The sequence below is a fragment of the Pongo pygmaeus genome, chromosome 7, assembly GCF_028885625.2.
Source record: "Pongo pygmaeus isolate AG05252 chromosome 7, NHGRI_mPonPyg2-v2.0_pri, whole genome shotgun sequence".
In the NCBI taxonomy this organism is placed as follows: Eukaryota; Metazoa; Chordata; class Mammalia; order Primates; family Hominidae; genus Pongo; species Pongo pygmaeus.
Window position 1 is genome coordinate 138,464,740 of NC_072380.2, and position 144,179 is coordinate 138,608,918.

Sequence of the window (144,179 nt, forward strand, 5' to 3'; positions counted from 1 at the left end):
TTGTGCCAAAATCTATTGATTAGAAACTAGTAACTAGGTCCAGCTCACGCTCTGAAGCAGGTTACACAAGGCTATGAATAACAAGAGGGCAGGAATCATTGGGGATCATCTTAGAGGCTGCTTACCACAGGTGGCTGGGGTGGGGGTGAAATGAATTTTGATGTTAAGCAAATTATGATTAAAACATTTAGTCAGGTTGGGCGTAGTGGCTCACACCTGTGATCCCAGCACTTTGGGAGGCTGAGGCAAGAGGGTCACTTGAGACCAGGAGTTCAAGATAAGCCTGGGCAACATGGTGAGACCCTGTCTCTACATAAAGTAAAAAAAAAATTAGCCAGGCTTGGTGGCACGCACCAGTAGTCCCAGCCGCTTGGGAGGCTGAGGCAGGAGGACTGTTTGAGCCTGAGAGATCAAGGCTGCAGTGAGCCATGATCACACCACTGCACTCCAGCCTGAGCAGTAGAGCGAGATCCTGTCTCAACAAACAAAAACAAAAACAAAAACAAAAAACATTTAGTCATTAGCCACTTTATTTTAAAGTGTAGTAGGAAAAGCGTAAGTTATTGTTTTTGTTAAAGAAGAGGGTAAATTTTAAAAAAGGAGTTAATTAAAAGTATTAAGTACAGGTGGCTTTCAAATGCAGAACATATCATACATGTTGTAAAGTGTGAAAAAATCAACCAAGTTCGGGAAACTTTTCCTTAGAATGCATTTCTTCCCAGGAGGCTTCTTAATGACTTATGCAAATAGGTTCTTATAGGTCCACCCTATAGGTCTTCCAGGCAAACTTTAAGGGATTTGAAAACTGGGATAAATACAGTTTAAACTGTCCTTCAACAGAAGTACACAGTTCCATATGAAAAAACATGGCACATCTTCCTAAGCCTTGTTTCCATTTGAAGACACTGGGGGTGGGGAATAAGAGTTAAACTATCTAACCAGCAAATATTAAACAAATTCTTATATAAAATATATTGGGATACATTATAGAATAAATGCAAATGCAAATGTCACAAGAATTTCTAAGGTAAAAATACGTGACTGCAAAGAAATTGTAGAGTTGGTGGTGGTGAGGTGTATTTGTGCCTTCCAGTGGTGGAATGGGAGGGTATGAGATGAGGGTATTCTGGCAGAGAATGTGACAGTTGCTAAAGTTCAGGCAGAGACTCTTATTGTGTCACCTACCTCAAGGTGGCCTCTATGATCCTTACCTCCTGGTGTTCATGCCGTTGTATAATCTCCTTCTGTCGATTGCCTGAGGAACTGTGACTTGCTCCTAGCCCACAGAATATGGCAAGGGGGATGGAATGTCACTTCTGTGATTAAGTTATGTTATATCAGATTCTGTATCACAGACTCTCCTTGTGGGCTGGATGAAGCAAGCAGCCATGTTGGGGAGGCCTGCACGATGGGGAACTGTGGGGGCCTCTAGGACCTGAGGATGGCTTCTAGCTAACAGTCAGAAAAAAGCCAGGACCCTCAGTAAGAGAGCCACAAGGAAATGAATTCTGCCAACAACCTGAATGAGCTTGGAAGTTGATTTTTCCCCAGTTAAGTTTCCAGATGAGGATGCAGCCTGCCCGACACTTGAACCATAGCCAGATGAGACCCTAATTGGAAAAGCCACTGAAGCCGTGCCTAAACTCCTAACCCACAGAAATTGTGAGAAAATAAATGACTGTTGTTTTAAACGTCTACCTTTGTGGCAATGTGTTACACGGCAATAGAAAAAAAAAAATCAAAAACCAAAAAAACAAATACATCCACTATAAGGCACATGTGAAAATTTAAAAAACACTCAAGATACAGCACATTAGGTGAAATAATTTTGTTTAAAAATTGTCTTTGGGCCGGGCATGGTGGCTCATGCCTGTAATCCTAGAACTTTGGGAGGCTGAGGTGGGCAGATCACCAGAGGTCAGGAGTTCGAAACCAACCTGGCCAACATGATGAAACCCATCTCTACTAAAAATACAAAAAAATTAGCCAGACGTGATGGCAGGCGCCTGTAGTCTCAGCTACTTAGGAGGCTGAGACAGGAGAATCACTTGAACCTGGGAGGCAGAGGTTACAGTGACCAAAGATTGTGCCGCTACACTCCAGCCTGGGTAACAATGAGACTCCGTCTAAAACAACAACAACAACGAAAACAACAAAACTGTTTTTATAGATTCCAAATACTTATACATTTTTCAGGACAAAACTTCCAAAGTTAAATTTAAAAAGTCTTAGTGGAAAATAGGCTTACTAGAGCCCTCTTAGCCAGTGTTTTAAACATGTAACATCTGCAGAGCTAAGTAAAGGGCACCCTTTTTGATGGAGATGAGGTGTACATCTAAGTTGAGAAGGACACTCATTGAATAAGTTATTGAGAACATGCCTTGCCTCAGCTACGCAAAGATTTTCTGAGGATTATGCAGGAAAAAAATTACAGAGTACTCTGATCTATTTTTTGCCTTTAAGTTTGGGAGCTGGAAGGAAAAGGATCAAAGAGTATAGTAGTAAGTTGACATGGAATGAACCAATGAACAGCTCCATCTTGGCCTTGAGGAGTCTAATTAATTGGTTTTGGAAAGCTTCACACTAGCTGGCCTATGGGCTTTTGTAGGACTCACTTCATATTTATGGCTGGGGATAATATGAGGTGATTGAGGCACTAACTTTGGGTGCTAAATTTAAGGGATGCTAAAAACCTCAGTAATCAAGATAAATTAAATTTTAAAGCGATGATTTAAAAAATAGAAATCACTGTCAAATGATGATGAACAAATTGTCAAAATTTTAAATAAAGACTGGCTCTAGCCTTGGATTTGTACAACCTGACTTCATTGGTCTCATCGTAATCCTGGCCCCTAACAGGCAATAAAGCCCTTGGAAAACCTAGGAATAAGGTGGAAGTCTTCAATGCCTGGGAGATTATGGGAACGCGGGAGTTTGGGGTGTGACTGGAAAAAGTCCTAGAAGATTTCAGTGGTAGTTGTTCTGTTGAGAGAGAGCACTGCACTGTGATGAGAAGTTTCATGCTTGTCGGTTTTGTTCCATATTGTATTTCAGTGCCAATGTCTATTTAATACAGTTGTATTAGTTAAATTATTTATGCTCTTTTTGAAGAAAGGCTATTTTTATTGAAATTTGTGTGTGTGTGTGTGTGTGGTTTGGGCTTTCCCAAAAGCAGATCCCAGACAAGGACTTGGGTGCCAGCAGTTAATTTGGAGGTGATCCTAGGAGGCTCTGGTAGGGGAGTGAGGAAGGGAGTCAAGGAAGGCAGGAAGCTGCCAGTAAAGGGTGCATGACTGAGTAGCTGCTGCTGCACTCACCTGGGACTCAACTGTGCTGAGAACTCCACTGAGAAACAGAATGGGACATATCTCAGAATTGTCCACTTGGGGCTGAGGCCACTAGGGCATTTATCTACTAATGCTGTCCTTTATTAGTTGGAAGCATTATCTCCCTGGTCTGCCCTGAGAGAGGGCCAAGTGCATTCCTGTGGCAGATAAAGACCATAGTCCAAGAGATGTAGGAACTTAGAGTAAGAAGGTGGAGGAGTATACAGGAGCTGTCACCCAACTGCAGGTGACCTGTGGGATGTGCTAATGGGATGAGCATAGAACAGTGATGTGCACGTAGTGCAGCCATAATATTCAAAAAGAATAACAGCCTGTAATAGGACATGCCTCTTCAAGCACATTGGATGACCAGGGCTCATTTGGAGGGATGGTCTTCCAGGTCAGGAGACACTGTGCAACTTAAGGATGCTGTTGGAGTCAGAACCAAAGACGTATATGTCATCTTGCATCTGGGAACTAGCCTTTGGCCTTTCTTTGTTGGCTACCTTTAGTTGGTTGGATGCTGGACCCATTGATGACCGGGCAGCAGTGTGACAAGACTAGGGAGGCCAAAGGCAGGGCTCCAGAGGAGATTCTGAAGCCATCACAAGCTAGACCCATCTCTGAGACTCTTAGAGTCTTCCTGTAACAAGTATCCTTTGCACTATGAGTAATTACCTCTTTTGTAAAACATGGCAGGTGGTTGAGATTAAGAGTAAAAATAAATTTCCTTGGCCTGGAAGAGAGGGAACTGGTTAAATATTAAGATTTGACTTAATTCCTTAGTAGCCAGACTGTGAACAGAAAGAAAACATAGAATTACATTTTGTACTTGGGTTACTTGTATAATCAGTGTGATTAATAATTGCTAATGTTTTTTATCGATGACTACATGTTAGGCACTGTACAATATACTTTACATTCCGGACCTCACTGAATCCTTCCAACAACACAGTAAGAGAGGTATCCTACATATTTCCAATTCACATATGTGGGATCTGAGACTCAGAGAGGTTAAGTAACTTGCAAACGTCCTGGGAATAGTGAGGGGTAGAACAGCCATTTGAAGCCAGGCACAACTCTACGAACTTGGGGAAAAGTTCCATAAGATGACTGCTACAATTGTGTATGCCTTCTGAAATACTTTGCCTATAGGTGGGCCAAGGGGTGAACTGCATTGTTATTTTTAAGTTGAGGTCTTTGGTTTCATAAAATGGCTAATGTGAGAAGACTGTCAAGACATTTGATGTCGCACAGAGCTGATGCCAAGTCTCTGGGTGTGTGTGGAAGTATCCGTGTGTGGCAAGTGGTTGAGATAGCCCCTGCAGACCACCTCATGCCCTAACATTCCAAATGTGGCTCAGACTTCGCAAGAACAGGCCATCTTCTGTGGGATGGGAAGCTCTGGAGCAATGATGTCCTGTGAGTCAGGTGACTGATATGCTTATTTTTGGGTCCCACCCTTTGCTGGCTGTTTGACTTCAGGCAAGGGACTTAGTCACTAGGGAACCTACTTTTCTCATCTGTAAAATGATGATAATGAGGCTCGACTCCTACCTTCCTCACAGGGAGGGCAGGAAGCTTCCTGAGATCACCTCACCAGAGCCTTTTGATCTGCTTGAAAGAATCCTCCTTAATTGCCCGGCCAGGCACTCCAGCGGCTGGGCGAAAGTTTTATGACCCAGGATTCCCACAGCCCATAATACACACACTCCCAGAAGCCCTCTCAGGTTTTCAATGACAGATTCAGCTGCCGAACATTCTGCCAGGCCATCACCAGAGATTTCCCAAAGCCTTAGTCATATAATAGGCGGTTTCCCAGGGGTGCTTTTGCCAGTGCTTCCACTGATTCATGTCGATTCCTTTAGAGCTCCTATGAACAGTTTCCCAGCCCTTCCCAGACTGGTCCACAGCAGTCAAGTCTGGCCTCATGGAATGCTGCTAGTCTTCAGGTCACAACCAAGATGTACTTTTGAACGTCTGCTTTCAGTTGTTTAAAGGGTTCTTTAAGTGAGTAGTATGCTTGCTTTCCTATTTCTTGTCTGCACCGTCACGAAAGCCTTCTAACATATTTCCCTGTCTCCAGCCTTGCTCTCTCCCTATGTTCATGCACTGCGACCTGATAAGCAGGACATATTTCTTCCTCAAACTCATCATGGAGTCCCCTCCTTGTCCACAGAATGAAAATCAAACACATTAATTCCAAAGTCCTGCTCCTTTGCCCCCAACTCCCAACTCAAAATCTGGACCCAAGTTTCCTCTCTTCCCTCATGTCTCACCTCTTCCCATTATTGGGTCATTTATTCAGTCAATCTTTGCTTGTCACCTCCTATATTCCAGGTGCTGCATTAAACTCTGGGGGAAAAAAGTCATGTCCCCCAACCCCCATGAGGCTCCCAGCATTGTGGGGGATGCAGGCCATAAGTGAGCAAGCACAGGCAGCTTGATCAGTGTGGTGCTGAATGTGGAGGGGCTCTAAAAGCCCACTGGAGGGGAGGCTGCATCTGCCTGGGGTGAGGGCAAGATGTCCAGCACTTAAGGATGAATAAATAGGATGTTGCCTGACAATGAGTCAGATGTGGGAGTGGGGAGTGGAAAACATGGCCCGAGCATCCCAGCAAGAAGGACTTAGATGTGAGAGACAGTATGAGGAGTCGTGAACTGACACAACGGTGGCAATTTATGGCTTGGGAAGAAGCCCAGTTCCTGAATGCCCTGGTGAGCCTTGTTAAGAGATCTGGACTTTATCCTGAAAGAAAAGAAACCATAAGCCGGGTGGTGATGTGGTGATCCCTGCCCTCCTGACTTGGCAACGTGTCAGGTGCTCTTGGACTCCCAGGTCTCTGCCAGGGTTAGTCTTTCTTTGTTCTTCCTTATTCCCCCTCTCCCTTTCCTCCTCCTACTGTGGCACCATCTTTCATGAGTCCATTCAAATGCCATCTGTCTTTTGAAGACCTCCTGGATCCCAGGGTCAAACGAATTATTCCTGTGGGCACCTGGAGTTCATTGCTTGTACGTTACCATTGATCACATTCTACTTTGTATTTTATGGTACTTGTACCTGTTCATCTCGCCAACTGGACTGAAAACTCCTTAAGGGGCATATTTATTCTGGAATATTTATCTCTACATTTCCCACAGCACCATAGCATATGGTGCTTTGAGCCAGGCCTCCCTTCAAGCTCTGGGTTCCATTGCTTATTAGTTCTGTGATCTTGGACAAGTCACTTTATCTCTGAGACCTTGAGTTGCCTCATCTATAAAATGGGTGCAATGTTTTTTATTGCATAGGTTAATTGGAGGATTAAGTAAAGTACCTTGTTAACACTCAATAAACATTAGCTGCTCTCCTCCTCCTTCTGGTTTCTGGCTCAGGAAGATTGCCGCAACACCTTGGGAGAGCATCCCTGAGGGAGGGAAGCCTCACTTTTCCCATGGGCCCAGAGGGAGTGCTGGGTGCATGAGCAAGATCCCGTCTGCACTTGCTTGCTGAGTGGCCAGGGAGAGAGGTGGAATATAAGTGCTATTGTGTAGAGTCTTGGTTATCACAACAGTTGTTGCCACCCATTCTAATCTGATCATTTCTTTGACGTCTTCTATGTGACATTTCCTTAATGTGAACAAAAAGGGAATGTTGAAGTGATTTTCAAGAAACAAATTAAATAATATGAGTCTCCTTGTCTAGGATTATGCCTTAAATCATGGTGCCCTCCCAGGGAGAAAAGAAAATAGCGATCTGCCAATCAGTCTTTCCCTTTTCTACTTGGTTGCTGGTCAGCCCATGTATAGAATCTGTACCATGAGATTACAAGGGTCTTTGTCATGGTGTGGTTGTCCTTGTCATTACTAGTAGCAGCAGCAGCAGCCTTCTATTCTTCCTCCTCCTCCTTCTCACTGCCATTTGGGTGGGATGCAGGATGGAGACCCACTTCCTCACCTCCCCTGCCATTCTCTAGAGACCCAATCTGCACGTGTGGCCTCATAGGTCACTGTACTGCTTTGACACACACAGCAGCCCCAACAGGCAGGCAGAGCAACTGCTCTCATCTGAATTGCCAAGGAAACTGAGGCACAGAAAGTCAACGACTCCCTCACATCACAGCACAAGCTGGAAGTTGAGTGGGGCATGTATGGGGCTGGGGTGGAGACCCTGGTTGCCTGAAACCTGAAGAGCGTGATTTGAAAGAGAGAACAGCCTTGTTTCTCGGCAGCCGGCTCTGGTTTTCTGTTGATAGGACATCACCACGATGTCTGAGCAATTTTTTAAGTCCCAGTGGAAGTCAGTTCCTATTTCTGCCAATTTCTGGTTCTGTGTGTCTGAAACGTATCAATGCTGGCTGCATGAATAAATATCGAGGGAGCAGAGGAAGAATGATAAGGAGATAAGGTTCACCCTTGGGTTTATGGGGCTGGTGTGGTTTCTGGAATATTCCACAAATGCACCTTGCTTTCCTTCTTTGGCTCACAGAGGTGTGAAATTGCATGTGCCTATTTGTCCTCTCTGGGAAGTGCTAAGGACAGGCCTTCTTTCTCACTCTACTGCTGTACTCATCATATTTCCTCATGGGAAGAGCAGAAATGTTGGTGTACTGGGGAGGCTGGAAGGACTGCTGATCTCTGGTTCACCTTGGTCTATTAAGCAGAGTTAATATTCTAAGCCTTCATGTCTCCTTTTTCCTTCTGGACCCGCCTGGAATCTGGCCTGTTTCCTTGCACTTTCACTTTTAGTGATTTAATGCCCTCTCTCTCTCTCTCTCTCTGATGATGTTGTAGGAAAATTTTTGGCCAAAGAACAGAAGTGATTCATGTTTTGCCAGCCTCTTAGTTAACTAAAACCAAAAAATTGTAATCAGGTAGGGTGTGAAAGGTTTAGAAATCCAAGAATACCAGCAAATAAGTTTTCCAACACGACTCTTTTTATCGTCTGCTCAAGATAATACTGAAATACAATCGGGTGTTAGTGACCTTGCCTTCACATCTCTCTGCTGGAGAAATTTCTTTCCTGGGATAGTGTCAAGCAATTCTGAACAGTGAAGATCCTTCCCCTCTTCTTCTATTCCTGCCCACTCCCACCCTTGTTGGAGGAAGACAGAGAGGTCCCTTCATGGTTCAGTTCCCGGAACATAAGCTTGTCACTGCTTTCCTGGGGACAAGGTGACCTGCCCCCTTCTTTTACGCTTGAGCTAATTGGCAACAGTGACATTCAATTGCTATTTCTTCTTCTCATTTGGGGCCCTGGGAGCTCAGTCTCCTCTAACCTCTAATAGATTTATTACAAAGTAGCAAATGTGGAAAAGATCTCATGATTTACAGCAAGATATATAGGCCCTGAAGAACGCTTTATCTTCCATTTCCTACTCTTTGTTGTAACATCCATAAATTGTCTCTTGGGAAAGCAGGAGCCCAGCCTTGGGTTCCGTGTTCTCCTAGATAGAGTTGGTCCATTTTCTGTTTTTCTCAAGGGAAGGATGGAATGTAGCACGGCAGGCAGCCAAGATGCTTGGCCTCCCAGGCAGGAACTTTAAGGCAGGATGCATGTGGGGTGGGAGGCCACTCAGTCTCCAGCACCTTGACCTGTGCGGGCTGTGTGGGTGGGCTCTCTCTGGAGGTAGGAGGTGCTGGAGCTTGAGGTCCTTAAGCCCAGCTGCACACTATAGTCACCCAGATAGCATGAAACACAATCCCCGGAGGTGGGCCGAGGCATTAGGAGTTTTTTTTTTTTAAAAAGCTCCCCAGTGATTCTAATATACAATATGTACCGTTGTCCCAAGGCAATTTCCAGTTCTAAAGATTATTATAAAACATTTTTACTAAAGTGAATATTTTTCTCTTTACAGACAGTTCCTTTTATCCATTATCTAGTGGGAGTTAAGTACATAGTGGGAGAATTACCTAGTACCTAGTGAAAGAAGGGGTGAGCAATGGCATTCCCAGCTCCAATGCTCTCTAAGAGCATGGCGTCCATAGACCTTCACCCTTCAGCTTTCAAGCAGTTCCTCAAGGTGGGTGCTGCCATTTAAATAAGATTCAACTGAGGAAACTATAGCTTAGACAAGTTTAGGGACATGTTAAGGTTCATACGATAGATCAATGGTAGAGCCAGGATTTGAATGCAGGCTTTCTTGGCCCTAAAGCCCAATTTCCTTGCTTTCTACCTGTGAATAGCACTCTGCTGGATCTTTCATCTCTCTTTCAACCTTCATGGTAGCACTTTAGAGCCCCTGCTTCTCTGAGGCCTCCAGACAACAGGATCTGCTATAATTATATCCTCCAGATTGTCCTGACAACCCCAGTGGCCAAGAATTCTTTCTTCTTGACCCCAAGGATCTAATGTGAGCATCCAAATGAATCCCTCCCTCTCCAAAATGGCATAATATTTTGATCTGATCTGTATCTCGATTTTCAGCTTGGAAGAAACAGTCACCATAAGCATAGCTCACATGGAACCTTCCCTTCTCCACACATTCCCATCCCCCAAAAGCCTGGGACCATCAGGAGCAAGAAACACCAAACTGTGGTTACTTTGCAGCACTTTCTTACTATTCCTCCCAGTTTGTCCTGTTCTCTTCAGCTGGTTGATAGCTGTCCTGAGGCTGGCATGGTGGCCTAGGAGGAAATATAACAAGACCTCTTGGTCTCCATTAAAAGTCAATTGTAAAAAAACTGTATGAGAAGATGGGCTTAGCAGAGGCACCTGTGATATATACTTAGAATTTGATTCACAGGAAACTCTGTTTGCATCAACAGTAGGATCTAACCTCCCGCCTCCAAGCACACCTGGTGTGGCCCTGTGGTGTATTCCTGAAAGTGGAACTGGAAGGGGGTTAGTGATGTTCCGCTGCAAGTCAGGCCCATCTGGGGGATTATGGTGAGTTTTAGGCAGTGACTTAGAGAAGGGTCTACACAAACTGGAAGGTGTTAAGCAGATGTCAGTTGGCATGGTGAAGGAATTTGACGCGGTATATGAAAACAAAAACAAAAACAAACCAAAAAGTTTGCATAACTTGGAGTGGATATGGGAAAGAGAGGTAACTTTATTCTTTATGGTCCCAAGGGCTACTAATTATGTATCAGTTGGGCTAGGCTAAGCTGTGGTGCAGTAATAAGCCACAAGCATTTCAGCAGTTTCACCCAGTAATAGTTTACCTCTCATTGTGCTAAAGTGCAGTGAAGATTGAGTTCTCTTTAATTTTGTAGTGACATTATGTGGAACATGTAGCCTCTGGGGCTGCTGCGGCAGGGGGAGAAATGGGGGGAAGAGGCATATTAGCTTCAAGTTGCCTCAGACTGGATGTGGTGAATGTCACTGCCACTCATAATCCATCAGGACTGGATCACCTGGTCCCAATATAACTGCAAGGGAACAGGTGGTCAGTTTCCAGCAGAGTCATGGAAGTGCAGAGTCGTGGATGAATATATTTGGTGAGCACTAGCCCAGTCATGAACTGGGATCCTCAGTAGTTCTCCATGGTATTGGAATAAAATCCAGGTTCTTTGTCATGTGCCTTTCCACATTGCTGCATGGCCTCTACTTTTCTCAGCTATAGTCTTACCCAGTCTCTTACTCCTCTTCCCCTCATTTAACCTGAAAGTGACACTTCAATGCCTCTAATTGAGGCATCACTTGTGCCGGGCATGCTCCTCCCTATTCTCTCTTACCCACACTCTTCAACACCTGGCTAATGCCTACTTCTCCTCCAGAACTCAACTCTGTATTTACAAGGCCAAGCCTTATCCCAAGGCCAAGCCTTATCCCTGAACCAGAATTCAGATTCAAGGCTTGGTTCTCAAGTTGGATCGTCTGCTATTGAATGCCAGAGTTACCACTTGTGTGACCATGGGCAAGTTACTTTACCTCTCTGGGTCTAAGATTATCATCTATAAAATATAGATAACAATGGTACTTATCTCATAGGATCCTTCAGAAGGTTAAAAAGACAATTGACTCGTACCATTCAGTATATCGTCTGGTTCTTTGTGAGCACTGAATGATTGCTAGCTCTTATTAGGAAATGGAATAATAATACTAAATAGTTCTCAGGGTTGCTGTGAGGCTCAAAGGAGATGTGGGGTATAAAAAGCATGATGCAGGAGTGACTCGCCTGAGCAAACAGGAACCCAGATCTCCTGGCTCCTGGTCCAGTGCTCCTTTCTGCTGTATCATAGAGCAGGGATCAGCAAAAACAGCTCACAAGCCAAATCCATCCCACTGCTTCTTTTTAGAAATAAAGTTTCATTGGAAATACAGCCATGCCCATTTGCTTACGTGTCATCTATTTGTGGCTTTTATGTTACTATGGCAGAGTTGAGTAGTTGTGACAAAGGCCATATGACCCAGGAAGCCAACAATATTTACTATCTGGCATGTTGGAGAAAAAGTTTGCCAGTCCAGACCTAGAGTGTCAGCTGGCTGTCCCACTCTTCTGAAGTCGTTCTCTTTTCTTTAGTTAACATTACTTCTGGAACTCCATATGCCAAGCACTGTTTTACATATTTTATAAATACAGAGTTATTGAATCCTGGTAACAACTCTGTGAGGTGGATATTATTTTCCCCATTTTTTCAGATCAGGAAATTGAGGTTCAGAAATGTTAAAGAAGTGTCAGCTGGATGTGATGGCTCACACCCATAATTCCAGCACTTCGGGAGGCCAAGGCAGGTGGATCACTTGAGGTCAGGAGTTTGAGACCATCCTGGCCAACATGGTGAAACCCCATCTCTACTAAAAATATACAAAAATTAGCCAGGTGTGGTGGCGGGCACCTGTAATCCCAGCTATTCTGGAGGCTAAGGCAGGAGAATCACCTGAACCAGGGAAGCTGAGATTGCAGTGAGCTGAGTTAGTGCTACTGCACCCCAGCCTGGATAGTAGTGTGAGATTCTGTCTCAAAAAACAAAAAGAAAGAAATTGTCCAAAGTCACCTAACTGGTGACCCACATTCAAATCTAGGTACTGTGGCTCCAGAATCCCTGCTTGTCCCACTGTACTCTGCATACCACCCAAGCTTGCCACAGAAACACAGGTTTGGGGTGCTGGGGATGCTTAGAGAGCATTGGAGCTGACACCCTTTTTTACCAGGTGATGGCCAGGCTTCTGGGGACACTGAGGCTCATGAGGGAAAGGGACGTGTTCAAACTTTCCAGCAAGGTTTGGGTCCTCTAGGAGGTGAGAGGTTGTCCCAAAGTGACAACATTTGGAAGGCCGAGGTGGGCAGATTTCTTGAGCTCAGGAGTTTGAGACCAGCCTGGGCAACATGGTGAAACCCCGTCTCCACAAAACAAAAAACAATAAACAAAAAACAAAAATTAGCCTGGCATGGGCACGTGCCTGTAGTCCCAGCTACTCAGGGGGCTGAGGCGAGAGGATCATTTCAGCTTGAGAGGTCAAGGGTGTGATGAGCCAGGATTGCATTAGTACACTCCAGCCTGAGTGACAGAGTGAGACTCTGTCTAAAAAAAAAAAAAAAAAAAAAAAGTAACAAAGACAAAGCATTTTTATTAGGAAAATTTAAGAACACATAAAAGAAGAGAGAATATGAGGTTTAATGAACCCCACATACCCTTACCCATCAGCCAGCTTCAACAGTTATCAACATTTTGGCAATCTAATTTCATCTATTACCTCCCAATTTTAGGATGGGGAGCAGAGTTTAAAAAACATATCCTAGGGCAGGTGCAGTGGCTCATGCCTGTAATCCCAGCACTTTGAGAGGCCGAGGTGGGCAGATCACTTGAGGTTAGGAGTTTGAGACCAGCCTGACCAACATAGTGAAAACCCATCTCTACTAAAAATATACAAAAGTTAGACAGGTGTGGTGGTGGGCACATGTAATCCCAGCTACTCAGGAGGCTGAGGCAGGAGAATCGCTTGAACCCAGGATGCGGAGGCTGCAGTGAGCTGAGATTGAGCCTCTGTACTCCACCCTGGGAGACAACTGATATATATATTATATAATATATATATATAAAATATAATATATATAAAATATAAAATATATATATATATACATTAGACATCCTATTACTTTACACATAAATACTCTAGGGTCCAAATTTCTTTTGATGAAGGGTTTGAGGGAGAAAACCCTCAGCCTAGGTTAGCACTCTGGGGCAGAATGGGTGGCTGTGATGAGGGAGGGTGCTGTATTTTCTGCAACCATCAGGGCAGGTTTGCACACACACATCTATCTTTCCCTGGGCCCTGATTCCAGCCCCAGGCCTCCCTCCCTATGACTAATGCCAGGGCCTGCCAGATTCAGGCAGCTCCTGGGGGAAGAAAACACCTTGTGAAATGCTGTGTGAAACTAGGATGAGAAAAAAACGTGAAACCCTATCTTGAGTAGATTTCTTATTCATCATCATCCTCCTTTTCCAAAAGCAGCCTCTTGCCTGCTGCGGGCTGCTGAGCCCTGGCCGATGTGTATTGGTGTCCGCTGAGTCACCTGTGTCATTCCTATTATCTTATTTACCCATGTTTGTTATTTTCTAGCTGCATGACTCACCCGGCCAAGAGGGTAACAGAGCCTGGAGAGATGAGTCTTTTGTTAAATGCTCTCAGCCCCTCCTTTGGAGGTGAAATCCTTTTCCTCCCAACTCTCTCATCTGAGCAACCAAAAGAAGGGTGTGGAAGGCCAGAGGTTCATGGAGCCTTTCAGAAGGGCCAGCCAGATGGTGCCAGGCTGAGGGCTAGGTATAGGCAGCCTCGCAGAATTCAGGAAAATGTCTGCTCTGTTTTCCAACCTGCCCGGCTGGGTCTTCCTGTTCCATTCTCCACTGTGCCCAGTCACAGCTGGGGAGAGGGCACTCTCTATCCAGCACCCCAAGAAAGCTTCCTCCTGTTGAGGTGGACGAGGTGGGAAGCAGCCCGAAGGACCTTGCCTCTGGCCTGTGGCATATCCACCCTTTGCTCACTCTCAGCCTTGACAACGACAACCACCACTATCAGTTTCTGGCCTCCTATGCCGGACACTATGCCAGCCACTATGCTTGGTTCCCTGTGTACATTTCGGTTAGGAAGAAAGCCTAGGAGTCTTTTCATGTAGTCTCCAGGCCAGGACAGATAGTGGGTTCCCCACTTTACCGTAGCCCCCCACCCCTCTGCTCCCTAAAGCTTTGCTTTTATTTATTTATTTATTTTTTTGAGATGGAGTCTTGCTCTGTCACCCAGGCTGCAGTGCAGTGGTGTGATCTCAGCTCACTGCAACCTCCGCCTCCCGAGTACAAGCGATTCTTCTGCCTCAGCCTCCCGAGTAGCTGGGACTACAGGTGTGTGCCACCATGCCTGCCTAATTTTTGTATTTTTAGTAGAAACAGGGTTTCACCATATTGGCCAGGCTAGAGCTTTACTCTTTACAGAGCAGCCAGACTGATTCTTGTAGGCAATAGAACAGAGCATAACACTCTGCTGTTTAAAACTCTCCATGGGGGAGGCACATCCTTTGGGACATAAAAGAAAATTCATCTCACCACCATGACCTACTTGATATTCAGAGTGTGGTCCGCCAGCCTTGGAGGCAGGGAGGGCTGGAGGAGGAAGCAGGCTTCATTAGAAACGTGGAATCTCAGGCCCCACTCCAGGCTTGCTCAATCAGAAGTTGTGGTTTAACAAGATCACAGGTGATCCACATCACCTTAAAACATAAGAAGCCCTTCCACCTACAAGGGCCTGAAGGGATGGAGCCCAACATTGACTGCTTATTTGAATCAGCTGGGTAGGTTTTGCAACTCTAATGTCCAGCTCCTGACCCTAGGGATCTTGACTCAGTTCCTCCTTGCTGCCACTTCAGAAGGCAGGTATTATGGGTTCCACTTTTACGATTGAAGTCAAATCTCAGAGAGGTTAAGTATGCTGTTCAAGGGCATCCAGCCATGCGGAAGCTGGGGCTGTTTGGATGTCTTTATCTCTGGCTTCAAGGGCAGGAGGAATTGAGAGTATGGGCTCTGGAGTCAAGCTTGCCTGGGTTTGAATTTCTGCTGCAGCACCATATACAAACTGGGCAAATTATTGATCAGCTGAGCTTTATTTTCCTCATTTGTAAAATAGGGATAAAAAAAGAATCTATGCCACACTGATGTCAAGAGGATTAAATGAAATAATATGCTTAGCATAGTGCTTGCAACATGCTAAGAGCTTAGTATACATTAGTTGCCACTATTATACTGTTTATTATTATTTCTTGATCCTCCTGCCTCAGCCTCCAGAACAGCAGGGCTAAATATGTGTGTCACCATGCCTGATGTGTGTGTGTGTGTGTGTGTGTGTGTGTGTATATATATATATATGTATATGTATTTGTAGAGACCAGGTCTCGCTATTTTGCCCAGGCTCCTGTAGAACTCCTGGCCTTAAGTGATACTCCTGCCTCAGCCTCCTGAGTTGCTGGGATTACAGATGTGAGCCACCATGCCTGGTATCATTGTTACTATTTATTATTCCTTGCCCTCAGTTTTTGGTTCTTTTATGCAATAGAAGCCCTGAATCATCTGGCTGCTAGGATTTTTTTTTTTTCCTAGTGATTCCTGGTCCAATGTGCACAGTGAAAAAGGCATGAAATTTAGAGTTATCTTATTTGTTGTTTGATTTAAGCAGAGTATGTGGCTTCTCGAATCCTCTCCTTCCCTTACCTGTGAAATGAAGACCTGAACACCCATCTCCAGAGTTGGTGTGAGTATGGAATGTGATGTCAGGCATAAGTTAACCATACTGGGCCTTGATACACTGAATTGGACTGAAACTGATCCAGTTAGACTGTGACTTACACCTGCACCATTGAAGCCTGTCTCTTGGAGTTTTACCCTACATATAGCAATAACCTTGAGCAACAGAGCCCTCCAAGGGCAAGATTAGCCTCTCTTTCATTCTCTTTTCTTTTTTTTTTTGAGACAGAGTCTTGTTCTGTCACCCAGGCTGGAGTGCATCGGTGTGAACTTGGCTCACTACAACCTCCACCTCCTATGTTCAAGTGATTCTCATGCCTCAGCCTTCTTAGTAGTTGGGATTACAGGTGTGCACCATCACACCTGGCTAATTTTTGCATTTTTAGTAGAGACAGTTTCACATGTTGGCCAGGCTGGTCTCAAACTCCTGGCATCAAGTGATCCACCAGCCTTGGCCTCCCAAAAGTGCTGGGATTACAGATGTGCGCCACCTCACCCAGCCAGATCCTCTTTCTTGACAGGAATACAGCACTGGCCTTCTGGGCAGATCCTGCTCTTTTCTATTGTTGAAGGAACTGGGGACACAAAGGTGAAATGCAATGGCCACCAGGCAACTGACACCTCAGCCCCAACTAAGAGGCAGTGTGATGACCGACAGCATGGGGTCTGGGGCCCCACTGCCTGGACGCACATTGATTCTCTCCCCTACCCATAGTGTGGCTTTGGGCAAGTTATTTAATCTCTCTGTTCTTCCTGTTTTTCGACTATAAATTGGGGATATACCACTGATATGGTTTGGATCTGTGTCCCTGCCCAAATCTCATGTTCGATTGTAATCCCCAGTGTTGGAGGTGGGACCTGGTGGGAGGTGATAGGGGCCGATTTCCCCCTTGGTGCCACACTCGTGATAGTGAGTGAGTGCTTGTGAGATCTGGTTGCTTAAAATTAAGGGTGCAGCACTTCCCCGCTCTCTCTCTTCTGCCTGCTCTCCTTCACCTTCTGCTGTGATTGAAAGTTTCCTGAAGACTCCCCAGAAGCCAAGCAGATGCCAGAATCATGCTTCCCGCACTGCCTGAGGAACTGGGAGCCAATTAAACTTGTTTTTTTTTTTTTTTTTTTTTTTTTAATTAATTAGGCCGGGTGCGGTGGCTCAGCCTGTAATCTCAGCATTTCGGGAGGCTGAGGTGGGCGGATCACCTGAGGTTGGGAGTTTGAGACCAGCCTGACCAACATGGAGAAAACCCACCTCTACTAAAAACACACACACACACAAAAATTAGCTTGGCATAGTGGCTCATGCCTGTAATCCCAGCTACTTGGGAGGCTGAGGCAGGAGAATCGCTTGAACCTGGGAGGCAGAGGTTGCAGTGAGCCGAGATCGTGCCATTGCACTCCAGCCTGGGCAACAAGAGTGAAACTCTGTCTCAAATAAAATAAAATAAAATAAAATAAAATAAAATAAAATAAAATAAAATAAATTAAATTATCCAGTCTCAGGCATTTCTTTATAGTAATGCGAGAACAGATTAATACAAGCACCTACCTCATAGAGTGGATACAAGGGGTAAATGTGTTCATAAGCAGAGATGTGTGGAGTTGTGCTTAACACATAGCGAGTGCCGTGTGATTGTCCTATACTTGCCCCTCCACCCCCATTAAGCTGAATTGCCTCCTTTGTGCTCCCACCTAACAGTACTTGCAATGTTCTGTTTGTTAATCTCATTTCCCTGTGAGTTCATCTCTGTGTTTCTGGCGCTTAGCAGCAGAAAGCCAGACATATGCTTGGTACTTCTTATTTTGTAGGAATGAGAGAACTCCAAGATCAGCTGCTGTGAGCTGGAGGCCTGCAGATTAGTTTTACAGGAATTAGATGCAAGTCAGGGAGATATGTGCCCATAGCCTGAGGATGTCTTGTCCTGGGTCTGGAATAATCCTAATCCCTTCAGAGGGAAGCTTGCGGAAACAGGAAGAGAATTACTCAACACCTCTTCAGTGCCAGGGGCTTGACAGACGCACAGCCCTCACTTAGGCTCATAACATTGGAAAAATTCATCAGAGAAAGGAAACCCTCTGACTGCCAGCCAGTCATGGAAACCCTCAGGGTTTTACTTTCCACATGAAACTTTCTGTCCATACCACGTTAGGCAAAGAAGATTTTTGGAGTTTCCAAATCTTCAGAGTGGAGGTCTGTCAGAAAAACAAACTTTTCTCTTGCTAAAACTGACTTTGATGAATTATGATGCAAAAAATTATTATTATTATTTTTTAACCAAATTCTGAATCACAAGTCCCCTCTAAAGGAATATTTTCGTGTTAATTTTTAACTTAACGAATGCTCATATAGCACTCTTCTGTCAGCCACCATTCTAAGTACTTAGTGAGTATTAGCCCATTCTAACCTTCATAGAAACCCTTTGAGGTAGGTGGTATTATGCTTGTTTTACAGATGAGGAAACTGAGGCACAGAGAGGTAAAGTCAATTGCCCCAGCATGGAGGCTGAAATCAACTAACTTGGCTCCAGAATTTGGGATCAGAATGGCTAGGTTTTGCCATCCCATTTAAGTCTCACCACCTTCATTTAAGTCTTACATCAACCCTGCAAAGTAGCTTTGTTCCCATATACTCAGGATACTGAGGCTCAGAGAGGGTCATACAGCTAGAAGTAACAGGGCTACAGTTGGAATTCACTTTTGTTGAACTGCAAAGTGACAGCAGGCTGAGCTGACCGGTCAGCCCATGGAGGAAGGATGTTCTGCCTTTACAGGTGTAGGACCAGTGGGCACTTTCCTCAAGCCTCTGCCCACCCCAAAACTCAAACCCTTGAAGTCTCCTTTCTTTTTTTTTCCATTTTCTTTATCTTAGAAGAAAATGCTGAATGGCAGTACTGATATTAAAGAGCATCTTTGTCTTATCTTTGACTGTAATGGGAATCCTACTGTTGTTTTCTTCTTTTCCAAGGACATTTGTTTTTCTTTCTTTTTTCTATTCTTTTCTTCTTTTTTTTTTTTTTTTTTGGAGATAGGGTCGCGCTCTGTCGCCCAGGCTGGAGTGCAGCAGTGCGATCTTGGCTCACTGCAACATCTTCAAGCGATTCTCTTGTCTCAGCCTCTTGAGTAGCTGGGATTACAGGCACCTGCCACCACTCCTGGCTAACTTTTGTATTTTCAGTAGAAATGGGGTTTTGCCATGTTGCCCAGGCTGGTCTTGAACTCCTGGCCTCAAGTGATCTGCCCACCTCTGCCTCCCAAAGTGCTGGGATTACAGGCACGAGCCACCGTGCTTGGCATCCAAGGACATTTCTTTATTGGAGTTTCTTTGGTGTCCAGGCAGAGCCCTGCATAGGCAGTGAGAAGATGGGGGGATAGCTGACTATGGCTCGTCTCTTGCTTACAAGAGAACTTGGACAGATTGTGTAACTGCCCTTCAATGTTAACATTTAGAGTTGAATAAGATTTAAGGTTCATTGTTTAAATTTTTTAATATAGTTTTTTTTTTTTTAAACAGCAGAATACTTCAACCTCCAAATACAAAATAGGTACCATACCTGTTTCTATATTAGAGGTTTCTATAACCTCTGTAGAAGTTAACTTTGGAAATCATTGGATTAAATACTATCAAATCTTTTTAAAATATTAACTCTTTTATTTATTTTTTTCCCATAAGTTATTGGGGTACAGGTGGTATTTGGTTACATGAGTAAGTTCTTTAGTGGTGATTTGTGAGATCCTGGTGCACCCATCCCCCGAGCAGTATACACTGCACCATGTTTGTAGTCTTTTATCCCTTACCCCCTCCCACACTTCCCCTCAAGTCCCCAAAGCCAATTGTATCATTCTTATGCCTTTGCGTCCTCGTAGCTTAGCTCCCATATATCAGTGAGAACATACGATGTTTGGTTTTCCATTCTTGAGTTAGCTTTACTTAAAATAATAGTTTTTAGTCTCATCCAGGTCATTGCAAATGCTGTTAATTTATTCCTTTCTATGGCTGAGTAATATTCCATCATATATATATATGTATATACATACGTATATACACACATATATGTATATACATACGTATATACACACATATATGTATATACATACGTATATACACACATATATGTATATACATACGTATATACACACATATGTATATGTGTGTATACACGTACGTATATACATACGTATATACACACATATATGTATACACATACGTATATACACACATATGTATATGTACGTATACACGTACGTATATACATATGTACGTATACACGTACGTATATACATATGTACGTATACACGTACGTATATACATATGTACGTATACACGTACGTATATACATATGTACGTATACACGTACGTATATACATATGTACGTATACACGTACGTATATACATATGTACGTATACACGTACGTATATACATATGTACGTATACACGTACGTATATACATATGTACGTATACACGTACGTATATACATATGTACGTATACACGTACGTATATATACATATGTACGTATATACACACGTACGTATATATATACACATATACACATATATACGTATATATACACATATACACATATATACATACATATACACACACATATGTATATACATACATATATACACACACATATGTATATACATACATATACACACACATATGTATATACATACATATACACACACATATGTATATACATACATATATACACACATATATACACACACATGTATATACACACATATATACACACACATATGTATATACATACATATATACACACACATATGTATATACATACATATATACACACATATATGTATATACATACATATATACACACATATATGTATATGCATACATATATACACACATATATGTATATGCATACATATATACACACATATGTATATGCATACATATATACACACATATGTATATGCATACATATATACACACATATGTATATGCATACATATATACACACATATGTATATGCATACATATATACACACATATGTATATGCATACATATATACACACATATGTATATGCATACATATATACACACATATGTATATGCATACATATATACACACATATGTATATGCATACATATATACACACATATATGTATATGCATACATATATACACACATATATGTATATGCATACATATATGTATATATACACATATATGTGTATATATATATACACATATATATGTATATATATATCTCACAGTTTCTTTATCCACTCGTTGATTATTGAGGGTCATTTGAGTTGATTCCATAATTTTGCAATTGTGAATTGTGCTGCTATAAACATGCGTGTGCAAGTATCTTTTGCGTATAATGACTTCTTTTCTTCTGGGTAGATACCCAGTAGTGGGATTGCTGGATCAAATGGTAGTTCTACTTTTAGTTATTTAAGGAATCTCCACACTGTTTTCCACAGTGGCTGTATTAGTTTACATTCCCACCAGCAGTGTAGAAGTGTTCCCTGATTACCACATCCTTGCCAACATCTGCTGTTTTTTGATTTTTTGATTACGGTCATTCTTGCAGGAGTAAGGGGGTATCACATTATGGTTTTGATTTGCATTTCCCTGATCATTAGCGATGCTGAGCATTTTTTCATATGTTTGTTGGCCATTTGTATACTTTTTTTTGAGAATTTTTTGTTCATGTCCTTAGCCCACTTTTTGACGGGATCGTTTATTTTGTTCTTGCTGATTTGTTTGAGTTCATTGTAGATCTGGATATTAGTCCTTTGTCATATGTGTAGATTGTGAAGATTTTCTCCCACTCTGTGGGTTGTTTGTTTACTCTGCTAACTGTTCCTTTTGCTGTGTGAAAGCTCTTTAGTTTAATTAGGTCCCAGCTATTTATCTTTTTTTTATTGCACTTGCTTTTGGGCTCTTGGTCATAAAATCCTTGCTTAAGCCACTGTCTAGAAGGGTTTTTCCAGTGTTCGCTTCTAGAATTTTTATAGTTTCAGGTCTTAGGTTTAAGTCCTTAATCCATCTTGAGTTGATTTTTGTATAAAGGTGAGAGATGAGGATACAGTTTCATTCTCCTACATGTGGCTAGCCAATTAACCCAGCACCATTTGTTGAAAAGGGTATCCTTTCCCCACTTTGTGTTTTTGTTTGCTTTTTCAAAGATCAGTTGACTGTAAGCATTTGGGTTTATTTCTTGGTTATCTATTCTGTTCCATGGGTCTATGTGCCTATTTTTATATCAGTATCATGCTGTTTGGGTGACTGTAGCCTTGTAGTATAGTTTGGAATCAGGTAGTATGATGCCTCCAGATTTGTTCTTTCTGCTTAGTCTTGCTTTGGCTATGCGGGCTCTTTTTAGGTTCCATATGAATTTTAGATTTTTTTTTTTAATTTTGTGAAGAATGATGGTGGTATTTTGATGGAGATTTCATTGAATATATAGATTGCTTTTGGCAGTATGGTCATTTTCACAATATTCATTCTACCCATCCATGAGCATGAGATGTGTTTCCATTTGTTTGTGTTGTCTATGATTTCTTTCAGCAGAGTTTTGTAGTTTTCCTTGTAGAGGTCTTTCAACTCCTTGGTTAGGTATATTTCTAAGTGTTTTATTTTATTTTTGCAGCTATTGTAAAAGGGGTTGGGTTCTTAATTTGATTCTCCACTTGGTTGCTGTTGGTGTATAGAAGAGCTACTGATTTGTGTATATTAATCTTGTATTTGGAAACTTTGCTGAATTCCTTTAACAGTTCTAAGAGCTTCCTGGAGGAGTCTTTAGGGTTTTCAAGGTAAACGATAATACTGTCAGCAAACAGTGACAGTTTGACTTCCACTTTACCAATTTGGATGCCCTTTATTTTTTTTGCATCTGATTGCTCTGGCTAGGACTTCCAGTACTATGTTGAAGAGGAGTAGTGAGAGTGGGCAGCCTTGTCTTGTTCCAGTTCTCAGAGGGAATGCTTTCAACTTTTCCCCATTCAGTATTATGTTGGATGTAGGTTTGTCATAGATGGCTTTTATTACATTAAGGTATGCCCTTTGTATACTGAGTTTGCTGAGGGTTTTAATCATAAAGTGATGCTGGATTTTGCCGAATGCTTTTTCTGCATCTATTGAGATGATTATGTGATTCCTGTTTTTCTGTTTATGTGGTGTATTACATTGATTGATTTGCATATGTTAAACCATCCTTGCATCCCTGGTATGAAACCCACTTGATCATGGTGGATTATCTTTTTGATATGTTGTTGTATTTGGTTAGCTAGTATCTTGTTAAGAATTTTAGCATCTATGTTCATCAAGGATATTGGTCTGTAGTTTTCTTTTTTGGTTATGTCCTTTCCTGGTATTGGTATCAGAGTGATTCTGGCTTCATAGAATATATTAGAAAGGGTCCTTCTTTCTCTATCTTGTGGAATAGTGTCAAAAGGATTGGAACCAATTTTTCTTTGAATGTCTGGTAGAATTCTGCTGTGAATCTGTCCGGACCTGTAGGTTTTTTTGTTGCCAATTTTTTAGTTACCATTTCAGTCTTGCTGCTTGTTATTGATTTGTTCATGGTATCTAATTCTTCCTGATTTAAGCTAGGAGGGTTGTATTTTTCCAGGAATTTATCCATCTCTTCTAGGTTTTCTAGTTTATGTGCCTAAAGCTGTTCACAGTAGCCTTGAATGATCTTTTGTATTTCATTGATGTCAGTTGTAACATCTCCTGTTTCATTTCTTAGTGAGGTTATTTGAATTTTCTCTCTTCTTTTCTTGGTTAATCTTGTTAATGGTCTATCAATTTTATTTATCTTTTCAAAGAACTAGCTTTTTGTTTCATTTATCTTTTGTATTTTTTTTTGGTTTCAATTTCATTTTGCTCTGCTCTGATCTTGGTTATTTTCTTTCTTCTGCTGGGTTTGAGTTTGGTTTGTTCTTGTTTCTCTAGTTCCTTGATGTGTGACCTTAGAATGTCAGTTTGTGCTCTTTCAGTCTTTTTGATGTAGGCATTTAGGGCTATGAACTTTCCTCTTAGCACCGCCGTTGCTGTATCCCAGAGGTTTTGGTAGGTTGTGTCATTACTGTCGTTAAGTTTGAAGAATTTTTTAATTTCCCTCTTGATTTCATTTTTGCCCCAATGCTCATTCAGGAGCGGATTATTTAATTTCCATGTACTTGCATGGTTTTGAAGGCTCCTTTTGGAGTTGGTTTCCAGTTTTATTCCACTGTAGTCTGAGAGAGTGGTTTATATAATTTCGATTTTCTTAAATTTATTGAGGCTTGTTTTATGGGCTATCATATGGTGTATCTTGAAGAAAGATCAAATCTTTTATGATTAGGAGAAGCCAAAAGGACCAGTAATATTATCCTAGGGGTCCTGTAACAAATTACCACAAATTAGTTGGCTGCAAACAACAGAAATTTATACTCTCGTAGTTCTGGAGGCCAGAAGTTTGAAATCAAAGTATGGCCAGGGCTGTGCTCATTCTGAAGGCTCTAAGGAAGAATCCTCCCTTGCCTCTTCTGAGGCTTCTGGTGACTCTGGTGATCCTTGACACTCCTTGTATTGTAGCTCCATCACTTCAATGTCTGCCTCCATCTTCATACATCTTCTCCTCTGTGTGGCTATGTATGGCTTCTTCTCTTCTGTTTCTTACAAGGACACTTGTCATTGGATTTAGGGTCCACCTGGATGATCCAGGATGCTCTCATTTTGAGGTCCTTAACTTAATGACATGTGCAAAGACCCTTTTTCTAAATAAAGTCATTGTGTTAGGCTGTTCTTGCATTGCTATAAAGAAATATCTGAGACTGGGTAACTTATGAAGAAAAGAGGTTTAATTGGCTCACAGTTCTACAGGCTGCACAGGCAACCTAGTGGCCTCTGCTCCTGGGGAGGCCTCAGGAAGCTTCCAATCATGGCAGAAGGCAAAGGGGGAGCAGGCACATTACACGGGGCGAACAGGTGCACGAGAGGTGTAGAGGGGCAGGGGAGGTGCTACACATTTTTAAATGACCAGATCTTGTGAGAACTCACTATCACAAAGACAGCATCAAGCCATAAGGGATCTATCCTCATGGTCCGAACACCTCCCACCAGGCCCCACCTCCAGCACTGGAGATTCCAATTCAACATGAGATTTGGTGGGGACAAATATCCAAACTCTATCAGTCCTATAGCAGAATATTTCTTATGAGCCATTAAAAGAAAAATGTACCAGTAAGAAATATTCTCAATAGTCACGGTTCCAGGGATTGGGATGTACCTTTTTAGGGCCACCATTCATCCCACTATAATCAGTAATAACTTAAACTTTTAAACATCTATTCTGTCTTGCACTCTGCTAGGCACATCAGGGATACAGAGATGAGACAGAGATGCTACCTCTGACTGGTTTCCCTTCCCTTCCCTTCCCTTCCCTTCCCTTCCCTTCCCTTCCCTTCCCTTCCCTTCCCTTCCTTTTAAAGATGAGTTTATTAAATTAAAATTTACATACAGTAGCATTTGTCCTGTTTACATATATAGCTGAGGAAACCGGTTTAGAGAGATAAAACAACTTTTTCAAGCATGTACAGAGAAGAAATAGCAGAGGTCAGGATTTGAACCCATGTTCTCTATTGCCAGAGCCTGTATACTAAACCGCAGTCTACACGGTCTCCACTGTTCTTCTGGAAGTCTCTGGCTCCTCATCTGTCAAATGAGGAAGCTGACAAGATGCTTTCTAGAAGCTCTGAGAGTGCTGTTTTGAGAGACTCCCATGGTGAAAGGCAGGGGAGCACTTATTCAAATAAATCCTTCAGTGTAAAGAGAGTCTTTTTGAAATGGAAATGTTTGTGCCTCCTGTAAGTATTCAGCCTATTTGTGATATATTGCAGGTCTATGTGCCTGGTTAAGTAGATTTGCAGCTCATGATATCTCATTTCAATTGAGCTAATTTTCACAAAATGGACAAGTGATTTAAATGATTCCATGAAGAAATTGCAAGCTGTAGATAATATTAATGATGTGAGGCTAAGGAAACAGCAGGAGAATGGCTGACTTGATACTCCTGCAGCTCCCAGTACTTGCTGTTTTTCAGCTAATTACAGGGTAAAATTAATGGCAGTCTAATGACATCAATCACAAAATTGGTCAGAAGACAAAAATTATTAAGAATACTATTTGAAATATGGCCTTTCATATTCATTATCATTCATGATGATTCTCTCCTGAGTGAATACTGTGTCTTGATAAAGCTAAGGAGAATTGCCATTGCCATTGACAAGCATTAAAAACCTAAGGTTTTTCCAACTGTTCAAAATCATGAGACACTCACTCCAGGTCTTTACACATTTGGATTAAATTTGATAATTTTCAATTTATTACTTAATAGTGAAAGTGAATAGCCACATTCCATTGGCCAAACATTATTGCTCTTGACAGTCACTTATCCTTGTGACTCTTGACAGTCACTTATCTTTGAAAAGATAAGTGAAAATGGTTGAAGAAATACCTAACAACTACATTCCTTTGTCATTAAATACTGTGGGAAGATGCATCAAACTTGTTGTCAAAGAGCTGAAGAAACACATATTAAAACAAATAGTTTAGTGTGAGAGGTTTGCAATGCAGTTGCTCAAAAGTACAGATGTTTCTGACATATTTCAGCTTATGTCATTGCTGGATTCTTCTTTTCAATAATGGAATACATTGGAGGACCCTTTCTTGTGAGCCATTAAAGAAAAAATGTACCAGAAAGAAATATTCTCAATAGTCAATTAGTTTCTTAACAAAAGCAATGTTTTTGGTATTTATATTGACCGGGATGAAAAAACTAGGTAAGTTTCCTGAGCTAGCACCTCATGTGAAATTTATTTACTGCATTGTCCACATCAAGCTATTTAAGCAAGTAAGTTAAAGTCACAAGAGAATAGAGCATAATAGGATGTCATTGATGTGGACCAATATATAGAGGCAAGATGTTTAAAATATAGCAGAATCTTAATGATACTTTATAATTAGACAGGAAATAAACCTGAAATATTTTGTGCATGCAGAGATTCCCTCATTCTATTTTGGCAAAGTATTTGAAACAGTAAGTGAACATAAAATTATGGGTTCCAAATTATTTGATCTTTTCAAGGATAAGTGACTGTGAAGAGTAAGGTATAGCACGTACATTTGAAAAAATATAAACATACATTTAAATTACCCTATCAGGGTAAATGTCATGAGTTAGTAATGAGTGAAATTGTAACTGATTTTCAGAAGAAACTTGTAAACCACAGTGAGATGCCATTATGTATGCACCAAAATGGCTAAAATGAAAAAGATAATGCCAAGAGCTGGCAAGAATGTGGAACAACTAGAAATCCCATAGCAGTGGAAGTGTCAATTCATAAAACCAGTTCAGGCAACCGTTTAGCAGTGTTTAGGAAGGCAGAACATAAGCAAACCCAATGACCCAGCAATTTAATTCTACATATACACCAACAGAAAGCATACAAATGTTCATCAAAAGACAGACACCAAAATGATCATAGCAGCACCATTCTTAATACTCTAACACTGGAAATGACCCAAGTGCCCATCAAAGGTAAAATAGATAAACTTTTTGTTGTGTATTCACACAAGAGAATACTCCACGAATGAGTGATCCACAACAATACTTAGTGATAGGGACACATCTCACAAATGAGATTTTGAAAAAAAGGAGCCACACAAACAAAAGGTTTTGTCTGGTGTGATTCCACTTACGTGAGGTTAAAAAGAAAACTCAGGCAAAATTAATCTGAAAGTTAGGATAGTGGTTGTCCTTGGGTGGAAAACAACTGGCAAGGGCATGGAGAGAGGCCCCTAGGGGTGCAGACAATGTTTTGTGTCTTAATCTGTTTCCTAAAAAAGGCATGTTCACATTGATCTGTCCACTTACATGTACACTTTTCTGTGTGCATATTCTAGAATAAAAAGAAAAAAAGTCACTTTTTCTGTGAAGACAGAGTTTGTGCAGTGATGATTTGAAGCAGTTTCTATGTTAACATTGTTAAACATAATGTGTATAAGCCACAACTCTATTTCTGAAAAGATTGAAATAGAATAATCTAGCCTGTTTTAAATTTCCAGATGAAATGTTTCAGTGCATATTGAAGTATTTTTAAAACTTTTCAATAAATTGTGAGAAAAATGGACTGTCACCAAGGAAGTTGGAAATTTACTAGCCAAATTTCACCAAGACTTTGCCTAACTGGTAGATGGAATTAAAAAATAAAAAAATAAGTATTATGACTGAATAAGGCAACAATGCTGTATTTCTTTCATTTGGATCTATGTATCTTTTTGAGACATCTTTTCCAGCTATGACAGCCATTAAAAGCAGGTATCAGAACAAATCAAATTTAGGACCAAACCATCAATTACTCTGTCATGAAGATCAAACCAAGATTGAAAAAAAAGGAATGCATGTTCAAAATCACATTGTGCTCGCTGAAATAATTTTTAATCTTAGAAATTTTTTATAGGAAAGCAAAAAAGTTGGTTAGGTGTTACTAAATAAAATAAATATTATTAAAATTATTTAATTCATCTCTACTTCAATGTTTAAAACTTACTATTATGTAATTGTATGATATATATTAGAATAATAGAGTAATAGTATCTGTACATAAATTAAAAATACACAGGCATATATTGGAGGTGCATGCTTGAAATTTTGTTATTGATATAGGGCCAGATCATAAAAAGCTCAGAGAACACTGGCCTATTCTCTTTCTTTAGGGTTTAGCCTTCAGTAACAGGTTGATGTGAGTTAGGAGCCAGGGAGATGAAGATTTGAATCCTATTTCTGCTGATTACTAGATGTCTGATTTTGAACACTTAGTCAGTAGATCTGGATCTGGGTTTTTCATTAGTAGAATGAGAATTTAACACCTCTCTGGAAAGGTTTGATAAGATACTTCAATGAGTCGATAGATGTAAATGTCTCAGTACCTTGACTAGCCTCTGGAAGTTCAATCAATGGTCACTGCAACTGTCACGTTGTTGTTTCCTGGTGTTTTCTAAACTTACCTCATAATAACCATCTCCTGGGTGCTTGTTGAAAACGTGTGGGCCTCACTTCAGATTTTCTTGTTGGAGCTTTGTAACTTGTATCTTTGGAAAGTCTCCAGTGATTCTTACTATCAAGCGAGTTTGAGAAAGACTGATTTAGAAGGTGTTGAAGCCATCTTTCCTCTAATGATTGTTCTCTGGGACCAGTCTTCTCTCCTATGTGCCATGAACTCCCATAGGACCATCTCTGTCCCTGACACGGTCTAGCAGGGAGCTCTATAAGCCACTGAAGAGCAGTAGGTGGTGATGGCCAAGGTGAAAGCTCCACAATTGGGATGATGAGCAAAAGCTGGTCCCAGTGGGCAGAGCACAGCAACCAGGAGATGAGGAGAGGCACCAGGCTAAGATCATGGCGTGAGAGGGGTACATGAAGAAGGAGGAGAAACTTCCGCCTTGGGCCTGGGGCTCAGTAGCCTGCTTGATCCTCACACAACTAGGATCAGAAGTAGGATTAGATCCCTGGAAGAGCTGGATGGGGGCCATTGGAGGCAACGCATGGTGCCCAGGCACACTGTCAGGCTCTGTGTCATTGAGACCTAGGTTCAAGTGGGAGCCAACCAGAACCGAGACATAAAATCAGATAAGTCCAGGAGTAGGACAGACTTGTGCTTTGTTGTTTGATCCTGATGAAGATTCTTCCATTCCATTCCCATTGACTTAGGACAGATTGGTTCCTGAATTGTATGAGGATCAAGCAGGCTACTGTGGGTTGACCTATGCTAGGTGCTTAATGAGCGCATGCACATTCAGCATGCAATTAGGTAATCACACTTATTCTTCTCTTGTCATTTTGTCTTCTGTGCATCTACTTCTTTCACCTAGGCCCTTGCCTTGCTTCTCCGGGGATGACGGCCTGGCTGAGCCGCACCGCGCAGGCGCTCTTCCTCAGCGCAGACGCCCTGCTGTGTCCTGACAGTCCCGCGTTGCCCTCAATCTGAAGGTGTGGATAATTAAGGTAATGAACACTTTTCCACTAGCTGCTGAAAGCCTCATTAATCTACACACATGTTGCCACAGGCAAATTATGGCGTCAAGGGTGGGAGGATCAACAAAAATAACTTCAGAAATTCATTAATCAGACTTAGTCAAACACATAGTTTGGAACTGAGTGTTCTTATCCTGCGATGGTCAGAGGATTCGATTTTTTTTTTTTTCCCAAAGACATGAAAGGGACTTCTTAAGCAATATTTGGGAACATCTAAGTTATTGTACTGGCATTTATGATTCTAGTGGTTGATGCTTAATGGAATCTGTCCAAAGACTTCAGTGTGGAGGATTCCATAAATGCTGAATATGCTACAGTGGATGATCAGGGTTTCTAAATATGGCAGAGGGAAAAAAATGGTCATGAGATCACACAGAGAAACATACCCAGTGAGGACAGAGATGACTAATGCCACCAAATATTCATTTTCTCCCCAACATGTCATAGGTGCCCTTGCAGTCAGGTTGGAGTTACAGAATTATTCACTGATTTGCTTCCCCAGCACTCTCCTTTTTTATTGTTGTTGTGGTAGCCTTGGAGGACCCTATCCCAGATGATAAAATACAAGAGTGAAATTTTTGGACTCATCCTGGTCTTTTTGTGCATGAAAAATAAAGTTGTATTATGTTAAGCCACAGAGATTTCCTGACTGATCCGTTACTGCAGCAGTCTACCCCATCCTGATGTATGCATCAGCCACTTCACTTAAGGCTGAGCACATTTTCTTTCAAATATGGTGATTAGGCTGGTTGTACCATGATAGCCTCATGATCAGAGTGTCTGATTCCAGCATGGCTTTCAAGAGGATCTTTTATGAACAAGTTGGGGTATTCTCTGGACAAATAGGGGTCCTGGGTGATAGATAATAAAACATCTAAGCTACTTGAATAAGGATCTATCCTAAAAGGGAGGATTAGCAAATAAACATGAACCTTAAGAAAGGATACTGGCCGGGCGCAGTGGCTCACACCTGTAATCCCAACACTTTGGGAGGCTGAGGCGGGCGCATCACCTGAGGTTGGGAGTTTGAGACCAGCCTGACCAACATGGAGAAACCTGTCTCTACGAAGAATACAAAATTAGCCAGGTGTGGTAGTGCATGCCTGTAATCCCAGCTACTCGGGAGGCTGAGGCAGGAGAATCACTTGAGCCCGGGAGTCGGAGGTTGTGGTGAGCTGAGATGGCGCCATTGCACTCCAGCCTGGGCAACAAGAGCAAAACTCCGTCTGAAAAAATAAAAAAAAAGATATTAAGAACACATTCTGTGTTTGGTGTCATTCAACACTTTAAACAATGGTTTCAGAGACAACAGAGACACTCTGCTTTTTAAGTTTGCCTGTGCCACAGAGAAATAACAGGCTGAGTATCTTGACTGACAGATTCAGGACACAGATAAACTCTGGTAGGCCAGAACATGGGCCTAAAATGACAAGATGGGAGGAAAGCATCTCATATAAATGTGTGTGTATGTTGATTTGAACTGAAGATCATAGAAGAGAAGGGATGAAGTTTAAAGTATTTTGAAAATAGCTAAGTAGACCAGTATTTTTAGAGGGTAAGGTAAAAGTCAATGGGAAATAAGGCTGAAAGTGGTTTGGGGCTTGAAGGTAGAGAGCCCTGAATTTCATGCCTAAGAGTTCAGGCAATGGGGGGGCATCAACACTATTTGAGAGAGGGAGTGACATGATTGATTTAATCTAATTTTTTTTTAAACCCTTCTTTTCATTGCTAATGCCCACTCTCTCCTTTCTTCCCAGCTGGTTGGAGGATACCTATGAGGGGCAGGGTCCATTTGTTAAGTTTCAGGCACTAACACATTAATTGATTCATTTAACCCTCACAACCATGAGAGGTAGGTTCAACTATACTCATTTTACAGATGAAAAAACCGAGGCTCAGGGATGTTATAAAATCTATCCAAAAACACTCAGCCCCTCTTGGACTGGATAATACTGTATGTGAATGGGAAACCCCAATGGTACTGCAGGTTGAGTATCCCTTATCTGAAATGCTTGGGAGTAGAAGAGTTTCTATTTGGGATTTTTTGGAATTTTGAATATTTAACTATACAAAATGAGATATCTTAGGGGTGGCACCCAAGTCTAATGTGAAACTAATTTGTGTTTCATATACACCTTATTTACATAGCCTGAGGTAGGTAATTTTATACAACATTTAAATAATTTTCTTCATGAAACCAAGTTTTTATTTTATTACCCTCTGTGGGTGTGCTTGTGCTGGAAAATCTGGGTGTGTGCAAGAAAGCTACATGGCAGCTGAAGGCGGCTGGGAAGGCCTTTTTTCCATTTGGTAAACTGAATAATCTGTGTGTTATGTGCTTGACTTTTGATGGCATTCTGTCACATAAGGTCAGGTGTGAAATTTTCCACTTGTGGCATCATGGTGGCCCTCAAAAAGTCTGGGATTTTGGGGCATTTTGAATTTCAGATTTTCAGATTAGGGATGCTTAACCTGTGTAAACATTGTTCTACCAGGAAGAAAGCCATACGGAGGAGAACAGATCTGGAGCCATTGTGGAGAAGGGGAACCAGAGCCTAATCAGGCCTTACTTGAAGGCTGTCCTACTGCTGGTCATATTAGTTGTGTGTGACAGTGAGCCAATTTGAGTTGGGATTTCTAGACAAGCACACCAACTGGTGCAAGCGTTTGACATCTCTGAATTATTGGGTGCTTAGTCAGATTGGGCTTCCATAACAAAATACCATAGACAGGGTGGCTTAAACAACAGACATGTATTTATCACAGTTCAGGAAGCTGGGAAGTCTAAGGTCAAAGTGCCGACTGATTTGGTTTATTATTTTATTTTATTTTATTTTATTTTATTTTATTTTATTTTATTTTATTTTTTTGAGGCAGAGTCTCGCTCTCTCGCCCAGGCTGGAGTGCAGTGGTGTGATCTCGGCTCACTGCAGCCTCTGCCTCCCAGGTTCAAGTGATCCTCTCACCTCAGCCTCCCAAGTAGCTAGGATTACAGGCATGTGCCACCATGCCCAGCTAATTTTTGTATTTTTAGTAGAGACAGAGTTTCACCATGTTGACTAGGCTGGTCTCAAACTCCTGACCTCGAGTGATCTACCTGCCTTGGCCTCCCAAAGTGCTGGGATTACAGGTGTAAGCCACTGCGCTTGGCCTTGGTTTCTGATGAGGGCTCTCTCCTTTGTTATATCCTCACATGGCCTATCTTCAGTGTGTATGCATGTGCGTGCATGTGTATATGTGTGTGTGTGTGAGAGAGAGAGAGAGAGAGAAAGAGTTAGGGCTTCAGCATATGAATTTGGGTATATGATTCAGTTCAGATAGCTGGTGCCATCGGTTGCTCTTGCCTAGAAACTCTCTTCCTTCTTTACTTCTGTGATACCACATTAACTCCTCCTCTCTTTGCTTTCTCAGTGTTTTTTTCTGAATTCACCCTCGCTGCTCACCCCCCTAGACTCTGGTATTCCTCAAGGTTAACGCCTGGGCTATCTTTCTGCTCATAAAACACAGTCTATTGGATCAATTTTCCTGAGCAGCCTCATGCACTCTGATGGCTTTAAGATCAGGGAATTCCCGTGATTCCTAAATCTGTAGCTCAAGCTCACAATTCTCTACTGTGTGCCCAGCCTGCACATCTCACTGCCAACTGAATATCTCCTCCTCAAAGGCAACTCACTGAAGTCTGAACTCACGACTCCTACTCTGTGAGTGGTGCTAATATCTCAGAGAAACTCCATGTCGAAGCCTGGCTTCTGCTTCTCCTGTTTCCTACACAACTCCTATCCCATCTGCTTCGAGTCCTCCTGCTGACATCTTTGTATTCATGCTTTAAATAATCTTCTTTCCCTCTTCCCCATGGCTACTCTTGTAGTCCAGGTCCCCATCACTGATTCTGGATTGCCGCAATAGCCTCCTCTCTGATCTCTTTGCTTCCAGTCTCGATCCTTCATATTCTTCCTCCTTATTATACCCAACTCCTAAATCCTACCATATTCCTCCCTTGCTTTGCATTTCTCCAGGACTCCTCACTGCCTCAGAGGAAATCCAGGCTGCTTAGCCCTGCCTGGCACTCGAGGCTTCTACAACAGCCCCACGCAACCCTCCTGCCTCTTTAGAGTCATTCTTCTTGTTCCCAAGTTGCCTTTACGCTCTGGCCATGCTGAGTCTCTGAAGTTTCCTGAAGGTACCACATCATCTCTCTTTGCTTACTCTGTTCCTTCTGTTCTTCTAGTTCAGGTGCCCCTTTCTCCAGGAAGCATTCCCTGACCCATCCTGTTTGGGTTAGGCATCTCTCTCTCTCTCTTTTTTTTCTTTTTTCTTTGAGATGGAGTCTTGCTCTGTTGCCCAGGCTGCAGTGCAGTGGTGTGGTCTCGGCTCACTGCAACCTCTGCCTCCCGGGTTAAAGTGATTCTCCTGCCTCAGCTTCCTGAGTAGCTGGGACTACAGGCACCTGCCACCACGTCCAGCTAATTCTTGTATTTTTAGTAGAGATAAGTTTTCACCATGTTGGCCAGGATGGTCTCGATCTCTTGACCTTGTGATCCACCCGCCTCAGCCTCCCAAAGGCGTCTCTTATGTGATCCCATAACACATCATATTTATTCTCCTATACCCCTTATTGTGTATTGCTGTTAATGATGACATGCCTGTCTTTTCTATGAAACTTTTAGGTCCCTGAGAGAAGGCACTAGGTCTTAGTCTTTGTAACTCCCATGCCTAACACATGGTAGATATTTACTAAATATGTGCAGAAGCCGTAAAGTGTGGCACTTAAGAGTGTATGCTAGAGCCAGCCCACCTAAGTTCAAATCCCAGGTCCAATATTTATTACCGTCCTGACCTTGGACACTTTTTAACTTCTCTGTGGATCAGTTTCTTTATCTGTAAAAGTGTGGATAGTAGAGCACTTGTACCATGAGTCTGTGGGAATGAAATGAGTGAATATATATGAAGCTTTTAGAATCTTGCCCAGCACATAGTCAGCACCCAAGAATTGTTAGTTCTTACCACTTACCGTATAATTGAAGAATGTCACATGAAGGATGCTCATGTTTTACACGCAGGTTTTATGTTTACTAATCCTGTAGGTATGTGTTAGTACCCTCACATTACTAACAAGGAAACTGAGGCTAGAAGGCCATGTTCACCCTCATGCAGCTGGTGAGCTTTAGAGCTGGGACTCAAACCCAGCTGTTCCTGGCCCCGAGGCTCCTTTTTTGGGATCAACTTGTTTCTAAAGTCCTCCAGGGCTCTAATAATCTCTCATTCTCAGTAATCTCCCTGCCTACTCCAGAGATCTATTTAGGGGCCTGGGGAAGAAGTGGGCTAGGAAAGAAAAGGCAAAGGAGAGGCAAGCTAGGATTCACTTGAAAAGTCTCCAAATCCTTTAAAAAAGTTGAACCCAGGACCCTCCGAGTTGGCAATGAGAGGGGAATCTTCATGGTGGTGGAGGTGCTGTTTTTTTTTTTTTTTTTTTGAGACGGAGTCTTGCTCTGTCGCCCAGGCTGGAGTGCAGTGGCGCGATCTTGGTTCACTGCAAGCTCCGCCTCCCGGTTTCACGCCATTGTCCTGCCTCAGCCTCCAGAGTAGCTGGGACTACAGGCGCCTGCCACCACGCCCAGCTAATTTTTTTGTATTTTTAGTAGAGACGGGGTTTCACCACGTTATCAGGGATTGTCTCGATCTCCTGACCTCGTGATCTGCCCGTCTCGGCCTCCCAAAGTGCTGGGATTACAGGCGTGAGCCACAGCGCCCGGCCGGTGCTGTTTTTTTTAAGCCCTAACTTGAGCTCTCAGAGACTGACTTCCTTTCCTGGCTTACCTTAGAGGATATGGGTTTGATTTATTAAGAGGGCCTGGGATCTCCTTCTACTGGTGAGGTAACTGAAGACCACAAGTCTAAAGTTGATTTGGGGGGTTAGGGGGTCACCATGGTACATATATATATGTTACACCAACTCAGAGGTGTTGCACCCGTCAGTGGATCTGAATTCATGGATGCTCAAGGGCCTGGTTGAAGTCTCTGGTAGCTTTCTCTGAATATAGACACTTTACTTTGTGAAACCTTGTCTTGCAAAATAATAACAATAATACCAGCAGCAGCAGCAGCAGCAGCAGAAGCAGCAACAATAATTATAGAACAATCAGGGACTCAGGCATTTGCAATGAGAATTTAAAACGTCATATTTCCCTTTTCCATCCCCTTTCGGTGTTGGATGCCCCACTCAGAAGACAACATGCTCTTAGAAGTGGAGTTAAGAATCAGGAGCCCAAGAACAGCCTCGCAGCGATAGCTTGGGTGTGTCTCTGTCTTCCTGGGCTCCAGAACTGGGGCCAGAGATTGACTAACTGTAAACACAGCTTTAAACAGTGAGCTCAGAGGTGGAGTGAGCAATTCTAGAGTACAAATAGACCGACTCATAACACAACCCGATATCCTTCAAAAACATCGTGAGTCCACAAAACAGTGGGAAAATAAATCTCTAAGTCAGAGATACAGTAACAGGTAATTGTCTTAAAGTAACTAGTGAAATTTGGGACCACTGGTTGAGTCCACATTGGTTTAGGGCATTTTGGAGGGCCACTGGTTTCCCTTCTTGGCCAAATGATGAACCATGATAAAGAAGAGATGTTTATCCTTTTTAGATCCATGGAAACGTCGCAAATAGGTGGAGCCTGTGGTCTCTGGCAATGCCCTGGAATGCCCTGGAATGGTTTTTTCCTTCCTGTGGGATCCCAGATGAGATGAAAGGTCATGGTCACTGTTCTTAAACCAGGTATGTCAAGCCTATAGCCCCATTTCCTGAAGATGGGTTCTGCATTTGCACAGAGGTCAACAAACACCAGACAGGGCATCCTTGCCGAAGGCACTTCTCTTTAGGAAGCCCACCTGCTTGCCCCTTTTGCCATGAATGTTTCCATCATTAGTAGAATCAAGGAAAAGTGTTCCGTTGTTTTCCAAGTGAGAAAGAAAATTGCGATTGAATTTTCCATGGGCCCACAATGTTTACTGCAGAATAGTGTTACCTGTTTCCTCTGTCTCCTTAACCCCACCATGCATCTTTGCTAAGCATGCCCAATAATTCTTGTACGTCTTCCTATGTAGCTTGTCAGCTAAGCTTACTCCCATCCCTGGCGTGACCCAAGAACCAGGGAATCTCTGGGGCTTAGGAACCAGGTACTGAAGACATTGAAGATTTCTTTCTTTAGCAAGAGGTCTGAAATCAGTGTGGGAAATGTTATGCATTCTAGAGGGAGACAAAGGGTATGTGAAATTTCTGACTGGTGTCTTTCTCTTGGTGTCCTAATATTTTCATCTCAATGAGATGAGGCATCCCCAAGTGTGAGAACCTTATAAAGCTCCTAAAACAGGTGTATAAAGAAAGCAGCCTGAATGGTGTGCGCACAGGCAGAGCAGCAGCTGCAATGTGGATCACAGAGAGAGGGCTTGCGGGCATGCCCTGCACCTCAGGTCTTTAGCATGTCAGCATACTGTGGCTGTCAGATCTGAGTTCTTATTTCAGTTCTGCCACTTCTCAGTTTTGTAACTTTGGCAAATTTTTGCTCTTAGCCTCAGTTTTCCTACCTGTAAAATGAGCATGATATGTTGAGAACATTACCTGTAGCCACGTATATGAAACATCTGGCATAGACCCTGCACATGGCTTAAGCCCCCTTTCTATTAACCCCAGCTCTGAGGATTTGTTATATCTTGTTCAGTGAAAATGGATAGAGTCTAAGTTTGAAGAAAGTTAAGGAAAGTTAAGGAAGTCTGACTTCCTCCTTTATAAATGAGGAATCTGAGGCCAGAGAAGTGAAGCCATTTATCCAAAGTCATGGCCCTGAGGTCTTGACTTTTATCCAGTGATTTTTTCATGGTTTGATGCTTCTGTGGAGACTGAAGTTGCTAATGCATACGTTTCAGTGAGCAAGACAATCGTACAAGGTAAGAAAATACCACTCAAAAGCATTTTTTTCCATTAGCAGGTACTGCTCTATGTGCATGTGTAGTGCTGCTGCTGGTGGTGGGTTGTCAGTGAATTAATTACTGAAGATGCCACAGAATCATGGATCCCTGGGGACAAAGGTGGATAAAGGAATTCCCTGGGCATTCTCCAGGGCTTGACCATATCTATGCTTAATTTGGAGTATTTTGTGAAGACATTGTCTTGAAGAATATTCACTAGGTAGTTACGAATTAGAGGAGAGCTTTCTGAAGACAAAGCTAGCCGGGTGCCATTAGACATCACAGGACCTCAAAGCAATGTTGACCAAAATGTGTTCCCAGATCCTAGGTAATGAAAAAAGCTTCCATGGTCATCACAGTGACCTTTTATTGTATATTGCCTTGTGAAGTTCATTTCCCAAAATGATTTGAGGACCATCTTTTTCTTGTAATTATCATTCTTTGTAGCTAGTGTTCCACCACTCATTTTTAAAGAAACTATTAGCTTAGGGACATAGATACATGCAGACTATCAGGCAACACTTATGCATCAGTGTGTATTCTATGTAGTCAGAAATGCACTGGCCATTTTATTACAAGAAATCATGCAATATAAAAAGTGCAAGCCAGTGGGACTTCTCTGAGGAAGGACTCCCTGGAAGATGAAGCTCCTGGTACTGCACAGATGTGTGCTAACAGTTGAATATGAGTAATGCTCTTTAAAGCAACCAATATGCTCCACTACTTGTTACCAGTGGTTCTCTCATATTGTCCTAGTCCATTTTGAGTTGCTATAGGAGAATACCTAAGACTGAGTAATTTATAAAGAACAGAGATTTATTTCTTACAGTTCTGGAGGTGGGGAAGTCCAAGGTCGAGGGGTCCACACCTGGTGAGGGCCTTTTTGCTGTGTCATCCCATGGCAGAAGGGTAAGAGAGCATATGTGTGTGTGTGTGTGTTTGCGTGTGTGTGTGTGTGTGAGAGAGAGACAGAGAGAGAGAGAGAGAGAGAGAGAGAAAGAAGGGGACCAAGTCATTCTTTTATCAAGAACCCACTTCTGGGAGACATAACAGCATTAATTCATTCATGAGGGCAGAGCCTTCATGACTTAACCATCTCCTAAAGATCCTACCTGTCAACACTGGTGCATTAAGAATTAATTTTTCAACACATGGACTTTGGGGACTCTTTCAGCCTTTAGCACATATTAATCTAGTTGAGTCAGGAAATGGGATGTTTCAGCTAATTAAAACATCCTGACTCACCAAGTCACCATGGTGAACATGGATGCTTATACGTGCTTTTTTTTTTTTTTTTTTTGATGGGGTCTGGCTCTGTCACCCAGGCTGGAGTGCAGTGGCATGATCTTGGCTCACTGCAACCTCTGCCTCCCGGGTTCAAGCAATTCTCCTGCCTCAGACTCCTAAGTAGCTGGGATTACAGGCGCCCGCCACCACGCCCGATTAATTTTTGTATTTTAGTAGAGACAGGGTTTCACCAGACTGGTCTCGAACTCCTGACCTTGGGTGATCCACCCACCTCGGCCTCCCAAAATGTTGGGATTACAGGCGTGAGCCACTGTGCCCAGCCTATACCTTTTTAAGAATCCCATTCCTGATTTAGTCTTTCTTAGATGAGTCTGAAAGTCCTCTGGGAGCTAGACATGACTCCAAGGTCACAATTGTGGACATCCATTCTCATTGGGTGGCCGATAGAGGGAGATAATGCACATGGATAGGCAGACCTGACCAAGGATGAGCTCTAAAGTTGTTTTTTGGGACAAGGTCTAGGATGCTGTTTTTCTCATCCCTATGGGGATGCAACTCCCACTTGAACGTGCTTTCTACATACTATGCCACTGGGAAGTTGTCAGTACTTGTACTGCTATTTCCATTTTAGATGAGGAATCTGAAATGAAGTGCCTTGCTCAAGGCCATGGAGTGGGTAAAGGAGTTACCTGGGACTACCAGTGAGATCTCTTGACTCTGAATCCAGGGTTCATTCTCATGCTCTGTGATGCCTTTCATAAATGTAGAGGGCTGGGAGCACCTTGGCCATTCGGACACCATGGAGTAGACAGACAACAGGTACAATCTGCCTCTTTAAGTCTGTGGATCTGTTTTAGAACCTCATAGCCTTCACTTGGGTAGAACAAGTCCCTAGGTAAAGTCTCAATAATATTCACAGTAAAAGTTTAAACAATTAATATTTTAAATTACAATAATACATGCTTATTGTTGACATTTTAGTAAATACACATATATGCATTTAAAGCACACAATTCCACCAACCAAATTATTTACATACTTTAATGCTATGTTCTTCCAGTTTTTCCTTAAGTATAAAATTCTGATATCTTTATGATTGTGTTAATTATTTTGTATCCTGAAGTTTCACTTGTTTATGATGATCTTGTTTATATAATTAAATTTTCTTAAAAATATTTTTAATGGTTTTGTAGTATTGGCATAACATAACCTCTTTAAATTGACCCCTAATTCTGAATATTTAGATTTTATATATATATATATATATATATATTTTTTTTTTTTTGTAGAGACAAATTCTTACTATATTGTCCAGGCTGGTCTGAAACTCCTGGGCTCAAGTAATCCTTCTGCCTTTGCCTCCCAAAGTCCTCAATTATAGGCATGAGTCACTGTAGCTGGCCTATTTCTAATTTTTGTTAGTATAGATTACACTTTTTTTGTTGTTGTTGTTGAGACGGAGTGTTGCTCTGTTGCCCAGGCTGGAGTGCAGTGGCACCATTTCAGCTCACCACAACCTCCGCCTCCTGGGTTCAAGCGAGTCTCCTGCCTCAGCCTCCCGAGTAGCTGGGATTACACGTGTATGCTACCATGCTTAGCTAATTTTTGTATTTTTAGTAGAGACGGGGTTTCACTATGTTGGCCAGGCTGGTCTCGAACTCCTGACCTTGTGATCTGTCCACCTCAGCCTCCCAAAGTGCTGGGATTACAGGCGTGAGCCACTGCGCCTGGCCCTAGATTACACTTTTAAAACAATATATTTACAGATATTTTTATACAACTGTATAGGAACCTTTATATAATTTTCCTAATATTTGCTTTGAAGAGATTCCTGAACTTTTTTTTTTTTTTGAGTTAAAAGAAATGAACATTTCGAAGATTCTTTGTACATTTCATCTTCACAACTTGTTTTAAACCTCTTCCATAGCTTCAAGCTATGGTCCTGCTTTCTGGTTCTATTCTTCATCTTACTCCCTGGATGCGATGCCTTCATGTTCTTGGCCTCCTTTCCTGACACTATCTACACACCTGTTTGTTATTCTGGGCTATAAATTTCCCAACCAAATCTGGCTTAGCTCTAGGTCCTGCTGGAATTATCTTCACTCCTCTTGTGGGAAATTGGATGGGAAGGAGAAATTGGACTCCTTTGTGAAAATTCCCTCTGCATATTCATCCAGTAAAAATGTATGAAATGCCCAGTGCCTGGCACTTCTGGAATTCTCTCCAAAGATGCCATCCTGTTCCCACACTGTCATGGGAACAATAAAGGGAACCGTGTGGCCTCCTGCCATCTGCGTGTCTCCATCCCAGGGTGAATGCTTGATTAGTGGGGTGGTACTGCAGACCCGGATCCTCAGGAGTCATCACTTTTCTTCTTGCCACAACTCTTCATTTGCTCAACACTGCCTTAATGGCTCAGTCACTTAAGAGTGCAGTCACTTAATAGCCCTTTCTATCAATTTTCCCATCTGCAGAATGGGGACTGTGATTCTGGGCTGACCGGGTGTTGTGAGCATTAATGAATGTTTTGAGGCATGTTGAGATCTGTAGATAAACAAACCTCAAGAAGTACAAAGTGCTAATGAGCCCGTTGCTGAGCAACTTGATTTGAGAGATTGCTTTCTTTCCCACAGAGGAGGAATCAGTTCCTAATCCCTGGGCACAGATGTTTTCCAGTTGCTTTTGGATGAACCAAAACAGTGGATTCCAAAGGGAATTTTCTCTGGACACATGCAGCTCTCAGGTTAATGGGAAGCTCAGAATTAGGTATAAAGCAACAACAGAGTAACTCCCAAGTTAGTTTGCCCAGTGACAGCACCACTTGATAGAGTTTCTTGGCACTTTCTGCAACAGTGTTTGCCTGAGTGTGGAATGTATACTACTGATGACACACAGATGACTTTAGATGGTGCGTGGATGAACTTTTAATAACTTTTCACAGTTATGCATTTTTTGGTGGTTATTTTCTATCTGTAGCAAGTGATACTGTTTTTTTTTTTTTTAAAAAATTCATTTGTCACAACAAGAATAACTCACATTTGGGCCGGGTATGGTGGCTCACGCCTGTAATCCCAGCACTTTGGGAGGCTGAGGCAGATGGATCATGAGGTCAAGAGATCGAGACCATCCTGGCCAACACGGTGAAACACTATCTCTACTAAAAATACAAAAATTAGCTGGGCATGGTGGCGCACACCTGCAGTCCCAGCTACTCAGGAGGCTGAGGCAGGAGAATCGCTTGAACTCAGGAGGTGGAGGTTGCAGTGAGCCAAGATCATGCCACTGCTCTCCAGCGTGGGTGACAGAACGAGACTCCATCTCAAAAAAAAAAAAAAAAAAAAAGAATAACTCACATTTGCTGAGGGCTTACTTTGTCCTGGGTACTGTTGTAAGTGCTTTACAGCAAAGTATTTAATTATCACAACAGCCTATCATTAGATATTCTCATTATCCCCTTTGTACACATGGGGATGTTGACACACAGAAACTTTAAGGAGTCTTACAAACTGTCTAAATTTACATAGCTGGCAAACAGCGGAGACGGGGTTTCTATCAGACAATTTTGGCTCCAGGGCCCATGTTCCTGTTAAACACCCTGTCATATTTCCTTTCAATATATTTGCATTTGTGGTACTGGTATAAAGGATATTTAAAAACAGATTATTTAAAGTTACAAAAGCATGTTGATTGGAATATAAATGATGTATAAAATCTGAGTTAAAAATAATGAGATGGTTTGAAGGTATGGTGGATATTGTGATGTTGGAATCAATGACTGAAGGGCAGTGTGCCCTAGAGGGTGGCCTGGTGACCACTGGGGCCACTATTCTCTTGAAGCTGGTTAAAAATCCAGATCTATGGACTCTCTGTGGGTGCACTTCAAGGATCTGTATTTATAACAAAGGCCTCAGGGCGTTTCCATATCATGAAGCTGTGACGCACCTGTTTCCCACACCCCCAATCCCTATCTGGGCCTAAGACAAACAACAACAACGACAACTGCTGATTGGTTGGGTGTTCCACTGGGTTGTCACTCTTTTGGCCTCATGTCAGGGAAAGGCAGAAGAGAAGGGACAGAGAGCTACTCTTTAGATGGCTAGAGACAGGCCTTATCCTAATCCTCACATTGAGGAAGGTGTGATTAGGCCCATTTTACAGATAAGGAAACTGAAGGTGAAAGAGGGTAAGTGACTTGGCAAGTGGTGGGGTCAAGAGTCAGACCTGGGCATGTGGGGTTCATCAGCCGAGCACTTTCCATTGTACCAGCCCTCCGAGGCCTGGCATTCAGGGTTAGTGCATCCCCAGACAAGCTGGAAGGGTACCCAAGTCAGGGCAGTGAGCTTGCATTTGGAGAACTGCGCTAACTCTTAATGCTGGAATTTAAAGCATGGTGTGATCTCGGCTCACTGCAACCTCCTAGGTTCAAGTGATTCTCCTGCCTCAGCCTCTGGAGTAGTTGGGATTACAGGCACCCACTACCATGCCCAGGTAATTTTTGTATTTTTAGTAGAGAAAGAGTTTCACTATGTTTGCCAGGCTGGTCTCAAACTCCTGACCTCGGATGATCTGCCCACCTTGGCCTCCCAAAGTGCTGGGATTACAGGTGTAAGCCACCATGCCTGGCCCATATTCTTTACCACTGTGTTCTACTGCATCCTAATAATAAAAATATTCTCATTTACTATGTGCTGGGTGTTACACAAATCACACCCGTATCTTTTTTCAGTTGTCTCACCTTAGACACTGGGCTCTCCAATACTCAGTAAAATGTGGGTGCCTCGTAGGAACTCAAGACCTATTTTCTAGCAATAAAGCAGCTATTGAATATCCACTATATGAATAGCCATGCTTATAATGGCAACACCAATGATAATGATGATTAAATTAGTCAGGGTTGTTGGTGGTCTGTTAGTCTGAGCGAGGAACTCTAGATCCTGTTACAAATACCATTGAACCTCACGGCCTTAATGGTTAAAGATGTATTTCATGGTTCAATGATAGTCGTGTGCCCATTTAGGGTGTCTCTTCTCCAAATGGTGATATGGGGATCTAGCTCTTTCCATTTTGTGACATTGTCTTCTTAACCAAGTGGCCTCCAAAGTCACTACGAAAGGGGAAGAGAATATGGTGATAGCTCAGTGCGTCTTATGATCACCCCATTGGTCAGGATGACACTACCCTGGCTGCAAGGAAGGCGAAGAAATGTGGTCTTGTGTGTTTGGGCAGAAGAGGAAATGAGGCTGGGAAGCATCTAGCTGGCTTTTGCCACTTTGCAAGCTACAGAAATGGACTCTGCCTACACTTCAAATTCCCTGGAAGTGTACTGGGTAGCTTACAGAATTGGTAGCAGGCTGGAGCACCAGCTGGAAATCCAGGGTGGCCGGGCAGCGGCAAGCACAGCCAAGGCCAGCCTCAAAGTCAGCATCAGAAGTACTGCTAGAATATTTCCACTGGCTCTGCGGATCACACCTCTGACTCCAGCTGGTGCTGGACTCTAGACATCATCCCTATAGTGAAAAATGTCTACACCCTTCCTGCATCTTTGAGCCAGCATCAGAGTTCCAGACAGACCATCACTCAGGCCCTCACCAGTGTCTTAGATTGAAGGGAGAGATCGAGTATTATCGCTCTCCATAGGCTTCCAAAGGGGAAGGTGCTGTGGGATATCCTAATACTAGTGGAATTCTCCTCAAATAGTCAGGGCTAATTGTTGGGAAGAAAAAAGAGTGAGAGTAGAAAAGAGAGAGGCAGCATGATATCTACTATATTTCAAGCCTGTTAAAAATTCACAAAGTGCTTTTTTATTGTTTAAATTTGCAGAACACTGGTGGGAAGTGGTCAAGCCAGTCCCCAGAGTGCATCAGGGACTTCATGTGTCAGTTTCCTGGTTTGTTTATTGGCTCATTTATTCATGGAGCATATATTGCATTCACTGTGTGCTGGGCTCTATACTGAATAGGACCAGGCTCTTATCCTAAAGGAGGTCTTAGACTAGTGACATTCAAACATGAGTTTCCAAGAGGCAGCAGGGCAGGACTGAGGACAGCAGATGGCCTAAGTCTGGGAACTGTACCAGGACAGGAATTGACAGATTATGTGTTTGACTTGAGTCTCAGGGAGGTGAAGTGACCTGCTCAAGTCTCATAACTAGTCAATCACTGACCAAGGACTCCAGCTGATGTCTTCAAGTTCACATTCAGAGGCCTCCCTCCACTCAGAGCAGTTCTATGCAAAGCAGAGGGGAGCACAGTAGCTTAGGGCAATGGGGAGATCATAGGCTTAGGGGTCCTGCATTTTCTAGCTGCAAGCTAGGTGACATTGGCCTAGAGTCACCTAACATCTGAGCCTCAATCTTTCATCTATACGATATGAATAATAACATGTACTTCCCAGTGTCACTGGGAACAAGCCTAAACAATGAAAGTGCCCTTTATAATGCCAGACACAGTAGGTGCTCAATGAAAGGTAGCTACATAGAAAGAAGAATGAGATAGAGTCACTGTCTTCAAGGAACTTGTCCTTTTCCTGAAAGGGGCTGGCTAGTGAAATAAGATCAGAGAGTGAAATTTACCTGCGTGTGAGAGAGAAGAAATAAATACAAATCCCTAGTAGCTAAGCTATAAATGCAACTGGAATTCAGAGAAGAAAAAACGCTGTGTGGGCAAGGGTCAAAGGCTCTGTGGCAGGACCAGTGAGGTCGCCAGGGTGGGGGCTTCGGTTCTGTAACCAGGCTCCGTGGGTTCATATCTGAATTCCATCTATCTTATCACCTCTGTGTTCTTGGGTGAGGGTAAGTTATTTAATTTCTTTAAGCCTCAGTCTCTTCTGCTTAAAATGAAGATAATTGTAGCACCTGCTTATTGGGTAATTCTGAGACGTTAATGAGAAAATCCACCTAAGGGGCTCAGTGCAGTGCCTGGCACTTAATAGTGCCATGAATATTATTCCTGTGGAACCAAGCCTTGACCAAAGAATATATAAGGCCTTCCCCATCGTAGTAGTTGCAAGGATTAAATGAGAGAATTTATGTCAGGCATCCAGCACAGTGTCTGGTGCACAGCAGGCATTCCTTATGCCCCTCGCCCTCCAGGGAAGGACAATGCTTTATGTTTCTTCTTGTCTCCCATGGCCCTCAGCACAGTATCTGGCTTGAGTTAGTTTTACCATGAAGTATTCAGCTGGGAGCTTGACAACAAGCTAGCAGTTGAAAGTAGGGCCATTTGAAGAAATAACATGAGTGAAAACAAAGCAGTGGAAATAGTCCAAATTATCAAGGAGTTTAAGAAGAACTTCTGGGACCATGGATGGAGCTGGAGGCCGTTATCCTTAGGAAACTGACGCAGGAACAGAAAACCAAATACTGCCTGTTCTCACTTATAAGTGGGAGCTAAATGATGAGAACACATGGACACATAGAGGGGAACAATGCACTCTGGGGCCTATTGAAGGGTGGGAGTTGGGAGAAGACCAGGAAAAATAACTAGTGGGTACTGGGCTTAACACCTGGGTGATGAAATAATCTGTACAACAAACCCCTATGATACAAGTTTACCTATGTAACAAACCTGTGCTTGTACCTCTGAACTTAAAAGTTGAAAAAAAAAAAAAAAAAAAGACCTTTCATTCTTTGTAAGGTCAATGAAGTTCTATTTGTTTCCCCCTGGTGGCCACCAAAAGCAAACACAGCTCAGTTTTTGGGAAAGGAGTCAGTGCTTAAGCAACAGGAACGGTCACAGGGCTCACCTGACCATCCTGAGCCACGCTTTGGCTGTGATTCAGCCCTGCAGAATGATTCATGACCCGTCTCAACTGCAGTGACTTGCTCCTGGTGACATTTCCCAAGGAATAACAAACAGTGTCGTAAGAACCAGCCTAGAAACTAAAGAAAGAGCTAGTTATTTCATCTCTTTTCTTTTTATCCAGCCGAATATTTTGAAACTCTGCCCTTTGACCTCCTCCTTCAGGGACAGTATCAAGAATTCTCCTCTTTCCTGTGTCATTTTGGACAATTAATCATATAACAGTAATGACAATATTTTGGGTGTTTATTCTCTGGCAGGCACTGTTCTAAGTTCTTTATACACTTAACTCATTCAATCTCCCAGACAACCATACAGGTATGTACTATTTTGACACCAATTTTTCAGAGGAAGAAACTGAGACCCAGTGAGAATACGTGACTTGCCCCAGGTCACGTAGCTAGTATGTGGCAGAGCCAGGTTTCAAACCCAAGCAACCCGGCTCCAGATACCATGTTCTTAACTCTGTGAATCAGCCTCCCAGGCCACGTGCTCTAGTGACAAATCTTGGGCCATTGCCTAGTATTGCTGGAATTTTGTGTGGCATAAATCACTCTTCTTACACTTTCATTAAAATGTGGCATAAATCACTCTTCTTACACAAATCATGGAGAGAAATGACTTTTTTTTTTATTTTTATTTTTTTAGAGACAGGGTCTTATCCTGTTGCCCAGGCTGGAGTGCCATGGTGCAATAATAGCTCACTGACTCACTGGACCTCAAACTCCTGGCCACAAGTGATCCTCCTGCCTCAGCCTCCCAAAGTGCTGGGATAACAGGCATGAGCCACTGGGATCAGCCAGAATGGCTTTTTAAGAGCACATTGGTGAGTACCACCCTCAGAGATTCTGATCCAGCTTGTCTGGGGTGGAGCCCAGGAATCTGCATTGTTCACAATGGTGCTCTCTATGGTAGTGGAAAGAGCATAGGTTTTGGGACGCCATCTTCTGTCACTGGTTCTTGGATCTTTGATGAGTCACTTTTAGCTCCCCCAATGTCTGTACAATTGGTGTCATGATTCTGACCTCATCGTAGTCATGGTAAGGCTGAAATGAAATGATTTATGTTAGTGTCTGGTAGATGATTTATTTTAGATGCTCCTGTCCTTGAGCCGGTGGGCTGACAGTGATCATCCTTAGTCACATATGACTTGTGAAATGTGAAATGGGACTTTTTGGGTCAGGAACAGATACCGTCTCCTCCTAGCAGCCACAACACAGTGACAAGAGCATCACTGACTTGGCCTGAGCTTTGGCACGATTACTTCAAACCTCTATTTCTCATCTAAGCAGTGTGGAAACCTGTGCTTCCATGAAGGGTTGTGGGGAAAGCCCTCATGTCAGGTTACACATGAGGAAGTGAGGTTTCATTCTGTCAGGCATTGTCTTTCTTGGACCGTCCGCATAGGGGCTCAGCTGAGTTCCAGCCGGGCCAGTGGCTGAGTGTGTGCAGGTCCGAGAAGATGTGAATTGTGTCCTGGATTTCTGGTAGGCATGCTCCCAGGACGGCAGGGCAGGGTGGGGAATGGCTCTCAGAAACCACAAAACCTTGTCCAAATACTCTGCGGCAGGGGATGCTACAGTTCTGTGTAAAAGACAAGGCCAAGTCACCCGGGGAGGCTCTGTGATGATCCCATTTGACCCTTTGGGGACACGTAGCAGGGGGTTGAGATTCTCTCTTCACTGAACAGAACAGGCAAGGAGGTAGCGGGCCTGCCTTTTGTGTTGTCTCCAAAAATGGAATCAATGATGCTCTCCTCTCTTTTGCTTGCCCCACATCTCTCTCTTCCTGCTTTGAGCACTTTGATATAGTCTCACTTTCTATCTATAAAGCCTGTCTGTGTCCTTACTCACTGCAATGACCTGAAATGCAGAAGCTGCTCCTGTGAAAAAAACCACTGGGGAGCCCACAGCAGTTCCATGTCATCCTCTGAGTCACCCTGGCAAGTGAAACCTGGGAAGGCTCATGGGGTTCACCTGGGCTGGCCACTCCCTCCAGGGCTGCTGTGTGGTCTGTGGCACTGTGGCCTCTGCTCTGGGTTTCCAACCAACATTTTCTTGCCTCTGCGCTCTGTGCTCTGGCTGGGATGTTTTCTCCTCTCTTCTCTTTCTGGATAACTCCCATTTTTCCATTAAGACCAAGCTTAAATGTCTTTCCTTCTTTTTTTTTTTTTTTTTTTGACACAGAGTTTCACTCTTGTTGCCCAGTCTGGAGTGCAATGGCGTGATCTTGGCTCACTGCAACCTCTGCCTCCTGGGTTCAAGCAATTCTCCTGCCTCAGCCTCCCAAGTAGCTGGGATTACAGGCACATGGGCGCATGCCACCACACCTAGATAATTTTTGTATTTTTTAGCAGAGATGGGGTTTCACCATGTTGGTCAGGCTGGTCTCAAACTCCTGACCTCCTGATCTCAGGTGATCCACCCACTTGGCCTCCCAAAATGCTGGGATTACAGGCGTTAGCCACCGTGTCTGGTCAAGACCAAGTTTAAATGCTCCTCTAAGAAATCTTTCCTGATTCTCTGCTTGGTTCCTTACCAGAATGCCAGTGTCTTTCCACTGTCACGTTTCCATAGCACCTGAAATGTCTTTATTAGTGCATGGATGCCATGGTGTTGCCATTATGTGTCTCCCACCAGACTGTAAGCCACTTGAGGGCAGGACCATATCTCAGCTCTCACGCAGCCTGAGCATCTGGCACATAGTAGGTGCTTTGGGAATATATTTTCCATGAATTATTCATGATATGGTTTGACTTCTGTCATGGATCCTACTCTGCACGTAGGTTTCATGCCCACTGGGTTGCTGGTCTTTGGATTCCAGCTGAGGGAAGATTCTGTTCTGTAATAACCTTAAAGGAAGCTTGCACAGTCTCTCCTATAATGTTGTTTTTACTGGGAGTTGATATTGTCCATCCCATTCTATTGAATAATATCCCTTGTTAGAAAGGGCATTTTGGCATGCCATTAGTAATGATAGCAAACCATATTTATATGGGTTAGAATTAGGTCCAGTTGTGAGTGATAGAAAACTCAAAATGACAGTGGCTTAAATAGCTATTTATTTCTCTCTCATGTAAATATCCACAGTTAATCTAATCCTGCCATGAAGGTTCTGCTCCACAAAGTTCTCAGGGACCTGCACCATTAGACCTTCTACTCCACTCTGCCCAGGGGTTAGCCACTGTACTCATGGCCCAAGATAGAGCTTCAGGAGTGACATTCACTTTCCAAACACAGATGGAGGAAGGTGGAAAGAAGGGGGCCCAGTGAGTGGGCCAGCTGTCTCTAAAAAAGTTTCCCAGAAGCAAAGGGAATCTTCCACATGATACTCTGTTTACATCCCATTGGCAGAACTTAGTCATATGACCACTCCTGATCTGCAAGAAAGTCTGGGAAATGTAGTCTTTATTCTGAACAGCCATGTTTCCAGCTGTGGAGGAAGGGGAATATGAAATTGAATTATAATAGCAGTCTTTGCTACTATATTTGCTTAGCACTTTACAAATCCTTTTTTATATTCATTATCTGGGCTGATACTCATATGGAAGACAGGGTAAGTAGCTTGTTTAAGGACACACAGGGTAAAAGCAGACTCAGAAGAATGGAGAGGTGTTTTGATGCTGCACCCTCACTGCTGTACTGTGTGACTTCTCACACTGAGCTGAAATTGGTTTCTTTCCAACTACCCATCAGTCCCAGTTGTGTCAGCTTGAGAGAAATGAAAGGAGTACAGTCTTTCTGCTGGGTAGTAAGTGACTCAGACACAAGGCCGTGGTGCATGCTGAATATCCTGCCCTCCACTGCCCCCAACAGGTTGCCTGGATTGCAAGACTACTCAATAAATAGTGAAATTGAAAAATCATTGTGGAATCTCAGTTTTTTTTTTTTTTGTCAAATAATGATAGCAGTGTATATTCTTATAGCATGTTACAGTAAGTGTTTACATCTCTGGTTTCCATTAGCTTCAGGGTTTATGGAGAAACTTATGGTTCATAAAGCCATACTGTTGAAGGTCTTTCCTTGGCAAACGCAAAGGGAATACTGGATGCAGCACTTTCCCGTGTGATTCCCCTTTAATCATCACTGAACATTTCAGAGTGTCTCAGTGCATTTAGTGTTACTATGAAGACATACCTGAGGCTGGGTAATGTATAAAGAAAAGAGGTTTATGTGGCTCATGATTCTGCTGGCTGGAAGGTTCAAGATTGGGCATCTCGTGAGGGCCTCAGGCTGCTTCCCCTTATGATGGGAGGTGAATAGGAGTCTGTGTGTGCAGAGATCACATGGTGACAGAGGAAGTGATGGGGGGGCAGGGAGGTGCCCAGCTCTTTTTAACATCTAGCCACTGCAGGAATGAGAAATCACTCATCCTCGAGGGAGGGCATTAATCTATTCATGAGGCGTCTGCTGTCATGACCCAAACACCTCTCCTTAGGCCACAGCTTCAACATTGGGGATCAAATTTTAACATGAGGTTTGGTGGGACAGAAGTCCAAACTATAGTATGGAGCTTGGGATTGTTATCCTCGTTTTAGAGATGAGAAATCTGAAATTTATTATTTATTTATTTTTATTATTATTTTTCAAGACAGAGTCTCACTCTGTCACCCAGGTTGGAGTGCAGTGGTGTGACCTTAGCTCACTGCAACCTCCACCTCCTGGGTTCAAGTGATTCTCCTGCCTCGGCCTCCCGAGTAGCTGGGATTACAGGCACGTGCCACCACACCCAGTTAATTTTTGTATTTTTAGTAAAGACAGAGTTTCATCATGTTGGCCAGGCTGGTCTTGAACTCCAGACCTTAAATAATCCACCTGCCTTAGCCTCCCAAAGTGCTAGGATTAGAAGTGTGAGTCACTGTGCCCAGTCGAAAACTGAAGTTTAAAGAGGCTTAATAACTTTCTATAAAGGGTGGAGTGCCCAACCCTACCTGCCTTACTCTGAATGGCTCTGGTCTTGGGAGTCCTCTGTTCTTAATCACTCCTTCGACATCAATGAGTTATCAATGATGCATGCAAAACGCTGTTTGGGAGACACCAAGAAGGATTAGCAATGTGATGCCTACTATTTTTGGAGTTGCAGGAAAAGCTAATGGCAGGACCAGCCAGTACTAGGGAGTCAGAAGAGGGTGGCTGCCTGTAGCCAGGAGTCGAGTAGCTCCTCTCCCCAGTGAAGAACAGGGAGGTGTAGAAGGTGCAAAAGTTAATACAGGAAGAATAGAGGAAGGGCCCTGCAAACTTTTAATACCCCTGTACCTTATTTTGTTAAGCTTATTATATAATACCAGAGCAGAATAGAAGGTAGACCCACGGGAATTCAAATCTTGGCTGTGCCACCTACTTCCTGGGCAAGTCATTTCCTCCTTCTGTGTCCATTTCCAAATCTTTGAAATTCAGTTAGAAACAGGACTTTAAAAACAGGGTTGTTGTGAAGATTTTATGAGATAATGTATAAAATAAGTTCTTACCAAGTATCAGCTATGATATTTATGATGACTATTTTAGAGTTATTAATTATACTATGAGGATTAAGGAACTTGGTAGAGGAATACAGTAGGTGCTTAAATGGTATCCTAAAATATTATTTAAAAATAAATGAAAGTAATGAGAATACCGCAATTACTTTTGCACCAACCTAATAATAGTAGGATATTTAAAGTTGCGATCACAGGAATCAGTGCAGACATGTCTAATTTTAACCAGCAGGTGGTGCTCATGTCGTGTTTAAATTCTGAAAAACCTTAAAAAGTACATACATATTCATATTTTCTATTTTTACCAGAAAAAGTGAGGAAAAAAAAAATCTCAAAAAAGGCCATTGTCTGTGCCATGGGGAAATAATTAAGGTATGTAAAACAGCTGATACAGTAATTAATAAGAGCAGTGACTGGAGAGTCTCAAAAAGATTTGCTGCAAAACTGCGGGAGTGTAATTGACCTCGCTGACGTAGGAAAAAAATCACAAGCTCACACATAGCAGGGAAAGGCTGTGCTTTCCCACCAGTAGATTTAGAACCAAACCAGGGGATCCTGGAGCTGTGCTGCTGAGCCACACCTGGGAAGACTTTGAAAAGGTAAGTTCGAGGAAGGCAGGGTCTCCAGTGCCCGTTTTTACCCATATTCCCAGGGCCTAAGGCATTAATCGTAGTAGATGCTCAATAAACATGTGTCAGGTGAATGAATGAACACCACAGCACATGCAGAGTTTTGAAATCCAGGCCTCAGTTTCCTCTCTGTAATCCTGGATAGACTTGGAGTTTCTGGGGTCTTGTCTCCGTTTGATGGTGTGGTCCTGGGCATCATCTTCTCTGAGTCTGGGTGGCATTTGTTTTCTATGTGAAATGAGAAGCTAGGAGTGGCTATTGTGACCCTGTATGGATTCTATATGGATACACCCTCCAAGTCAGGAGGAGAAGCATGAGCGTCGGCAGGAGCAGTCAAGTTTGTGCTTTTTTGGTTGGAGAATCTGCACAAGTCTTCCGGGAAGAAAGTAGAGGCTGTCTAGGGGTTACATGATCATCATCTAAATTCTGCTTCTGCCTGGACTTGCTGCATAATTTGAATGAGTGGCTAAACCTGACTGTTTCTCCTCTTTGAAGGAGCAACTGCCTGTTCATTTTTTGCTAGTATGGGTAATAGGATGACATGATTCTCAAGTGCTTTGTAGAAATAGAAATATATTCTAGGTGTTGAGTCTATTTCATGTGTTAGAGATAGCAAATAAAGGGCCATGGGAGACATGTCATTTGGATTTTATCTCTCATATATTCCTTATCTTGTTGCAGGGCAGGCAAGCCCCAAAACTGGGGCTTAGCCCAGGAAGGTTCTTGGCTTCACTTGGGAAAGAATTCAAGAGTGAGTCAGTGGTAGAAGAAAACAGTTTTGTCGAGGCAGTGGAATTATAGCTCTGTGCCTGCTCCTGCAAGCAGGGCTACCCCATGGACAGGGCTACCCCACAGGCAGTCTGTCAAGAGGAGAAGCTCAGGGGCAGTTCTGCAGTCATAGTTATACCCACTTTTAGTAACAAGCAAATTAAGGGGCAGATTATGCAGAAATTTCTAGAAAAAGGGTGGTAACTTCTGGGTGTTGCCATGGCATTGGTAAACTGACATGGCACTGGTGGGCATGTCTTATGGAGAGGGACTTTTCGCATTTTCCCTGTTTCAGCTAGTCTTCAGTCTGGTCCGAAGTTTGAGTACCCCCCTCCAGAGTTGCATCCCACCTTCTACCTCTATCTGACCCATTTTTCATATCAATCTGGGCCCCACCAATGAGTCTTTATTTTAAAGCACAAGCCTCCTCTTCTAACTCTTCCCAGCTGTGAGGCCCATTGAGGTGCACTGCTCAGATTTCCTTCAAGAGAATGTGCCGTAGGGAGCATAGTGGGTCAACAGCCCATGAGCTGTTGTGAGTATACATGTGTGTGAGTATACACACAACACACAAACACACATTTCCCTTGGCGGTGATGGTTCAGTGTTTGCAAATTCAGTGTTTGCAACAACTTTATAGAACATAACTATCATGAAGAAAGAGAGTCGATTGTATCTCAGGATCATTGAGGGGCCCAAGAAAGAGCACTCCTTTTTATCACTCAGGTTCTGAACTGATTGACTAAGATATGGAGACCAAATGCCACCTTTATTATTGGCGATCAGTGGAGGCTGCAGCATAGAGCCCAAACGGCTTGCGTATTTCCCATCCACAGTCTTGTCTTCACAAGGTAAATTTTGTTCTGCAGAGCAGTCCACACTTTCTCAAGTCACTGCTGCCTACAGGTCTGGGTGGAGAGGGAAAGACAAAGGGACCAGTGACCCTCACTCACCACCTTTGATGAATTGTCTCCTCCCTATTGAGAAATATGGACCAATGACTGTTGTACATGGACTGGGAAATCCATTCCACCTCTATGGGGAGGGTAAGTGGCAAGAAGCCAGAAATATTTGGGGAAAAATTGCTTCTCATGACAGAAGATGTAGGGAAGGTGCACTTCCATTTACCACATCAGAGGAAGGTACAAGCCCAGTTGTGGGTTTAGGGGATGAGTCGGGGGTTCCCTTCTGTCAGTGCTCAGTGATGACAGCAGTTCTGATCTTTGATCTCTAACATGCAATCAAGGTGTCCTGCTGGGAAGGTGATCAAAGATGTTCTGGCTAGTTTCTCCTTACTGGTCATTTGTATAGAAGCACACACCTTGACTGCAAATAAAAATAATTCCTGGCCAGTTATTTCTCAGTCAGTTTGAAGCTGTGATGAAATTGCCCCACCAATGGTTTGCAGTAAGTGGCAGAAGGGAGGACACCAGCTGTTGATTAGACCTCAGGTGACAGAGAAAGCTGGCATCGGCTGCAGGCACCACAGCCTTGGTTGGCATTCTATGCAAGCAGGGAACTAGGGCATGAAGATTGACAAGCATCATCCAAGGAGCAGGCAGTTCCAGAGAAACAATTCATCTTTGTTCTTTTTCTTTTGCAGAGAGATCTTCATGGTAGCTTTTTAAGGCCAAGCACTAGAGCTGTTCCCTTGGTTACAAAGGCTTACTTACTAGGGCAAAGGTGGGGTGCAGGTGGCACCTGTAGGTATTCACAATGGCAAATTGCAAGTGTATGCATATTATATATAATGTCTTAGGGCTGCCAGCAAATTACCACAAACTGAGTGGCTTAAAACAGCAGACAAAGTCAAGGTGTTGGCAGGGCCATGATCTTTCTGAAGGCTCTAGCAAATTCTTCTTCCCTCTTCTTAGCTTCCTGTGGTGGCTGGAGATCCTTGGTGTTCCTCAGCTTGTAGATACAACACTCCAATCTCTGCCTCCATCTTCACATGGCCATCTCCTCTGTGTCTCTGTGTTCAAATTTTTATCTTCTTGTAAGTACATCAATCATTGGATTAGGACTCATCTTAATCCAGCATGACTTCATCTTAACTTGATTATATCTGCAAAGACCCTATTTTCAAATAAGGTCACATTCACAGATTCTAGGTGTACATGAATTATGGGGAGACCCTATTCAACATAGCATAGTGCATATTTTGAGCTTTGCAGACTTCCAGTACTCTCCACTTCCCCTATTACTGCCTTAACTTAAGCTCCATGAACTCTCCAGTGCTATAAGAGTCTTTAAATACTTTCATATCCTTTATTGTATCTGATTCTGTCAACAACTCAAAACTACATTATTTTTCACATTATCTGAAAGAAACTGAGGCTCAGAGAGGCAAAGTTACTTTCAGAAGGCCACACAGCTTGTGTGTGGCAGGAACAAGTTTATCTGGTGCTGTGCTCATGCCATACAGCACCTGTAACTTTGAGCTAAAAAAGCAGCATAATTCTTTCATTGCCTCCCAAACCTCTTTTACTAATGAAGGAAAAAACCTTTCTATTTTATAACTCAAAGTTGTTTGGCAATGTTTCCTTTGCAGAGAACCATCAATTAATCAATCATCCAATCTGTGAAATAATATTTACCATGTACTGTGTTTGAGAGCGCCTGCTAGCCCCTGAGGACAGAGTGGTGAGTAAGAGACACATTTTTAACCTCATGGAGTCTACAGTCTAGCAGTAAAGGAGTCATACATGCAAACAAATATGCAGATCAGTAGGTACTTGCAAATTGTGATGGTTATTGGGGAGAAATGACAGCATAGAAATCTAGTTTAGACAGGGGTTGTGGTCACTAAAGACTCTGGAAATGTGATGTTGAAACAGAGATCTGAGGGATGAACGGATTTTGCCAGGTGAAGAGAGGCACGGAATGTTCCAGTCAGGGCAAACTGCCAAGTGTGGGAAGAGCTTGGTGGTTTGAGGGCTGGAGCTTGTAGGGCAAGCATGGAATAAGGAAGGCAGAAGAAGAGTAATTTTAGAAGTACAGCTGAGAGACGATGAGGGCTTGGGTATTGGGAAAGGAGATGCCAAAAAGGGGAGGGGCTTGAGAGCTATTGGAGAAGGAACCACAAGGGTGAAGGTGCTTCCCTGTCTCCTGGCACAGAGATGCAGGCTTCTGACCAGTGTGGTGACTTTCCTTTCCATCCATGGCTCAATTTACCATACACATCCCAGATGGTTTCAGATGGGAGTGTCCTGCATCCTGCCCACAGCTTTGGAGACCTGTTCATGATTGTGCAGTGACTCTATAGTCTGCTGACTGAGGTCACTGTCTGAGTTAGCCATCAGGGATCATGACTGCTGTCAGATGAAACCAGTTAGAGCCACAGCCTACAAACCCGGGGCAGCCCATCTATGTTTCATTCATTCCTAAACATGAACAGATTTCACACAGCTGTTCTCATCAGGTTGAAAATCTCTCCCGTCCTGGTGGAAAGAGAGGGCATGGAGAAGAAGCCATCTGTTTCTTAGCCAGACACAACATGGCTTGGGCTATTTCGATATTTCTACGTAGGTATTCCAACTGTAGGTAGGTCAACCTGTGTACAATTGGCCCTTGAACAATGTAGGGGGTTAGGGCGCTGGCCCCTCGTGCAGTCAAAATTCTCCATATAACTTTTGATTTCCCCAAAATTTAACTACTAGTAGCCTGTGGATGACCAAAAACCTTACCAATACCTCTGATGGGACTCCTCGGTGGCCCTTTGGGCCTGCCCACTGAGCAACAGGGGAAATCAAAGTGCCTTCTGACTGGGATCAGTTCAGGACTTTGCAGGTGAGTGATTGTGAAAACCCAGGAATTTTTAGAAATGAGAGAAAAGGACCAAGAAGATCTTTGAAGTTTAATATATATTTTCTGCTAGTGTCTTAATCCAAGAGGCCATGACTAGTAGTGTGTCTGTATATGTCTGTTTATGTGTGTCTGAGTGTGTCTGCCTATATGTGAATGGGGATGGAAGCCGAGAGTAAGAAGCCATTACCTTTAGAGCTTTCCTGAAATATCCTTGCTGAGAATTGGATGCAGAGACAATAATCTTTGTTGAGCACCTGCTATGCTCCAGGCACTCTGTGGGGCATGCTCATCTATATTATATTTTGGATTTTTTTCTGGATCCTTGATATAGTTTGAATGTTTGTCTTTTCCAAACCTCAGGTTGAAATTTGCTCCACAGTGTTGGAGTTGGGCCCTTGTGGGAGATGTTTGGGTCATGGGGGTGGATCCCTCATGAACTGATTAGCGCTCTCCCTCAGGGTGAGTGAGTTCTTGCTCTACTAGTCCCTGTGAAAACTGATTGTTAAAAAGAGCCTGACATTTCCATCCCACCCTCTCTCTTGCTTCCTCTCAAATTTCCAGCTATCAAAGCTGTGAGCCAAATAAACCTTTTTTCTTTGTATTTTATCCAGCCCCAGGTATTTCTTTATAGCAACACAAAATGGACTAAGACAATCCATATGCAGCCTAAGGAAGGAGGAAATAGGATTCTATTTTACAGATGGGGAAACTGAGGTTGAATGAGTTGAAGTGGGTTGCACTTTGCACTCACCTCAGCCACTGCTCTCTCGCTGTGCTGTAATGCCTGCTGCGATTGCTCACCTGCCTTCTGCACCAGGCTTCTGGCCCTTGAGGGACCTTTTTCTTTGTGTTCCCAGTGGCTCTAACACTGTGCCTGGCACGTAGTGGATACTTGCTGCATTTTTTAAGTGGATATTTTGTTGAAAGTTTGATGAATGCAGAAAAGTGCACAGATCATAAGTATACAGCTTAATGAATTTTTACAAAGGAACGCGCCCTGTAACAAGTACCCAGATAAAGAAGAACAACTATTATTTTAGAAGCCTCCATAAAGCCCTACTCCAGTCACCAACTCCTCCCCTTATCCTGCCAATGGTAAACCAGTATCCTGACCTTTAACCCCATAGATTAGTGTTGCTTTTTTCAAACTTTGTATGGATAAAATGATGTATACATTCTATATTAAGTTTGCTTGTTTATTTTCTCTACTGTAGAGTATTTCATTCTATATATAAACTATAATATATTTGTCCATTCTACTCATTTGGGTTGTTTCTAATTTCTGGTTGTTATGAATAGGGCTGATATATGTATGTTACATAGATGTATCTACCTACCTACTGTTGACCCTTGAACAATGTAGGAGGTTAGGGCACTGGCCCCTTACGCAGTCAAAAATCTTCGTATAACTTTTGACTTTCCCAAACTTTAACTACTAGTAGCCTATGGATGACTGAAAGCCTTGCCAATAACATAAGCAGTTAAGTAACACCTAGTTTTATATGTTATATATATATTATATACTGTATTATTACAATACAGGAAGCTAGAGAAAATATTATTAAGAAAATCATAAGACAGAGAACATATATTTCCTATTCATTAAGTGGAGGTGGATCATTATGGAAGTCTTCATCCTTGTCTTCACATTGAGTAGGCTGAGGAGGAAGAGGAGGAGGAAGAGGTTGTGTTGGTCTTGCTATCTTGGGATGGCACGGGCAGAAGAAAATCCACATATAAGTGAACCTACTCAGTTCAAACCCATGTTTTAAAAGGTATATATATATATATATATATATATATATATATATATATATATATATTCTAATAGAGGTCTTTTGGTCAAAATGCACAATAAATATTTGAAGAAAGAATAATGATTTACTGCTTAAAGAAATCACTCATAAAGTGTTTTATAAGTTATATGATTTGGCTGTGTCCCATCCAAATCTCATCTTGAATTTTCACATGTTGTGGGAGGGACCTGGTGGCAGCTAATTGTATCATGGGGACAGGTCTTTCTCGTGCTGCTCTGTGATAGTGAATAAGTCTCACAAGATCTGGTAGTTTTAAAAAGAGGAGTTCCCCTGCACAAGCTCTCTCTCTTTGCCTGCTGCCATCCATGTAAGATGTGACTTGCTCTTCCTTGCCTTCTGCCATATTGTGAGTCTTCCCCAGCCACATGGAACTGTAAGTCAAATAAACCTCTTTCTTTTGTAAATTGCCCAATCTTGGGTATGTCTTTATAAGCAGCATGAAAACAGACTAATACAGTAAATTGGTACCAGTAGAGTGGAGCACTGCTGAAAAGATACTTGAAAATGTGGAAGCAACTTTGGAACTGGGTAACAGGCAGAGGTTGGAAGAGTTTGGAGAGCTCAGAAGAAGACAGGAAAATGTGGGAAAGTTTGTAACTTCCTAGAGATTTGTTGAATGGCTTTACCCAAAATGCTGATAGTAATATGGATAATAAAATCCAGGCTGAGGTGGTCTCAGATGGAGATGAGGAACCTGTTTGGAACTGGAGTAAAAGTGATTCTTGGTATGTTTTAGCAAAGAGACTGGTGGCATTTTGCCTCTGCCCTAGAAATTTGTGGAACTTTGAACTTGAGAGAGATGATTTAGGGTATTTAGAGAAAGAAATTTCTAAGCAGCAAAGCATTCAGGAGGTGACTTGGGTGCTGTTAAAGGCATTCCATTTTATATGGAAAGCAGAGCATAAAAGTTTGGAAAATTTACAACCTGACAATGTGAAAGAAAAGAAAATTTAATTTTCTGAGGAGGAATCTAAACTGGCTGTAGAAACTTGCACAAGTAATGAGGAGCTGAATGTTAATCCCCAAGACAATGGGAAAAATGCCTCTAGGGCATGTCAGAGTTCTTCACAGCAGCCCCCCTCCTATCACAGGCCCAAAGGTCAAGGAGGAAAAAGTGGTTTCTGGGGCTGGGCCCAGGGTTCCTTCTCTGTGTACAGTCTAGGAACTTGGTGCCCTGTGTCCCAGCTGCTCCCAGGGGCCAATGTAGAGCTTGGGCTATGGCTTTAGGGGATGCAAGCCTCAAACCTTGGCAGCTTCCATGTGGTGTTAAGCCTGTGAGTGCACAGAAGTCAAGAATTGAGGTTTGGGAACCTCTGCCTAGATTTCAGAAGATGTATGGAAACACCTGGATGTCCAGGCAGAAGTTTGTTGTAGGGGTGGGGCCCTCATGGAGAGTCTCTGCTAGGGCAGTGCAGAAAGAAAATGTGGGGTCAGAGCCCCCACACAGAGTCCCTACTGGGGCACTGCCTAGTGGAGCTGTGAGAAGAGGGCCACCGTCTTCCAGACCCCAGAATGGTAGATGCACTGACAGCTGTGCCTGGAAAAGCTGCAGACACTCAATGCCAGCCTGTGAAAGCAGCCAGGAGGGAGGCTGTATCCTGAAAAGCCACATGGGTGGAGCTGCCCAAGACCATGTGAACCCACCTCTTGCATCAGTGTGACCTGGATGTGAGACCTGGAGTCAAAGGAGATCATTTTGGAGTTCTAAGATTTGACTGCCCTGATGGATTTCAGACTTGCATGGGCCCTGTAGCCCCTTTGTTTTGGCTAATTTCTGCCATTTGGAATGGCTGTATTTACCCAAAGCCTGTATCTCCATTGTATCTAGGAAGTAACTAACTTGCTTTCGATTTTACAGGATCATAGGCGGAAGGGACTTACCTTGTCTTGGATGAGATTTTGGGCTGTGGACTTTTGAGTTAATGCTGAAATGAATTAGGGCTTTGGGGGACTGATGGGAAGGCATGATTGGTTTTGAAATGTGAGGACATGAAATTTGGGTGGGACCAGGGGCAGAATGATGTGGTTTGGCTATGTCCCCACTCAAATCTCATCTTGAATTTCCTTGTGTTGTGGGAGGGACCTGGAGGGAGGTAATGGAATCATGGGGACAGGACTTTTCCATGATCTTCTCATGATAGTGAATAAGTCTCATGAGATCTAATAGTTTTAAAAAGAGGAGTTCCCCTGCACAAGCTCTCTCTCTTTTCCTGCTGCCATCCATGTAAGACATGACTTGCTCTTCCTTGCCTTCTGCCATGACTGTGAGGCTTCCCCAACCATGTGGAACTGTGAGTCCTATTAAACCTCTTTCTTTTGTAAATTGCTCGCAGGCTTGGGTATGTCTTTATCAGCAGCATGAAAACAGACTAATACAATAAGTGAGGCCCCCAAATCCTTCATATAGAAGAAGTTCATGGGAGTTTGGGAGAGAGGGGGGAGATGTAGGCAGTTCCCAGGAGGGAGTCCTTCAATGAGCAAGTCTGCAGGGAAAGGATATCCTGGAAAGGCAGGAGTGCAGTGGAGGACAGGGCTGGGGGGAAGCTGGAGGCTTGCATGGCCAACACCAAGTTTAGTCTTTATATGATGGGCAGGAGGGAGTTGTAGATGGCTTTGGAGCTGAAGAGCATGATTCATTTTTTTTCATTTACTTTTTTAAAAATAGAAATTAGATTGTCTGTTGTTGCCAGAGTGATTTGGGGGAAAATGACAGAAGTCAGGGAGCCAGGGTAAGAGGCAGCTGCACCTGTTCACTTGTGTGTTAATGACATTGTTAGTGTGATGGAGAAGACCTGCTGAGCACAACACTGGGAAGAAAATCTTCAAACACCAGTTACAAAAAGGGAGGCCAGGAAAAGTCATCTGTAAATGTGACTGTAAGGGTTTGAGCTTGTAAAAAAATGGGTCCAGGGCAGGTGGGTTAGTAAATTTAGGGAAGTGAGAGGAGTTTGAGGACTGCCACCTATGGTTTCTATTTCCTCAGTGACATTGAGGTGAGGTTATCAATCAGCTGAGGGTGAGCAGGGAAGTTCAGTGGAGTAGGAGAAATGAAGAAGCAGAATCAAGTATAAAATAATGGATTCTGAATAAAACACGAAGAATTATATGTACCTAGGTAAAAGATTGGGAACCCCTGGAATAAATCCTTGTTGTTTGCAATCATTAGTAAACAAAATATTGCCTTTCTTTCCAATCTTTCCAGTCTGTCATTTGCAGCATTTTTAATGTGAAATTTCTTGGTTCCTTTCTATCCTGACTGTTTGAAGTGTGAATGTTAGCTGGTTTACCTGCTGTGTCTGTTTTACCGTTCTTTTCAAATAATCAGCTTTTGGCTATTTTTTTTCTCTGTTTTGTATTTTTGTTTCCAATTTACTAACTTTTCCTCTTGTCTTTAGTATGTATTTTCCTCTACTTCTGTGGATTTATTTTGTTGTTAGTTCCCTAAATGTTTGCAAGCTTATCTCATTAATTTTCAATCTTCCCTCTTTTCTAATGTAATATTAAAGGCTATAGTTTCCCTCTAAGTACCACTTTAGGTGAATTCTGCAAGCTCGATGCAGTGTTTTTGTTGTCATTTAGTTCTAAACATTTTCTGATTTACATTTTGATTTATTCTTTGATCTTTGAAATCTTTAGAGGTGTAACTAAACATTTCTGAATATGATTATCTTTTGCCTTTGTTTTTAAGTTAGCTGCATCGTGCTTGAGAGTGCTTGGTCAGTAGGATTGTCTCTCTTTTTGAGATGTTAGCAAACATTGATGACCACCATCCAGATCAGAGGTCAGCAAACTGTGGTGGCCCATTAGCCAAATCCTGACCACTGCCTGTTTTTGTAAGTAAAGCTTTATTGCAATGCAGCCATACCTATTCATTTGTGTATTGTTTATGGCTTCTTTTGAGCAGAGGTGAGTAGTTGCCACAAAGACCATTTAGGCCTGTGAAGCCTAAAATACTATCTGGCCTTTAACAAAAACCTTGTCAACTCTTGGACTGGATCTGTCATTGTAGTAGGGTTGCAAAATGGTGATTCTATATTTCTTCTATACTCCAGTTCTATAACCTTTCTTCATTTACTAGATGGGGTCATTTAATAATGAGATATTTTCCCCATTGATTATTTGGTTACCCTTAGGTATTGTTTGCATGAGAAAGGCAGGATGGATGCTTGAGTTTTTCCTTTTTCTTACTAGTTTTCTAAAAATAGAAGTTGATGGCTGGGCATGGTGGCTCATGCCTGTAATCCCAGCACTTTGAAGGCTGAGACAGGTGGATCACCTGAGGTCAGGAGTTCGAGACCAGCCTGGCCAACATGGCAAAACCCTGTCTCTACTAAAAATACAAAAAAAATCAGCTGGGTATGGTGGTGGGTGCCTGTAATTCCAGCTACTCGGGAGGCTGAGGCAGGAGAATCACTTGAACCCAGTAGGCAGAGGTTGCAGTGACCCGAGATCGTACCATTGCACTCCAGCCTGGGCAACAAGAGCGAATCTCCATCTCAAAAAAAAAAAGAAGAAGAAGAAGTTGATTTCCTTATTATTATTATTATCATTATTATTATTATTATTATTATTATTATTTTGACAGAGTCTGATGCTGTCACCCAGGCTGCAATGCAGTGGCACCATCTCAGCTCACTGCAACCTCCACCTCCCAGGTTCAATCGATCCTCCTGCCTCAGCCAGCTGAGTAGATGGGATTACAGATGTATGCCACCAAGCCCAGCACATTTTCTATATTTTTATTAGAGACGAGGTTTCATCATGTTGGCCAGGCTGGTCTCAAACTCCTGGCCTCAAGTGATCTGCCTGCCTTGGCCTCCCAGAGTGCTGGGATTGCAGGTTTGAGCCACTGTACCCGGTCAAATTTGACCATTTAAAATTACCATTATAGGACTGGGTGTGCTGGCTCACGCTGTAATCTCAGGGGTTTGGGAGGCTGAAGTGCAAAGATCTCTTGAGGCCAGGAGTTTGAGACCAGCCTGGGCAACATATTTTTATTATGAAAATAAATAATTTTGTCTTATTTAAAGTAAAATAAAAAGTTATTTTAACTTTATTTTATTTAAAAATAAACACCATTATCATTATGATATATTTGAGATGTCACTTAATTGCAGTTTTGCTTACATGTTTGCTAATAGAGTTTATGTTTTGATATTGCAAATGTATTTTCTATGTTTCCATCCATTGCAGTTATCCTTACTGATGCGTTTTCAAATTGTCCCAACTTTGGCCAGTGGAAACCTCTTCAAATGGGATCCTGAATCCTTTCGATGTTGTGTCTGGAATTGGTGGGTTCTTGGTCTCACTGACTTCAAGAATGAAGCCGTGGACCCTCGCGGTGAGTGTTACAGCTCTTAAGGTGGCGCGTCTGGAGTTTGTTCCTTCTGATGTTTGGATGTGTTCGGAGTTTCTTCCTTCTGGTGGGTTCGTGGTCTCACTGGCTCAGGAGTGAAGCTGCAGACCTTCGTGATGAGTGTTACAGCTCTTAAGGCGGCGTGTCTGGAGTTGTTCGTTCCTCCCAGTGGGCTCGTGGTCTCGCTGGCTTCAGGAGTGAAGCTGCAGACCTTCCCGGTGAGTGTTACAGCTCATAAAAGCAGTGTAGACCCAAAGAATGAGCAGTAGCAAGATTTATTGAAAAGAGTGAAAGAACAAAGCTTCCAGAGTGTGGAGAAGAACCCAAGCAGGTTGCCACTGCTGGCTAGGACAGCCTGCTTTTATTCTCTTATCTGGCCCCACCTACATCCTACTGATTGGTAGAGCCGAGTGGTCTGTTTTGACAGGGCGCTGATTGGTGCATTTACAATCCCTAAGCTAGACACAAAGGTTCTCCAAGGCCCCACCAGAATAGCTAGATACAATGTCAATTGGTGTATTCACAAACCCTGAGCTAGACACAGGGTGCTGACTGGTGTATTTACAAACCTTGAGCTAGATACAGAGTGCCGATTGGTGTATTTACAAACCTTGAGCTAGATACAGAGTGCCGATTGGTGTATTTACAATCCCTGAGCTAGACATAAAGGTTCTCCAAGGCCCCACCAGAGTAGCTAGATACAGAGTGTCAATTGGTGCATTCACAAACCCTGAGCTAGACACAGGGTGCTGACTGGTGTATTTACAAACCTTGAGCTAGATACAGAGTGCCGATTGGTGTATTTACAAACCTTGAGCTAGATACAGAGTGCCGATTGGTGTATTTACAATCCCTGAGCTAGACATAAAGGTTCTCCAAGGCCCCACCAGAGTAGCTAGATACAGAGTGTCAATTGGTGCATTCACAAACCCTGAGCTAGACACAGGGTGCTGACTGGTGTATTTACAAACCTTGAGCTAGATACAGAGTGCCGATTGGTGTATTTACAAACCTTGAGCTAGATACAGAGTGCCGATTGGTGTATTTACAATCCCTGAGCTAGACATAAAGGTTCTCCAAGGCCCCACCAGAGTAGCTAGATACAGAGTGTCAATTGGTGCATTCACAAACCCTGAGCTAGACACAGGGTGCTGATTGGTGTGTTTACAAACCTTGAGCTAGATACAGAGTGCCGATTGGTGTATTTACAATCCCTGGGCTAGACATAAAGGTTCTCCACCTCCCTACCAGACTCAGGAGCCCAGCTGGCTTCACCCATTGGATCCTGCACCGGGGCTGCAGGTGGAGCTGCCTGCCAGTCCCGTGCCGCCATGCGCCTGCACTCCTCAGCCCTTGGGTGGTCGATGGGACTGGGCACCGTGGAGCAGGGGGCGGCGCTCGTCAGGGAGGCTCGGGCAGCACAGAAGCCCGTGGATGGGGTGGCAGGCTCAGGCATGGCGGGCTGCAGGTCCCGAGCCCCGCCCCGCGGGAAGGCAGCTAAGGCCTGGTGAGAAATCTAGCGCAGCACCGGTGGGCTGGCACTGCTGGGGGACCCAGTACACCCTCCGCAGCCACTGGCCTGGGTGCTGAGCCCCTCATTGCCCGGGGCCGGCAGGGCTGGGGCTACTCCGAGTGCGGGGCCGCCAAGCCCACGCCCACCCGGAACTCCAGCTGGCCCGCAAGCGCCGCACGCACCCCGTGTTCCCGCTAGCGCATCTCCCTCCACAGTTCCCTGCAAGCTGAGGGAGCGGGCTCCGGCCTTGGCCAGCCCAGAAAGGGGCTCCCACAGTGCAGCAGTGGGCTGAAGGGCTCCTCAAGTGCCGCCAAAGTGGGAGCCCAGGCAGAGGAGGCGCCGAGAGCGAGCGAGAGCTGTGAGGACTGCCAGTGTGCTCTCACCTCTCAATGTGACCCCTGTAATCTTTGATAACATTTTTGCTTTCTGGTATAATGTGTTCCAGGCTCATCTTCTATATTTCTTTCCCCAAACCTGATAACCATTTTGTCTTTAACTGGAGAATTTAGTCCACATTTACTTTGGGTTCCGATCTATTTGGATTTGGTCCTATCACTTCACTTTTCTATTTGCATTGTTATGCTTTTTTTCTAAATCCCTTTCCCTATCTTTTAGTTTGGTTGCCTTTTCTTTAGTCTTCCCTTTCTCCTCTAACCATTTGGAAGTTATTTTGTGTTTTTAATATTTTAGTGTTTACCCTTAATTTTAACATGCATCTTAACTAAACATACACTTATGTTATATGTCTGGACTCCTCCTGAAAAATGCAAGGAGCTGCTTTAACCCTGGGTTTCTCTCCTTTTGTCTTATGTGTTATTGTTGTCTACTATTTACTTTTGACTTTGTTTTTATTTCAAATTAATCAACAGGGTTTAATTGATTAATTGATTTATTGTTGACTTGCAAATGCTGGATTGGATGTGCCCACTTTTTAAAGATCAATTTCCTTGTTTTCTATTCTTTCTAGACCCTTCGTTTTGATTTTAATTTCCTTTTAAAGGAAACACATATGTTAGCAATTTTTTCAGTGAAAATCTGTTAGTGATAAATTCTTTCAGATTCCTCCCTTTTAAAAAAGTCTTTAGCTCGGCCTCAGGTCTCCACCTGTCTTCTGTTAGCCTCATCCTCTCTGCACCTGCTGGCAAAGATGTCTGCAAACTTGTGTTGTCTTCACAGCCGATGATTGCGGAACACTTGTTTCCTGATTATTTTTCTGACCAGGCTTTGATTACTTGGCGCAAGTCACAAGCTTATCTCTCAATCCATCACTTAGCCCAAGATGGAAATGTCCCGCTTGGCCACAGCTGGGTGACCTGCCTTCTGAAGCCTAGGGATGAGGGTAGTGCCACCAGAACAACGTGGCTGAGTGTGATGGAGAGGTGGCCCTCCAAGGAGCTGCTGGGGTGACCACAACATCTACCCACTAGGATGATCATATCAGAGATGGCTAACATAACAGGGCAAAGTTTTGTTGCAAGTGTCTTCTCTAAAAGTAAATGAACAGTTTAGTATTGAGTTAGACAAGCATTGGAATCCATAAAAAAAGAACACCAAAGTGTGAATTCAGTGCCCATTCCCTGCTACCTCCCCAGTAATCCATCCAAGTGGAGGAAGCCCATGAGGGTTTGAGACAGCAGGTAGCTCCACTTCTTGAACATCCCTGCAGGAGACAACTTTCACGGAGGAGTGCAGTGAGCTGACCACCGTGGGCCCTTGGAATGCACTGCAGCGTTGGAGCAGCAGCCAACAGCGAGCATGGAGTGATCCCTAGGGCTGGCCATTTCTAACCAGTGCTGGTTTCCTTTCCAGGCCATCTTTGTCCTAGGGTGCCCCACTGGGCTGAGTACACCTTCTCACAGATGCACTACAGTTTGAGGCTCTTCTTACCTGATTTTCTTTCTTCTCCTCTCGCCTTAACAGATGTCACACCTGAGACATGGGCTGAAGTCTTCTTCTACCTACATCTGCTCTTTCTACCCTGTAACTCAAGCTACTTTTCCCTCCTATAAATCTCTCACACTGCTAACTCTGTTTTGGTGTCTCCTTCCTGGAGGACCTGAACCGACATAGGACCTCTCTTAGCAGCCGCCCATTTTCTTCCTTTTCCTTTTTCTCTTTTCCTCTTTTTAAAAGTCCTTGCCTTTACTCCATTTTTTCACTCTCTGTTCTTCCTCTTCTACCTATGAATCACACAAATGCAATAACTGATTTTATGAGAGGACAGAAGTATGGCTCAATGCATGCTAAAACATTTCCTCTTGGAAGCTGTTATTATTCAATATTCTCTAGAGAAACAGAACCATTAGGGTGTGTGTGTGTCTCTGTGTGTGTGTGTGTGTGTGTGTGTGGAGAGAGAGAGAGAGAAAGTGAGAGAAAGATATATTTTAAGGAACTGGTTCATGCAACCATAAAAGCTAGCAAGTTCGAAATCTGCAGAATAAATGAGCAGGATGGAGATCCAGAGAAGCGCTGAGGTTGCAGTTGAAGTCTGAAGGCAGCCTGAAGGTAAAACCCTCTCTTTCTCGGGGGAATCCTCAATCTGTTTTCTTTTAATGCCTCCCACTGATTGGGTGAGGCCCACTCACATGATAAAGGGTAATGTACCAGAGTCTACTGATTTAAATGTTCATTTCATCTAAAAATCACTTTACGGCAACATTCATACTGGTGTTTGACCAAAAGTCTGGATACCATGGTCTAGCAAGTTTGGTATATAGAATTAACTATCACGGAGGCTTGGAGGTCTCTTGTAGAGCAGGAGCACAGTCAGACTTGGAGTAGAGGGGCAGTAGAAATGTGGAGAGTGGGGGGACATTCAAGGCACCTCTGCAGAGCCCTGGAAAGAGTGGGATGTGGGGGCCTTGGAGGTGGGGGTGAGTGGGCTGTTCTCTCCAATCTCATCTGACTTCTGTTTTCTCTTGGTGGGAGTCATTGTGAGAACAGTGACTGTGGGATCTGGCTTTGTGGCTGTGGTGAGAGCAGCACCAATGGATGGTCAAGAAGAGGCCAAGCTGGAGCTTCAGATGCCAACAGGCCTTTTCACTGCCAATTAGAGAAATTCTTGAAATGAGGCTTGACACCATCACACCCAGAGCTGATGTGCAATTTGTACTTGGGTTGGAAGGGAGCAAAGAGGTGATTTCCAAGGTCAAGGGAGGTCGGTGAAGATCTAGATACTTTCACTCAGGTCAACAGCCTGAGATTTCTTCACAGACCCCCTGTTCTAACCCAACTGCTGTGGAGCATGGAGAGACAGCTGGGTAGACATCAGAGTCTGTGATGGGAGGCCACCAGTTTGTGATAGTCCTTGCAAGTAAAACACCATCAGCCCATCCCTCCAGCAGGCTGGGTAGCTCATGGCATCTGGAGAGCTGAGCATTGCAAGAATAATTCTATAGTTACTTTTTTTTTTTTTTTTTTAAAAGAGACAGGGTCTTGCTCTGTTGCCTAGGCTAGAATTCAATGGCGCAATCATAGCTCACTATAACCTCAAATTCCTGATGTCAAGCAATCCTTCTGCCTCAGCCTCCCAAAGTGCTAGGATTACAGGCATGAGCCACAGCACCTCACCTGGCCCCCAACAGCTACTTGTCTTCTCAGTTGGGTTACCCCACTGGGAGCAAGATGGGAAAACCATTAAACTGTAGGAAAATGACTATAGCCAGGGATCAGCCTCCAAAAATTTATTTCTGGTCCCTGCTGTCATCATCCTACAATGGTCTTCCCCTCCTCTCCACAGATCTTTGCACATCCCCACTTCAGTCCTGCTCAAAGTCACCTGTTCTGAGAAGCCTTCCTTCATTCCACACCTTCTGGGAAATCCCACGTGACCCTTTCTTGGTTCAAGCCCTGGCCTGCCCTCTTCTTTTATCTCTTTTTCCTGCACCAAGACTCAGGATTCAACCTGTTTTTCTACTGCTTTGTAGCTGCCACACTTTAGTGGTCCTTTAGGGTTTTCTCCTCTAAAGATGGAGGGGTGTTCAAGGTAGAGAGTTTCCCAGAAAATGGGAAGAGGAAAGGGGTTGAGGGGAGTTTGGAGGTTTCATGATGGGTGGGGCTCCATGTCCAAGTCCTGCAGAGGGGTGCAGCTGTGTGTAGAGACTGGCCTGAGAACCTGGGCTTCCAAACTTGGCAAAAGTCCCTGAAGCCAGGCTTGAGGTGATCTTGAATTGTGAGCACATCAGAAGAAGCACCTGGAGGAGAGACCAGTGAGGATTTCTTGGATGCTAGGGACATAGGACTCCCAGGACCTTCATGTGACCTAAAAGGAGGGGTATAGCAAGAGGATCCCACTGGGGACTGCAATTGAATTCCCTGCTGCTCAGTGGGATAGTTGCTTAAAGCAGATTAATATTTGATTTAGCAACGTGACATTCCTTATTCCTCATCCTTACAATGTCTGCAACTTACTTTTAGATACTTTAGTATCCAGTGTGATTTCTTATACATGTCAATTAGTTTAAACCACACCCTAGGTGCAGTTAGTTACCATAAATCAGGAATTCACCGCCCAGGAATGGCCAGCAAGTAATCTAATTCAGAAAGCTCATCTTATGGAAATGATTATGACCATCTCTGTTGTTACCTTTTTCCTGTATCAATAACAGGGAATATGCTAATTAGTGCAATGAGTTTAGAAACGAGTTTCCATTGGTATTATATGTGGCTTACTAATTAGCAAAATAGATGTTAGAAAAAGACTCTTATTGGCAAAATTAGTCTACTCTACTTACAGTATGTGGATTATCTAAATATTTTAGAGAAAACTCTCCAAACTTGTAAGGACCAAGTCTGGGAATCTGGCAAGCCCTGGAGCCTGTGTTTTTGAATTGGTGCCTCATGCTTGATCTTTAAAGGGTCCTCCCACAGCTAGGTTGATGTTTCTGGTTGCCTGATACTAATAGAAGGGAAACCTAATTCTGACGTGTAGATTATTTTGGCATGCAAAATCGTTCACATAATGGACAGACAGCAGGGTTCTTCATTGAACTTATAGAACCAGTTGGATGAACAGTTTTTGCCTTCTTACTAATAAATGCTTGTTTAATACATGACTGTATGTGTAGCACTTTATTAATGTGGGCTGTCCAGGGAAACATAACCAATAGTATGTGTGTCTATGTATGTATGCATGTAAGTATGTATGTATGTATGTATGTATGTATCTATCTATCTATTCATCCATCTATCTATCTTTGTTTGTTTGTACTGCTATAACAAAATATCTGAGACTGGGTAACGTATAAAGAAAGAATTCGATCTCTCACAGTTCTGGAGGCTGGGAAGTCCTAAATCAAGGCATTGGCATCTGGTGTCTGGTGAGGACCTTCTTGCTGTATCCTCACATGGTGGAAGGCAGAAGGGCAAAATCGGATGAACTCTCTTCATCATACCCTCTTATAAGGGCACGTAATCTTATTCAACTGAAGTGACTCAATCACTTCCTGAAGGTCATACTTCCCAATACTGGTACATTAGGTCAAATTTCAACATGAATTTTGGAAGGGACAAAAACATTTAAATTATAACTCTCTTGCTTGCTCTATCTATCTATCTATCTATCTACCTACCTATCTGTTGATCTATGGATTTATTTTAAGGAATTTGTTAGTAGAATTGTGGAAGCTGTCAAGTCTGAAATCTCCGGGGCAGGCTGGCAGGCTGGAGTCCCAGGGAAGAGTTGATGCTGCAGCTCTAGTTTAAAGGCAGTCTCTAGACAGAATTCCTTCTTCCTAGGGGGATCTTAGTCTGTTTTCTCTTAAGGCCTTCAACTGTTTGGATGTAGCCCACTCACATTATGAAGAAAAATGTGCTTTTCCCAAAGTCTGCTGATTTAAATGTTAATCTCATCTGAAAATATCTTTGCACCAACATCCAGACTGGTGTTTGACCCAATATATGGATCCCGTGGCTTAACTAAGCTGACACATAACATGAGTCATCATAACAACTATCTAATCTGAGTCCTGCTTTCATATATCCTGGTGGTGAATGTGTAGGGGCGTAGCTTAATCTGCCTTGATCTTTAACCTTTGGTAGTTTCTGAGCTACTATTATTTACTGAAAAAAACCTAATAGTTGTGCATTTCTAAATTGGCTTCCAGTATCCAGGTGTAAGCTATCAGTTTACAGCATCCAGGTGGTGGAATAAAATACATGCCAAAATGCAGTCAGGATCTCATTGAATCTTCACCATGACTCTGTATGTTATAATTTTGATTTTCAGTTGAAAAACCCAAGGTTCTGGTAACTTGTGACTTGCCCAAGACTATGCAACTTTTAATTAGCCAAGCAGACACTTTTCCCCATGATACTAGGATGCTTCCCCAGCTAGGCTTCACAGTCCTTATCCTATTTTATGAGGAGATTAAAGTCTGGGGCTCTGGGCTTTGTCAGAAAAGAAAGTAAGCCACTGCCTGGTGGTGCTGTGCTTCCTCACTCTGAGAATTGTCCAGTGTACCTCTGATGGGCTTTTCTAATGTATCATGGACTCTACTAAGGCTGGCTGTGGCCTACCTTAGACCACTAATGGTATCTACTTTGGCTAGCTTTTAAAAAACACTGGTATTTTGGCCCTAATTTAAACCCATTAAATCAGAATCTTTGGGAGTTGAGCTCAGGCATTGAGGTATTTTAAAACACACCTAAGTGATTCTAACGTGCAGATGGAGTTAAGACCCGCTATTCTATTTCTGCAAACTTTCTGTAAAAGGCAGATGGTAAATACTTTGGCCTTACAGGCTGTACAGTGTGTTGCAACTACTCAACTCTGTCCTTTTGTAGAAAAGCATCCATACAAGCCAATGAGCATGCTGTGTTCCAGTAGAACCTTATTGGAACCTTATTGGATATTTGACTTTTATATAATTTTCATGTGTCACAAATTAGTATTCTTATTTTGATTTTTTCCTCACTGATTTAAAAATGGGAAAATCATTCTTAGCTCGTGGGTCATACCAAAACAAGAGTGGGCTGATTTGTCACATGCCATATTTTGCTCACCCCTGTTCTATACTGTTGCCATCTCCATCAAAATTTCCCTATTTTGTCTCTCATTCTCCAAGCATCCTACTTATTTCCAGGTGTCAATTAAAATATTTAATAAAACAATCTGTTCTGGTAACTCAAGACTCATGTCAGCTTCCTCTGAAAATGTGCATTTTAACTGGTAAGAATTTCTTTCTCAAAAAATGTTATAATGATCAATTTTTTTGGTGGGGGGGTGGAATTGAAGGAGTTGAAAGTGTCACTCTATGCCACTTTGGAATATTGATGACTTCGACCTGAAGAAACTTCGGAAGCAACAAGCACAAGGAGAAGCTTTTTTCTGATCTCTTCTTATCTGCCTAAAGACAGATGGTCCAAAAAAACCTCAGTTGTCATCAATCTGCCTCCCAGTAGTTTCATCAACCAGCGAAGATTAACTTGTATCACAAGACAGGAGGCTCGAAGTCAACCTCCCCACCCAGACAGATCTTGTCACAACTTTCCTATCTCACATTTGTTCTCCTAAGGGCCCACTTAACTTTCCGTAAAATTGTTTACACTCCCCTAAGTTCCTACATCTCCACTCCACTCTCTTCTATGAAGAGGGTATATAAGCTACCAAATCTCACTGATTTTGGGGGTTATTTGCTTTTTTTCTTCCTGTGATGCCTTCATGCACACAATACATTTGTATATCTATTTTCCTGTTGACCTATCTCTTGTTCGTTTTATAGACCCAGGTTTTGAACCTCAGAGGTAGAAGGGAAGTCATTCCCTCCCCAACTTTTTGTTGGGACATTCTTTTGTCTGGAAGAGGGTTTTGGCACAGGTTGAGTATCTGATCTAAAATGCCTGGGACCAGAAGTGTTTTGGATTTTGGAATGTTTGTATTATATTCATTAGTTGAGCATCTCAAATCTGAAAATCTGAAAATCAGAAATGCTCCAGTGAGCACTTCCTTCAAGAGTCATGTTGGCACTCAAACAGTTTCAAATTTTGGAGGGTTTTGGATTCTGGATTTTCATATTTGGGATATTCAACTTATAAGGTATCACAGAACCATAGACATATAAAGGAGTAGAGCTAGAAGTTACCTGAGATTGTCTCTTTCTAAACAGAAATACATACTTATTAAACAATCTTGGAGCTACACATCTCTGCTAATAATAAAAATTTCTCAGCAAATGGCAGAGTGTTGTCTTTGGTGCTTTCTAAATCAAGATTTCTGCCTTGAAACAGCCTTTCCGGCTCCCTAAACCCTAGGAAATTCTATTTTCCCCTGGAAGCTAAGGGCAGGAGTCAATCCCTTAGGACACCTGACTCTTCTCTCCTCCCAAGATAATTAATTCTTCCCATGGGTTGCCCTGAACCCATCATTTTCCATTTCTGATTCCATTTTATTGGTAAAATGAATCAATGAATCTATTTGCCCTTATCTCTGTCTCCTGCTAGATGCCTAGCATCTTGAGGGCTATCTTATTTATTTCCATATCCCAGAGTCTGTTGTATAGCAGGTGCTTAATAGATGTGTTAAATTAATTTATTCATTCAACAGATATTTTTAAGTCCAACTATGTACCAGGCACTATTCTATACAGTGAAAAAAAGACACAAATTTCTGTCATCCTAGATCTTCCTATGTAATGGGATAGGAGGTGGGTGACAGATGAGAAACCAAATATGTGAGCAAATTATATAGAATGTTAGAAGGCAGTAAATTCTACGGAGATTTTTGTTTTTCTTTGAGATGGAGTCTCACTCTGTCACCTAGGCTGGAGTGCAGTGGTGTGATCTAGGCTTACTGCAGACTCTGCCTCTTGGGTTCAAGTGATTCTCCTGCCTTAGCTTCCCAAATAGCTGGGACTACAGGCACACACCACCATGCCTGGCTAATTTTTATATTTTTAGTAGAGATGGGGTTTCACCATGTTGGCCAGGCTGGTCTTGAACTCCTGACCTCAAGTGATCTGCCCATCTCAGCCTCCAAAAGTGCTGGGATTACATGCGTGAGCCACTGTGCCCGGCCAATGGAAAAAAATAATCAGGGCAGAGTGAGACAGGAAGTGTGGATGGGGTTGTAATTACAAGTAGGATTGTCAGCAAAGACTAAACAGTGGTGAGGAGACAGCCATGTTGCTATCCGGGGGGAGGAAAAGCTAGTGTAAAAGTCCCAAAGCTGGCATGTGTCTGGCATGTCCCAGAAATGGCACAAGGCCAGTGTGGCTGGAGCTGAGTAAGCAAATCAAAGAAATAAATTTTATTGGATTGATTTGAAGGATGAAGAGAACATGTTCCTTGCCCTCTGGAGACGTAGAGACTAAAAGGGCAACTGAAGCTCGGAGAGATGAATTATTTTCTCAGGATCATATAATACAGCTGGCTGGAGTTTAATCTGAAGTCCTGGGGGCAGACCCCAATTGCTGCCACAGAGCCCCTCCTGGCAGGTGCAGCCCACAGGAAGACCAGCACCCTGGCCACAGAGACAAAAGGTCTTATTGTCTTGCCGTAAAAATGTCCTTCTATCCTGTCCAGAACAAAAGGGGAGGATAAGGTTCAACCAGACACCAAATTCAGAGAGACAGCATCAGTCAGAGCTTTACCATTGCCAGCAATTTTGAAGCTGCCCATATTTCTGCTCAGGCAAGATGTTTTCTTGCTCTGAAACCTTTCAGCAGATGCAAGGTATTGCTCCGGGTGTATCCCAGAACACAAGTCTTTGCTAAAGTGGTTAGATAGCTACTTTCCTTCAAAGCCAGAGACTGCCCCGGGGGTAAAACCATTTGGAGAGCAATTTTACATTTGCAAAATGTTGCTGTGACATGTTAGCATTTATTCCTTTCAACAGCTCAGTGAGATTGGAGAGCATCCTCCGATGCACTGTACACTTGGGAGGAAGAGAAAGGATAAGAGGCCTGCTGATTCAGTCGTGGTCATTATCATTGTCAATGGAGTTGTCACTGTTATTGTCATTTTCATTTGTGGTGAGGTATGCGAGAGGATAAGGCAGGACTCCTGCCTGCAAGAAATTTACATTCTAGTTGGGTAGATTCATCCATGTATTCATTCACATTCACATATTCATTGCAGAGTGAATAATGCCTCACTCTGCAAGCTTTTATTAAACTCTTGTTATATTTTAGGTAATGATTGAGAGAGATTCACGTGTAGACTCCAAAAATGTCAGGCATGGTTCCTGCCTGTAAGAAATGTTCAATCCAATTGGGAAGATATGTTCATTCATTCATTCCTTCCTTTTCATGTTTATTCAATAATGCCTTCATTCTATAAGCTCTTACTGAGGTCCTGTTACATACCAGATAATTATTGGAGATCCAAATGTTTACAACTGGCCTTGGGGCAAGTGTTAAGAGAAGGCTTCACAGAGAAGAGAAACTTTGCTCAATCTTAAAGAATAAACAGAATTGTATATGGAGGGCAGAATAAAAAAGGGGAAGCTTAGTTCAGGCCAACGGAGCAGAGGTGCAAAGAGGAAGAGGCAGGAAAAGGTGTGGCCTGTCCAGGGAAGGCTGGGAGTCTGGTGTGGCTGGAACCCTGGAGGCAAGGACAAGAGTGGCTGGAGGTGAGATGGGTGGCACGAGACTGGGGTGGATCTGTATACCACGCGAAACTACAAGGCACTTTTTTTTCCAGGCAGCTAAGGGAAAGGAGTGACAAGATTCGCTGTGGGTCTTTAGGAAGACCATTCTGATTGCTAGGATAAGAAAGGCAGAGGGGCAAGTCCATGTGATCCCTCTGGCTACAGCACAGAGCAAGGTTCACAGTACATGCAGTGTGATGGAAACAGACCCAGAAACATGACACCAGAATAATGTGGTGAGAGGTGAAGTTAGGTTTGGGAGTGGAGGGGAATGTTTCTTCCCCTGCCTGACATTCCCCTCCACATGGAGGGTGCTGCCTTTGAGAAACACCCCTGGCATGTGCCCCTGTTTTGCCCCAGGAACACCCCAGTTTCCTGAAGCTGAATGAATAAGTCTAATCCTGGGCATTCTCCAATGTCAGTTTTTAGTCAGTAAATAGATGATGTACTTGTTCTTCACAAATTGACTCTTTTGTCTTATTTTTCAATGAATTCAGAACTGGGCAGGGGAGGGAGGTATTATTATCGGAACTTCTCAAAGAGTTAAGAGAACAACCTTAATGCTGGCCTTCATGTTTTCAAGCCATTGAACTAATGCCAGCAACCACTTACCTTCAGATCGCTTGATATGTGAGCTAGATAAAGGACTGCTTTATTTAATTCAGCACTGTACATCAGGCTTTCTGAGAAATTGAGTGAATAGGTTCCTAACTGATACAGGCAGATCATGACACCATTAAAGCTAGGCCTCCAGAGAGGGTAGGGTTGAAGATTGGGGTTTGGATAGAAGTTTTTAGATAGAAGTTTAGATAGAAGTGGAAGTCATAATACTAGGTATTGTGGGAGCACAGAGGAGGGGCCCCTAACATACACGGGGAGTTGAGGAAGTCTTCCTGGAGGAATGATCATCTTAGCCATCTTGAAGAATGAAAAGAGAACAAATATACTGGAGTAAGAGAGGGGGGATTTGGCGAGGACAGGATGGGATTGGGAAGGGCTGTAGTCAAAGTGGCCAGAGCAGTGAGGAGTGTATACGTGCACGTTTGTGTGCGTCTGTGTGTGCACATAAGGAATAGTTTTAGTAAAGACAAGAGAAGAGAGAGGGAAGTGGGGGCCAGATACAGAGGGACTTTTCAATATTGTTAATCAGATAAGAAATGATACAGATTTGAATTAAGATCCTCATGGAGGAGACAGGAAGGAAATCATTGATTTGAGAGGGACTTCTGAACAGGAAGTGCAGAATGTGATAACTAATTGGATGATGGGGTTGAGGGCGAGGATGTGGTCTCAGGAGAATGAGAGATTTCAGGGCAGACATTGCTAACCTCTGTGACAATATTAAGGCCTGCTATCGTCCTATCTTCCCAGCTAACAGCACCTCAAATGTGCATGGTGCATCTTACAGTAAGGGCCGCTCTATTACTGGGTTCTGAATCCTTCAGGTGCTCTGGGATGCATCATGCTTTTCCTGATGAAATGGAAACGGACAGCAGGCAATGCTTCCCCTCTCTTTCTTACTGCCTCATAGGCAGTAGCTGCATAAAACTTTGAAGCAATAAGCCAGATAGAAAATAAAGAGAACAGCCTTGATTCTGGCCTTGACGTCATCGAGCTACTGAATGAACGCTAGCAATCACTTACCTCCAGACAACCTGTTATGTGAAAAAGATAAAGCTCTGCTTATTTAATTCAGGACTGTACATCAGGCTTTCTGATAAACTGAGTGAATGCATTCCTAACTGATGTAAGAAGGTCATGACACCGTTAAATCTAGCCCTCCAGAGGAGATAGGGCTAAAGATTAGAGTTTGGGGAGCATCAGTGCTTAGATGGAAGTGGAAGTCATGAATGGAATACATATAGAGTGACAAGTGACAAATCCAGGGATGTCTGACTTTTTGAGAGTCAGAAGCCTGGGAAAAATTACCAAAGGAGGTCAAATGTGAATTCTATCACAGGGAACCTGATGGATGTCAGGACGTGTTCTCTCTGGGCTTCCTATCATTCAACACTCGTTTACTTAGGGACAACCCTTTTCTTGAGCACCAGTGGCTGTTTAAAAAATGGTCCTCCTGGGAATGGGGTTCTCTGATTTCTGAGATCGTCATCAAGCTTTTCCATGTGTTGGGGAGAGGATCTGCTCCATTTCTAAATAAACCATCAGGCATGGGTCTGTGCAGATGATCCTTGTGGAACTGTGTACTGGGCACAGTGCAGGAAAGATTAGTTGCTATTTGGCCTTCAACAGTCCAAAAGTTCAACTGTGTGGAATCCAGGAGCCTTTGAAAAAACCGTGAAACATACACAAGTTCTACACCTGCCTTTGGAGATGTTATTTGAGTTTTCTCTATAGCTGGTAAAAGTGAACAGATAGTGATGCTGCTAATAATTTTTCTTTATGGAGCACCCCAGCGGCTTCCCTTCCCTCCTGATGTTGAAGACATTGGGAGATGTGACTGGAGGGGAGGACCTGCAATAGAGATCTTCAGGGTTTTAGTTTTTAGTTCACCAGAGGCAGAGCAATGTTTTGGTCAGAAAACTCTAGCTGTGGCACCAACACTCCTGGACACAGGTTCTGAGACCTGAGCCCAATTAAGGAGCCTTTTTTGTAAAGTGGGGATGATACTAACCTACATTATCATGCTGCTCGGCACAACAGCTTGGTAGTAATGGCCATTAAGCTCCATCCCTATTTCCTATAGCCTTGTGTGAAACACCTTTAACTGAAAGTTGGGAGTCTCAAATTCAAGCTTACCTTCAACAATCTGTTTGGTCTTTTGAAAGTCTCCTATCTCTCAGGGCCTCAGTTTCCCCCTTCGTAAAATGAGAGGTTTGACTCAGGAAACGACTTCTGCAGGTCCCTTTGATTAGAACTGCTTCTTTGAATGTTGGTTTCAAATTCTGCAATTTATAGTTTTTCCTTTAGCCAGGAGGTGGTGCTATTGAGTTCTTGCTGTTATTACGAAGTACTTCAAGTTCTGGGAGATCCAAATTGGCCTGCCTTTGATGCTTTGAATGTAAACTTTTGGTTGAAGGGATCTCTTTGTGGGTCCTGACTGTTAATCGCCCCCTGTCCCTTCCAAGCCCTGCCAACCCAGGCTTTAATCTGGTCCAGTGCTTTTCAAGTCTCAACGAGCTGGTCTGTTTTGTCTCAGCTCCAGTGGCCTCAGTTCAGGGCCACAGGAGACAGGTTGGGAGTCTGCAGACAATTCCAGGGCATGAGGATGGCAGGTGTCTGAGGTTTTGTTCCCAGGACTATGGCTGGTGCAGGTTACACCTGAGATCAAGCCAGCTGAGAGCCTTGGAGAAACAGTGTTTGGCCTTGACCACGACTCCCAAGACCATTTCCTACTCCGCACCCCAGACCTCCATGTCCCCAAGTCCCTTTTACTCCTTGTCTGTTGGAGCATCTCCTCATTATTTGAACTCTCGGGCCTGATTCACCACCTACAATTAAAAAGACCAGACATCAGGCTGTGGCCAAAAGTCTCACGTCACCCTAGATTTGGGTGGGTTTGAGGGTTTGGGTGTCACTGAGGCAACCACTGACGTGTTTTAGCTGTCTCTCCCCAGGAGCGGGCCCCAGCAGGCAGTCTCACTGTCCTGCCACAAGAAGGGTGGACTTTTGATGGCGTAGACCACACTGTTGCCTATCAGCAACAATCAATGTCACTTCCTCTTAGACACACAATATTAATAAGGATGGAGCTGCTGAAAAAACCAAAGTCATGTGAACACCAGTGATCAAATCAGGAAGTGATTCTCATTCAGGGCCCAGTACCCAGGGTCCCTGCCTTTCTTGGTGCTGGGCTCTGAAACTCATCAGCTTCCCTCCCCTTTAGGAGCTGTTCCCATTTTCTAGGTCCCTGCCCTGTGGGAAATTTCTCCCCTCAAGCCCAGCTGAGGAACCTGCCATGGTCAAACCAAACTGTGTGTCCTTGCTCCCCACTGGGACAAATCCCAGGAGCTTTGAGTTTCAGGATTTTGCAGTGGGTCACTTAGGAGAATCAGATAACCAATATCTTCAAAACAGTGAACATATCATAGGAGAGAGAGCATAAGCTCTGGAAATGCAGGGACAGGATCGGAGTCCCAGCTCTACTACCACTGCGTGGCACTGGAGCTGCCTACAGGTTATTTACTTGTTTGGTTATGCATCAGTTTCTTTATCTGTAAAATGGGTACTAGCACCTGCCTCATAGGATTAGATGAGATAACTTTGAGTAAAAAAATGATTTTATTGAAAATGTACTCTGTTCTAGGTACTGTGTTAAGCGCCTTATATAGCAGTGTTGTCCAATAAAAATATAATGTGAGCTACATATGTAATTTAAACATTTTTGTTTGAAACACTAACATTGTAAATTACCACATATTACTATAACATAACATGTCTGTTAACATTAACATAAAATTTTTATATTAATAAAATGAAAAAACAGATGAAATTAATTTTAATAGTGTATTTTATGTAACCCCATACATGAAAACATTTTAACATGTGGCACCAACAAATGCTCAAAAGCTACATGCAGACAGTGGCTATCATTTATATTACATGTGTAATACATATAACAAATGTGTACTATGTATATTCATGTGTAATACATATAACAAATGTGTACTATATATATTTTACATTTTTATGCAATAGTTTGAAAGTTCTGTGATTATTTGAGAAACATCCAATAGAATGTTACGGTGATACTTAATACTTATTGACCATTATGTGCCAAGAACCATGCTAAGTATTCATTTATATTAACTTACTGAATCGTCATACACATTCTGGAGATCAGGAATAGAGGGATGGGAAAAGTGATATGGAAGGAGGGAAAGCCAATCCCATGGGTGCACTCTTGAGCCAGTCACTGCTGCGGGCAGTTGTGTTGCCGCTATGGGCAACAGTTGGGATGCCCCCTCGAAATTGTTAACAGAAGACGTAGAAAACTGTGTTTTAGTTTTCACTGGTCATGTAGGGTCCTGGAGGTGCGATTGTGCTTGCACTTCTGGTTTGCACATGCACCAGAGTGGCTGACCAGACTCCAGCATGCAGCTCATAAGGTGAGAGGCCCCAGACAGAAAGAAAGAGATGCCTGCAGCAGAGGCAGGGTGGCATCACTAGTTTCTATGACAATGGCCGGAGCACAGTGGTGGCTGAGAGGATGAGAGATGGGGATCAAAGGTGTCTGATGCATCGTGTTGCTGGTGCGCAGCCCATGGGGTGGGTTGCCAGGGCGACAGATGTGAGTGTGTCTATGGAGGAACTGGGAGATATTTTAGAGTACATCTCTCACATTAGGAAATGGTGCAGTGGAGAGACCCCAGAGGGCTTCCTATGTGCACCCGTGGGACAGCTAGCATTTGAGTACCAACTACTTGGAGCTCATAGGTGGCCTACAATGATCCGTCTAGTAAAAGAACTTTTTCCTTCTTCCCTGGAGAGGCTGTCTCCCTTCCCTGGAGACAGAGACGGGGGAGGGAAGGACGGAATGTAGCAGCCCCTCCTCTCTCCAATTTCTTCAGGACAAGATACAGTGAGCACTGAGAGGAGGGGGCAATGCGAAGGCCAAATTAAACAGGACACTCTGTCTTCAGGTGGACTGGGCTGTATTTTAATATCTAAAAGTGACTGAAAAATTATTGGATGTTACTAAGGGCTGAGGAGGAGGCTTAACATAGCCACACTGAAGGCAACAATTAGAGTAAATGTTTCATGTTTATACTTCACCAAGTTTAGAACGTTCAAACAAGGGCCACATTGTTATCTAACTATTTATCTCATAAGACAACTGAATTAGCAATACCTTCTTTACTTGTTAGGAGACTCCTTGGTTTGGGTACTGTCAGGTATGCATGCCACCGGCAATGTTAAGAGTATTTTATGATGGTGGTGTTAGCCTCCAATGCCCTCAGGAGCCAGACAGATCCTGGAGTGCCTCCTATGTGTGAAGGAAGCAGACCTGGTTGGGGCTGATGAACCAGAGATCCATATCCTATTTAAAGGAGTGCAAGCACTGTTCTGCTCCAGCCTGTGGCCTTGCAGAAACAGCAAGGTAAAGAATTTGGATTGTTGGACATGTATGCAAAATACCTGGCTTAATTGCTCTTCCTCCTGCTTCCGGGTATTAGAGGAATTAACGCCATCAATTCTTTACCCTTCTCTGTATCCAGCTCTTTTTCATGTAATTTTGCAATGTCCTTCCACTGTGGTCAGCCACACTTCCTCACTTCTTGTCTCTGGGCTTGTCTCATTCTTAGGGCTTGTTTTGTCCAATGGCTTGTTAGTGAGTGAGCACAGATGGAGGCTTGGGATGCACTTGAGTGACTGGGCTTGTCTATTTGCTTGATTTCCTTGCACCTCTGCCATTACCACAAGGGGAACGTGCTTGAGCTAACAGCTGATCCCAGTAAGGGAAGGAGAGAGGCCTGCAGACCTGAGCCACACCAGCCAAACTCATTCTCCATCAGCCCGCCCTCAGCTGACTTAAAGATTGCAAGCGTACATGATGGCTGTTGTAAACTCCTGGGTGCAGCAGACACTGATAACATGGCACTCTTTCTTGCTGAGCCTCAAGATGGCCCCAGATTCTTCTCCTGCACAGCAATCCAGGCAGCCACTATTATTCTGTGAGTGAACAGACTATTTGCCAGGCCTGCAAATAAATAGTTTGCCAGGCCTGCAGAGGGGATGGGGAGCCTGGGATGGCGAGCCTGGGACGGCTGGCCTGGGTGTTTGGGTGTGCTCTCGGTGCCCCTGGGTGCCCCCTTTTCCTTTCTTTGTTCTGTCTGTGCTTGTCCCCAGAGAGCAGGCGGCTCAGCCACACGGAGCTGTTCGCCACTGACAGGGCATCTGATGCAGTCTGTTTGGTCCCTTTTCTTAGTATTTGTACTCTGGGCTTTTTACAACTTCAAAGAGCTTCTCACCCATATTCACTAATTAATTCATTACTCCTGTGAGTAAAACCTGAAGCAGTGAGAAGAGAATGTCATTAGCAAGAATACCAGAGGCTCATTATTTAAAAGAGGTTGCCCAAAGCCAGGCTCCCTCCGACAGAGCAGTTAACCCATTTGCCGCTGACAGGGGCTCAGCAGGGAATGTGTATCAGGGTGGAGACCCATTAGGTGCTCAGCAGTCACTAAGCACCTACTGTGTGTTCAGCTAGCTAGGTGCCATGGGATATAAGAAGTTGTAAAATGTGGCTTCTAACCACAAGGACCTCCAGTCTAGTGAAAATAGGGGCTTTGGAGTCATGTAGACCTGGGTTTGAATTCTGGCAATTTATAAGCCGTGTGACCTTGTGCTAAGTCCTGCTAAGCTTCAGCTTCCACATCTCTAAAATGGGATGCTAATGCCTCTTTAGGGTCTAAGTGAGGATAACGAACATAATGCAAATGAAAGCTCCAGTCAAGGGCCTGGCACACAGTGAGCACTCCATAAACCATAGCTATTACTGATCTCACCCAGACAATGGCTTCCTGCACCTCTCTCATGTTCCATGTCTACAGGACAGAGTGGTGGAAGAAAGAGGGCTGGCAGAAGGTGGAAGTTTGGGGGACACCCTTATATCACGGAGAAGATGAAGAAGAGGGAAGAGAGAAGGAAATAGAAGGGCTAAAGAGGTAGGAGGGAAACCAGGAGGATGCAATGCAAGTACACAGAGGCCAAGGGACAGCTTCAGGATTGGTGAGGGAGGAACGTGGCTGTCATCCATGTCCTGTGCTAAGGAGAGATAGAGCGGGATGTTGAACGAGAACATTCACTCATTCAATCACCCATTCAATCACTCAATAGTTATTAAGTGCCTGGAATGGACATGAAAATGCTCCACCCAGCTGTCCATCAGAGGGGAGTGTGACTGGCAGCCCAGCCTCTGACCTTCTGAATGGCTCATGCATTGTGCCAGGGCATGTGTCTCCTGGGGCACGTTTCCCAGCCAGTGGTTGAATATGGCTCTCTATTCTTGTGGTATGTGGGACTCCTCTACTGGACCCTGCAGTGGGCAGGCTGAGACTTTTCTAGAACTGTGCTGCAGTCTAAGACTCTGCCTACTCAGCCCTCGCCCTTCCCCTCTTCCTGCTCAGCTATCAGAGTTCATTAAGACCCCTTTATCTTTCATAGGTGGTGCTCATACATCTCTTGCTCTTTTACCTGTATCTTGTCATTGGTTTCTTCCATGATCTAAACTAACACAAACTCATACAGTGCCTAAGGAGTGCCATACATTGCATTATGCCCTGGTGATAGTGACAGGAGGCAACCAAATGCCTAGGCAGATGGGGTGGGTTCCCGGTAAAACCCCACCTTCAAGCCAAAAGCAGCTTGAAGGCTGAAAGTCCAGACTGCTGGTCCCAGATGAAACCCACTAACCAGAGTGAGAACTTCGGTTCCTGTTTGCCCACCCTTTCTGATTGGTTCTTTCTTTCTTTTCTGTTTTTTTTTTTGAGACAGAGTCTTGCTTTGTCGCCCAGGCTGAAGTGCAGTGGTGTGATCTCGGCTCACTGCAAGCTCCGCCTCCCGGGTTCACACCATTCTTTTGCCTCAGCCTCTTGAGTAGCTGGGACTACAGGCGCCTGCCACCACACCCAGCTAATTTTTTTGTTTTTTTGTATTTTTAGTAGAGACAGGATTTCACCATGTTAGCCAGGATGGTCTTGATCTCCTGACCTTGTGATCCACCTGCCTCAGCCTCCCAAAGTGCTGGGATTACAGGCATGAGCCACCATGCCCAGCCTTGATTGGTTCTTTCTTAATAATGCCTTTTAACCAGTTGAATGTTGCCTTTTCCAGTACTACCTATGGCCTGTCCCTCCCTGATTCTGAGCCCATAAAAGCCTTGGACTCAGCCATATCAGGGGGACTTTCCTGCCTTTGGGTAGGGGACCACCCCTGTGTTCCTCTCTGCTGAAAGCTGTTTCATCACTCAATAAAACCCCCTGCCTTGCTCATTCTTTGATTGTCAGTGCATCCTCATTCTTCTTGGGTGGGGGACAAGAACTTGGGAACTGGTGCACAAGCCAGACCTGCCCAGGAAGGCTGAGTGGGCGGGCTGTCTCCTATAGCAGGTAGCATGGCTGAGCAAGGCCCAGGTCTCACCAGTTGGAGGTCCTGGCTTGCAAAGTGATTGAGAAGAAAATCCTGTGTCACTGGGTAGTGTAGCAGTGACCAAGACAAACATTTTTAGCATCACACAGCTGGCAGTGAAGGAGGCAGAGATGACAGGGAACAAATAGGTAAACCAAAAAGTGCTAATTTTAAACAGTGAAACTAGCCACATACAAACAAATGAAATAAAAAAGGCAGGCTACTTTAGATTGGGTGTAAGGTAGGGTCATTGACATAGTCATATTTGACTTGAGACCAGAAAGTTGAAGAGGCAACTATGCAAGCAATGGAGTCAGGGTGTGTGATGGTTAATTTTGTCTGTCACCTTGGCTGGGCCACATTGCCCATATGTGTGGCATATGTTCTGGATATTTTTGTGAGGGTGTTTTTGGATGTGATTAACATTTATTTTATTATTTATTTGTGCATTTTTGTTAAAAATTTTAAGTAAAAGTCTATCCAAATGAAAGACTAACCCGAGTGGTGGAAATTTTAGAGAGAGATAAAACTAAGAGTTCACAACAATTTGGAGAAATGACTACGCACATATGCTGCTATAGGAGTGTGAATTAGTGTCATCACTTTGGAAAAAGTTTGGCATTATTCATGACAATGTAAGATATGCCCCCTTCTTACAATCTACTCAACAGAAATGAGTGCTGATATTATTCCAAAACCATTGACAAAAATGCTCAAACCACCATTACTTGTGATAGCTGCAACTTTTTTTTTCATTCTTGACCATTTTATATACTTTATTGAAGGAAATAAAGACATGCATTAGCAAATTTTTAACTTTATAGCCAACACTTAGTTCTTCCACCTGATTTTTTTTATTTCAATAGGTTTTTGGGGAACAGGAGGTGTTGGGTTACATGGATAAGTTCTTTTGTGGTGATTTCTGAGATTTGGTGCACCTGTCACCTGATCAGTGTACACTGTACCCAATGTGTAGTCTTTTATCCCTCACCCTCCTCCCACCCTTCCTTCCCAAGTCCCAGAGATTAACATTCAAATCAGTGGACTTTGAGTAAAGCAGATGGCCCTCCATGATGTGGCTGGGCCTCATCCAATCAGTTGAAGGCCTGAGGAGAAAGAACAAAAGACTGACCTCCTTTGAGCAAGAGTGAATTCCAGGTCTCCTGGGTCTCCAGCCTGACAGCCCCCCTGCAGATTTTGGACTTGTCAGCTTTCATAATCACATGTAACAATTCTTTAAGTACATCTCTTTCCATATACATGCTTATCCTATTGGTTCTGTGTCTCAGGAGAACCCTGACTAATACAGAGTGGGAGAATATTCTGGGCAGAGAGAACAGCAACCCTTGAGATAGGAAATGAGCCTTCAAGTCAACATGAAGGCTGGTGTGTCTAGGACTGAGTGGAGGAGGGGGCACCGGAGAGATGAGGCCTCATGGAAAGAAGCCATGGGAACAGACCACTGCACTGTTGTTGGTGACCTGGGAGAGGACTGCCAGTCCAGTAGTGAGGGCAGAAGCCAGGCACCAAGGCATGAAGATGCAGGTGGGTGGTGAGAAAGGTGGAGCTGCTCTGGAGACAATTCTTTAAGAGTTTTAGTGTTTACAGAATGAAAAGAAGCACATGAGGAGAATTTTAAAGAAAGAGAATCTTACTCATGAGTATGGGCAGGCTAATGAGAGAGACTGACATGGGAAGATAAAGATGGAGGGAATAATTGGTGAGAGGACATTCCTGACATCGGCGAATGGAAGGTTAGGGCATTGTAGTGGGTTGAATGGCGCTTGCCCAAATATATCCACATCCCAATTCCCAGACTCTCTGAATGTGACCTTATGTGGGAAAGGAATCTTTGCAGGTATAATTAAAGATCTTGAGATGAGATCATCTTGGATTACTGGACTAGGTCCTAAATCCAGTAACAAGCATTTTTTTCTGTTTGTTTGTTTGAGACAGGGTCTCACTCTGTTGACCAGACTGGAGTACAGTGGTACAATCTTGGCTCACTGCAGCCTTCACCTCCTGGACTCAAGTGATCTTCCCATTTCAGCCTCCCAAGTAGCTGGGATTACAGGTGCATAGTGACACACCTGGCTGATTTTTTTATTTTTTGTAGAGACAGTTTCCATTGTAGGAGGTCAAGTGGTACAGGGAAATGACATGGCCTTGGGAGGCAGGCATACTGGACTTTGAAACACAGCCTTTCCATACTCCTGCTGTGTAATCTCTGAGCCTCAGTCTTTATCAGGTATCCTTGAGGACTGAAGGTTCTAATTTACATAAAATATTTACCATGGGCCCTGGGACTTGGTATGTGCTGGACAAATATCCCTTCACTTATCTCAACTTGGGAGTCTGTTAAGGCCAGAAACTGGGTGATATTCATCTTTGCACCCTTTTAAGAGTTCCTGGATGTAATAAATTCACAATGAATTTTTTTGATTTGTTGCTGGCTGGTTGGTGGTAGAAATATCTATCTATTGGGTAACTGCTGTATGGTAAACATTCATCTCAGTATATAAATGACTTACTTAATTCATCAAGCAATTCCAAGATACAGATTTTATTCTGTTTGTTTTACAGGCGAGAAAAAATAGGTGAAGCCAGATGTGGTTCCTGGGTCAGCTATCCCATTCTGATCAAGAAACCCCTTAGTCGAGAGCATTGAATCCATCTATGTTCTTGCCATGAGCTTCCTGGGAGCTAGCTGAAATCCTTCCTGCTGCAGTCTGTCTGCATTCCCCAGAGCCAAACCCTGTCCTGGTTCCAGTCTGGCTTTCTTGCCCAGCATTTATCTTTCTTTTTCTTTTCCCACAGTGGGTGTGAGGTTAAAGCTTATTGCTAAAACAGTGTCTCTTCCTGGATCTTTTCACATAACATTTAATCGCTGGTAATGACTGTGACCCCAGCGGCAGTCATCTAGTGAACTTCGAGTTGGCATTTCAATTAGCTGTACTGATTGCTGGGTTTGGGCATTTCATATATTAGTGAGGAAGCTTAGCCCAAGAGCAGTCAGCTGAGGGACTTATTACCACAGTGCTTCTTGGAAGGAATAAATAACCTTATTACAGCTTCTTTTGCTCTGGTTGAGAGAAAGGAAGAAAAGTTGAATCTCTTAGGCACTTATTTGCACAGGGAGGAGCTTGGTGCCCAAGGCTGCCTGTGACGAGCAGGAGGGGTTTTCTCCCCTCCCCTCTCCTCTCTCCCTCCTTCTTATCTCCTCTCCCTCTCTCCCTCTCTCCCTCATTTTTTTCCCTCTCCTCTTCTTTTCTTCCTTCCATTCTTCATTTCTTTCTTTCCTTTGGTAAAGCCATTGGTAGTCATAATAGTAATGCAATGTCCCCAAGCCTGGCTAATCCCTGGCTAGTCCAAATGCTATGTGGACTCTTGTCCCCTGTGAAGATCGTCTCTTCCTTCCTCAGGTGTCCCTGGGAGTCCCCCCAGCTGTCTCACAGGTGCTTACAAGTCAGTTGCCCTGTGGGTCTGCCATGTTCTTCCTTTCCTACAGGGGCATTCTTTCATGGTGTCCTCTTCTTGCCAGGCTCCCTGGGGCACCTCATTGTGGCCAGCACTGCTGGCACCCTTGGTGGGAGGATGGCACCCCCTGGAAGCACAACGTCTCCAGCTGCCTGCTCAGCTTGGCCGTCCTGGGTGGGGTCACCTGGAGCCTCCCAGGGTCAAATCATGACATAGGGTTGACCTGGTTCTTGGTACACAGAGGCTTATTCCCATTTGTCCTCCATTTTCCCCTCTCTTCTGTCCTCTGGATGCCCGAGTCTCCACCCCTCTTCCCTGCCCCCTGGTCCATTCAGCCAAGTAAACAAATAAAACAAAAAGCCAAACAAACCAATGCCAGTAAACTCAGGTGGACACTCAGGTGCCACATAGGCTCAACTGGGATCTGCTGCCACTTTAAAAAAGAATCACTAAAAATGGGAGCTCATTTTAAAATTTTAATGTACTTGACTCCACACTCTCTCTCCTCAATCAAGACCACTGCTATGTGTTACTATATCCCCAAAATGAACACCGGTGTGGTCCCTGGAAAGAGCCATGGATTTGGTGAAACGAGAGACCCGGATTTCAATCCCTCATGCTTGCCTTAACCTCTCCTGCATTCCTGCCAGGCTCCCTGGACTTTCTTCAGTGCGTTGAGTTGGGAAAGCCCTAGATTTATAGCAAAGAGACCTAGGATTCAATTCAGCCTCACTATTTATGAGCTGCGTGAACTTATGCCAGTTAGACTTTCTGAATCTATTTTCTATTCTGCAGTAAGGAATGAATGAGATGATGACTGTAAAGTCACTGGCATATGCAGGGGGCTCAGTGTAGCTGGTCTTCCTCCTCATCACGGGACTGTCCACATCACCTTTCTTCCAGGTCTGGTTCAAGCTCCATCAGGGTCTAAGTCTGGACTTCTGTGGTCAAGAAAGCGTGGAGGATCTCTGACAAGTTCATAGGAGGGACTCCCAAGACCATGCTAATAGAGCTGTTTCTAGACATCATGAAAAAATGCAGTGTCAGTGAGAAGGATGCATTTGAATAGAGGAGTGAGAAAACGAGTTAGTCAATGTTGAGTGAATGCTGACAGTGCGATGTAATGCTTAAAACTGCCCTTGGAGGTGGCCTTTGTTATTATTCCCATGTGGCAAACAAAGAGGTGGAGGGGAGCCAGCACTTCACAGCTGGGAGGCTGTCTTGAGAGTTCAGAGTCTCAGCTGATGCTCTGAAATGGTGGACTAGGTCCTGAAGAGGCCAGAGACACAGACCAAAAATCAGGTTGGAGGGCAGGCAGAAGAGGCGTCAGCACAGGCTACATGGACACAGTGAAGGTGGCACCGACTCGGCCCTTGCGTGGCTGATACACATATAACCTAGCTGATTGGACAGGTATCTCAATATCCTTTCAACTTGACTTTCTGAATTACTCCTTCTCCCTCCCTGGATAAAATCATGGGGAGTTTCCTTAGCTTTTTCAATCACTATTAGAAAATAAATGAATAACACCTTTGTTTTAACATCAAAAAACCCAGCCCAGTAAAATTTGCATAACTCCAGAATAGTCCCATGTAATAATATAACTCCAGTGCAGTCTAGTGTAATCATTGACACCCTATGTTCTTATCCAGTTTAAAACTTTTTCATCCCTCTCTTCTTCAGCCTAGGTCATCTGCAAGAGAGCGAGGAATGGCAGCCATATGAAAATACACCAAAAACAATGCTTTTGATCCATTCAAATGCTTTTAATTAAAATATCAGAATACTGAACACTTAAAATGGGCTTAAACAATAAAGAAGTTGTTATCTCAGAAAACAATAGGTACAATAATTTTAGGACTGGTAGTGTTTTGATGATGGCTTCTTCTTATATCGTAAATATGAAGAAGGCACATTGTAAATATGAAGAAGGCAGCAGGAACTCCAGACATCACATTTTCAGCTACCTATGCTCAGAGCCCAAAATAAACAGTCCCTGTTTTGCTCATTTTTAAGAGTGAGAAAAGTGTGTCCAGAACCCCTTCAGCTTGCTTCTTCTTTTCTCATATGGACTGTGGCTGTGGCATGTGCCTATTTCTAAGCCAATCATTGGCAAGAAGGATAGAATTAACATGATGGGCTTGAACCAGTCAACACTGGTGCTGAGGAGGAACCATGAATCACATGGACCCTAATTCCTGAAGCAAAACTGGGATTTGCTCAGCAAGGAAGGGAGTGTGGGTGACAGTTATTTGGGGAAACTACATCTGAATGACTCTGTTTGATGTCATGTGGGTTCATGTAAGTGAACCATCTGTTATCCACACCACAGAACAGGTTTCGTTATTTCCATTCTACAAGAAAGTCAAACTCAAAGATAATAATTCACTTGAGGGCATAGAGCCAGTTCATTGGAAAATCAACCCTAGGGCTCATATTTTTTAACTTTAACTTTACTGGAGCATGATTCTTTTCTCATTCTAACCCTAACTTTTGAAGTATCAATTTTCCAAACACATACTAGCCAATGGCCATGGGATGAGAAAACATGGGCTTTAGAACTAAAGAGACTGGGTCTTAAATCCCTGCTTCAGCATTTATTAACTCTGTGACCTGGACACGTACTGAAACCTCTCTCAGTTTTTTCATTTATAAAATGGGAATAATAAATCCTATATCATAGAATTGTCAGGACAAGACAGTAGATGTGTAAAGAGCTTAGCATGGTATAAGAGCTCAATAATTGGTAGGCATTGTTATTAAGTATTAGTCTTACTCTAAATATCATGGAGTTCTTTATCTTCGATGATGTCCAGCCGTCTGTATATCTGTCCTTCCTTTTTTCTTCTCTCCTTCTTTTCTTCTTTCTTTGCTTTCATTTTGTTTCTCCTACAAGTCTTCACTGATAACTTTTTAAAGTCATTACCTCTAAGCACAAACACTTCCCTTCCACACTGAGCCTTGTGATTCTGGGGCTAGGAATTTGCAGACCACACATCAAGCCTGGAGGAGGAAGAGGAGACTTGTTCCTTCCCATCTGTTTCCCAGGGCTTCTTGTTGGCTCACAGTTCCTGTGGGCATCACCCTGGAAGCAGCAGCTCCCTGTGTAGCAGCGGGTAACTCTAGTTTGCAGTTTTTCCAGCACTTACAGAGCCAGCCTCACCACACCCCACCTTGAAGACATCAGTGGGGCAGTGACCCCTTCTCAGATCTGGGTCTCAGGCCTATGAGGGCTTCTTCTGACCTCAGAGACACCAGCATCAGCCAGGCATTGACCTCTCCCCAGAGATCTGAGTTTCAGCTCCATGGAGCCCATTATTTGAGTTTTCACATTTTAGTAATTTCAACTTTTTCCCTAGGTAGTTACTCTGAGTTCTCTTTTTAGTCTTTGAGGTATCAATTCAATAACTTTATGGCTGGTTAATATTTTTTAATTCTGTTTAAATTGCCAGTATCGGCTTGACTGGATCGTGATTTACACAAGTGCTTCTCACAGACCAGCCACTGTTTTAGGCATTGTGGAGAGAACAGTAAACAAAACAGTGGAAATACTCACTTCAAGGAGCCTACATTCTGCCAGGCAAAACAGAAAATGAACACATACATAACACAAATATGATCTGTCAGAGGGTGGTAAGATCTACAGTGAAAAAACACCAGAGGAGGGGTGGGTGTGGGTGAGCTGATGTGGGGGTGAGTTGCCCTTTAAGCTGTCGTGTTTAAATGATACCACTCATCATATATGTGAGAATATCTTGTTGCCCCAAATACTGGAAATCACTTTGTTTCATTTATAGCACAGTCTTATGAATCTTGGAGATTTTGTAAAACCAGAGAGTGTATAGAATTAATAGGGCTCTAAATGGATATCATACCTAGAAAAAAAAGAACAGCGTTTTAATTGGGTGGATAACAAGTGTGTGTATGTGGTATTTCGTCTGAACTGACAGCATCATCATTGAATCCAGCAATCTTCCTTAGAACAGATTCTGGCTCATTTTAAACCATAGGTGCTACAGCCCAGAAGGGGTCCCCATTTTTCAAATCAAAGCTCTTGGAATTTTTCTCCTCATTTCCTGATTCTCAAAGGATTCCAATCAAATTTGTCTGCACATATTTCTCATTTATTTTCCTGAGCACCAAGAAGGCCTCTTGAATTGGAGAATCCCACTGTTGAGGGTTTTCATTTGTATCATTTGCCCAGAGTGTGGATTTTTGCTTCTAGGATTCACAGAAAAGAGGGAAGACCTGAGCATAGTCTTCAGGACAGAAGGCCATGGTCACTGGTTGTAATTAATTCTAGCAGCCTGGAGAGGAAACATGATTTGCATCTCAATGACCAGCCTGATTTCTTGCTGATAGATGTTTTAATAGCTTTTATTATTATTATTATTTTTTAACAATGCTTTTACTCAAGCCTGAGAAAAACCTGAATTCAATTTGGTACATCTTTTGGTTTTGCAGAACAATCTTTTATGTTGGTTGGAACACTAGGTGGTGAAGCCAAAAAATAAAATTGCAGACGTGGTTTCCACTGAGAGGTGTACCAGGCAGGTGCATCTGGAATTGGTTTTCTTCCTGGGTGTTTACACAGCAGAGGATTCCTCATATCTTTGCTTTGGAAGAAGTCACAAGATTTTCCTCTTTGACTTTCCAAAAATGTCCCTGAGCTGCATGGAATGCTTTCATTATTACCAAGGAGGAGAAATGGATTAGTCTTTTCTTTCCTAGTTATAGTCACAGTTCAAAGTTAGAGAAAGTCTAACTGATAAAGGTCATTTTTGCTTTGTATTAAGACAACCCAGATCAAATCCAATCTAAAGTTATTTATTGACTAGCTCTACTCGTCCAGGTATTATCCTAAGTGCTTTTAAATAACTGATTTTATTAAATTTTCTCAATTTCGTGCAGGATAGAGATTTAGATCCCCATTTCTCAGGTGGGGTCACTTAGGTTAAGCTTGAATTAACCTGCACTGTCTACTTAGTTTCAGTCTTCCTAAAACCATGTTGAACGTTTCTAATCTCTTCTGTGAGATTAGCAGGCTGCTGTTTTGGTTATCTATTGCTAGAACAAACCACTCTAAAATTAAGTGACATAAAATAACAATCATTTTATTACGTTTATACCTTTGTTGGTCATGAATTCAGGCAACACATAGCAAGGATAGATTTTTGTTGGGGAGTATTCAACTGGAGTAGTGCTAACTGTTGGTGGTGTCTGGGTTGGTCACCTGGAGGTGTAAATCTAGGGCTGTCTGTGGGTTTTTTTTGGTTCTTCACATCACTTCTACTGGGAATGGGATGCCTGTCTTCATTCACTGTCTGGCATCTGGGCTGCCACAGTTGGAGCTGTTCAGGCGTTTTCTCTCCTTCCGTGTGGTCTGTGCACACAGTAAGCATGGATTTCCTCATAACGTAATGATTTCAGGGCAGCTGGCTTTCCCCACAGCTGAGTTTCTCAGCCCTGGCACTGTTGACATTTTCAGCAAGACCATACTTTGTTGGGATTGAGGTGTCGTGTGTAACAGAATGTTTATCAGCATCCCTGGACTCTACCCACTAGATACCAGCAGCACCCTCTGACCTCCCCGGTTATAACAACAATAACAACAAAAATCTCAGACATTGCCAAATATTTTCTGGGGCGTGCGAATTTCACACCCTCTTCCCCATTAACAATCCATAGCGAGGCTTCCAAGAAGCCTACAAAACTTTTTATAACCTAGCCTTGGAAATTCTAGAACTTTATTTCTGCCACTTTATATTAGTCAAGAAAGTCTCAAAGGCTACCCTGATTTCAAGGGGAGGAGAATTAGACTCCGCTTCTCAATGAGAGAGATAGCAAATAATTTTCAGCCGCCTTTTAAAAGGCGTATTAAAATACACATAACAAAATAAAAATATACATATATAAAATACACATAAAATTTACTATGTTAGCCACTTTTTATGTGGCATCAAGTACATTCACATTGTTGCACGACCATCACCACCATCCATCTTCAGAACATTTTTCGTCTTCCCAAACTGAAATTTCCTACTCATTAAGCAATAACTCCTTCTCTCTCCTTCTACCCACCTGGCAGCCACAGCTCTACTTTCTGTCTTTATAAGTTTGACTACTCTAGATGCCTCATAGTGGAATCATAATGAGGCAGAAGAATAGGGTATGGAGGCAGGGAACCTAAGGCTGATTCATGCTGACTACATATCAGAGGCTACTCCCTTCTCAACTCTTTCTGCATGGTAGTTGCTGTGTGGCAGCGGCAACCCCTCCATTTTCTGTGTGGCAGTTGAAAAATGAAAATACTTCTGATTGGTCCTCTCTCACAACCAATCAGACTGGTTACAGGCCTACTCTTCATTCTGATTGGTCCCCTCCCACAACCAATCAGACTGGTCAGAGGTCAGTGAGAACCCTCTAGAGGTGCATTTAAACTACGGAAAATTCTGTAACCAGCCCTCTTGCTCCTGGAGCCTGCTCCCACCGTGTGGAGTATACTTTTGCTTAAGATAAATCTCTGCTTTCTCTGCCTTGCTTTGTGTGTTTTGCCTAATTCTTTGTTCAAAATGCCAAGAACCTGGACAACTACCCTCCACAGGTAACAGTGAGAGTATTTGTCCTTTAGTGTCTGGTTTATTTCACTTAGCATAATGATTTCAAGGCTCCTCCATGTTGTAGGATGTCAGAATTTCCTTCCTTTTTAAAAACTGATTAATATTGCAAACATCTTTAATTGACCACAGCTACACAAATTCAAATTTTCATTGGTCTACAAAATAATGGAAGACAATTCTAGTTTAACTTGGGATTTTCTCTTGGAAATGTTTGCTCAGGCCTAAAATCTGATTTGTGCTAAGTCAGTCATGAGCAGACAGCTCAGGCTGACCTAACACAATGATACCTAACACAATGATTCTGCTTTGTATTATTGTGTGATGCAAATGTAAAATAAAATTGGACAGCTCTAAAACCAAGTGCTTTCACTGCTCTGGAGAAAAATGTGCTACATGCACTTAAAATATTCTTACTAGTGTGTTTGCAACCAGGTGACAGGTGGTGGTGGGGAGGTGGGACAAGGGAAAAAAGAGAGGCAAAGTCACTGGCTCAAGGTCCAGAGTGAGCTAAAGGCTCTAAGGTCATACAATGTCAGAGCTTGAAGTGAGCTTGGAGTTATCTAGTCCCAATGATTCATTTCACTGACAATAATAACAATGACCTTACATTTAATAACTATTTAGGATTTTCTAATAGCTTTCACGCCTGCTCCCTTACTGGATTTTGATACAAATAGCACCCTATGTTAGGATGTGCTATGCTATCTATAGTTTGAGGAAACTAAGTCACATACTCCAGTCAACTGGAGTCCAGCTCTCCTAAGCTCCAGCCTTTCTACCTCACTGAGCCACACTTAAATTTGAATGACCGTTGTTAAAATCATGGGCTCAGTCCCTAGGCCTCTGTCATGTACTTTTCTCCAGGTGTTTTTTTTGTTTGATTGTTTTTTGTTTTTTGAGACGGAGTCTCGCTTTGTCGCCCAGGCTGGAGTGAAGCGGCGCGATCTCGGTGCACTGCAACCTCTGCTTCCTGGGTTCAAGCAATTCTCCTGCCCCAACCTCCCGAGTAGGTGGGATTACAGGCATGAGCCACCACACCCAGCTAATTATTTTGAATTTTTAGTAGTGATGGGCTTTCACCATATTGACCAGGCTGGTCTTAAACTCCTGACCTTGTGATCTACCCGCCTTGGCCTCCCAAAGTGTTGGGATCACAGGCGTGAGCCACTGGGCCTTGTCCCCAGGCCTCTTTTAGAAAGCAAATGCCTGCTATGCAGGGCACTATAACATTGAACAATGTTGTAGAAGGGAATGTAAAAACTCCCTTATTTATATAATCCTATGTATCACACACTATTCTAGGCATTGTACATATAAAATCTTGAAGTTTTCTAAATAATCCCATGAAGGTAACATCCGTATTTTACAGTTAGCCATGCTGAGACTTACATAGATCAGGTGACTTGCCCATCTTGGTCAGGGTAACAAAGATCTTGGAGAGAATGGGGGCCTAAACATGTCAGCACTATGAGAAATGCAAGGGTTAAATTGTGAACTAACCCTAGAGCTGTTCTATTCCTTCCCACTTATGATATCTATTTTCTTCTGCGTCTTTGAAGGTCATGTCTCTGTACAACTTTGACTTTTCTCCTCATGCTGCCTAATAACATTTGGGAGCTTGGGAAAAGTTTTTCTAATATTTACCAAGCTCTTCAAAGTCGCTAGGCAATCACAGCAGGTCTCTTCACAGAGGGTGAACCTGCTGACAACTTGGGGAAGCCTGATGCAATATCTTCAGAGCACTTGTTTCTGTGGAATTCTTGTTTCTCAGCGTTGATCTTCATGGGTTGGAAATGAATCAAGGTTGTAGGTGAGGCTGTTGTAGGTTCAGAATTTGTAGTACCTGAGTCATAGAGTGAAAGAGCGGTCATTATTTCTGGGCATGTGACAAGGCTGAAGTCTAGACATCATGATAGACTGTCACTGCAGGTTCAAATCAAGGATGCTTTTGTGAGGAAAAGGGAGGGGGTTTAGGAGAAGAGTTTGAGTCATAAGGAATACAAGTTTGGTGTTTTGCTACATCAACTGCTAAGTAACACACAGTCCCTAGATTCCCAAAATCTTTAAGTCTTTATTTGAAAACGACAACGTCAATTTAATAATATAGATCATGGAGACTGGCTTTCGGGTGCCTCTGGGAGAATACAAGAACGTTCTACTACTTATGCTGCCACAAATTGTGATTCAATAGATCCCCAACATCCAGTAGGTGTTCAAGAAATGTTGGTTAAATGAATGCAAGAGGCTGCGATTGGTTTCAAGAGCTGAAATTGTACATTGCAAGTGTCGATAGTGGAGAAGACAGTATATTCTCAATTACAACCCTCATTATTACAGGGACTTACATAGTCCAGTCTCAGAAAGGGCTCATGTTAAAGGATACACCATCCAAATAGCTAAAAAATACCCACAGCCAAAAGTAATTTATATTCATGTTTTACTTGACTGCCTCAGGGAATGTCAGGCCATCCCATCTATGGAAACACGATGTAATATTCCCCAACCTGTCAAGCCTTTTCCTGAGTGCTTCAGGTCATAACCCTTTTTCCCTTCTCTGAATCCCTTAAGTGCTTTTATTTTGACTTCTTATGCATATTAAATGCAGGCTTGTCGTTCTGTTGCTTGACCAAGTCATGTCATGTTTCCTATTAATTCATTCATTGTTTTTTACCAAGCCCCTGCCAAATGCCAGGTACTATTCTAGTTGCTGGGCATATAGCAATGAATGAAATAGAAAAGAAAATCCTGTCATAGTAAAGCATAAATTCTGATGTGGAATAACAGATGATGAACAAATAAATATGTTATATAATATATTAGATGACCAAAAGAATAGTGGAAAATTAAGCAGGAAAAGCAGAGAGAGTGCCAAATGGGAGGGAGTGTGGGAAGGTGGTCAGGGAGGACCTCATTAAGAGCAAACACTTGAAGGAAGGGAGGGAAGAACACATGTGAATATCTGGGGCAAGAGCATTCCAAGCAGAAGAAAGAGCAAGTGCAAAAGCACTGAGGCAGTAATCAGCCATGAGTGTGAAGGAACAGCAAGAAGGCCCTTCTCTCTTTCAAACCCTGGAGGGCTGGAATCATGTGTTATATATCCTGTGTCCCTCTTGTATCATCTAACAGGACTGGGCACTTTGCAGACATGAGTAGAATCACAGAATAATAAACCTTAGAAGAAGCTTTGAATGCCCTCGTTTTGCAAATAAAAAACCTGAGGCCCAGAAAGTGAACCCGACTGGCCCAATTGTTGATACCTCTACTGTTTCTGCTCCCATGGCTGCCACTGTTATGACTATTATTTTTACTACACTGTTACTAGTACTCAGATCCCACAGCTCTACATCATTCCTCTCTGATGCACTGTCACACTCAAAGAAACGCATTCCAACAAGGAAAAGTCTTTACAAAGCACTTGCAGACTTTACCCAGTTCTCTTGAAGAATACGAAAGAATCCATCTCAAAATGCAGAGCCACATACTGCTTTCCTTTCTTGCTCCCCATGGTCTCATTCTCCAAAGCTGTCCCCTACCTCCCCCTCCTCGGACCCTTTTCTCTCTTTTCTCCAGGACAAGTGACATTGGTCTTTTCCCCTCCTGCCTCTTCCTCTGGCTACTGTGGTTCCTTGCTCTCGTTTTCCTATTTTGAACTACAGAGAATAGCCCATAAGTGGCCAGCAAAGATAGAACAGCATAGGGGATGGGGAGAAGCCATGTGCACAATGCAAATGTCATCTTTAGCTTTCAGGAGGAGAAGAAAGGACTGGAAACCCTACCTTGTAATTAGTATTTGTCCTTGTCAAACTGATATTTCTAGCTGGGTGCAACGGCTCATGCCTGTATTCCCAGCACTTTGGGAGGCTGAGGCAGGAGGATTGCTTGAGACCAGGAATTCACGGCAACATAGTGAGACTCTATGACTGCCAGAAATTAAAAAAAGTTAGCCAATGGTGGCAAGTGCCTGTGGGAAGCTGAGGCGGGAGGATCACCTGAGCCCAGGAGTTTGAGGTTGCAGTGAGCTATGATTGCACCACTGTATTTCAGCCGGGGTGAAGAGTGAGGTCTTATCTCTGAAACAAATATTATTTCTGTTTTTATGGGGTCTATTGACAGCCACTTTCACTGTGTTTCATTTCTTATTTTACAAAGACATTTCATAGTCAAGATTTAACTGGAGTTGGACTTGGAACCTATGTCTTGTGAAGGCCAAGCCTCCATTCTTTCTATAAAATATTGGTTAAATAAATGAAGTAGTAAATTAATGAAATGAGTGTCCATTCCCAGGGCTGCCCCTAAAATATGTAGGAGCCCCAGGAGATATTTTTTTTGAGTTATCCCAAGTCAACATGTCAGCACCATTTTGATGGGCACATCTTGCATAATTTCTGCAAAAGAAATAATACACTGGACAGTAGGAGGAATACCCATGCCAGGACACTCTTCTGGATCTGGGGTTTAGCCATAAGGCTCCTGAACAATTTAATAGAAGTCCTGGAGCATCATGGGACATCTGGTCCACCACATATTGAGGGTAGGAATAGAGGGTTGGAGAGCAACCCAAAAGGGAGAAACAGAGCCTAGAGGCTAGTCTGGTTCAGGCTTGGTGTACTTCTCACCTGATGGCATTCCTTGACCAACACCCATTTTAGGCACCAGAAATGTCTTCAGAAAATTACAAGGAGAACACCCTAAATGATGTGGTACCCCTTGCCCTAGTCTAAGGGACATTCATTGATATCGTCTCACTAATAGCTAATTATAACTGTGCTTTACCCATGTACCAGGCTCTATGCTAAATGCTTTATAGTGAGCTAGATATTACTATTGTCCTGTTTTACAGATGCGAAAGTTGTGCTTAGATGCTAACAGCCTGGCTTGCTCAGGTAGTCTGATGTGGAGCCTATGCTTTAATCACTTCTGTTTCCATGCCTTAGCTTCAGAGTGAATGCTCTTCTAGGATTTTTTGTCTCCATTCAGGAGGTCTTCCTTCCACTTACCTTTTATTTTTATTCTTCCTTTTTTCAACTTTTACTTTAGATTCAGGGAGTACACGTGCAGGTTTGTTACCAAGGTATATTGCGTGAAGTTGAGGTGTGGAGTGCGATTGAACCCATCACCCAGGTAGTGAGCATAGTACCAAGTAGGTGGTTTTTGAATCCTTGCTCATCTCCTTTCTTCTTCCTCATGTATTCTCCAGCATCTATCGTTTCCATCTTTATACCCATATGTACCCAATGTTCACCTTTTGTTTATAAGTTAGAACATGTCGTATTTGGTTTTCCTTTTCTGCATTAGTTTGCTTAGGATTATTACCTCCAGTTGCATCCATGTTGCTGCAAAGGACGTGATTTCGTTCTCTTTACAGCTGTGTTGTATTCCATGGTATGTATGTGTTAGTGGAAAGGGGTCCTGATCCAGACCCCAAGAGAGGGTTCTTGGATCTCAGGCAAGAAAGAATTTGGGGTGAGTCCAGAGAGTAAAGTGAAAACTAGTTTATTAAGAAAGTAAAGGAATGAAAGAATGGCTACTCCATAGACAGAACAGCCCCAAGGGCTGGTGGTTGCCCATTTTTTATGGTTATTTCTTGACTATATGCTAAACAAGGGGTGCATTATTAATGTCTCCCCTTTTCAGACCATATAGGGTAACTTCCTGACATTGCCATGGCACTTGTAAACTATCATGGCACTGGTGGGAGTGTAGCAGTGAGGCCCACCAGAGGTCACTTTCATTGCCATCTTGGTTTTGGTGAGTTTTTGTTCTGCTTTTTTACTGCAACCTGTTTTATCAGAAAGGTCTTTATGAACCTGTATCTTTTGCTGACCTCTTATTTCATTCTGTGACTTAGAATACCTAACCATTTGAGAATGCAGCCCAGCAGGTCTCAGCCTTATTTTACCCAGCCCCTATTCGAGATGGAGTTGCTCTGGTTCAAATGCTCTGACATATGTATCACATTTTCTTTATCTAATCTACTGTTGATGGGCACCTGGGTTGATTCCAAGTCTTTGCTATTGTGAATAATTATGCAGTGAACATATGAGTGGTTGTATCTTTTTGGTAGAACAATTTATTTTCCTTTGGGTACATATTCAGTAATGGGATTGGTGGGTTGAATGGTAGTTCAACTCTTAGTTCTTTGAGAAATTTCCAAACTGCTTTCACAGAGGCTGAACTAATTTACATTTCCACCAGCAGTGTATAAGTGTTCTTTTTTCTCTGCAGCCCTGCCAGCCTCCATTATTTTTTGACTTTTTGATAAAAGCCATTCTGACTGGTGTGAGATGCTGTCTCATTGTGGTTTTGATTTGCATTTTTCTGATGATTAGTGATGATGAACATTTTTTCATATGTTTATTTGCTGCTTGTATGCTTTCTTTTAAGAAGTGTCCGTTTATGTCCTTTGACTGCTTTTTAATGGGGTTATTTGTTTTTTGCTTGTTGATTTGTTTAAGTTCCTATTCTGGATATCAGATCTTTATTGGATGCATTGCATGTGAATATTTTATCCCATTCTTTAGGTTGTCTGTTTACTCTGTTGATAGTTTCTTTTGCTCTGTAGAAGCTCTTTAGTTTAATTAGATCCCGCTTGTCAATTTTTGTTTTTGTTGCAGTTGCTTTTGAAGACTTAGCCATAAATTCTTTGCCAACACTTGGCTTTTAAGCCTCTTTTACCTCCAGAGGTTTTCCATGTGTGTTATTTCCCCTTAGGTGTCTGATTTGCATCAGCATGCAACACTACCTCACTTGTTGATGACCTGCATTCCAACCCCTTCCTTTGATGGCATTTCATATTACAAATATCTCCTCAAATTCAAAAAGACCTTTTCAAACAACATTTAATTATGGTTGTAGAATGTTTCATTGCAGTGGGTTGACTCTGAACATGGTACAAACAGCAGGGCACCACTCAGCCACAAAGGACCACTCTCCCTCTGTGCAGGCCTGCTTAGCACTTTGGTTTTTGAATAGCTGCCCCCAAGAGCTTTGAAAAATGTTTTATCCCCTCCATTATTTTCCAAAGGAATTGCCAAATGAGCATATAATTCTCAAAGAAGCATCTCTAAATAAAAATACCATGTAATTGGCTATAGGGGGTGTCTTCCATGACTCCTGATCTTATTACAAGGTATTTACTCACTCCATTACCTGCTGAGATATACGACAATGGCAGTTAAATAGCAAAATGAAAAAATTTTGAAGTCTGCAGTCATTTCCAAATTGCTACATTTTCCCTAAAATTTTTAAAAAATGATGTTAAAGGGTGCCAACTGATTCCCCTCCTTCATACTCCCACAAAACGTATTTGGAAATACAGCCAGAAAGTGAAATTGGACTTTATCTATATAATATTGCGTATCATTTTGGTGTGCAATTTGCGTATACATTGAAATAATTGGACTGTTAGTCCATCATTGGTCAGAGGGGTTTGTATTATGTAGGAGTCAGTAAGAAACGTGTCATTCTCTTATGAAAGAAACCTCATTTTATTTGCTTTGCATTGCTAAAGATGGTGTGTAAGAGAGCTGAAAGCCTGGCATTCAGCCACAGAGTCTGTGGCTTGAATATTTTATATCTGTCAATGGGATTCCTTTTGGCATCTTATCTGAACACAATGAATTTGATTTTGGAGTGGTAGAAGATCCTATATATCGTTTTTCTTGCAACAGAAACATCCTTTGTGAGACCCAATGAGCTAGTTTGAATTCCTCTATCTCATGGTTCTATCTTCAATTGTCAAACAGTTATACTTTCTTCAACTTTTGACATTTCCATTTAATGTAATCCTATTGAAAGAGAATTGCAGCACCTAAGATTTAATTTAAAGCCTGTTTATTGTACTAAGCAGACACTGTGGGGGCTACTGGTTTGAATCTCTTGAGGGCTGAATTTGAAAAAATACAAAGATTTAGCAATAAGCCAGGAGAATTGGCCACAACAGAGATAGGAGAGCTGTGGAAAAAGGGCATTGGTTTATTATCATAGTCCAGCCTGGAGTACCATTAGGTAGGGAAACAAAAAGGCTGTACAGAGTGCAAAATCAGGACCAATGCATACAGAATGTGTGAGAAGCAGTTTTTCTCTTAAACCAACAACAAGCTTCCTATCAATTCCATTTGTCCTACAACAGAATGGGCTACCTCAAGTCCAGGTCTTCACCCACAACAACCCTGTGTGCTAGGTAATGCAACAGCATTTAACCAACAAGGCATCTATCACCCAGAGAGGCTGTTATCAGTCTGTGATCACAAAGCTAGTGTGTTGGATTTCAAAGCCCAGTTTGTCTGACCTCAAACCCTTTTCTTTCTCCATTATGACAACCTATTCCACTCTGATCCCAGTGAACTCCATATCATGGGAGGCCAGGCAGAGACAGGTTGGCAGGAGAAATTTGTATCTTGGGTAGAAGATTAAGTTGGATGACCTTTCAGGTCACTTCTACTTCAAGGTTAGTGATTTTATGATCTTGTGACTCTGGCAGTCTCCTCTTTGAGACAAGATAAAAAAGGAGGAGCCATATATTATTTTAATACCAGTACAGAGACTTTAACGCTTTTTAGTCCCTTCCCTGAGCCAATTTCTTCTTTCTCGGGGCTCTCGAACACCATGGCTGGATCACCTTCAGCACTTAACACACTGGACAGATTTAATTTGTACCCTTGTCTGCCTCTCCTGCTAGATGTTAGGAGCCATCTCTGGGTATCTTGTTCTTTACTTGTAGCTTCTTTCCCACTTCCATCTATGGTGCAGCCCATGCCCGGCACTTCAGCGTTCTTAGAAAAAGTGAACAGATATGGTGGTTTATTTTGTTAAAGCACCTTTTATTAATACCACCAAGCTAGGTGATGTTGTAAAAATTTCAGAGGATATGTGGTTATGCCTCTTGAGCAATGACTTCAAATAGGGAGACGGCGCCATCTCTGGGAGGTGTGCAAGAGGATCTCTCATTGTATAAGATACAGATGATCTTAATGCATCAGAAAGAGTAAGCTAAGGCTTTGTAAAGGTGCTAAGAAAAATTAAAAGAGGAGTTTAGCTATGTGTAGAGTAGGAAAGATAACAAGGAATTCCCACACGTTCCCACAGCTTGTGTCAGGCGATATGGTAAGAACATGGCAGAAGGAGACAGAGGTGCTAGTACTTGTTTGCTTTTATCTTTTTTTTTTTTTTTTTGTGACCAACTCCTGAGCTTTTCTGTTTAACCCCCTTTTCTAGAAATTTTACGTATCTTTGACCAAATGATTTACATGGGAGTTGTCATAAAACTATAACATGGCCTGCTTCCCTGGCCCAGTTGACTTGTCTAGCGATGGACTATTTGCTCAGGCGTGGACAATGAATCCCTTCCCAGGAGCTTTTGGAATTGGGGAAAAATAGATCTGTCAATTTTGGGTGACCAATTCCACATGATAGAAAATGTGGGACCATTCACTGACCATGTTTCCCATTAATGTAAAGATCAGTGTCACGTGGTAGAAGCAAAGGCAGCACAGAGAGGGGAGCCGGGATCCAGGTGAGTTCCAGTGCTCCTCAGACCCTGTGACACCCGTACCCTTCTCCACTTGGTTACTTAACCTCCTTGTTTCCTTTGCAGAGGCAAGTTAGAGTTCACTTTCTATTACTTACAACCAGAAGACTTCTAACAAGTATACTGTCTGTCAAGATGAATGGCAATCAACTGGAAATGTTAGAGACTTCTATGTAACCAAGGGAAACAGAAGCCCAAGTAGATTAAGGAAAGTCTAAGAAAAGATTGAAAGTGTTCAAATGTCTCAGCCCAGAACACTTCCATCCAAGGGCTTTAAGAGTACTTGTCAGTGCGAAGCAGCTCTCTCTGTCAGCAATCTCTCAGGAATCATGGAGGATGTGGGAGGGGTCAGATGAATGGAAATAGAAATCTATTTTCTAAAGGATACTGAGAGTTTCTTTACCATTTTCCTTCTTTGCATCCCAATTCACATATTCTTCTTTGATCTTTAGTTCCTTTTTCTGTAAAATACAGATAGTAAAACACCTCTCTGCCTTCCTTGTACACCATGAGATGCACATGAGTATTAGAAAGTGCTTTGTACATCTATATTTTCCTAGAAAGGCCAAGGATTGCTATCACCATTGAGCTGACTAAAATAATAAATAGAAAGTAGTTGATAGCCTTTTTTATTACCAAGCTAGAGTCAGGTAATAGTTGCTAACAACATTTTTGGCACTACTCTATACCAAATATTGATGAATTGTCAACTGTAAATTCTAAATTAGCTTATTTTTCTGGATTAAGCTACTATCTTGTATAATAGTTATTTCACTAGGGTTGGATAGAATTTGTAGCCATTTTCATCTTAAAGAAAATCTTGTACAACTTGTTGTCTATTGGGTTACAAACACTAGCATAGCCCTGAAATAAACTAGGCCATTCCCCACTCTACAAACTTCTTTAATCACTTACTCTATGAAAAGTAAGCTAACTCTTTAGCATGGCAGAGAATAAGATTTCAGAGAGGCACAGAATGGCCATGTTGTATAAGCTCACAGAAATCCAGGGAGGAAAGAATTTAGGAAGATGATCTCAAAACTAACAAATGTGAAGATATTAAAGACTGGATTTGTAAATTGAAAAGGCATCCAATCGTTCATCAAATCTTAGTGATTCTACCTCTTTAATATGTGTAAATTCCAGCTCTCTCTTTAAATCCCTATTGGCAGTTACCAAAGTCCTAGCCTCTATTAACTTTTTCTAAATTACTGCGACCAGATCCTAACTGGTTCTCCAGCATCTCCATCAACTTAGGAAACACCTTTTCTCCACTCTGGAACTTTGACTTGGAGACAGAGTTTGATAGAGGAGATTGATAGAGGGTTTCCTAATGACATTCTTCCTTTATCTCTACCTTCCATCTTTTCCCATCTTTCACTGGGATAGAAAAGGAAAGTTTTCCCTAATTCTTTTCTTCTTATTGGATTGGGACTGCCCTTATGCAAAAGGGTAATACCAATTATGCCAGGACAATCTCTTGATAATAGTAAAGGAAGGAGAGAAAGGAATTTAGAAAAATCTCTTTCTTGACAAAACCTGCATTTCAATACTGTTGTCTGGTTGCAACTTCCTATTTTGTATATTTGCTCAGCAATAGTAATTCTTTCCTTTCTCCTTGAAGACCTATTGTAATTTTCTTACCTCCATCTCAAGGCAAGGCAGATTAGTAATTCAGATCGATTACACAGATTATGTACACAGAAATGCAAAGGAGAAAAGCTCATTAACTGCTTAAAATATGATGATAGCAATCCCTGGCCTGATAATTATTCTTACTTTATGGAAGAGGAATCTGAGGTTCAGAGAAGTTAAGTGACTTTCCTGAGGCACAGAGTTAGTAAATGGCAGAGGCAAGATTAAAATCCCAGGAATATTCCATTTTCAAGGGGGTGCTGTGGAATGCTGAATGGCTCTGATTAATGGAGTGAGAAGAATTTGGAGTTCCTAGGCAAGGAGGAGTAATGGTTTGAGAGAGAAGTCAGAAGAGGGATGGAGACAGCGTGTAGATGAGGTGAAAGTGGTGAATTCCCTTTCTTCCTGCATTACCCTCTCCCCCCATCATTTTGCATTCATTTATCACAGTTGATGGTATCTGCTACATTTTAAATTTGCTAGATCACTTGCATGTACTTGGTCTCCCCTCTCTGTCCCATACATTTGCAGTGAATTTTATATGTGTACCAATTCTTAGTGCTGAGTAAATTTTCTGGGGTGGGAGGGATGCGGGGAAGGAAGGGCCTCTTAAAAGGGGCTAAGTTTCACATCTGAGGGGCCCCCTTGACACAGGCACAGAGAAATCCTAGAGTAGTAGACGGTAGAGGAGGTTATAATTTTGGAGTGAGATCTTTGGTGTCATTTGTAGAAATTTTGTGGGGAGGACTTGAACCTATGGAACTGATGGAATTGAGAGTTTTGAGCCTATTTTATCTAGCTCTCCTCAGGGCAGGCAAGCCTGATCTCTGGGTTGTATCTTTTCTTGCCACTGTTCCATGTGCTTCTGGAATGTAAGGACCATGTGACTATCCTATTCCCTTCCATCTCTGAACCTCACATGGTTCCTGCTTCATAACAATCATAAATCATTTGTTTGAGACAACTGGCCCTGTAGGGCCATGGGGACAGTAATATGAATGAAAAGGTTTCAGTAGAAGGTCTGAGATGGGAGCATAGAAGCAGGAGATGTCAGCCATGTGTCCAAGATACTGGGCAGTGGTAGCTAAAATAAATAGCATGATTGAATAAATGTATTATTTTTGTTTGAAGATGAAAATACATGGCTTAAAAATGTTAGTGGGCAGAGGGGAAGGAAAGAATTCTCATTTTAGAATAGATTTTTTCTCCCTGATTACATATTTCACTATATAAAATAATTTATGTTAAACAGTCATCTGAACATCAGCAACTCATTGCCTCATCTGCAATGGCTGTCGTTACATCATGTTCCTTCCTCAAATCTTTCAGGACCTTCCAGAACCTTCTGTGTACAGTTTGTAGTTTAAAACATGGTGACCTGAGAATGTAGAAATTAATCTACATATATATAGCCAACTTATTTTTTGACAAAGGCACCAAGAACATTTACTGGGGACAGGACAGTTGTTCCAATAAATGGCGCTAGTAAAACTGGATATTCATATACAGAAGAATAAAATTAGGCCCCCACCTCTCTCACCTTATACAAAAATCACTCAAAATGGATTAAAGACCTAAATGTAATGTGTGAAACTATAAAAGTACTAGAAGAAAAAAAACAGGAGAAACTCTTCAGGACATTGGTGTGGGGAAAGATTTTGCAAATAAGACTCAAAAATATAAGCAACAAAAACAAAATTAAACAAATGGGATTATATCAAGCTAAAAAAATTCTGCACTACAAAGAAATCAACAGAGTGAAAATATAACCTATGGAATGGGAGAAAATGTTTGGAAACTATTCATTTGACAGGAGATTAATATCCAGAATATATGAGAAACTTAAACATCTCAACAGCCAAAAAAAAAAAAAATCCAGTTTAAAAACGTGGGCGAATAATCTGAACAGTAATTTTTCAAAAGAAGACATACAAATTTCCAACAAGTATATGAAAAAACATTCAACATCACTAATCATCAGGGAAATGCAAATCAAAACCACAATGAGATATCATTTCACCTTAGTTAGAATGACTTATCAAAAACACAAAAAACAAAAACAAAAAACAAATGCTGGCAAGAATGTGGAGAAAAGGAAATGCTTGTATGCTGTTGGTGGGAATGTAAACTAGCACAGAAAACACTATGGAGGTTTTCAAAAAACTACATGTAACACTACCATTTGATTCAGCAACCCCATTATTGGGCATTCATCCAAAGCAAAGGAAATTAGTATATCAAAGAGGCATCTAAATCTCCACGTTTATTGCAGCATTATTCACAATAACCAAGATAGGAATCAACCCAACTGTCCAACAACAGATGAATAGATATAGAAAATGTGGTATATATACACAATGGAATATTATGTAGCCATACAAAAGAATGAAACCTTGTCATTGGCAGTAACGTGGATGGAACAAGAGGACATTATGTTAAGTGAAATAAGTCAAGCACAGAAAGACAAATATTGCATTGTTCTAACTCACATGTGGGAATTTAAAAAGTGAATCTCATAAAGATAGTGAAAGATTGGTGGTTAACAGAGGCCAGGAAGGGTAGGGGAGAGGAGAGTATGAAGAGAGGTTGATTAAGGAGTATAAATATATAGTTAGATAGAAGAAATAATGGCTGGCTGCGGTGGCTCATGCCTGTAATCCCAGCACTTTGGGAGGCCAAAGTGGGTGGATCACTTGAGGTCAGGAGTTTGACCTGGCCAACATGGTAAAACCTTGGTTCTAGTAAAAATACAAAAATTAGCTGGGTGTGGTGGCACACGCCTGTAATCCCAGCTACTCAGGAGGCTAAGGCAGGAGAATTGCTTGAACCCAGGAGGCAGAGGTTGCAGTGAGCCAAGATCATATTACTGCACTGTAGCCTGGGCCACAGAGCAAGACTCCATCTCAAAAAAAAAAACCAAGTTTTTGGTAGAACAGTGGAGTGACTATAGTTAACAATAATCTATAGAGCATTTCAAAATAGCTAGAAAAGAATAATTTGAATGTTCCTAGCATAAAGCAAAAATGAATATTTCATTTAAATATGAAAAATTGGATATCTCAGTCCCCCTGATTTGATCTTTACAAATTATATGGATGTATAACATTATGAGAAAATACATATATCTATTATGTATCAATAAAAAACTTAAAATATATAAAACACTATAAGTGTTGATGTCATAGAAGTAAAAAGTAGAATAGAGTATACTAGAGGCTGGGAAGGGTAGGGGGGATAGGGAGAGATTTTTTAAAGATAGAAAAGTGCAGCCAGGTAAGAGGAATAAGTTCTAGTGTTCTATAGCACTGTAGGATGACTACAGTTAATACATACTTTCAAACAGCTAGAAGAAAGATACTGTTTCCAACACAAAGAAGTGACAAATATTTGAGAGGATAGATAAGCTAATTTTGCTGATCTGATTACTGTACATTGTATGTATTGAAACATCACTATGTACCCCATAAATACATACAATTATTATGTGCCAGTTACAAACAATTTTTAAAGAAAAAAATAAAATAAAATACAATTTTACATTTACAAAAAAAAAAAAAAAAACACCAAACAAACATGGTGACCCTACTTGACCTGGCTCCTGCTTCCTTCTCCAGCCTTATATTCATCCACTCTGTAGGATGCAGGATCCACTCTGTAGGACACCACATTCCAGAGGTATTGAATCACTTGACACTTCTGGAAGGCATCATGCTCTTTTATACAAATTATCTGCCTTCCAGCAATGTTCTCTCTGCCTGAAGTTTTCTTTCTCACTCCCTTTCTGCTTAGAAAAGTTCTCCTCTTAGCACAGATATTGATTCCTTCACAAAGCCTTTCCTGGCCTCAGCCATCTTAGTGCTTGCCATGGTTCGAATGTTTGTTTCCACTAAAACTCATGTTGAAATTTAATTGATATTATACAAGTATTAAGAGGTGATTAAGCCATGAGGGCTTTGCTCTCATAGATGGACTTAATGCTGTTTCACGGAAATGGGTTTGTTATTGCAGGAGTGTGTTTGCTATAAAAGTGTGGTAACTTTGGCCCAGTTTGCCCTTTCTCTCCTGCCCTTCTGTCTTCCACCATGGGCTAATGCAGGAAGAAGGCCCTCACCAGATGCTGACGACTTGGCCTTGGACTTCCCAGCCTCCAGAACGGTGAAGAAATAGATTTCTGTTCTTTATAAAGTACCTAGTCTCAGGTTTTTTGTTATAGCAGCACAAACAGACTAAGAAAGTGCTCCCAAGGAAAACTGCACTTTCCTCTTTGCTAATCTCTTGTCATATCATGCAGTGAGTTACTGTTTGGTAGCTATGTAAATTCTGAGTTTTTGATGGTAAAGACCATTGCCTTTTGTCTCTGTGTCCCTGTTTCTTAGCCTGCCACCCCACCAAATAGGACTGCAGTAATTTGCTATTGACTGAATGAAGTAAGAGCAAGAACACTTAGCCATTTATAGCACTAATTATTTCAAAATTCTACTTTAAAACATATTTTTTTTGTGATTTATTATTTTTATGGCTGTTTGATTCTAAATTCTACTCTTCCCTCACATCATTGTGTGGTCCATTTCAGATCTGTACAGTTCTTGGAGGCAGTGGTGATAACAGTAACACACAATACTGCCTTCTTTCTTCTTATCTTGGATAATTTATCCAAATTGATATTTCTGGATCAAAGAGTATATATATATATACATATATATATATATATATACATTTTTTTTGAGACAGAGTTTCACTCTTGTTGCCTAGGTTGGAGTGCGATGGCACCATCTCTGCTCACCGCAACCTCCACCTCCAGGGTTCAAGCGATTCTCCTGCCTCAGCCTCCTGAGTAGCGGGGATTACAGGCATGCACCACCACGCCCGGCTAACTTTGTATTTTTAGTAGAGACAGGGTTTCTCCATGTTGGTCAGGCTGGTCTTGAACTCCCGACCTCAGGTGATCTGCCTGCCTCAGCCTCCCAAAGTGCTGGGATTACAGGCGTGAGTCATGCGCCCGGCTCAAAGACTATATATTCTTTTATGACTCTTTTCACCATTTGCTAAATTGTTTTCTGCAAAGATGTGCCACTTTATAGTGCCACCATCTATTTTTTCCTCAACTTTCCTGATGGAGTTTTGCCATTTGAAAAAAAGAATAAATTAATAGATATAATCTTATTATTTCAGTAGATAAAAAGTAGATGTTCAGAATGTTTTAGTGTGTATTTTTATAGTTATTAGTAAGAAAGAGAATTTTCCTGTGTTTCTTATTCACATTTTTCTTATATCAATTACCCACAAATATGAAGAGAAATAACTTTGAAGGCAGAAGAAGAGTAAATACTAATACTGAAAAAAGCTGAGATAATTGGTGGAGAGTAACCCCCAAAGTTCCTGGAGAACAGGAGATGAGTTTATTCTTGTAAAGATGGAGGAGAACAGTTTCTCCTAAGAGAAGCATAAAAGAAAATAAGATAGGTAAGGGGCAGAGACACAATAATAGAGAATATTAACTAACTTTTTTTGAGCATTTAATGTGTGAAAATTGTGCTAATTGCTTTTCATAAATTCCTTCTTTTAATCTTCAGAACCATTCATTTCACAGATGGGGAAACTGAGGATCCATGAAGTTAGGAGACATGTTCATGAACACTTAGAAAGTCCACGCAGAGCTTGAATTCAGAGTCAAGTCTGTACCTTTAACCACGATCCTGCACTTCATAGCTGAGTTGGACGGGGAGAGGATGAGGTCTTTTTTTTTGTCATCTTGATTCAGTAAAAGAGAAGGGGGAGATGCTCTTCTGAGAAGGGCCATACTGAAGAGAGTGTTCTAGGGACATGAGCTGATAGCAATTGTGGGCAGCATCCTGGTATGAATCTGGCTGGCCTGTTTCTGTGATGCTTTTTAGTAGTATTCTGGGCTTTGGGGAGAAGATCAGACAAAAGGCAGAGAGGCATGTTTAGGTTTGTGTGCTGCTGGGCTCAGCTGGAGCTAGGGAGGTGGCCCCAGCAGTGTAGTGTCAGTAGGCCAACATTAAAGTGGTTGTCAAAGTTGTCCAGGACAGATAGGGACCCACACATGGCTATGGGGATTACCTGTCTGAATTATTGATGCCACTTCTGTCACTGCTACAGCTATTATGACCATGACTCCTGACTGTCAGAAAGCATTGATTGATCACCCACACGGTGCCAGTGCCTGCCATCTCTTTGGCGTACTGGCTGTTGGGTAGGTTGAAGAGGGTTGTCGCCAGCAGCAGCTGTGTCTTTTTCACGGCTCCAGCTCCCAACACCAGCCTCTCCTGTTATGATCCTAGACTGGCAGGTCTGTGGCTCCAGCTCCTGCCTATGTGACCGTTGCAATTACTGTTCTCATTTGGCATATGAGAACACCAAGGTGCAGAGAGGTGACTTTCCCAAGAAGCCCCCATCTGCTAAGTGAGGAAGCTAGTATACAATCTGGGGTAGTCTGATGAGGGAACTGAGTCAAGGAACAAGTCCAGAGTCACACTGCTGGTAGGTGGTAGAGTCAGAATCCCAATGCAGGCTGTCTGAAAGGGGAGGAGTGGCAGATGAGGAGTGAGAGGGCGATCCAGATGCAGAAAGCCTCTTTGTTCTTGATTTTGCTGCTCTTGGGCGTGAAAGCGAAGCCAACACTTCCTGGAAGAGGAAGGCAAGGAGGGAGAGGAAGAAAGGGAGGAGGTAGAGGAGGAAGAGGACCCAGGGCTTTGGCCTTGGCTTTGACTGTGTCTGAATGGGCAAATCCACACAGTGGCATCAGAGGCTCTTTGTCTCCCCAGCAGCTGGCCCCGATTAGCTACAGACCTCAGTCCTTCTCCAAAGCCACCACCCATCAGGGGCTGGTTCTCTTGCCCTTTGCCCGGGCTTTTGATCAGAGGGCACCAGGCACTAAAGGCACAGCTAGGAAGCTCTTCCTTAGGGCTTCCTGAGATGGCTGCAAAGGTCGGAAAGCAATTTGCAGCTTTTGTGTGGAAGACCACAGGGTTTGGGGAGGGAGCGCTCCAGTTGGTGGGGAGCTGATTAGGGCCAGTAACTGTTTGGCCACTTCACTCTCACTTGAAAGCCCTCTGGGATGATGTGGTGGGGAGCATGGAGACCACTTTGTTCTCAGCAGGCAGCTGACTGCCACTGTGTAAGTGGCAGGTTTGGGAAACGAGGTCTGGAAAGACTGATACTTAATAACCCTCAGGAGGTTTGTGAAATGGACTCTCCATGAGTGGTTGTCCTGTATTTACATTCTGCAGTATGTTGCACCAAGGCTACAATACTCTAATGCAACATTTTTTTTTCTGGGATGCCTTTCTATGTATGACTACTAATTATGGATCACATATACTGTTGTATCCTTATTAATAAAAGATATTCCCTCTTATCAATGAATTAACTGTTGCCATAGTGACTAATGCACTTTACAAGAGTGAATTTGGAATATTCTAAAAGTGGATCCCCTAAGGAAATGCTGGAAAAGTAAAAAGACATTTGGATTATTCATAAACCACAATTCTGCTAGGTTTTTTTGGGAGAAGGGGCACAGAAAGATATGCTATTAAACCAGTTTGAGGGCATAGAGGTTGTATGTAGAGCTATAGCCAAAGGCTTCATTTCTAAGGTTGGCGAGTCCTGATGCTAATTTTGAATTTTCTACCTATTAGATGTGTGACTACACAGGTGAGTTGCACTCTCAGTTTCAGTTTCCTCATGGGGATAATTGCAGGATATCATGATTGTGAATAATAAATCAATGACTCAGCCAGTAGGTCACATAGAAAGTGTTTGGTATAGATCAGTGGTTGTTATTGTTATATAAACATTCATTAGTACTTGTTACCATCTGATTCCCACCATACTGGTTGGCAACTGGTGGTTACCAACCAGTAACCACCATAGTTCAGCCACTAGCTATCTAATTCTTCAGTCTCCCCTCTCCACCTAGTAAGCAGCGTACAGAAACATTCAATTCATTCCTGTTTTGTCACCAGAAGATTGTACAGTAATTTCTATTGCTATCCTAATTAGTGCCCATTTGGTCTTTAATTGGGACAAAAATGACTGGATAAATGTAAACAGATTTGCCAAAGAATTGGATTATATATTATAATTTAATTATGCCAGGGGCTGTTAATGATTCTTTAGGCCAGTGATTTCTTTCTTTGTGTCCTTTATGTTTTGATCTACTTTCTGCTTTTGTTCTTTCGATGTTCTGGTAGCAACCTCACAAGACTCTTCTGCAATCTACCCAAGGTCTGAGTATTCTATTGAAAGGGCTTTGTTGTCCTAACTGCAAATCCTCATAAGCTGGCATGCTTCCTTTTCCCTGGGTAGCTTTTCTGTCCTGTGCTCCTTGAGCAACAGTGTTTACAGAGTGAATTTGTGCATAGTGAGCAGCAAGGCATAACCGTTTTGTGGTCTTGCCTTTTTAAGTATTATGCATCGTAGTCTTGAATAAATGGGGTAAATATAATTCAATACTTACTGGAGAGCATTTATGGTCTATCAGGTACTCTGCTCCTTGGTTTATGGGTATTAATAAACAGTAATTTGGTTTCATTAACAGAAAATTCTGAAAGGTGGGAAATAGTGGGGTCAAAACACTGGAACTGGAATTCTGGTTCTATTTACACTTGATCCTTGAGCAACGTGGGTTTGAACTGGGAGGGTCCACTTATACACAGATTATTTGCCATTAATGCAGTTGGCCCTTGGTATTGGCAGGTTCCGCATCTGCAACCAAACCTGAGGCTGGAAGATTCCACGTTTACAGGATTCAAAACTCGCTTATACAGAGGACTGGCTGTTCCTTTCCTATCCGCAGGTTCCGAAGGACCTACTGTCACACTTGAGTATGCGTGGATTGTGGTATGTGCGGGTGGTCCTAAAACCAATCCCCCAAGGATACTGAGAGATGACTATACTAGCTTTGTGACGATGCACAAGTCACTGTGGCCTCAGTTTCCTCATCTGTAAAATGCCAATCCTGATAATTGCTTTAGGGGATTATTGAGAGAATAAGTGAGATATCATATTTAAAATGCAGATCAGGTAAAATAAATGTGACTTACTTTCCTCTCTTTAACTTTCTGTTGAATAAGTTCTGCAGGTATTTATCCCATGAAAAACTGTCCTGCATTTGTGTGTTTTTGTTTTTGGCTTCCTTTGTCTCCTTTTTCACCCACTCTGACATTTCCCCTTTGTCCATTCAGCTATGAAGACTAAACTGAAGTCCACATGTGACTTCTGTGGTTTTGCTTCTTAGCGATTTGTTCCTGAACTTCGTGTTTGTTTTCTTTAAGAAAACTCCTTTAGTTTAGGTGAAAAAAAAGGATTGATTTCCTGGTAAAGCTTTCCTAGGAAGACCTATCCCCAGGCAGTTTTAGAATTTTAGCGTTTACATTTAGGTCCATTATCCATTTTTCTCTGAGTTACTTAATTATGGTGTGAGATAAGGGTTTAAGGTGTCTTACTCTTTTATTTCTTATGGATGCCCTTCACCATTGAATTGCCTTGGAAACATGGAAAATAAATTGACCCTGAGTAGGGTTAATTTCTGGACCTTTTTGTTCCTTGGTCTCTAATTATATTTTTATGTCAATATCATACTGTCTTGATTACTGTAGCTTTATAATATGTTTTGAAATTGGGTAGTGTGGTAGCCTGAAAAATGGTCCTCCAAAAGATATTCATATCCTAATCCCTGGAACCTATTTATGTTATCTTATATGGCAAAAAAAAAAAGGGTCTTTGCAGACATGATTAATTTGAGGGTTTTAAGATGGAGGAGATTATCTGGATTTTCTTGAATGACTTTAAATGCAATTATAATTATCCTTATGAAAAGGAGGCAGAGGGAGATTTCACACACATACATATGTGACACACACATACACACACACACATACATGTACACAGAAGGCAATGTGAAAATGGAGCAAAGCAAGATCTAAAGATGTTGGCCTCGAAGATTTGAGTGATTTGGTCACAAATCAAGGAATGGCAGCAGCCACCAGAAACTAGAAGAGGCAAAAAACAGATTCTTTTCTAGAGCCTCCACCCTGCTGATACCTTGATTTTGGCCAAGTGATACTGATTTCAAGTTTCTGGTCTTCAGAACTGAGAGAAAATACATTTCTGCTCTTTTAAGCCACCACATTTGTGGTTGTTACAGGAGCCATAAGAAACTAAGCTAGGTAGTACAAGCTTTCAAGATTTTTGTCTTTGGCTTTTAGCAGTTTGATTTTGACATGTTTAGACGTGGATCTGTTTATGTTTATTATATTTCTGGTTGTTGAGCTTCTTGGATCCCCAGAGTAATATTTTTTATAAAATTTTGAAAGCTTTGGCTATTATTTTAAAAAGATATTTTTTCACTCTTTTCTCTCTACTCTCCTTCTGAGACTCATATTACATGTATGTTGGTATACTTGATGGTGTCCCAGAGGTCTCTGAGGCTGTGTTTATTTTTTCTTCAATCTTTTTTTCTTCAAATTGGGTAATTTCTACTGATTTACGTATAAGTTCACTGATTATTTCTTCTGCTGTTTTAAATCTGATGTTGAGCCCATATAGTGAATGTTTTATTCCAGCTACTGTACTTTTCAACTGTGGAACTTCTTTTTGGTTCTTTTAAAAAGAGTTTCTATTTCTCTATTGATATTTCTTATTTTGAATCATTGTCAAAATATTTTCCTTTAATTCTTTAGAAAAAATTTCCTGTAATTGTTTGAACATATTTCTAATAGCTACTTTGTAGTCTTTGTCTACTAAATCCAATATCTAGATCTCCTCAGGAGTGTTTTATTGGAGAATGGGTATGTGCTTGGTGTAGGGAGGAAAGTTTTGGTAATACAAGGAAGGTTGGAGAGAGCTGGCCTCATGCAATACCAGGGTGTACTCAGGTAAGGGAACTGAAAGGCACATCAGAGGCAGAGTCGACAGACTTAAAGGATATTAATTTTCTGACATTCTAAGTGCTTCATATTTGCTAATCATCCTGTTTCATATTGTTCTCCAGTGGTTTGTGTTATGGTTTTGTTTTCTCCCAGATTAAAACTTTTGTCAAAGATAGGGACTATTTTATTTTTCTTTAATGTATTCCTCAATATCTAACCTACTGCTATAATTGTGGTAGCACTTTAACTTACATTTATCAACTTGATTTAAATAGCATAAGTCTGTCTTGAAATTCTGATCTTGCTTCCAACTTGCTTTGTAGCCTCAGAAAAATCAAGTTGCTTTTCTAATCTTTACTCTTTTCATCTTGTCAATGGGAACAATAATTATAGAGTAATAATGTTAATAGGAATAATGACTCATTTTGCAACAGGAATGTGATAAAGAATAATAGATAAGCCTGAATTGAATATAATTGGCAAGCTTTAAATGTGCTCTGAATGATACCCTAAGTTCTTCCAAGGATAGGCTTACAAAGGGCGTTACATACAGATTATTTTCCATCTTTACATCACTAGGATGGTAAGAGCAGATATCTGACCTCACCATGTTTCCAAAAATGCCTAATGGTTTTCTTTTTTTTTTTTTTTTGTATTTGATAAATTATTTATAATACCCTCCATGCACAAGAAATCAATAAGAATCATGGGTTCCATTTTTTACAAAAGCATGTAAGTCCTGATGATGTTTTATGACTTACTCGTGGTACATGCTCTACAGATCAGTAACAACCAGTAAAGCAAATTGGCAGCTGTGTAACTACTTGCAGATTCCTAAACATACCAAACCCAGTGGCAGGCATGGTAATAAATCATTGAGAGTTAAGAACATTTTTTTCTTAAAATATTCCCAAATGGAATTTTCCTTAAATGTAAACTTTTTTAAAAAAGAAAAAGAAACAGTTATAAAGAAGAAAGTCTTATCTCAAACAATAGTTTTATTTATTTCAGTATATTTTTCAAATAATCTATATATATGTACAGTCATTTAAATAATATATACCCACACACAATAAAACAAATCATAAGTTCAAGCTGTAGAGAGTGAAAACATGTCTTAGTCATATCCCTTCCCTGTCTTTTTACTCCAAAGTGAACCAGTTACTGGTTTCTTGACTGATAGTTAACACCTGTGTTTGTGCATTTACACATTTTTCCATGTTTAAAAGATTTAAATTCTTTCTAGTTTCAACTCAAGATTTCCAGCTACTGAAAGAAAGTTGCTATTAGAATAATATCTATTTTCTTTTTAAAGAAAACCACAAATTCTGAGCCACTATCGGTCCTAACCAGTTATTTCTCCTTAAAAGAGAAACAAATTTTTTTAGTCAAAACTGGCGATACATGTGAGAAACACATAAATATTTAAAGAAACAGCAAATCTGCAAAGTGAAAATACTGATATTGGCTGAACTCTCAAGTATATCTTATGTACAACATTTGATGCCTTTTTAAAAGTTATTCTGGAAAGTTTCTTATAGAGAGGCCTATTTATGAAGTAAATTTTAATGCTTCATTTTGGAAATACTGAATGTGCTCCACTTCTATGAAAAAGGAAACTATTGTTAACAGTGTTGGAATATTATTTGAAGGATAAAATAAAGTAAAATACAAAGATAATTTTATCTTTCACTTCAGGAAGTGCTCTGATTACTTGTGAACTGTTTTAGTTTTCAAATCTAATGTAAATCCACAGGCAAAATAGAATATTCATAGAAAATAAGAAAGAGGGAGTCATATTTGTTTTTATTATCCGCTAATGAGAAATATTTAGGATCAAGAATTTATTCAGTGAATAACTTGCTTAGGCATATAACTGCAAAAATGCCTAATGGTTTTCAAAAAGCTGTATGTTATGTGTGGGAATGCCCATTTCAAATAGAGGCAATAAACCACAAGCTGGTCTTCAATATCTTTTAAAAAAAAAAGCAAGTAGACTTTAAGTTCGCACAAAATTAACACATCCATTATTTTTCACAGTGAGACCTGAAGGGGGTTGTTTTTTTGTTTTGCTTTGTAGATATGTTCTCAAGGCATTGAGAGGACCCTTTTTAGAAGTGAGAAAAAGCCAGTCTGTAATGGCATTGGGATCTTCACAAGTTTTGTGTCAAATGAAACTTGTTTTCTCCACGTTACTGGTTGTAGCAGTCACAACTTTATAAAATAATCTCAGATGCAAGTGAAATATGAAATTCACTAGGTGTCCTGAGCAAGCTCTTGAGGGTCAGAAAGCACCGGGATGTGGTGGAAAAGCCCCAAATAGACATAGTATCCGGACTTAACTCTAGGCTCTTTCTAGCCAACTATACCTGTGACTCCATTTTCTTCTCTCTCAGAGGAGCATAAGTCTATTAAGCCATTATTTTTAACATAACCAACATATGGTACACTTATTTTTAAATAATTATCATTTTATATTTTTCAGGGCTCAATAACCTGGAATAAAATGAATAAATAAATAAAAATAAATTCATTTCCTTTGGTCAAATCCAACAATGTACTGAATGGTAAGAAGTAGAACTAAGGCTCCAGGACTGAAAGATACTAGTCATGCCAGACAGTCTAGCCCCTTGTAGAAATATTTTAAAGTATGGATAACCTCTGTCTGCCCAAACTGTAGTTTGGAACATAAAAGGGAAGACAGGCCAAGTCATTCCAGTCCTTGGCTGCCAAAGCCTGTGACTGCTGCTGCCAAGCATCTTCCAGGCTTGGTGTCAGCTCCAGCTGGAGCTGAGATGTTTCCATCTGTACAACCGCAGGTGGTTATATAATTAGCAGTATACACTTGTAGGGCTGTAAAGAGAAGTCTGGTAACAAATCCATCCTTGGTGCACATCTGTTGGGTGTTACAATTGACTGGAAAAGGGTCTGTTCTTGAAATAAATAGATCAAAACACTTTTTTTTAATTTCTGAAAATTAAAAACATTTTCTTAACTTTTAAGTTCAGGGGTACATGTGCAGGTTTGTTACATAGGTAAACTTGTATCACGGGGGTTTGTTGTACAGATTATTTCATCACTCAGGTATTAAGCCTAGTACCCGTTAGTTATTTTTTCCTGATTCCCTCCATCCTCCTGCCCTTCAGCCTCTGATAGGCCCCAGTGTGTGTCGTTCCCCTCTGTGTGTCCATGTGTTATCATCATCATTTCACTCCCACTTATAAGTGAGAACATGTGGCATTTGGTTTTCTGTCCCTGTGTTAGTTTGCTAAGGATAAGGGCCTCCAGCTCCATCCATGTGCCTGAAAAGGCCACGATCTCATTCTTTTTTTATGGCTGCATAGCATTTCAAAGTGTATATGTACCACATTTTCTTTATCTGGCCTACCATTGATGAGAATTTAGGTTGATTCCTGGAAGACAGTGTGGCGATTCCTCAAAGACCTAAAGACAGAAATTTGACCCAGAAATCCCAATACCAATACCCAAAGGAATATAAATCATTCTGTTATAAAGACACATGCATGGGTATGTTCACTGCAACATTATTCACTTTTGTAGTTTAAATATTCTGAGGTTGATTATTTAGGCAAAGTCACCACTGAAGCCTAAATGACTGAAATGGCAGTGACAAGCAAGCTTGAAGTGTATCTATATCTTCTGCTATCCACTCAGTTTGAGCATTTTCTGCATCCTTCAGAAGCCTGCTGGAGCCACAGATGCCCTCTGGATGGGTCACTTTGAAAGAGAACCTGTTGCACTTCCTATCTTTGGCCTTGTACTAAGGGATCTGATCTTGTCATGTAGTATTTGACTTATTTCTCACCCCTCTCGACCATGTGGATACACATTTCCATTTACATACCTGCCAAAAGTATGGACATACTTGGACATACTTTCAATTGGATGCCACTCAAATAAAAGACAATTTATTACTTTTAACCAAAAATTCATTTATTCAAAAGCTGTGCCAAAGATATCAGTGAAGATAGAGTCCCAGCTTAGCAGAGAATCAAAGTTCTATGAAGCACCTCTCTTTTCTCTGCACAGTTATCGATTTCCATAGCACATGCAAGAAAGAGAACTTGGAATCCAGACTTTGATCCCAAATTAATATACGTGTTAGGATGGGAGAGGTTATATTTCAGTCCTTCACATGTTCTTCAGTATCTGACTGTTCAACTTGTTCAGAACTAGGTGAAGAAGAGAGGTGTTGGGTGCTCCCTGAAAACTCCCAACAAGGTTGTTTTAATTTCTCTGCTACTAGTGACTTCTCCAGTCTCAGTTTAGGTCCTCTTTACAGTTTTGGCTAAACTGAAAATGACTAAAACTGGAAGTGACCATAAACTCAAAATAACCCTTCATCTTTATTTGATGGTCACTTTTCTCACACAATAAATGGCTCTTCCAATCACCAGCTAGCAAAAAGCTAGCTGGACATCAGGAGTGAAGGGTCATGTTGGCTATCAGCTGTGGTTCTATTAATTGCCATCCAAATGGGCACGGAATTTAAAATTAAAATTTTCTTAAAAGCCTGGAAAGGCCCAGAGTAACAACACAGCCCCTGTTTTTTTTTTTTTTTTTTTTTTTTTTTTAACATGTGCTGAGGTGTCCTCCTAATGGTTTTCAGGACTGAGAACAAAACCCCTTATCAGGATAAAGGGCAGGACTGACATGTCATCCACGGCATGGACAGAGGCAGAAACCAGACCTTCGTGTGTGCATGTGTCTGTGCATTAATTATCCACAGCATGCTTTGTGGACCACCATACCTAAGAAGGTTTTGCAAACTATCTGGCAAGATGAGATAATGTGTTTCCACATTTAGCATTTTGGCTCTCCAGGCATCAGAACTTTGTAGCTTTAACTCAAAAGCTTATCACTATAGAAATAAAAATAATTTAACTTTCCAACAGTAAGGGGAAGAAGACTTCTTAAAAGTCTCTTATGAAGCAGAATAATAAGTGAAAAGTAAGAGAAATGAGACTGGTTGGATTTTTACACTTTACAAAGTCAGAAGAGGGAATTTTCTGAATGCCTTTTGCCAACAGCAAGTCCTTGTAACCCAGCTCAAGATTTGAGCTAAGCTAGATCGGCTTGTCTCTAATTTAGGATAGAAAAGAGAAAAAATGAAAAAGTTAAACCCCAGGGACCCAAGGGAAATTTCTAAAAGCTTCTTATATTTTGATACTGTGTTCCTGGTTTTAATCCTCTTTTCGAATCTAGTTCATGGCTGCCAGATTAATCTTCCTGAAATATCATTTTGTATATGACACTTTCCATGCTCAGAAATTTGCAAGAGTGATTTATTTTCCCCAGGAGGGGATAAAAGTTAGTAGCCTGGCATTCGAAGGCCATTTGTTCTGGCCTCTGCCCACCTGCCAGACTCTTCCTCCACAGCTACAGCCACAGGATTCTCCCTGGTCTTTTTCTGAGCATCCTGTGCACATTCTCCTTTCTTGTTTTTTCCTCACATGTGGTTGTCAAACTCTGGTATGCATAAGAATTACTTTAAATCCTCATTAAAAATACCAACATCACCATAATCCTATTCTACCAAATAGGATAGACTCTTTATGCTCAGCTCTGCTTGTTAAGTCTTAGTCTTCTTCTTAGCCAAGCCTAGGTTCAGAGTTGCCAGAAGCCCAGCTTAGATAAGAAATTTGAAAAGAGAAAGGCATCCTAGGCAAGGGGAGAAACCAGGCAAAACTGGAAATGTTTGGAAACCATCAGTCAAAATTTGGATTAGCAGGTTGAGTCTAAATGACTTAGCATTGCCTAACGTGGCTGCATGGAGGAATTCTAATGCCTTTTATTGAAAATGTGCCTGTTTCAAGGCTGGAGAGAATTGAGTCTAAGTCCTCACTTATTTGCTGATACTGGGCTGGCTTGGACAAATGCCTTATTTCTCTGACATCTACTTCATTCACTTGGAAAATGGAATACATGTTTTCTGTATTGTAGAGGTAAGATGTTATAACATATGCAATGCATTTGGCACATAGTAGGTACTTAATAAATGTTGGCTCCCTTCACTTTTGTCTGGGTGGCTGAGACAGGCTGAAGAGCCAGCTGCTGTGACACAGTGGCAAATTCCTGTTTCCAGCTAACGACTCCTGCATTTCTACATGTAAGAATTTCCTCTCTGAGACATGCTTTTCATGTCCGTGTGCCAGGCTGGACATGCCAGAGAATTAATCCTCTTCAGGAACAGCTCTCAACCAATGACTAATGGGAACGGTTGTAACTCAGCTTCCTCATCCCTTGGGTGTGATAACTCAGAGTGACTGCATGGGATTAAACTCCAAGCAGCCATAGTGGTAGCTGGCTTAAGAATTGGCCAATTAAAGATAAACTCTTAATTGACTGCCTTCTCTCCCTTGTGTCATCCACTCCCCGACTAGTCTTTATTTCACCTCTCAAATAAACTAATTGTTTCCACATGCCCATCACAGGGACTGCTTCTTTTGAAAGAATGCAAACTGAAACAGACTGTTAGTCTACTTTTCTCTTCACAAGTTCTCCCAGTAGAGCTGGTCTAGCAGCTCCCAAATGTTTTATGAATCTGGGTGGCAGAATAGGTATATCATCTCAGTCTTTATAAGCCATGCTGTCATCGTGGAACACAAGAAATGTGACAGTGGCAATAACATGCTACATCTTAGTCACCCTAATGTGTAAACTAATACAACAGTTGAGTACATTCTATGTCTCTGATATTAAATGATGACTGAATTATTGATAACCAGTTCCACACGTCCTTGAATCAAATATTAATACAACAATATCTTGCGTGTGGCAACTGGATTCCTTCTGAATGATTTTTATCACTAGAAGCCTGCCCACATCTTTCCCCTCATACAAGATGAATTGATTGCATTCCAGAAAGACAACTTGTGGAGATGAGATGTTTAAACATTGACTGTTGTGTTCTATCATAGTTGACACACAGCAGGGTTTTCCCGGGACAAGTGTCAAGCACCAAAGAAAGATATCAATGGTCTGAGACTTTCATTAGGGTCTATTACAGAGTTTGTTTTGCTGGCCTATTTCGTGATAATCTTGAAATGGGAAACACAAAACTCAGGCATGGAAGAACTGGAATGGGCTTTCCATCTGCACATTTGCTGTGCATTTATATTTACTATATGGTTGCAAGAATTTCTGTTTATGTAATCTCACCCTTCTCTGGATTCTCGTAGCACTTTTAGTCTGTATTGCTCTTAGGCACTTATATAAGTCTTGTATTACACATTTATTGGTGTATGTCTTCTCTCTTTTCTATTGGATCATATTCTCCTTGAAATCATGGTATTCAGTGTTTTTGACATTGAGATGTTTTCTCCCCTAGGTCCTTATATCTTACCTATTCTTGCATTCTCAGCACTTAGTTAAGAATCTAAAATATTGTAGGTGCTTCATAAATGCTTGTTGAATGACAACATTTGACACCAAATGCATGCATATTGATACCTCAGATAAAAAAGACCTGTCATCTCAGTAAGTTTTGTGTGCCATGGGATACAAAGTTTGTATCCTCATTATCTGTCCTCTGGATCTAGTCTCTTTAAAGATTTCTGAAGAAAAAATTATACTAAGAGATCTCTTTGGAAGACGTTAAAAGGACATGTTAGCTTTTATTAATTTTGTTAATGTTGCAGGCACTCAGTGCCATACCTTGTCATTCAATAGCATTTATGGAAACTTATTATGGTTTGGGCTCTTTACTGGCTTCTTGGAATATTTAGTTTTTCAAAACATTTTGCCACTCATTGCTATGTGCATTTTGAAAATTACAAGTCATTGATGAACATGCACAAGGGTCATAAATAATTATACAATTTTTATAGTGTGTTGTAAAGATAGGAATTAGCTGGTGATACCATTACTGAAAAAATATGCTTATATTTTATGTAATATATAAAATTAAAAAAAAAACACTGACCAATTTTCAGATACTAGCCACTATGATGTAATGAATTAACTGCGCCAAGCAAATACTGACTCATGTAAACACTTGCAACAATCCTATGAAGTATGTATTGTCATCGTTTTATTTTCCCAATAAGCAAACCTACCTGGGGCCAGACACAGAGCCAGGAAGTAGCATATTTGGGATAGAATACAAGAAATCTGACTCCATGAAGGGTTGTTGAATTTTGTCAAAGGCCTTTTCTGCATCTATTGAGAAAATCATGTGGTTTTTGTCTTTGGTTCTGTTTATATGCTGGATTACATTCATTGATTTGCATATATTGAACCAGCCTTGCATCCCAGGGATGAAGCCCACTTGATCATAGTGGATAAGCTTTTTGATGTGCTGCTGGATTTGGTTCGCCAGTATTTTAATGAGGATTTTTGCATCAATGTTCATCAAGGATATTGGTCTAAAATTCTCTTTTTTGGTTGTGTCTCTGCCAGGCTTTGGTATCAGGATGATGCTGGCCTCATAAAATGAGTTAGGGAGGATTCCCTCTTTTTCTATTGATTGGAATAGTTTCAGAAGGAATGGTACCGGTTCCTCCTTTTACCTCGGGTAGAATTCGGCTGTGAATCCATCTGGTCCTGGACTCTTTTTGGTTGGTAAGCTATTGATTATTGCCACAATTTCAGCTCCTGTTATTGGTCTATTCAGAGATTCAACTTCTTCCTGGTTTAGTCTTGGGAGAGTGTACGTGTCGAGGAATTTATCCATTTCTTCTAGATTTTCTAGTTTATTTGCGTAGAGGTGTTTGTAGTATTCTCTGATGGTAGTTTGTATTTCTGTGGGATCAGTGGTGATATCCCCTTTATCATTTTTTATTGCGTCTATTTGATTCTTCTCTCTTTTTTTCTTTATTAGTCTTGCTAGCAGTCTATCAATTTTGTTGAGCCTTTCAAAAAACCAGCTCCTGGATTCATTAATTTTTTGAAGGGTTTTTTTGGTCTCTATTTCCTTCGGTTCTGCTCTGATTTTAGTTATTTCTTGCCTTCTGCTAGCTTTTGAATGTGTTTGCTCTTGCTTTTCTAGTTCTTTTAATTGTGATGTTAGGGTGTCAATTTTGGATCTTTCCTGCTTTCTCTTGTGGGCATTTAGTGCTATAAATTTCCCTCTACACACTGCTTTGAATGTGTCCCAGAGATTCTGGTATGTTGTGTCTTTGTTCTCGTTGGTTTCAAAGAACATCTTTATTTCTGCCTTCATTTCGTTATGTACCCAGTAGTCATTCAGGAGCAGTTTGTTCAGTTTCCATGTAGTTGAGCGGTTTTGAGTGAGTTTCTTAATCCTGAGTTCTAGTTTGATTGCACTGTGGTCTGAGAGACAGTTTGTTATAATTTCTGTTCTTTTACATTTGCTGAGGAGAGCTTTACTTCCAACTATGTGGTCAATTTTGGAATAAGTGTGGTGTGGTGCTGAAAAAAATGTATATTTTGTTGATTTGGGGTGGAGAGTTCTATAGATGTCTATTAGGTCTGCTTGGTGCAGAGCTGAGTTCAATTCCTGGGTATCCTTGTTAACTTTCTGTCTCGTTGATCTGTCTAAAACTCTCAATAAATTAGGTATTGATGGGACGTATCTCAAAATAATAAGAGCTATCTATGACAAACGCACAGCCAGTATCATACTGAATGGGCAAAAACTGGAAGCATTCCCTTTGAAAACTGGCACAAGGCAGCGATGCCCTCTCTCACCACTCCTATTCAACATAGTGTTGGAAGTTCTGGCCAGGGCAATTAGGCAGGAGAAGGAAATAAAGGGTATTCAATTAGGAAAAGAGGAAGTCAAATTGTCCCTGTTTGCAGACGACATGATTGTATATCTAGAAAACCCCATTGTCTCAGCCCAAAATTTCCTTAAGCTGATAAGCAACTTCAGCAAAGTCTCAGGATACAAAATCAATGTACAAAAATCACAAGCATTCTTATACATCAATAACAGACAAACAGAGAGCCAAATAATGAGTGAACTCCCATTCAGAATTGCTTCAAAGAGAATAAAATACCTAGGAATCCAACTTACAAGGGATGTGAAGGACCTCTTCAAGGAGAACTACAAACCACTGCTCAATGAAATAAAAGAGGATACAAACAAATGGAAGAACATTCCATGCTCATGGGTAGGAAGAATCAATATTGTGAAAATGGCCATACTGCCTAAGGTAATTTATAGATTCAATGCCATCCCCATCAAGCTACCAATGACTTTCTTCACAGAATTGGAAAAAACTACTTGAAAGTTCATATGGAACCAAAAAAGAGCCCGCATTGCCAAGTCAATCCTAAGCCAAAAGAACAAAGCTGGAGGCATCACACTACCTGACTTCAAACTATACTACAAGGCTACAGTAACCAAAACAGCATGGTACTGGTACCAAAACAGAGATATAGATCAATGGAACAGAACAGAGCCCTCAGAAATAATGCCACATATCTACAACTATCTGATCTTTGACAAACCTGAGAAAAACAAGCAATGGGGAAAGGATTCCCTATTTAATAAATGGTTCTGGGAAAACTGGCTAGCCGTATGTAGAAAGCTGAAACTGGATCCCTTCCTTACACCTTACACAAAAATTAATTCAAGATGGATTAAAGACTTAAACGTTAGACTGAAAACCATAAAAACCCTAGAAGAAAACCTAGGCATTACCATTCAGGACATAGGCATGGGCAAGGACTTCGTGTCTAAAACACCAAAAGCAATGGCAACAAAAGCCAAAATTGACAAATGGGATCTAATTAAACTAAAGAGCTTCTGCACAGCAAAAGAAACTACCATCAGAGTGAACAGGCAACCTACAAAATGGGAGAAAATTTTCGGAACATACTCATCTCACAAAGGGCTAATATCCACCATCTACAATGAACTCAAACAAATTTACAAGAAAAAAACAAACAACCACATCAAAAAGTGGGCAAAGGATATGAACAGACACTTCTCAAAATAAGACATTTATGCAGCCAAAAGACACATGAAAAAATGCTCATCATCACTGGCCATCAGAGAAATGCAAATCAAAACCACAATGAGATACCATCTCACACCAGTTAGAATGGCAGTCATTAAAAAGGCAGGAAACAACAGGTGCTGGAGAGGATGTGGAGAGATAGGAACACTTTTACACTGTTGGTGGGACTGTAAACTAGTTCAACCCTTGTGGAAGTCAGTGTGGTGATTCCTCAGGGATCTAGAACTAGAAATACAATTTGACCCAGCCATCCCATTACTGGGTATATACCCAAAGGACTATAAATCATGCTGCTATAAAGACACATGCACACGTATGTTTATTGTGGCACTATTCACAATAGCAAAGACTTGGAACCAACCCAAATGTCCAACAATGATAGACTGGATTAAGAAAATGCGGCACATATACACCGTGGAATACTATGCAGCCATAAAAAATGATGAGTTCATGTCCTTTGTAGGGACATGGATGAAATTGGAAATCATCATTCTCAGTAAACTATCACAAGGACAAAAAACCAAACACCGCATGTTCTCACTCATAGATGGGAATTGAACAATGAGAACACATGGACACAGGAAGGGGAACATCACACTCTGGGGACTGTTGTGGGGTGGGGGTAGCGGGGAGGGATAGCATTAGGAGATATACCTAATGCTAAATGATGAGTTAATGGGTGCAGCACACCAGCATGGCACATGTATACATATGTAACTAACCTGCACATTGTGCACATGTACCCTAAAACTTAAAGTATAATAATAAAAAAAAAAAGAAATCTGACTCCAAAATTTGCTCACTTAACCAGTGTAATGCTGTTTCTCATAGCTAGTTGTTTCTCATTTTATTTTGGCTGCCAGGATGTTTAGAGACAAATTTATCATTGAACTTTAGATTTACATTTAACTTTGACTTGAATTTCTTGGCATTTGTTTTTCTTTTGATCTCATCTTCCTCTATTTTGCTGTTGCCTTGATTTTTGAAAATTTCTATTTTTTAAATCTTATTGCTTTATATGTGTGGGTGACAACAATATCACTGGCTATAATGCAACTTTCATTATTGATATCTTTAGGCAGAAGATATCTGGTAATTCTATAGCCAGTCACTTTATTAGGAAATGATGATCTGGATAGGTGAAGTAACTTGTTCTGGTTCACACAGCTATTGAGTGGTCACTCTGTTGGAAGAATCCAGCTCCCCTTGCTTCTGATCTAATGTATGGTTTTCTTTTTTTTTTTTTTATTATTATACTTAAAGTTCTAGGGGACATGGGCACAACGTGCAGGTTTGTAACATATGTATACATGTGCCATGTTGGTGTGCTGCACCCATTAACTCGTCATTTACATTTAGGAGATATACTAATGTATGGCTTTCTGCCACACCATACTGTCCCATGTCATTTCATGCTCATTTACGAAGAAAGATCATTTCTCAATCATTTCCTATGTTTTCTTCACTTCCTAGAATATATTTAATCTTATGTCTTAAAAGATAATGTAGTATATTAGGAAAGTTATGGCCCCAGAAGTCAGGAATCCCTGTGACACTACAGAAATTATGGAACTTCTTTGGGCTTTATTTTTCTCACTTATATTGATTGATATGCTAATGTCTGAGGCGCTTTTTGTACATGGATGTAAATACTCACTAACATTTATAATTTATTTCACATGCAATTTATTAAGCTCATATATCTAAGAATGAAACTTTGAAAAAATTCATGAATATTAAAATTACTGATTTAAATTTTGATCATTAAATTCTCTCAAATAATTGATTGCAACTTCCAATTTAGTATAACATTCTTTTAAATGCTGCACACAAATTAAACTGCAGGCAAAACACAAACAGAATAATTATAAAATATATTATTATACCTACATTCAAACCTATTCTAACCCATGATTGCAGTTTCAATGAATTTTCTTGTTAGCTTTATACAGATGCTCCTCGACTTACAATGGAATTATGTCCTGATAAACCCACTGTAGGTAGAAAATATTGTAAGTTAAAATGCATTTAATACATATAACCTACAAAACATCATAGCTTAGCCTAGCCTAGCTTAAATGTGCTCTAAACACTTATATTATTCTACAGTTGGGCAAAATCATCTAACACAGTGCCTATTTTTATAACAAAGTGTTGCATATCTCATGCAATTTATTGAGTACTGTACTGAAAGTGAAAACTAGAATGGTTGTAAGGGTACTTGAAGTACAGTTTCTACTGAATGGGTATTGCTTTTGCACCATTGTAAAGTAAAAAAGTCTTGAGTCAAACCATCATAAAGGTGAAAAGTCCTAAATTGAAGCATTGTAAGTCAGGGGCCATCTGTGTTTTGTTTTATATTTTCTAAGGGTTATTTATTCATGTAGTTGGGGTATCTCTGGGCCTTCATTAATAATATTTTGGAATATAGGAAAGCAGTAATCTTCCCAGATGCTAAAGAAAAAGAGTATCTTTGTGGACTATTTAAGATTTCAGTACCTAGATTTTAGGGCAGTTGATCCTCAGTCAAGAGCACAGGAACATCTGGCTTGCCCAAGGCCATTCAAATATATGTCACTGACCAGTAGAGATAAACTTATGCTAATAAGGCTTTTTAGATGCACCCCTTCCATATTTGCAATTTGGTATTTCCCTACAAAATGATGTACATATTTTTCTTTACTTTTTATTTTATTGTATTTTTTCTCTATTAAACTTTATTGAGATGTAATTTATATACCAAAATGCATCCATTTTAAGTGTACAGTTTAATGAATTTTCACAAATAAATACTACATTATGTAAACAACACCACAATCAATACACAGAATATTTCCATTATCACACAAATTTCCCTTGTGGCTTTTGCTTGTGAAACCCCACCATGACCCCAGACCTGACCCCTGCAACCACTGATCTGAACTTTTACTTTTTTAGAGTTTTGAATAAGCAAGGTCATATAATATGTATTCATTTCTCTCTGTATTCTTTTGCTCAGCAAAATATTTTTGAGATTATTTCATGTTGTGTATATCAGTAACTTATTACTTTTTATTGCTGAGGCATAGTAGTAATAGTAGTTGTATTAATAACAGATATACGATTTGTTTATCTACTCACCAGTCAATGAACATCTGGGATGTTTGCAGTTTTGGGTGATTGCAAATAAAGCTGCTATGTACATTAGCATACAGACCTCTGGGTGAATATACATTTTCATATTTTTTTACCAAAGGAGTGAAATTTCTGGGTTCTATGGTAAGTGTATATTTAACATTTTAATAAACTACACAAATTTCTAAAGTGGTTTTACCATTTTATTTTCCCAACATCAGCATAAGAGGGTTCTAGTGGCTCCACATTTATGAAAACTTTGGCATTGTCAGTTTTTCTTTTTAAATTTCAACGATTCTACTTGGTATTCGGTGGTTCCTCATTGTAACTTTAATCTGCAATTCCCTGATAATCAATGATGGTGACCACTTCTTCATATTATCATTGCCCATTAATGTATTTTTTCTGGTAAAGTGTCTATTTTGTTTTTTGCCTATTGAAAAAAATGTTTTTTTTTTTCTGTTTTCTTATAGAGTTGTAAGAGTCTTAAGATATATTTTGGATATAAGGGCTTTTTCAGATATATATAGGGAATATTTGTGTGGGGAATATTTTCTCTCAGTCTGCTGTGTGCCTTTTCTTATTTGAAAAAAACAGAAGTTTTAATTATGCTGAGATTCAGTTTTATATCTTTAAATTCATTGACCTTTTCTTCTCCAGTATCTACTATGCTATTAGTTTCATCTAGTTTAATATTTAGTTTTATTATTTTATTTTTGACCTCTAGAAGTTCCATTTGGTTATTTTTATTATATCTTCCACTTTTCTTCTTCTTATGCTCATGTTTTTCAATTACATCCTTGAGGATATGAAGAAACTTATTTACAATAGCTGTTCTCAATGTCCTGTCTGCTGATTCTATCGTTGCTGCCATTATGTGTCTGTTTCAATTGGCTGACATTTTTCCAGTCTATGCATTACAATTTTCTGTTTTTTGGTATGTCTATTATTTTTTGATTGAATACAAAATGTACTGAATGTTGTAAATTTTATGTTTTTGATGGCTGAATTTTGTTATACTTAAAGAATGTTAGGTTTTCTTCTGTCAGAAAGTTAAGTTACATGCAGATCAGTTCATTCTTTCAAGATTTGTTTAAAAGGTATTTTAGGGTACATCTAGAATAACCATTACTTTATGGCTAATTTATCCTCACTTCTGATGCATGAGCTTCTGAAAACTCTACAGATAGATTACCTCTTCTATTCACTGAGGTCTCTCTCCATTGGCTAGTGGAATCTCTAATGATTCTTGGCCCTATGTGAGCTCCTGGAATTTTTTGACTTAGAGCTGTTGAATAATATTTTTTTCCTTGAAAGCTGTTCCTTGCCCGGCCTCATGAAGTTTTACCCTACGCATGTGTAGACTGGTATTAAGCCGAGGACTCAAGTGTTATATGGACTTCTGCAATTCTTTTTCTGCATAGATTTCTCCTGTTAGGTAAGCTGCCCCACCAATTCTAATCACTTTGGCCTCCCGGAACTCTGAATCTGTCTCCTCTCCTTTGCAAGATTGTTGTGTTCTGTATGGGTTTTCCTCCCCTGTGCCACATTTTTAGAAATTACTTGTAGGCAGAAAGCCTGGATGATGGTAGGGCTCATCTTATTTGTTTTTACTTTTCCAGAGATTACAATCCATTATGCATGTTATCCAATAAGAGTTGTCTCTTATATTCCAGTTTTCTTGTTGTTTTTTTTGTAAATAGTGTGAAGGTAATTTCAGACTCTTTTACTTCCTCATGGATAGAAACTGAAGTCATGATGCATATTTAATATCTCACTTGGCCTGTGTTGCATAACCTATTGACCTTTGTGATATATTAACCTGGTCTATTTGCATTATTAAAAATATATGTCATCAATATGTGTTTTATAGTATTTAATTAAATTTCAAACATTTGTTCTTAGAGATGAAAAAATGAGTTTGCATAGTTAACAATCCTCTTTAAGAATGTAAGCCTTATTTATAATTTTGGAACATATTTCAAGCTGCTTTTATACTTGGTTACTATATATATTCTCTAGGAGTATTTGTCTCAACCTGTTCATTGTATTCATTTTTTTCGCCCTACAAAGAGAAATAGCACAGACTGAAACTTTATAAATAGACTTGTACTGAATAGAAGAAACAAAATATGCATATATGTCTGTACTCTAAACTTCCTAAAGAGAAGTAAAATTAAATATACCTTATTATATTCACCATTCTTTTATTTTTACACCTCTAGTAAAAATACTTTATGTTTAAATTCATTTTTTGGGATATCATTATGAACTAATGGGCTTTCACGGGTACAAATTGTTTCAATTAACCATAAAACTTTAATACTTATTTGTGATGCTGAAATTTTCACAGGTTGGTGGTGCTAGACCCTCTAATTAGAATCTTTTATTCTTTAGGCAGTGTTCCATAATTACTTTTAAGCTCCACTCATTATTTCTTCTCCAGACTTGCCCAAATGTGTAATATGGAGTGAATAAAAGCCTTCAGTGTTTTTCCTTTGTGAGTCTTTGAATATAATTTTGAGTGTTTCAAAGAGTTGATTATGCTCCCATTACTATTGCTGTAACTCGTGGTAACTTCTCCCGCCTTGCTACCCTCCATTCCTGTTTTCCATAATTGTGCTGGCTTATTCTCCATTTGATGCCTACCCCCACGCCCCGCTAATTCATTTTCTATTTTTGCGCTTCCTGCTCAGCTCTCTGTGTGCTGGTGATATGGAAGGGAGGCAGGGAAGTCATGGGAAAGGAAGGGCATGGTCCCTGGTGAGGGCTCCTCCCCGGCCTGTGCCCATAGACTTAGGTGAGGACAGGCACTCCTGCCTTTGCGCCCAAATGTTGCATTTCCCAAGACCACCCTGGCCCACCACACCCCATGCTGTGCCTATAAAAAACCCGAGACCCTAGCAGGCAGACATACGGCAGCTGGATATCGACGGGAGCACATCAGCAGAGGAACACATGGGCGGCTGGATGTTGAGAGGAACTCACTAGCATAGGAGCACACTGGCATGTTGGTAGGCCATCTACCATCAGAATGACATGGAGTTTGACCAGGGCGGTCAGAGGACAGCCCGGGCTGCTGAGTGGCCCGACTCCAGGGGAAAACCATCTCCCTTCTGGCTCCCCCATCTGCTGAGAGCTACTTCCACTCAATAAAACCTTGCACTCATTCTCCAAGCCCATGTGTGATCTGATTCTTCTGGTACACCAAGGCAAGAACCCCGGGATATAGAAAGCCCTCTGTCCTTGTGATAAGGCAGGGGTCTAATGGAGCTGACTCATGCAAGCCACCTGTGGACGGCTATACTAAAAGAGCATCCTGTAACACATGCCCACTGGGGCTTCAGCTGTAAATATTCACCCCTAGACACTTATATGGGGTTGGAATCCCACAGCCTTCCCATCTATGTGCTCCCCTAGAGGTATGAGCAGCGGGGCATTGAAGAAGTGAGCCACACCCCCATTGCACGTCCTGCTAGGGGACAAAGGAACTTTTCTTGTTTCACTGAAGATTGATGTGTTTGGACTACATTAAGGGCTTTGTTGGTTCCCTGGTTTATGGTTTGACTTGGCCAATGGAAGACATCATCTGGAGATTGGGGTGTTTGGAGGGTTTGAGGAGAGAGGATTTGGGATACTTACACTCCTGCCCCCTCCCTGTTTCAGTGTTGCAATTTGGTAGTGGTGGCATCTTTTGACACTAGAATTCCTGCAGAGAGTTTTCTTCTCTCTCCTTCTGTGCTCACCAGACTATGGTAACAGTATTTCCTCCCACCGTCCTTTCCTCGCAGGGTAACTATTGCTAGTCTCAGAGTGCCTCCACATCATTAATTCTCTTATTTTTATCAATGGTCATATATTATCTTTTGTTAAATCCCTTTGAGTAGAATTCCATTTCCTGCCTGGACACTAATGCAGTGATTATTACAAAGTCCTCATGTTACTGTTGGCAAAGCTTGAGCTCTCAACTTAGAGCAGACAGGGCTCTTGTGTTGTTTAATAAGTGTTGATAAACCTAAATCTGGTGAGGATATGTGGTTCACCTTCTACTCTTGGAAATATTAGAGTTACAATGAGTGTTACTCTGAAGGAGAATGGACTTTAATGCATCTAATATGCAGCTTCTTACCATCTATCTAATCACTCTGCTTCTGAAACAAGAAATTAAAAATACAGCAGGATCTCTCAATTTCAGACTTTTGTGAACCTGAAGCTACTTTTATTACTTTTCAGCTCTTGACAGTGGTTTTTAACCTTAATTCTTCAGATAGGAAAGCAGAAAGTCACTAGGATCTCACAGGCTGAAGATAAAAGATAAAGGGTTGCTAAAATGAGAGTATCAGGACAATGCCATAAAATGTTTAATTGGCCTTATTTGTAAAACAAGAAATAAAGCAAACTGCTTTCTTGTATCTCTGTTTTTACCCCCCGCGTTGTCGTGCCCACATTCAGATCCCTTCCGTAGAGGTGGAGGTGGCTTCTGTCTTCTTTAACCTGGTTTGGTCATTCAGCTTCAGACGTGGCAGCTGTGAACTGTTGGTTCCTTTAGAAGTAGAGAATGTGGTGTCCACTTCCACTCCAGGATTCCCATTACGTTTCCTTATCATCCCTTCACTTTGGTTCTGATCTGATTCATCCCAGAATGCATGAAGCCAGCACTGAGTCATTTTGGCCATTTGTGTCTGAGAGTTGTTTACCAAAGTGAGTGACCAAGTGTTCCCCTTCTCCTGGCTCCTGGGGAGTGACTGTGGGCTCTCTTCCAAGGTTGTGGCTGGGGAAAGCTAGCTTAGTCCTCTGAGAGGGCACACAAGTTGATTCCTCTAAACTTTGTATAGGGTTTTGGTAGAGGATGAGATATGTGTGTGAAGTTCTCTTATAGGGTGGTCATAGTGTCTCTATAAAGGCTCATCTCTAGCTTATTGTCTGCATTTTCTAAATACTTTAACTTCTAGCAGGTAGGACAGCAATGACTATGGAATGCTACATTTCAAGCCTATTGTGATGGTCTGCTACATTAATGGCCACTGCTGATCCATGCCTTCTTGTATTTATGTTCTTGGCTGGTCTCTTTTCCTTCAAAGAGGGCTAGATTGGTGACCCTTTTTAACCAATGGAATACAGTGAAGTGGTGCCATGGAAGTTCTGGGTCTAAGTCCTAAGAAAGCCTTAAATCTCCTGCTTTTGCTTTCTAGGGACCCCTGAGCTACCATGTAGAAAATCAGATTACATTACTGGAGAGACCATGTGGAGAAGAAACATGGAGAAGCCACATAAAAAAGAAGAGGCCTTGAGATAATATGGAGAGGCTGTGAGAGAGAATCCTAGCTATCCCAAAGTCTCCAGCTGACCCCTAGCTAATTCACCAACTGAACGCAATCACAAGAATGCCTGCTAGCTAGATGAGCAAAAGAACCACTCAGCTGAGCCTAGACTGTTATGTGTAAACATTCAACATGCTACTAAATGCACAAGGGTGACAGAATGGAAACACTCACACACTATAACTTGTATGCATATGATCTAGAGCACATGTCCCTACAGACTGCTCCCTAGCTGAGCTCATTTCTCCCCTACTACCCAGTGGGCATATTTAAGCATGTCCCAAAGTCCAGATGCAAGACCAGAGGCCCAGAGAGAGACCAGGGTACCCACTTTTACTTAAGGTTCCCCTTATGAGTTCTAGTTTCCTAGTAGAGCAGTTTACCCTCTGACTTCAATGTTTACCATTCTAAAGACAATAAAGACTCCCTATATTAATTCAAATCTAAGGGATGGAGTGAGGTCACATTTTGTTTCACCATCACCAGTGGTTACCCCTCTTCTCCAGAGCAGGTAGTCATTCCTAAAGATGACAGTGCATGAGATCTTCACAAAACCCTGGGCAAGTTCTTTGTTGGCACAGTCATTAGTGCTGTTTGCTGAGGATTCTCGTTCTTCCATTTCTGGGCATAATCAAGGCTTGCACCCTCTTGTGGTCAGGTGGCCCATACACTGGAATGGAAGTGACGTGTGTTACTTCTGGGCTGGATCTTTTTAACGCAGATGCGAGACTATCCAAAGCTCTCTTGCTTTCTGCCAGAGTTGGCATTGGTGGCCACTTCATCAGTCAAGTTCCTGGGGTCAGGTGATATGGAGCAAAGCTTTCTTGCCAACTCTCAGTAGATAATGCAATATGAGCAAGAATAATGTTTTGAACCACTGATGCTTTGGTGTTTTGGTAATTGGAGCATAAACCAGCCTATCCTGATTGACCCATTTGCTGATATAAGAGAAAGCTCTTGCTATGGAAACCCTACTCTACCTTTATCTCTCATGTTTGTCTTTGTGATTAGAGCTTTCCTTAATGAAAAGCATACTGTCTTATTTTTTATTTTTTATTTTTATTTTTTTGAGACAGAGTCTTGCTCTGTCACCAGGCTGGAGTGCAGTGACACCATCTCGGCTCACTGCAATTTCCACCTCCTGGGTTCAAACGATTCTCCTGCCTCAGCCTCCTGAGTAGCTGGGACTACAAGCGCTCAGCTAATTTTTGTATTTCTAGTAGAGATGGGTTTTCACCATGTTGGCCAGAATGGTCTCGATCTCTTGACCTCGTGATCCGCCCACCTTGTCCTCCAAAAGTGTGGGATTACAGGTGTGAGCCACCACGCCTGGTCTAATCTTCTCTTCTTGTCGACTCTCCTAATCTTATCTTCTTATTGTATATTAGGTCTAAAATACAATACAAAGGCCAAAACCTTTCAGCTAACATTTGGGGCTTTCCCACATTTTGACCCAGCCTTTTTTCCTATATGTCTCTTATCATTCATGTTAAAAAACTCTAAACCCCAGCCAAGCTGGGCTATTCACAGTTTGCTATACATATCCTGTATTTATTTTCTTCTGTTCTTAGCATAGTGATTCAGAGCAGGTGCTTACAAGTCAGATAAGTTAGGCCCAAACTGTGGCTTCAGCTCTCACTGTGTAACCACCAGCAAGTCATTTAATCTTTCAGAGGCAGTTTCTTCTTCTGTAAATGGGAGATATAATATCTTCCTTGCAGTATTAGGATGAGAATTAATGAGAAAATGTTTGAAGTATTTATCACAATATTTGACTCGTAGTAGGCTCTCAAAACCTGAAAGTTTAACTATACTTTCATTCATTTCTTCTGGATGGAATCTCCTAGCAGTGACCCTAACTCAGTCCTTCAAGAACAGTTTGCAGGCTTTGTCATACCACCTGTGTGTTGTTATATCCAGCCCACGATTCTTTCTTCATCGGTAGCAACTTTATATCATATTTTATCTTCTGAGATTCCAAAATTATTATTGGCACCACTTCTAGGTCACAAATTATGACCTGACATACACTTTAATATTTTGAATATATGTCTTTTATCATGTATTAGACTTGAAATCTTCCTGAGGTTAGAATCTGTCAGTTTCTCAATTTTGTATGTCTCACCACATCCAATACTGGTCCTATAAACCACACCATGTAAGAATTTAATAATGGGTTTTTTTTGATGAATAATGAATAAAAATTTGCCACATCTGTCTTGGGTCACACCACAGCCATTTTTTCATTTTCCAAGTCTTTAGTTTCTACTGAATACTTTATTTATAGCAGGAAGGGCAGGGAGAAAGAGGCAAACTTTGGAACACCTACTGAGCTAGGTACATTACAAACATTGCCTAACTGAGTTTTCATTTTAGCCCTTTGAGGCAAGTATTTGTTAAGCCATGCATCCAGGGCCACACAGGTGGTAACTAGCAGAGCTGATGTGTTGATGTCTAGAAGCCGTGCTGTTTTCATTATAGGATATTCATTTTTGAATTGGGCTTTGTAACAATTTTTACATTGTTATCAAGCCCTCAGGCCAACTTATTTACTGTGCTGACTCTATTAAACGGATGGAGACACTTAAATATGCAGTTCTTAAACACATTGCAATTTTTTTCTTTCAGACCTGGAGACAGCTTTAGAGATTGAGACAGGGATACTTGGGGTGACTGCTCATGGTGGGTCAATCCCTAATGGGGAGCAGCTGTCCTGAAATAACCTTGGGAGTTCATTGGAAAATCAGTTGGATTTACACAAACATCTCCCCAGGACCCCATAAGGCAACCTATAGGTTGAGCACAGTCTATAGAGGATCATTTCTTCTGGCACCCATGGTCACAAAAAGAAAGTAACAAACAAACTCAGCTAAATTTGATGAGATGCAGGACAATGTTATTATATTCCCAAAGTAAGGAGAAAGGGCCTTTCCACGTGCATCACCTCCAAAATCAATACATTTCTTGGTAGCTAATGGCTGCCATTAGAATTTGCTGAACAAATAGGATGAGAAAAGGCTTTGGGAAGTTGTGAGAAGGGGAGGGTTGGAGGGGGCAGTGCTGTCTTATTACCCTTGGCCAGGAAATGCTGTTCATTGATTTGGTACCCAGCTACCTGCTAGGCTTGTCTCAGCCAAAATAAGGTCTAGCCAGGATGTTAATTGCAGAGAAATGCATTATTTTATTTGGGCCAAATCCAACCTGAACCTCCCAGACAAGGCCCTATGACTCTAAGGCTGTGATTTGATTCCAAGTCATGCCCCCAAACTTAAAAATGGTCTTTCTACTCCCATTTTGGCTTTTGCTCCTGCTTCATATGGTGGGTGGGCTCCTGTCAGTCCAAGTTTGACTTCAATTCTTGTACAAACTGGCAAATTTTCCTAACGATCGAAATTTCAAAGCCATACATGAGAAAATTCCCAGGTAGAATTAATTCGTTATTTCTCCCTGTTTCTCATTAACTGATAGGTACTTTTTTGTAGCATTTTAAAAAAATTAAAATGATGGGTTAATTGCTTATGTAGTTATCTCCCTTACCTGATTTATTGAGAGACATATAAACACACATGTACATGTATCTATTTATGTGTGTGATATATATGTATTCATCACACACGTGTATATATGTATATGTTGTGTATATATATATTAATAAATATTTGTTGAATTACACTGAAATGTTGGAAAAACTTGCTTATCTAATTTGGTCTACACATTATTTCATCACCCAGGCATTAAGCCTAGTACCCATTGGTTATTTTTTCTGATCCTCTCCCTCCTCCCACCCTCCATCCTCTGATAGGTCCCAGTGTGTGTTTTCCCCTCTATGTGTCCATGAGTTATCATCATTTAGCTCTTATAAGTGAGAACATGTGGTATTTGGCTTTCTGTCCTGGTGTTAGTTTGCTAAAGATAAGGACCTTCAGCTCCATTCATGTCCCTGCAAAGGACATGATCTCATTCTTTTTAATGGCTGCATGGTGTATATGTACCACATTTTCTTTATCAAGTCTATCATTGATGGGCATTTAGGTTGATTCCATGTCTTTGCTATTTTGAATAGTCTGCATGGAGATATGTTGAAAATTCTAATACCTAAGGTGGTATTAGGAGATGGGGGCTTTGGGAGGTAATTAGGTCATAAGGACAGAGGCCTCATGATGAGGATTAGTGTCCTTATAAAAGAGATTCTAAGTGACCTTACCCCTTCCAGCATGTAGGAACATAGTGAGAAGACACCATTTATGAACCAGAAAGCAGGTCCTCACTAGACACCAAATCTGCTGGTACCTTTATCTTGGACTTCCCAGCCTCCAGAACAGAGAAATAAATTTCTATTGTTCAAGGCTGGACCGTGGCTCACGCCCGTAATCCCAGCACTTTGGGAGGCCAAGGCGGGCAGATTGTTTGGGACCAGGGTTAAAGACCAGCCCTGGTGATATAGCAAGACTCCATCTCTACAAAGAAAAAATTATATGTTCATAAGCTACCTAAAGAATTTTGTTGTAACAATCCAAACAGACTAAGACAAAGGGAGATAAGTTAATCACAGATGGGCAAATCATTCCTTCCAAATTTTGAAATACTACCAGCTATAGGAATTTACACCCATATAAACATACACATTTTACTCATTCATTCATTCATCATTCAGTAAATATGTTGACTGCCAATATGTTTATACATGCTAAATATTTGGGATAGGAGTGGTGGGTGCATGTGTGTGTGCACACGGGCTAAGAGATGCAGTTATTTTTTCGTTATCTTCAAGTCACGAACTTACTGTTTGTTTAAGGGAATCCAAAATCTTGCTTTGGGCTTATCTCTGATTCTTTCATCCTGTGGTATTTTCCTCAGGAAGAAGAAAAGCGGAGGTAAGATGGTCTCAGAAAATCCACTTACATAGTTGAATGTTGCACTGAAGGTGCCGATTAGTTTGCAAAGTCAACTTCCCTTTTTAGTTAGAGCTGCTCATACTCAACCTCTGGAGGTGGTTGCCCTCTGTGCCTCCTAACCTGTCCCCAGCCATAGCTGACTGGACCAGGGAAAAACATGTGACCCAAGGCATACTATTATACAGGTGAAGGAAGAGACACAGAGTACATTTAATTTCCAATATCTGGAAGTCCTGTGGAGTTGGGCCTTCGGTATTGGGTTCTGTCCTGACCAAAGGAGATAGCTAAGAGAGAATGGAGCTAATGTCACAGAGAAGCAGAGGTTAGTGAGACCAAATGGTTTCTGAGAGATAGAAAGAGTAGCTAAAATCTCCAACTTCCCAGCTCCACCCCTGTGACATCTGTGTTACTTAAAGTCTTAGTCTTGGGTTTTCTGTGAGGCTCCCAAGTTAGATCTTCTCCCTGCCCCAGCAAACAAACGAAAAAACAACAACAACAAAAAACAAACAAAAAAAAAACAAAAAAAAACCACAGGTGCTTTAAAATAGCTTCAGTGCATTTCTTTTCCCTGACACGAAATGACCTTTGACTTAAATAAGCATTGGCTCATCTCTTCTGCAATGAGGAAACCTGTGGGACATCTCTTTGGTCCAAGAACTATATAGTTGGACTCATAATTAAGACTCTCTAGCCCAAGAACGATGGGGTTGGTTTCATGTTGTTATTGGTTCTAGGTGTCATCAGACTTCCACTTCTCTATTGGTAAAAATGTCGACCACCCCACAACCTTCACTTCCTTGTGTCCATGAGCACTGCACAGTGATATTTAACCATGACCCCAAAGAATGGATATAATGTTGAGAAGGGTCAATCCCTTGAAGTTAGTTTGACGCTTCCCAACATTGTATCCACTTGAAACTCTGGTTTCAGTGGTGGGGCAGGACATGCCAGTTTTACTCCTTGGTTGCTGGAATGCTGCTGTGGAATGGATGCATCTCAAATTATGCCCAGGTCTATCGTATTGAGTGGTTCCTCAAAATCAGTGTAAGCAACTGGGTAAACTAACACAAATAATTAAAGTAGCTTTGAATCGAAAGTTAAATGGAAGTCCTAGAAAAATCAGATGGTGTGACCCTTCCTTGGTAGGTGGGTTTGGGAATTTCTGTAGCCCTTTAAGTACCTGCTGATGCACAGACAAGTAGAAAGGTTATAGGGGATGGCTATCTGCCTGGCTGCCCTCAATGTTCTTATCTCTAAAGTGGGGTAATGGGAATTGGATTAGATGATCTATAAGGCTTCTTTCAGCTTTATTATTTACTACGAATGGAGGCAGAGACATCATAGCAAAGTCAACAGTTAAAACATCCAAAAACAGGTATTTTTAAATGATATTTGAGCAAAGGGGCCAGTAAGTAATGATGAGTTGGTGGTTTTTATGGGTTGAATGATGGGGAAATTCAGTTCATATTGTTAAAAATATCACTCTGTCATTTCATGCATGGATTTTCCAGCAAAATAAAATTTCCACTATAGGTGCAGCCAGGGTGGGGACCTGTTAGAAGAAATTAAGATTAAAGATTGAGAGGGGAAGGAGAATTCGGATTAAATGAAGCAATGAGTCTAAAGTTTTTAGCCCACAGCCTTTCATTTGGAAGGTGCTTG